At 42.6% G+C, this 144,179-nt stretch overlaps 4 protein-coding genes across 7 annotated transcripts in view; 2 read left to right on the top strand and 2 right to left on the bottom strand.

Moving 5' to 3' along the window:
• ptpdc1a (protein tyrosine phosphatase domain containing 1a) overlaps nucleotides 1-7,294 on the top strand; it is a 9,509-nt gene extending 2,215 nt beyond the window's left edge. For 2 of the 3 annotated variants that reach the window (XM_028999335.1, XM_028999336.1), the window contains exons 2-10: nucleotides 1,260-1,343; nucleotides 2,312-2,483; nucleotides 2,880-2,960; nucleotides 3,158-3,276; nucleotides 3,983-4,120; nucleotides 4,230-5,380; nucleotides 5,466-5,651; nucleotides 5,732-5,842; nucleotides 6,138-7,294. In XM_028999335.1, coding sequence (XP_028855168.1) covers nucleotides 1,260-1,343; nucleotides 2,312-2,483; nucleotides 2,880-2,960; nucleotides 3,158-3,276; nucleotides 3,983-4,120; nucleotides 4,230-5,380; nucleotides 5,466-5,651; nucleotides 5,732-5,842; nucleotides 6,138-6,251 — 2,156 coding nt within the window. In that variant the 3' untranslated portion in view covers nucleotides 6,252-7,294. Of the gene's footprint in view, nucleotides 1-1,259; nucleotides 1,344-1,366; nucleotides 2,128-2,311; nucleotides 2,484-2,879; nucleotides 2,961-3,157; nucleotides 3,277-3,982; nucleotides 4,121-4,229; nucleotides 5,381-5,465; nucleotides 5,652-5,731; nucleotides 5,843-6,137 lie in introns of those variants that run through there. The other variant, XM_028999333.1, reaches the window with a different exon arrangement.
• A 4,813-nt stretch (nucleotides 7,295-12,107) lies between these two features.
• wnt7aa (wingless-type MMTV integration site family, member 7Aa) lies at nucleotides 12,108-20,355 on the top strand. The gene is made up of 4 exons (XM_028998000.1): nucleotides 12,108-12,294; nucleotides 12,403-12,629; nucleotides 15,405-15,676; nucleotides 19,615-20,355. Exons 1-4 carry the CDS (start codon nucleotides 12,224-12,226, stop codon nucleotides 20,092-20,094), a joined length of 1,050 nt encoding a protein of 349 aa, XP_028853833.1. The 5' UTR covers nucleotides 12,108-12,223; the 3' UTR covers nucleotides 20,095-20,355.
• A 36,760-nt stretch (nucleotides 20,356-57,115) lies between these two features.
• Nucleotides 57,116-94,646, bottom strand: fbln2 (fibulin 2). Of its 2 annotated transcripts, XM_028998469.1 has the most exons (18): nucleotides 94,538-94,646; nucleotides 89,758-91,266; nucleotides 78,507-78,627; nucleotides 78,171-78,300; nucleotides 77,291-77,474; nucleotides 75,224-75,436; nucleotides 73,480-73,578; nucleotides 71,380-71,481; nucleotides 69,651-69,791; nucleotides 66,878-67,012; nucleotides 65,007-65,144; nucleotides 64,243-64,386; nucleotides 63,706-63,834; nucleotides 63,293-63,418; nucleotides 61,361-61,477; nucleotides 60,689-60,817; nucleotides 59,313-59,436; nucleotides 57,116-58,254 (listed from the first exon to the last, which is right to left on the bottom strand). In XM_028998469.1, exons 2-18 carry the CDS (start codon nucleotides 91,181-91,183, stop codon nucleotides 57,900-57,902), a joined length of 3,813 nt encoding a protein of 1,270 aa, XP_028854302.1. In that variant the 5' UTR covers nucleotides 91,184-91,266; nucleotides 94,538-94,646; the 3' UTR covers nucleotides 57,116-57,899. The 2 variants fall into 2 exon arrangements, with proteins under 2 accessions (XP_028854302.1, XP_028854303.1); XM_028998470.1 differs by lacking the exon at nucleotides 69,651-69,791.
• Nucleotides 94,647-122,381: 27,735 nt separating this feature from the next.
• hdac11 (histone deacetylase 11) lies at nucleotides 122,382-143,446 on the bottom strand. Its single transcript, XM_028998522.1, is given in 13 exon segments — nucleotides 122,382-124,494; nucleotides 125,303-125,481; nucleotides 126,896-126,992; nucleotides 133,513-133,575; nucleotides 134,022-134,098; nucleotides 136,500-136,503; nucleotides 136,505-136,528; nucleotides 140,586-140,702; nucleotides 141,068-141,094; nucleotides 141,736-141,836; nucleotides 142,434-142,582; nucleotides 142,786-142,838; nucleotides 143,233-143,446. Coding segments are annotated over 12 exon segments (1,113 nt in total). The 5' UTR covers nucleotides 142,821-142,838; nucleotides 143,233-143,446; the 3' UTR covers nucleotides 122,382-124,254.
• Nucleotides 143,447-144,179: the final 733 nt, after the last annotated feature.

Genomic DNA, 144,179 nt, shown 5'->3' with positions numbered 1-144,179 from the left:
AAACAAATGTAGTGCTGCTTTGCCTTAAAGTGGTGCATTGGACCCTTTGTGTTCAGCCTTTACAGTCTGAACTAACGTGACCTATTATCTCTAATCAAATCCAGGCTAGCCACTGACCCCTATCTGCCCTACCTGTCCTCAGCAGTGCTATGCATCGATAACTGGTTTAATATATAGATGTATTGTATTGATGTAGGACACCTTAATATTCAGATCCTTCACCTTTTTATTGCAAATATTCCCCTTGGTCACATGATGAAAAGAGATGATCACATACAATGACTCCATCAGAGACCCCATCAAGTAGCCATATCATTTACAGATGCTTGTTCCTTATCGAGAACAGCGCGAACACAAATTAATTCTGACCAAGGGTGCACCGTTTCACCTTTTGTAAAGTGCATGAGCGATAAGAGCCATTAAGGCCTTTGCTGTAATGTGAGAAATGAGCAGTTGGCCACTGATATTTCGTGGTCTCTGGGGTTCAATTGAAACCACGAGTACCGTGTAATGCTCTCAGTGGGCTATGCAAAAGCCATTTTCAAATCAGGTGTTTCAGCAAAAAAAAGTAAAAAAAAAAAAATACATTTACATTTACAGCATTTATCAGACGCCCTTATCCAGAGCGACTTACAATCAGTAGTTACAGGGACAGTCTCCCTGGAGCAACTTAGGGTTAAGTGTCTTGCTCAGGGACACAATGGTAGTAAGTGGGGTTTGAACCCGGGTCTTCTGGTTCATAGGCGAGTGTGTTACCCACTAGGCTACTACCACCCGTAACTAAAACTAAACTAAACTAAAACTAAAATAAAAACGTTGTCTTGGCCGGTGGAAAGGGATCTGGTTGCATTCATAATTGATGGCTGTTGCATCTTCCCTTTGGAGCGGTAGGCCTATACCTTGCAAGCTTAATCAGTTAAGCTCGTATGCCTAAGAGGATATTATAGCAGGCCATTTGGTCTTGCACACATGAGGTTCCAAGATGGTGATGATAATTGTTCCCCTTGAAGATAGTAGGGCTACTACAGAGATGAGAGGCCAGCCTCCAATCTGCCTCTGCAGCCACACCCTTTTGGCATGACATCTGAGCCCTGTGCATACACCTCTTCCTCCCCCGAGCCTCCAACCAGGCAACAGGTGGCTCCTCCGACTCCGACTCCAGCTCCACTTCAGACCGTGCCTTCTTGTCCATTTGTCTCCTCTCCGGGCCTCTTGTTTAGACGATTTGTTTGTTGATGATGCTTGCCCGTGTTTTGCAGCCCCCACCATGGCGGCGGGAGTCAGTCTGCTGAGTGATCTCACTTACCGTAGCAGTGGAGAAATCAAAGCAAATATGGAGCCAGGTGAGTGCTTCTTGTTCATGTCAGGCAACAGGCAGGCTGGGAATTTGCTCTAAATCAAACTTGAATCCAACTTTTTGCTGAAATTGTGAATGCACTTTTCATTTATACAAAATTTTATACACCAAAAGTGTACTAATTGAAATCGGTTTCTAAAAGCATCCCCATTTACATCCTTGTGCTCCTGTTACATAAACACATTGATGCTTGCAAATGGAAAAGAAATAATAATTGGAAAGAGAGGGAATTTCATACTCATTTTTTTGGTATAAATGCTCTGGTGCCTTATGAAACGAGATGTGTCCTTTTTAGAGAAAATGGGATAACAAGCTAAAGCCCATTTCAACAAGGCTTCCATACCCAACCTCCCACCGACTTCGGAGTTGGTTGCCATGGAGACACTTGAAGTGGTAGCAGATGAACTGATGGATCGCATTGGCCCATCTCATGTCCCTTTTGTGCCACCGGGCAATTGTGCTTTGTGGTGGCGATGATTCAGTGCGGTGGCGTATCCAGAGCCTCAGTTTCATCAGGCGCTAGGCAGGTTGCTGCAGCTGGAGAGAGATAAAGAGGAGAGAAATGAGGTGCCAGCACCGTCCCTGCCGGAACGGAGAGCTCCTTCCAGGCACAGAGAAGAGCCGACGGCATTCAGCCTCGGATGTGCTACTGAAAGTGCTGCAGCGGCGGCGGAGTTCGGTTGTGGAGAGTCTGTCCTCATCGTGCCAGAGGGTCATGGTGGCCTTGAGTCTGGCTGAAGCCACCACTGAGGGACACCGATGTAATCCATGTAATGGAATAGACATTATGCTTGTTTTAGTTTATAATTGTATTATTCTGAAAGGATATTAATTTGGGAGTTTCAGAGAAGTACTGTTGATGAGGAAAATGTTCAGTCATTTTAATAATTTCAGGGGGTAATCAGGGGTAGTGATAATGTTGATTTTTAAAATTTTGGTCTTTCTATATTGTAGTCAGCCTCCGGGTCCCCACAGCGAAGTACACCAAAGTTGGGGAGACGCTGAGACATGTCATCCCAGGCCATATGCAGTGCTCCATGGCTTGTGGGGGCAGAGCCTGTAAGTACGAGAACCCTTCTCGCTGGAGTGACAAAGAGCAAGCCATAAAGGGTCTGTACTCCTCCTGGTGAGTAATGCCCATTGCTGAAAAGCTTTGCTTGCATGACAGAGCCTGTGCACTCTGATGCCGATCAATAAGTCAACAGAAGAAAAGGTCAATTGACAGCATGAGCCAATATTTATTTCAGAGTGTGCTGTCATTTTTGTTATTTGGTGGCAGTTCATTTTTTACACATAAAATGAAAAGCTCTGGTGTAAGTTGCACAGAACAGTCGAATTGTCTTTAATTGTTGAGTACACGTTTCATTAAAAAAATCTAAATATATTGCTATAGTTTTAAGTAGAACGTAGATTTAATAGATGCCTTGTATCAGATGCATTTTTCTTAAGCTTGACCATAAATACATTTATATGTTCTTAAATTCAATTTTATTGTTTAACCTCATTGCTTTACTCACTTTAGGATCACAGACAATTTGTTAGCTACGTCCAGACCTTCAACAGAAATCATTGAAAAATACAACATCATTGAGCAATTCCAGAGGTACAATTAAACCCTTTTATATTTGTCTTATTATTAGCATTATAACATCTATGTAATAATAAAATTGATTAAACTTGTATTAATTATCGGTAATTGTTCAGTAGAAAAAAAGAAAAAAAAAACCTGAGGCTTTGATTTATAGTGATGTGGACTACTGACATTGATCAAAAGCTGACTGTGGTCTATACTTTGCTTAGGTGTGGCTTAAAGACGGTAATTAACCTGCAGCGCCCAGGAGAACATGCCAGCTGTGGCAACCCATTGGAGCCGGAGAGCGGCTTCACCTACAGACCTGAGACCTTCATGCAAGCCGGAAGTGAGTCTCTCATCAGCACTAAGATGCTCCCTGTTGTTTGAGTGATTAAGTCGCATGGGGACATGGGGACATGGGGACTTCTGTGTGGCTTGGTGTGCTTAATGAGTTCTCCTGAGAATGTTGCTTTGATGCACAGTTTGACAAACTAAGAAAATGAATGTCATCACTTTCCACAGAATCAGCCTGAGGGGATCCACACATGTAATAATTTGTTTTGGACATTGATGCATTTTACATGACATCTGGCATTAGACGTAATATTACAGCTTTAGTAAAGTGGATGATCGGTCCAATGACCAATGGAGCGTTAGTAAAGGCTGCTTTTCTCATCTGGGATGTAAGTGGGAAGCTGTGTTATAGGAACGGAATTGAAATAATTCCATGCCCAACCTTACCTTACTGCTAACCTGTTGCCGTGGTTTATTTGGCCCTCTGTCTTATGCTATATCAGGCCACTTTTGGCACGTACAGGCTAAACAATCTGTATGGATCTATCTGGTGGGTAACTATGAACTTCCAACACCAAACTGAGCTCCTTTCTTGAAAATGGGACATTCAATGAGACATTCAAAGAATTAGGACTAGAAGAACCAAGTTCTTCTAAAATCATGAAATCACTGCAAAACAGTGGTAAATTTATTGGCAATACCTACAAATAGGTATACATACATATATATATAAAGCTGCAATAAACATTCCTTTTCAGTTTACTTTTACAACTTTGGATGGAAAGACTATGGGGTTGCATCTTTAACCACTATCCTGGACATGGTGAAGGTCATGTCATTTGCCATTCAAGAGGGTAAAATGGCCATCCACTGCCATGCTGGGCTTGGAAGAACAGGTCAGCCTGGGGATTTAATGTTGCCATTCAATGACAAAAACATTGTCCTTTTTTTTAATAGTCACAGCATGATTGAACAAAACAAATAAACCACGATCTTCATTTGCAGGTGTCTTACTTGCATGCTACTTAGTGTTTACTTCAAGGATGAGTGCAGATCAGGCCATCCTGTTTGTAAGAGCGAAACGACCAAACTCAATCCAGACTAGGGGTCAGCTCCTGTGTGTCCGTGAGTTTGCCCAGTTCCTAGTACCGTTGCGGAGTGTGTTCTCCTGTGCCGAACCAAAGGCCCACCCTGTCACTTTGACACAGTACCTCACACGCCAGCGCCACTTACTGCATGGCTATGAAGCTCGGCAGATGAAGAACGTGCCAAAGGTGGTGAAGCTGGTCTGCCGGCTGCTAATGGACATTGCAGAGAACCGGGAGGTGGTGAACGAGGAGGTGGTGGAGGTCCCAGACCTGACGGCCGAGGTGGAAAAAACAGTGTCCCAGCAAGCCATCCAGCAGCTGGGTAAAGAGATGAGGGGTAAGGGGATCCCCGTACCCTCGCCTCGGTCCTCGTTGGGAGCGCCTGCTCTCCCCAAGCTGCTCTCGGTTCCCCTTAATGATCAGCCACTCTACAGTGACCAGGAACTTGATCTGCTATGGAGATGCCAGGATACAGTTAACCACCAGTGGCCTCAATGCATCCTCAATCGAAGCCTTAGTGACTCTGCTCTTGACAGACTCAATTTCCAGCTGTCCCAGTTGGAGAACCCCATGATCAACAGTGGGACAAGTCATAAGCCCATTACCACACTGTCACTTTCACAGAGCAGCCTGGGAGTCATGGACAGCACTCAAAGTCCAACATCCAATCACCATGACCACAGCAGGACCAGCAGCCCAAACCCATTTCTGCCCACCAGGTCAGATGAGGAGCACAAAAAGGTTCAAAGTCGACAGCCGCTAAAGCCAGGACAGCGCAGCATGTCATTGGGGTTTTCGGTCGAGAGCAGGGATAACAACTCCAGTGCCATGATAACAGCGTGGAAAGCGGAAGGCACATCTGCAACCCCTGAAGCGCAAGGAGAGCTGATGGTAGCTCCTGTCTCAGATGATGCGGACTTTCGTAATGCAAAGGACCTTGTAACTGAAATTCCATTCATTATGCTACAAAGTGAGCTCACGTTGGAGGCCCGCCGCATTGTGGTAGCTAAAGCGCTGGCAATGGAGTCGGACGATGAGGAGCTCCGAAATAAAGTCACGAAGTGGCAGGTATGTCTGTGAGTGTTATTTGGCAACAGGTAATTTAACAACCACTGAGAAAGGGGGAAACGAAAACTCCCATCTGTGCACGCAGACCGAGCTGAACAACAGGGAGGGAGCCTGGGAACGCTTGTGTACAGAACGAGACCCCCTGGTGCTCTGCACTCTAATGTGGTCCTGGCTGGAGCAGCTGAGGGAGCCCATCATCAGCAAGGAGGATGTGGAGGTCCTCAGGGAGAAGAACTACATCCCCCAGGAAGCCCTCAACTCACTGGAGAAGGTACCACTATGTTCCTAGGTTCCTGAAACAAGTTGTTCTCCTTGAGACTTAACATCTGTTTTTTTTTTTTTTCTTGCTAGGGTCACAAACACACACTTTTGTGCATCATTGATTGTGCGGCACATCTTCTGGATATTCCAGAAGACGTTGAGAATTCTGTTCTGGACCGTATCATCAAGGCGTTTACTAAGGTAGGTTCAAACAATGTAGTTAGGTGTTTTGTTTCTTTATTAAATTCCAGGATCACCTTTAACTGCAGTGAGATCAGAATTGTGGTGTTTGTATATACCCGCATCAGGGTTCTTTGAGTGACATTTTAATTAGTCTAATTGGCTATTCTATCATCACAACTCACTCAAGGATAGTAGAAAAATCTTTTTTTTTTGTCAGCACAAAATGAATAGCCCTGGCCTAAAACATTGTTAGAAGTTTCATTTGATTTACTGGGCTACGTGAAAATGCCCTGACCTGAATCTTATTTGCCAGGTGGACTGTGGGAATGGGTTGGTTGTCTTTGTGACCCTGAGGGGAATCCTAGCACCAGTCCTGCGTGACATGAGGACCAAAGCTGTGGAAGATTTGGAAGAGGCTTTATATTAGTATATTTAGGTTCAAATGCGGTGCACTTACCTGTTTCACTCCGGGAGCTCAAAAGGACTTTTTAAAGACACACTGTATATTTTTTGTAATATAAGGTTAGGCAAGGTTTTGGTGCTGCTGTTTTGTCTCTGTCACTCTTTATACAATTGTATTTTCATGTCAACGGCTTTAAATCTTATTTTCTTTTAACATTGTTTACTTTATGGGAACAAAAAAACAAACTGCCATATATTTGTGTGCCATGAGGTTTAACTACTGTCTTCTGTTCTTACATGGCTCTGTTCTACATGTTCAATGTCTGTATTCATTATGTCACATTTATAGTACTTATTTATTGTAATATTTAGCTATGGCTGCATAACTCTCAAGTAACATGACAAAATGGTTATATGGATATTTTTACATTCAGGCAGGGTCTGTCTGCAACCAATAAGGTGTATTTTATATTAATTGAATGGGACAAAAAAGAAAATGATGTACACAGTTTCATAAATTGTTTCTTGGAAACAAATATTTTGACTGCAATTGTGTTTTTAATTGTGTTAGTTATTTAAAACAATATTTAAATATGCTTTAGACTGAAACAAAAACATGCAAAGTTGGCTTTGAACATGAATGACTTGATCAGATGCAACAAACAGATCATTTGATTATGACGTCTGTAAGTTTATTGTGAGATCATTTGCCTTTATGACCAGTTGTTTTTAACGTTTATCTATTTTTGAGAATGTACCTGTTACAGAACCCTGCCTGTCTAATGCTTATCTGCCTCTGTTCTGATGGCATTCTTTGAGGAGAAAAGGCTGCTTTTGCACATTTATTTATCTGTGTAATGTTTAGTCTTTCAACTCTGACCTCATTTGTCACTGGAAGCACACCCTAACATGCATTAGAAAGCAGACAACCGAACCATCACTGGTTCGAGCTTAGTGAGCGACTGATTTCAAACGGTTTCCACTTTATACGTACTTTAGACGGTACTTTTTAAGAAGCACTATTTTGATTGTTGTGTCTTACTGAAAAATTAAACGGTTTTAACAAAATGATATTTTCTTGTGTGTTTTATTCACGTACACGAGTGCATGTTGATCAGCTATATTTCAGCTGTTGCAGTGACAGTGTGGTGGTGGTGGTGTGATGTAGGTGTGGGTGGGTGTGTACCAGTGTCACTTACATAAAAGTGTGCGTTGTTAAAAAGCACTACAAGACAGCACCACCTGGCGCACGATAAAGGTAAAACATTATTTATATGTATAAATCGATTTTTTATATACAGTACAGGCCAAATGTTTGGACACAGCGTCTCATTCAATGTGTTTTCTTTATTTTCATGACCATTTACATTGGTAGATTCTCACTGAAGGCATCAAAACTATGAATGAACACACGTGGAGTTATGTACTTAACAAAAAATGTGAAATAAGTGAAAACATGTTTTATATTCTAGTTTCATCAAAATAGCCGCCCTTTGCTCTGATTACTGCTTTGCACACTCTTGGCATTCTCTCGATGAGCTTCAAGAGGTTGTCACCTGAAATGCTTTTCCAACAGTCTTGAAGGAGTTCCCAGAGGTGTTTAGCACTTGTTGGGCCCTTTACCTTCACTCTGCGGTCCAGCTCACCCCAAACCATCTCGATTGGGTTCAGGTCCGGTGACTGTGGAGGTCAGGTCTCCACTTTTTGTTAAGTACATAACTTCATGTGTTCATTCATAGTTTTGATGCCTTCGGTGAGAATCTACCAATGAAAATGGTCATGAAAATAAAGAAAACACATTGAATGAGAAGCTGTGTCCAAACATTTGGCCTGTACTGTATGTGTTTGTGCGTATATGTATATATATATATATAACTGCATGTGTTTGTGTGTGTCTATATATATATATATATATATATATAAATAAATATAAAATACTGTTGAGGTCAATTTTCTTTTTCAAGGTTTATGGTTCCACGAGACAACCTAAATATCTTTTTATATTGCTTTTCCACATATCCTCACGCAATACCTTTGTTAAAGTGCGTTATTATTATTATTATTATTTGAATTTGCCAGTGTCGGCGTGGATATGCTACACGCCTGAGTTCGAGTAAACGCCGAGTACAGTAGAGTACAGTAGAGTACAGTAGAGTACAGTAGCGCGTGAGCGGAACTCCACGAGTCGCCTGGCTGCTAACTGGTAGCCGGACGGCTAGCGGGAGGAAGAGGACGAGGAACGGGAGCTGTCGGCGGCCAGGGGACCCCGAGGTGGTAACCACGCATACATAAAAATATACATATACACGAGTTAAAACAGAAATGACACATATGAACCGGGCTACGCGGCGTGCGCGTGTTTATAACAAGCTAAAAGCTAAAATCCGGGGGATCTCGTGCGGGGAAGGGCAGGTCGCTAGCTAGCCGGCTAACTCTCTTTAGCCTTCTGCTTTAGCTTTGACCTGAAAACCGCCCCCAGATCGTCGAGGCGCCGTTTGCTCAAAGCGTGCTTCGGGTTTCGGAAGATGACTGTGGCAAGGCGTTAATAATAATAATAATAATAATAATAATAAAGAAAGAGGAACGGGACATGATGTCGGACGCCCGATCCCGCCTTCGGTTAGCGCGGGTCCCGACCCGCTACTGTACTTGGACGCCAGCGTCCGTCGCGGTGAGAGGAGAGCCGCCTTTTTTGTCCTTTACGGGCGAGGGACAATCTGGCCAGTTTAGCCCGCGCCGGTGAGCCACGCCGCCGGGATAAAAAACCACGGCCCGTACGCCGATGTGTAATTTAGTCGCCCCACGCACACACACACACACACACACACACACACACGTTTTACATTTTCACGACGACGTTACAGTCCCGCGGTTCTACAGCAAATCTAACGAGGTCGTTATGTGTTTGTTTCACACACGTTTCCCATTTAAAGTTGTCCGACGGACGGACGGACGGACGTCCCCACTGCGACCGGCCGTGGCCTTGCGTTAGCATGCTAACGTGTCAAGCCGGACATTAACAACGTCCCCCCCGCCACCGAGTTATCTTCAGGCCGGCGCTGGACGGCGCGGTGACCCGACCTGACCTCGCGTGGCCGGCGGGGCGTCATTGCGCGAGTTTATTACCGCGTTGTTGCAGGTTATAGCGCGGTAACCTTGCGCCATAAACCGCGAAGTCGAGCACAGCACTTCGGGGTGTTTATTTGGCAGGCAGAATACACAGTTGGCGTTTTATATACTCTGTGTATAAAACGTGTTATTATAAAACACGTATAACACTGTGTTTTTTTTTTTTTTTTCTTCCCCTCCGCCTAAATTTTAAAAGTTAAAACGCTAGAATTAGGCAAAAGAAGTTAGTATAGGTGTAGTGGTGTGTAGGGCTTGAACTCTACTAAACAACTAGTGCGCTTTTGCTGGAGCCAGAATTTAGCATTAAGAAAATAACAATCAATATGTGATGGGTGCGCAGCCGTGGTAGGTATGATCGGGTATGATCGATGCCGGACTGACGGTGACAGCCTGGCTGCCTGGTGCTGAGGCGGCGACTCGGTTCTCCAGCGGCAGTAACTGAGACCCTGGGATTCGTTGGCTTTTATTCTGATCTTCTGCCGTGTGTGTGTGTGTGTGTGTGTGTGTGTGTGTGTGTGTTTTTATCTCGTCTCTCTCCCCAGCTCGTCCGGTACGAGTCCGTGTGAGGCGGGCGGTCAGGCATTCGAGGAACTGAAAAGAAGACGCCGTTTGCCCGGTGGGATGAGGTAGTAGGTTGTATAGTTTTAGGGTCATACCCACACTGGGAGATAACTATACAGCCTACTGTCTTTCTCAACGTGTCAAGTAGAAACGTCCCTGCCGTCACCTTCATTCTTCACCAGAAAGCGTCCCGCCACTTGCTTTGGCGTATTTGCTCGGGCGGTGTGAGGTAGTAGATTGTATAGTTGTGGGGTAGTGATTTTTATCCTGTGCAGCAGATAACTATACAATCTATTGCCTTCCCTGAGGGGGCAGAATAACCTTCTGGAACGTTTCTTGGTTCAACGGTTATATAAGCAGTTTGGTATGAACTGAAGAAATGTCGGCATATGTTAGTCATTAATTGGAGAATGATTAATGTTATTAGTAATGACAGCGTTCTTTATTTTTAACAGGTGCATTATGGCGTTCGCGCCTGTGAAGAGTTTACATTTACGGCATTTGTCAGACGCCCTTACAGTCAGTAGTCACAGGGACAGCCCCCCCCTGGGGACACTCAGGGTTTAGTGTCTTGCACTGTGACTTTGTGGTCTTCCGGTTTGTAGATGGGCGTGTTGCCTACTAACATGCTAGTACCAATGCCAAGAGTTGACGTGGATTTGTGTTGCTATTTTGCTTATTATTAAAAACATATCAAACCATTTATATTTGTTGTTTGATTGCGTATTGTTTCATATTCAATTAAACAATAAAACTGGACATTACATCTCGAAGACTCATTTCTTCCAAACGTATGAACGTGTGTGTTTGGTTTTTTTTTTAAACTCCACAATCCTCAAAATGTCTCCTGTTGTCCTGAAGCTTGACTTTAATTCCTCATCTGCAAGTGACTTTGGGGAAACGTTGCACCTGAGCATCTTCATAATGGTGCTGTGCATGCATGCCCACAATTCCATTTATACAGAATAAGGTGACTGTGCCACCAGAAGCAGCTGTGCCAGGTCTATTCAGATGCTGCACAAGTTCTTCACAAATAAAGTGTTTCTGGCTGGAGACTGGAACGTTTTGTTGTGTGCGAGACGTTCGAAGGAATCCTTCTATCATGTGTGCACACTCAAGAAAGTCTGATTCACTTACTGGCAATACAGACTTACAAAAACCATAAAATCGTGTGCTGTTGCACGTTTAAATTTATCTCGTAGTTGTATTAATTAAGCAGAGTTTTGGATGGAACGCGTCAGGCCATAATGACCTTCGGGTGAATGTAAATTCGCATTTCTCGCCACGCGATGGCGCCATTGTAAAAGCCATTCCACCCACCCATTAATTGATTAATGAAGAAAATCGGATCCCTTATAACTTAAGACGTTCACATGGCTTTATGATGAACAAAAAGCTGAATTATAGGGCACTGTACTATTCTGAAGGCTATATATATATATATATATATATATATATATATATATATATATATATATATATATATATATATATATATATATATATATATATATATATATATATATATATATATAATGAGTATATATATATATATATACACAGAAAAAATATTTGAGACTTTGTAATAATGAAGAGCGTTCCTTTACAGACACAATGCGTGTTCTTGAAAAAATTTTATTTATTAGACACGGTCGCCATTAAATAGGATGACTAAGGTTTTAAGAGATGCTTGTGTGTGTGTGTGTGTGTGTGTGTGTAGGTGGAGGAGGAGGGGGGTCAGACAAGTAGCTTCACTTCAGCTATGGGAGGAGCGAACGTGGAAGAAAACAGATAAAGGCGATGCTCACCAGAGAACATCACTTGCGATGTAATCTACGGGGAAATGGGCGCTGAAGGGAAATCCTGGATATCTGAAGCGCGTTCTGGAGCACCGTCCGGGACCAGGCTTTCTTTTCTACTTTTGCAATAACTGAAGTATATGTATATACATTGATTTATTATATATAAGAGCAAGCGCTACTCTTGAGGACTCCCGTGGGAAAGTGAGGATGAGCCGCGGACGCTCCTGAACACGCCCCGATAGATCACCAGTAATCAGACACGGGAGCTGCGAGAGGGGCCAGTTTCTGTTTCCGTCTCCTTCTTCTTCTCCTTCTTCTTCTTTTTTTTTTTTTTTTACATCTAAGAGAACCCCCCCACCCCCCTCGTCACCGTCCGAGCCCACCTGAGACGACATATGGTGAACGCGCCGCGGCCGAAGGTACCCGAGGCGCCGCGCACTTGCTTCTTCACCTGCGAGAGGACGGGCGGCGCGAACTCGCCCCCCCACCCCGGCGCTCGGGCATCATGAGCCGGAGAACGCGGCGCTGGATATTTCACTTTTTTCTCTGCCTGGGGATTGTGTATTTGAAAATCGGGTGAGTAGACCCCGGAATGCTCTCTTTGGTCGTTTTTAATTTTGCTGCGTTATAATGACGCCACTGCCCCGCGCCCGTGGCCGTAACGCTGAGTCGGCGTGTTCGCAGGGGCCTGTCGTCCGTGGTCGCGCTGGGAGCCAGCATTATCTGCAACAAGATCCCCGGCCTGGCCCCTCGGCAGAGGACGATCTGTCAGAGTCGCCCCGACGCCATCATCGTCATCGGCGAGGGCGCGCAGATGGGCATCAACGAGTGCCAGTTCCAGTTCAAGAGCGGCCGCTGGAACTGCTCGGCCCTGGGCGAGAGGACCGTGTTCGGAAAAGAGTTGAAAGTGGGTATGTTACCGGCACCATTTCCCGCACAAGGCGACGTTAACTCGGCCCCTGCTCGGTTAATGAGGGACTTTTTTATTTCATTTTTTTTATACCTTTTATTGTCCCGTCCTTATCAGCAGGCTCAGACGAGCCAAGCTCTTCCCTTTACCACGGGTATAAGTTACGTCAAGCGAAGGAGAGGACACTGAACAATATCTCTTAAAAGCCAATCACAAAACTCAGGGCCAATTGCCATCGATTCTTTTTTTTATTTTTTATTTCTCCCTCACCGCTGTCTCCTCTCTAGGTAATGATGTCCATATTACATTTAAAATCTACGGCATTTATCCAGAGCGACTTACGACTGGTAGTTACAGGGACACTGTGACTGGAGCAACTCAGGGTTAAGTGTCTTGCTCAGGGACACAATGGCAGCAAGCGGGATTCGAACCCGGGTCTCCTGGTTCATAGGCGAGCGTGTTACTGCCACCCATTTTCCTAAGGCTGACCTGTGTAGAAAAGTTCTCGAACGACACTTTGACGAATGGCCGTGCGAAGGGCCGCGCTCAGATTTAGGGCCCCTGTGGCTGCTGGGTAAAGGAAGCGGGGTCCTTTTTTTTTTTTTTTTTTTTTTTTTTGCCGCAGGGGTCCTCAGCCCGTCCTGGATCCGGTTTCCTCTACCTGCGCCGCCTCGGCCCGCCTGCGGCGCCTTGCGTCATCTCCGAACCCCTCGCCTCCCGGGGCGTGGTGGGACAGCCGCGTCTCCGTCTGCGGCGACAGTGTGTGTGTGTGTGTGTGTGTGTGTGTGCGTGACGGCAAGACGTTGTGACACAGCTTTGCCGCCGGTCAGCGAGACGTTCGTCTTGAGAGGAGGACCCCCCCCCCCCCCCCCCCCCACCCCAACCGGATTGGTTCCACCACGCAGATAAGCATGAATGCCGTTGTCAGTCTGACGTCCGCGGGGAGGGACTTTCACCAAGAGGGACGCGCGGCGCGGCGCTGCGGCGACGAAGCCCTTCTGCTGTGTGCCGTGATGAACATTCCCACACGCAAGCCGCCTCCGGTATGCTCCAACACACTTTTCCCCCAGCAGCGCTGGCGCCTCAAGTCCAGGCAGGTACGGCGTGTGGGGTTTATAAATGAACCACTTTTGGCACGGCGGGCCGTACGCCACCGTTTCAGATTGCGTGTTTTGGCAAATAAAAAGAAAGGAAGAAGTAACGAAACCCCGTGTCATAACAGACAAAGTTTCATCGCTGTTCGTGTTGAGAGTTGGACCAACGTGCCCCGTCCCCGACTCTGCCGTGAAAAGGGAAGCGTTGGTGAACGACGCTCTGCCCGCCTTGTTTTTTTTTTTTTTTATTATTATATTTTATTGGCTTTATTCCCACCTGAGGCACAAGAATCTTTGCATAATTGATGCCCACCGGCAGCCGTCTCAGGCACCCTCCCAAGATGCTTATCAGCAGCAGGTCCGCGCATACCTGCGGTACCGAGGCGCGCCGCGAAGGACCTGCTCGCTGATAGCGCCGCTGCCCTGAACGCAGGCTTGGAGAGGACTTGAATAAAAGGGCGCGCCTCAGTTCACCCCGCCGACTGGATACCTGCGGTGAAGCGACTCGACAAAAGTACCAGTCACGTGGCGCGTTTTTGTCCCGTACGCCTCCTTTTGTCCGGCTTCTAATTAACGTGCATTAATTAACAGCGGGTTATGGGACAGATGTGTTGGTTATTGAGTTTATACTGTATGCATTCAGCATTATTGCAGACGGTTAATTGTGCAGAATTAGATTAGATCAGTTGTTCCTTGCGCCTTTAGGCTATTGCAATATCTCACGGATGTCGCTCCGAAGTGCTCCGAGGTGGCGAATTTAAAGAGTTAACCCTTCTTCTCTTCTTCTTCAGCGTCCTGGTGCCCGCGCCGGGGCACGTAAATGATTCGTTAGGAGGGTAAATATAGCAGGATGAGGTCCATTGATGCGGACAATGGACGCACCTCTGCTGAAGTTCGCGACACCTCAGATCAATATCTTTATCCGTAGATGGGCCTCTCTCTCTCTCTCTCTCTCTCTCTCTCTCTCTCTTTTCCTGTCCTCGGATGTACCTGCCACCAGAATAGGCTCCCAGGCAGCTTAGATCTTTCAGAGAAATCACTGCTCGACACCACAAATCACCCATGTAATGGATTTTTAAAATGCAACCAGCTTAATAAGCTTTACAAAAGGGAACGAAAAAAAGAGAACGACCGCTTCTATTTGTCTTCAGCTGGAGGAATTTCTACGTGCCTTCCAGGCTAACCTCCGCTGGGTGTAGTCCGCCTATGACGTAGGCCGCCATCTAAACATTCCGCGTGTTCCCCGTCTCCTCCGTTCTGCTGTACGTTAAATAAACTCCGGAGAAGGAGGTGGACTTTTCTCTCGCGTCTCTCCGCTTGTCTCCCATTGCATGTAGATCTGATTAATTAAAAAAAAAAAAAAAAAAAACCCACAGTTTGTGTGCTATAACGGAGCTGGTGGGGTTTAATCCTCTGCAGCTTTTAGGTATTTGCTTTTCCAGCACGGCTACCTGTGGCTCTGCCTCCCTTCCCTTTTAATAGAGGCCGCCATTAATCACTGTACAGCGTGTGTAATAAATGGGGAGGATTTGGCTTCGATTTTGCATTTTATTCTTCTTTTTTTTTTTTTTTTTTTTTAAACGTGGAGTTATCTCAGGTATGCGAGGACGGCTCGATACTGCCTGCACGAGTAGATCCCGTTGTCAGGGCTCTTGATTGAGGACGCTCTTCTTTATTTCCAGGCAGTAAGGAGGCGGCCTTCACCTACGCCATCATAGCGGCGGGAGTGGCCCACGCTATCACGGCGGCCTGCACCCAGGGCAACCTGAGTGGCTGTGGCTGCGATAAAGAGAAGCAGGGCTTCTACAACCAGGAGGAGGGCTGGAAGTGGGGCGGCTGCTCGGCAGATATCCGCTACGGCCTCAGTTTTTCCAAGGTGTTTGTGGACGCGCGGGAGATAAGGCAGAACGCCCGGACACTCATGAATCTGCATAACAACGAAGTCGGACGAAAGGTACGTGTGCTGTGCGATACGGCGGCGCCTGCGCGGCCCAGTTCATGCATCAACACCCTGCGTTGATACCAGCAGCGGTTCCCCTTCGGTCTTTTTACGAAGACGTGCTACAAGTGCCAGCGTCATCTGAACACATTAATATGCATTATCCTTGCGGTCAAATACAGTTGGACACTCATGAGACATTTTTTCAAAACACTACAATGGACAAAGTGCATGGGGCATGTTTGCTAACTCTGTGTTGAGGATGTACAGGGACAGATATAAAAAGAATGTCCTGCTTGCTAGTTATCTGAATCTTGGAGAGGAGGAACCTTTTTTTTTTTTTGGCATGAAATTGTTTTTGACATCAGAACATAAATATTAATTTGTCTTCTGAAATTGATGATTGACAGCTCTCGTGCATCCTTTTTCCTCATTCTGGGCGAATGAAAGCCGATGAAAGCCAACCTGGCAACACTGAAAGGCCACGTGGCTTCTGTGTTCCTGTTAATTCGATTTTTTTTTAATTTACGTCATCAGCGGACATCACAAACACGTTCTCACTTCTTGGGTCCTTGTCTGCTATCAAACCAAACATGCAGAACATGCAGAGTGAACGTCCCCAACATTTTATGTTTTTAAATAGTACAACAAAAATACAGAAATTCTTCCTTAATGTATGATTGGCGTTACAATATGTACTTTATTTACTTGATCTGAACAGATATTTTAAATCTTTTTGTCTATATAAAGTTAGGCCTTAAGAAGAAAGCCTAAACCAATAATTTGGTATTAAAACCACGAGGCTGTGATTTAAAACTTCAGCACTTTGGCACTGATGAAACCTTCAGATGAAGATTAAAGAGCTGCCTTGAAATTAAACGAGGCTGCGTTGACACGGATGTGAAAAGAATTGATCGTGCGTTATCTCTGTCTGTTCTGCAACGTATAACTGTTCTATGTACTGTTAACTGTTCTCTGGCATGTATTCAGTATTAATTAACTGGACTATACACCGACACAATATTAAAACCCCTGCCAGATGGTAACGTAGAACCTGTGAAGATGTGTATGTACAGTACCAGTCAAAAGTTTGGACCCACCTACCCATTTTTGGTGTTGCGGTTTTTACATTGTAGAAAACTGAAATACAAATCCTGAAGACACACGACTATGAAATAACAGACGTTATAAAAAAATAACACAGGAGGAAGAAAGTTTGAATATTTGAGTCTCTACAAAGCATGGAGCTTGTGCTGTGATGGCAGCATTTCAAACTGTTGGCTTCTCTCCAAAACCTTAAGTTGGACATCTGCAATGGTTTTCCAACAGTGCTGAAGGTTCATGCTGAACACTCTCTTATCGTTCACTCATGTTAATAAGCATCTCATGAAGTGGCTTTTAATGATGATGATAAAAGTGATAAAACTCTTGTTTAAAAAAATACTAAATATGCTTCTTGCATTGGATTCCTCATAATGGCCTCCATTACTGCCACAGAGTAGGTGCATCCAAACCTTTGACTGGTACTGTATTATGACGTAAGCATTGGTTCTTTAGGCAAATCAAGATACTAGACAACTTGAAGGTCCTCCCACCATTCAGTGCTTACAGTATAAGATCTACTGTACTGAAACTCATAATCCTGGTCACGATAGGTAGCGAGATGTTCTGTTTTATGGTCTGGGCAGTGTTCTGGGTTGATCATTGCAGACCATGGTATTGTTTTACCACGATGGCAGTGGCCTCTGTCTGCTGAAAGCATCACAAAAGAAGTTCAATGTGTTTTAATTTGGTCACCAAATCCCCTGGATCTCATTCAGTGGGATGTACAGGGGAAAACGTCTGATCCATGGTGTTTCTGGGTATTAATATCCAGGTATATTAAAGGGTCTGCTGCTGACATCTTGGTGCCAGGTACCAAACGGTTTTGATTGTGTCAGAACTTGGTGTGCCTTTTTATTATAGTTATTATACAAAGTCAGACATTGTTTAGTTTGAAATGTGTTGTCAATTTTAACAATAAATACTTCAGCACTACGGACAGAGCATTTTGGGGGTTTGACGTGATGGTGGTGGGGACACATAAACCCCGCCCCCACAGACAGGCACGGTTCATATAAGAAAAAATGATCTTAGTAATCGCTAACTAACATCTCTCTAGAAAAGCGGTCTCTAGAATCACCTCTGAAACGAGCCGTTTCATGGGAGTAGTCAGATTATAACCTGCAGCTTTTGGTGTGCATTACCTCAGTTAAGTACTGTTTCCTCATTCGCAATTAGATAAACGTCTCCTTTCATGTTGCCTACATGGCTGGGGGATGGGGGGGTCTTCTGCCAGACACTCAGGTCTCATTTCAGCAACTATGAATGCAATGTTTATCAAGAATCAGCAGCATGACTACGCTAAGCCTCATATGGACCCGAAACTGCTCCCAAATTCCCAGGAGACTCCAGGAAGTCTGAGAGTCAAAGAGAAGAGTTGAATAATTAAAAACTTAGGTGAGGCTGGTTTAATACGCACAAGGCCTCCCACCCATGGAGGAAAGGGGAAGAAAGAGAGCGTCACGTCACCGTGCAAATGAGAGGGAAAGAAGGCCTCTGATGCAAACCACAGCAAAGATAAAACTCAGCTCTTCATCACGCAAAGCAGTAGATCACGACTTTAAAGACTCTTTCGCATCAGCACCGGCGTGTTGCCATTTTTTTTTTTGTTTTTTGACAGGCTCAAAGAGCGCATGTCCACTGCACATTAGAGAACCAGTAGGAACCAACATGATTTGGGCCGCGGCTGTAGGTCTGTTCCCTTTGTACTTTTTTTGGCAAATTGTCCACGACTCCGTTCTTACGTGATTTCTTTTAGAATTTGGGACAAAAAAACGCAGCTCAGAGTTCTATGCACCCTGCATTGTTGGATAGTAGCAATGCTGTTAGATCCTCCTTGAATTCTGGTTCATACCAACGTTGAACAGGTACTAACAGGAGCTGTTGCAAAGGGAGAGAACATTCACCCCGCCCACCCCTCAAACCCAGATCTCCTGGATGCCAAATCCGCAACTTGACCACAGCACCTAGAGCCAGACGGAATCGAGGCACATGCTCAACTCATAGTGCAAACCCGACCTGGAAAACAGTTCCCCCAGAAAACAACTGTCTACCGGAGTTCTGCAGGGTTCTCCATTATCTCCATTATGACAAGTTGCCTTCAGGACTTGCTCAGCGGCTACTGAAAGGCACATAGACACATGAAGCCATAACACCCGGGCTTTATCTGTGTACAGTGTACACAGGCCCATTGTTGTAGGAACTCACCATCATCATTCAAACCGTGTGTATGTCCTCACCGCAGTAGGCCTTAAACATTGCTTATACAAGATACAAGTGTGTGTGTGTGTGTGTGTGTGTACGAACATCTGATTTGCTCCCCATTTGGACGATTTGCGCCCTTTGTTTTGTACACTGCAGATGAAGCGCCCCGCACAACCCCGCCAACTGTCTGTTCCTGCTCCTCGGTCCTCGGCGGCTTGGGCCGAATCGCATTCTGGCAGGACGAGTTTAACAATCCACACATTCTTCATTTGGAATGTTAAAAGGGGGAAAAAAAACCTTTGTCTCAACCTGTTAAACTATTCGGGAAATATGTTCAAAGACAACAACAAAGGGCAGAAATTCTCCTGATTAGAGAAATGTTAACTCAGGCTTTACAACGCGTTCCTTTATCAAAAGTGATCAGCGGTAATCAATATGTTTAAGAGTTGCAATAGTTTGATGTAATGAAAATCCATCCATCAGTCTTTTCATTTTCAAGTAAAACGATACGATATGTAGAAACAAACCAAAAAAAAAAAAAAATCATATGATGACTGTCACTTTTCATTCACATCAGTGTTCTGTGTTCTGCCTTCAAATGAAAGGTGTTGCCATGGTTTTTTGACCACAGTGTGTTTGTGTTGTAGATTTTGGAGAAGAACATGCGACTGGAATGCAAGTGCCATGGGGTGTCTGGCTCCTGCACGACGAAGACCTGTTGGACTACCCTCCCCAAGTTCCGTCAGCTGGGCTACGTCCTGAAGGACAAGTACAACCACGCCGTGCACGTGGAGCCGGTTCGCGCCAGCCGCAACAAGAGGCCCAAGTTCCTCAAAATCAAGAACCCGTACTCCTTCCGCAAGCCCATGGACACGGACCTGGTGTACATCGAGAAGTCGCCCAACTACTGCGAAGCGGACCCGCTGACGGGCAGCACGGGGACGCAGGGCAGGATCTGCAACAAAACGGCGCAGCAGAGCAACAGCTGCGACCTGATGTGCTGCGGCCGAGGGTACAACACGCACATGTACTCCCGCGTGTGGCAGTGCAACTGCAAGTTCCTGTGGTGCTGCTACGTCAAGTGCAACACCTGCAGCGAGAGGACAGAGGTGTACACGTGTAAATAGGAAAGGATGTAAAAAAACGAAGAAAGATATTTATTGGACGCTTATTTATAGACACGCTCTGAACTTTGTGTTGGTCACATGGGAGGTCATTTGCACAAAACGGTCCGGTACACGTCTCTGGCCTGGGAGGCCACGAAGCTGTGGACTCTGCCGGCTTTGGGGTTGTTTCCCTCATGGACGATACGGTTCTGTGTACATTGTAGTCGTTCGTGAATTTTCAACAACTGGGTTGGCTTCTTCTTACACATCAATTCACAAACCACATGCATATATGTTTTTTTTTTTTTTTTTTTTTTTTAATAACGACTCTGCTTATTATCATCGAGTGGATGGATTTTTTTTTTTTTTTAGACTCATGGCAAGAACTTGCCTAAACAACAGTGACAATATTTAACTTTTTTATTTTAGAAAAATGTAACTAATTAATTTATTTAATATGAAAACTACTGATCTCTCCTTCTAGTGTAGAATATATTCCCTGAAATTAATTTTGTTAACATTTTTAGAGACACCTCGCTGTCACACGTGTGTATTCGCGTCCAGGCTCACGTAAAGCATGATATAGAGGCGTGTGCTGTGCAGGTGGTATTGACACAGTGTTTAGTATTTGAAAAGGGCATCTCCCACATTACTGGACATGCAGAGGTGCGACTGACTGCATTAACTGGAAACTGGATTTAAACAGGCAACTACTGAACGTCAGACAAGGAATGAGGCCGATTGTACCTTCAAAACCACTTCTTCAGGCAGTTCTTGAAACACAACTGTTACACAGGATTACAGATTTGATGCAATATTAACCACTGTTGTCTTTTGTAAACATGCTGTTGTGATCACTGGCGCCGTAAAGTGATCATTTCTGCATGTTGTAAATGAGACGGCAACATGGAACAATGCATTCCGAGTGACAGACTGACACATTCCATGAATTGTTAAACAAAACATCCCTGTTGTTAGTTATTTACTGGACATGCCGCCATAGTTGTCACCATAATTTAATGAGTATGTTTATATCTCTTCCTTTCTAACATGATACACTGGAATTATATATACATACACGGTATGTAAACATGTTCTAAAATGAATCACAAATACCCAATGAAACTATATATATAGTTAGAATATATATAGAGTGTATTGACCCGATGGTCCATGTGACCCTCATGTGATTCTTTTTGGAACAGCATAGTTTACACAAACTGCATTATCTACTGAAATGTCCACGCAGAATAATGCTTCTCATAGCATCTTTTTTTTTTTTTAACCCCACTTTGTGCTGCTAGCTGCCAGGAACTGTGTAATACTGAAACATGCATATATATCTGAACATCTGTATAGAGAACCTACTGTTTCAATCTTATTTGTAAACTGTTCAGACAAATTGTCCCTGTGTTGTTGACACCAGTTAATAGAATATATTTTGTAAGAGATTATTTTTATATGGATATTTTATTTATTTTAACTTTTTTTTTTCTTATAAAATTTTCCAGTACCCAGCTCAAACTAAAATTAGATTAGTATTATAATTTGTGTCTTTGTTTACTACATTTCAAGTTTGGGAGAAGCCAGTAGTGGTATTCTAGGCATAGGAGAAAACTGACTATAGAGGTCATTAAAGGTGTTTTAAAGAACCCTCGACTGTGCAATGTCAAGTATCTGGTTATTGGTACCAATATGAGACATTCAATTCTGGTACTTAAAATAATACATAGGGCTTATTTTTAACCAAAGAATAGACAGCCGACAATGATTTTAGCTGATGTTTTTTTTTTGCCAAATTTCTTACATTACATAAGTTTTTTTTTATCATATTTAATTTAACAGAATTCTGCATTGAATTTTGAACATTGTTAATAAATGTTGCCTAAGAATTCTGAAGACTCATTTGCGTTTATGCAGAACACATTAATATTTTGATATTTTGGAAGATGATTATGCTATGAAGAAACGATATTAAGATACAAATTATTATATATTATTTTAAAATTATAAAATGTATATAAAATGCTTGAAGATATCAAGTTTTCTAATCAAGAAAAAAATGGGTAGAATTACAGCAAAATGTAATTTCTCATCAATTTAAATGTTAACTAGTTTAAACTTTTAACTTGAGTCATTCCAGCTAACAACAATCACCTCAAATGACTTAGGCGGCAACCAGTCACCAGCCACAAGAAACGGGCGCAGCCATGATCTCACTGCTGCTCATTGGGCCTGACAGATTTTTTTATGACCTGGATGATAGAGGGCAAAAAAAGGGGGTGAGGACAGGCACTGCATTCTAATGGCGGGATGGTGTGATCCTGATGAGGGCCGTCGCTCGGCTGGCCCGGTGCTGTGGGGTGATGGATGGCGCTGACATCTGCTTCATTCACTCCTCAGGCACGTTGCCCCAACAACGGCAGGGCGCCCCCCAAAAATGTCCCCCAGTCTCCCTGAGAAGCACAGAGGCCCATTAGCAAAATGTTAACTATGCAAAAAAACATTTGGATGCTGTTTTAGAAGAAACTTTACAATTGTGACGGATGATGATGTCAAAGGGAATTTCAGTCCAGGAGCTGGCAAAGATCTGAGGAAAAACAAACCAAAAAAAGTAGATTAGAGGAGATTAGACTTTGAAAAAAAATATATATTATTAACAAGATTTCATTGTTGCTGGTGTACAATAGCCCAACTGATAAAAATCTAAAGTTTTTTAAAAAAACGACACAAAGCTCCTGTGAATAATCTAACTTTTAATGGCCATTCATGCAGCTGACCAGACAGCTCGGACTAAAGCAACACACTCATTTGGCCACCACGAAAGCAATCAGAAAGGAGAGCTTTCTGAATGAGATGTTTGCTGCTGCTTAACATACCCTGAGCTCTCATTTTGGCTCTGACTTGGAGCTGTTTGTCACATTTCGAAAAGGGAATCTTTTCTTGGAGCTGAATCTTTTCAGGCAGCGGCACTCGGCACTATGAGAGCCCTTGGCTATTAAGAAGTGAATCCATTTATCCACAGACTCACAATGAAAGAATTTAGCCACGGATAAGCCCTCTGGTGAAAGGAAAGAAACGCTCTGCCATTTTCCACGCAACCCTGATAAATGATTTTTTCCCCGTCGTTTTGTCAGATTTTGAATATACTCTGTGGTCAGATTAAATTGAATTGAATGGGAATTCTGTGGCAGAAAAAAAAAATCGAAATATTTCTATAATTGTTGTCAGACTGTGTACATCCAACCCCTCTCAAACTGCAAAATTAAAACATATGTATATTATTATGATTTGCTCACACTTAACATCTTGACCAAGCCTCTTCCACTGATCTTCTCACTTCTTGATTAGACAGGTATGTTACCGAACCAGTTAAAACATTCTTTTCAGCTTCATGTTCCTGAACCTTTTCTGAATTTGAACTTTGCCTCAAACATTAAAGAATGGGGGTGGGGCAAAAATAGATATGGCCCAAGATACCAAATTCAAATCCAAACAACACTGAAAAGTCGGCAGGAATCTTGGCTGATGTTGAAACCGACTGGAAATGTTCCCTCGTCAAGTTTTACGTTGAAGAAACAGTAAATGATTCTAATGATCATTAGACAACCTAGATTTGTTTTCAAAATTGTTTTCATTCATAAATATGTCTCAATTTAAATACATGCATTTTTATACATTAAATTTCAATACATTAAATTTCTAATACATAAAACGTAAGATTGATCAGTTTCAATCATATAGCTACCTTTCTGACCGTAATTAAAATCCAAATCCAAAACAGTATCATGACAAAATGAATGGCAAATGTCCGGCAATATATAAAGGCAACTTATCCTAATAGCGTCACCTTTTAAATCTCACTCCCATTTGAGAAAAAGTGCAAATGCACATTGTTCAAATTTCCCTCCTATATAATAGTTTTAATGATTCGTTAGCATCAGGCAACAGGCCTAGCTCCAGCACATGCCAATTATTGCTTTACTCATTTGGGGTAATAACTGTATTAAAAAGGGGGCAAATTATTATTAAAAGGATAATTTGTGAGAATACATAATGATTATATTTGTTGAAGTGCATGATTTAGTTAATATGTTTTGCTGTATTTTTTTTTTTTTTGAGCTTCCGGTAGACAGTAACACGTCACTTGTAATTACTTAAGTGGAAGCTAGACAGTTTTTTTCAGAGGTTGCCAGAGTGCTTTACTTTTATGTTCCTTTCAGTCTCGAATGCTTGTTGTCAGAAAACCGAGCGTCACTACACACATGAACCTGCCGAGAGCCGCTCAGAAAGTAACTTGCGGCTAAATTTGGGTTCCGAAGCATCCGTCCAGGTGTTCACCATCATGGCAGCCCACTTGCCGTTCCACTTGCTGCTTTGATATCACGCCGTCTGCCAGAGACCGTGAAATGCCGAAGAGGATCATTGAAATGCTAATTAAGGTCGCCGCAACGTTCTTTTTCCCCTATAAACCCCAGCGCTTCATTGCCAAAGTATTCAGCGGTTAACGTCGACGCCTGTCTCGGCCGGGGCGGCCCTGGCCAGCGTGCGCTTTACGGCCCACTCCGGGCACACCTGCGCGCACCTGGATCCCGACAGCTGCCTCTGATTTATGGCAGCCTGCCTGTCTCGCACGCTGCCGGAGTTCTCCCTGTTGGACCCGCGCCGGGCCATACGTACAGCCCCGTGCGGCCCTCGGGCAGGCCGTCTCCTGCGCCAGAAACGAAGATGTTGCTTATGCGCTCCTCCTGCGGCCGAGTGTGCGTGTTGGTCGCTGGTGAACACGTCGGTGTAGCTCGAGCTAATCGCGGCGCAGAGTCTGGGCAGAGGCACATAATGAGAAACCAAGAAGAGTCCCTTCACAACGCTCGGCGTCCCTTCACAATCATGCAGCGGCGATTCAGCGATTGTGCTGTTTTAGTCATCTGGAGGTCGACAAAATATCATGAGTGATTAGTGGACTTTACACAAAGTTCCGTGCACGACGTGCATTTTGGGAGCGCTGGAAAAAAAATATAAAGCACAACAACACTCCAAAACTGATTTTAATGGGATGAGCTGCACTTGTAAATACATGTGATGAAGAACCAGGCAAGCAGACATAAAAATGTCACTACAGGGTTCATCCACTTCATTTTCACTCACGTTCAGGTTGTAATTCATCCGACGGGTGGACCCATCTGCCCGAGTGCTTGCGTTTGCATTCGGAGCCCCCTTCAACCCAATCTGATTTATTTTCTCCAATTGGAGAAGGTAAATCAGACATTTAAAGGCAGTAATTACTCACAGGGTGTATGCATTGTAAGCCTCGTAAATTCGGAGGTGCTTATTTGGGTAGAAATGTACGCCTCAGCACAATTAGGGAAGTATTGAAGCCAGTTGCCGGGGGACAGTACAACAGGGATTATTAGTAAGATCTGCAGTGCCGTCATGTCGTCTGTCCAAAATGTTTACGTGTTAATATCCATGAGGTTTATAAATCTGCCCTTTTCCAACCAAACCTTAAACATCATGTCACCAATGTTTGCTCAGCAAATTAAATCAATTACAGAAATTAATGGCTTACAGTGTCAAAAGAAAATCCATGGAGAAATCCAGAGGATAGGAGCAGTAAATGAGCAAAACAGTAATTAGCCTGACAATCTTCTTGATCCACATATGCCATGACTACATTCCATCAATTGTTTGCAAAAAAAAAAATCCACGGCTACACTGGTGCATAAATTCGAGACCTGAAAGCATCTACACTGACCAGCTCATCTAAACTAAATGGAACCAATCTGATAACGCCTTAACCTCAAAAGAGAACGTGGTTCAGATCGCTGTGGAGAACAATGTGCACGATAAAATAAGAGCACTGAAGAGTTCCATGTGAAGAGATGAACCATCCGACTTTAGTTCCTCATTGTCGATGGAATGCAGCCTTTGTATTTCGGATACTTTGCAGACTTGCTGTTCTTCTGATGCGGCAACAGTATTTTTTTTATCATGGTGGGCCCTCATACTTGCACTCTTCAATCACCTGAGACAGTCTGCTGCAGTACATTGGCACGATATATTTGACATAAAACTGGAATTAAATGCAATAATGCTATACACTAGTCTAGTCTAGTCTAGTCTAGTGTGTAAATTTATATAAATTAATTGACAATATCAACCTAGCCATGCAATGCTGTTCAATAATCTATGGTAATATGAACAGCATATATAATGAAGTACAAGTGAACTCATGTTGGAAGCAGCATGTATATTTTGTGCACTAGCTTCAGCCAAGAACATTTTCCCTGTTACACATCTGACTTTAGTACATTACAAAATACTCTTTCTAACATCGAAACGTATTTTTCCACCTGAAGCCATGTCCAGCTTCCAACAGCGACCAGGTGGCCTTAAACACGGGCAGGCCGTCCCAGCAGATTTTGGTCCACTAGTATTATTTTCTGCGCTCTGTGAAGCCTGCTCAATACTAGCTGCTGATATCATTGAGTATTTTTCCACTTCCAGCAAGGTTGTGACGATAAGAGCGATGAAAAAGAAGAGGCTTGTTCTTGTGACGGCAAATCTGTTCAATACATCTGTCTTAGCAATGTGAGGTTCTTATAAACAACCCCTATATCCCACATTAGGATGTGATTTTTTTATTATGGCTGACATTTCCATTTTCTGCTGTACTCTATTCCATTCAATTCCATTTCATGATTTTTTCTGCAGCTGAATCCATGGCCTTTCTGGAAAAGTTACAAACAGTAGCATGAGCGAAGCAGGGGGTCAAGATTGTCTCTGAAAACATCCCACCCTGAGTAGTAGCAGATTCTAAAATATCCATAATTGCACATCTTTCCACCTTTGGGCCTGGAACTGCACCGAATGACTTTGAAACTTGTGCCGACTTGTGACTCATTCCAATTTGTGTAAGATGCAGAACAATATTGAGGCATAATTAAAGCATGGCGCACAGGTGGAACAAAATTATGAGCTGTTTCTACAAAGGCTTACATCAGAAGAGCATTCCATCCCCTCTCCAGTGTTCATAAAGACGTGTGAAGAATGCAGTAATGACACCTAGGCAAACAGAGGATCTAAGGGATTGAGGCCACACAAACTTGAAAACAGTGAACACATCAACAGGGAACCCGCTTCCCCACTTAATGTTCTGAAAACTGTAATTTTCAGAGAGAGTGAATGAATAATAGTGGGATTATGGCTGTAAAGTGTCCATGGCCCAGAGCATGGGGAGGTTGAATAGATGACAGAACTTCGCTTTTATTTTCCTTCAGCTTTCCTCGCAGGAGGAAAAGGAGCCCTTTTATAGGCCTTCGGTTATGTACCGTTTACCTACCAAGCGCACATTAACTCTTGTATTCGGAACTGCTAGATTGCCGATTTAATAAGCGCTTCCACCACATCCGCTGTGTGGTAGGTTTGAAGAACACAACACTGAAATGTACAGTAAAGTTTTGTTGTTTTTTTTTTTCCCAGGATACAAGGAACAAGGTCAGGAAATTATTCATAGTAGAACGTTGCAGGGATTTTTGGCTTCTTGTTTACACCATATTACTCACTGCCTTCCTAGTTTCTCATACTCACTGAAAGCAGCTACACGACTGCAGATTTTTTAATCATGTCTCTTTGTCATCACCTTCCTCTGAGACTGGAATGCACCGCATCAGTCATGATGGCCTGCTTGAAAGAAGGCATAAAAAACATTTAGGACTGTTGTGACAGACAAATTAAGGAGAGTTCATACCTTGAACCACCTGATGACAGACCAAGTCTGCGATGGTTAAATGAAAACAATTCAGCAGGCCTGGAACGCCAATCGCATGGGCTCATGGGATGCCCTTTTTCGAATGCTTTGTATATCCTGTATATAAGATTTAGACTATCTTGTTGCTGTGCTTGAGAGATTCCATCAACCGGAAATCAAATTCCTCCAATAAGCGTGATTCTGATTCTGAAAGTGTTGCTATCTGATTAAAGGAATAATTCCTGGGTGTGGCAACTCAAAGGACCATTTTAATGACAGTCACTAATGATGACATTTGGCAGCATAGGATGTGTAGGTTTGGAGGGTAAAAGAGAAGCCATTCAGGGGCAAATGGCCCATCTGCGAAATGATCAGTGATAATTGTGCAGTGCGCTGTGTACAGTGGGAGTTCAGCAGAGTTCAAGGCCAAGTGTTTGATTTCAGTGCCACAGGCAGCAGACCAACCCAAGTCACACATGACAGGTACAGCACCCAGCCAAAGCTTTCAAGATCCGAAAAAGCCGAAAGGGGCATTTTGTTGCCTGAACCTTCCCCCAATACATGCTCCCAAGGGAAGAGTGCAGGGGAAACCTGATCTCCATGTTTTCCTCTTGGGTTTGAGTTTTTGTTCAATGACTCTAACCACGACTGAAAGACAGGATATGATACACAAAATAATCATTAAGATGATCATGTAAAACAAAAGATAATTGTTACCAAAAAAGACTATGTTGGGCTTGATCAACGTGTTACGTATCTGAGCTTCTGTGTCACCACTGGAACTATTTGTTCTGACAGACTGCTTTCCATCAGTGGAAACAACTCATTTTCATGTTTGGCAGATGTCCTACTCTTATGCAAGACAGCATGCTGAGCTTCAGCAAGAATTATACTTATTTTAACATCTTGTCCTCCTCGGCCATCTAGAAGAAGTCGGGATTGTCAGTCTCTAGTTCAAAGTAAGGTCACATCAATGGGAGACCATGACACAAGCTTGTTACAAGCTGTGAGATTAATCATATAATATCCATGACTGCACGGCTTAGTCATTCAGACTGGTAACACCAGCTGAAGAGTATTTGAGTGAACTCAGGGATCGACGGAGCTCCCTTTAAAAAACAAGTTCCAACTAGTGGGAAGACATGGATTCTACAGGAAAAAAAGACCTCAGCTAAACTCTATGCCAGAGGCCCTTTCTCCCCCCCATTCGGAACGCTCTACAGCACAGGATGGCATTTTTTCTGTCCTGTGTCAGTGCATACATTCACATATAGCATTAGGTGACACTGAAAACGAGATTACAAGAGCAGTATCAAGGTAAGGCGGGGAAAAACAATACCCGCTATGGTATCCCTGATTTGGGTGACAAACTTGGCAGTGACCTTTCATCTCGTCTGATGTTCTGACAACCCTGGCATGGCTAAAAAGCGCAAAGTAGATCAAAACCTGTTTGAAGATGTATAATGCAGTTACGCTCTGCCACTTTGCTCAGGTTGCAGAAAATTGACTATGGGCAAACAGGTAGCTGCTAGACAGTTTTCACGGAGATCATATGCACGCACCACGCAATAGGAATTCCATTCTGGCTCTGGTCGTCATACCTGAGAGGTTAGGTTTTTCAATGAAATCAGTGACAAAATAGGGTTTGGGGGACTCATAAGTGCTTAGAAACCTATCAACATGGTGTTGTGTATAAATATTTAAATCAAATATATAAGCCGCAACAGCTATGTATTGATTAGGTGTCACCAACCCTAGTCCTGTGGGCCACTTGTCCTGCACATTTTTGTCCTGCACATTACCTTCATTAACCATAACTGATTCACCTTCTGTACTAGTTAACGGCAAGTTCACCAGTTGAATGAGGTGTGGTGCAACCAGTGGTGGATAAAGTACACAAAATATGTACTTGAGTAAAAGTAGAGGGTAAAATTTGACTCCAGTAAAAGTAAATCCATTTAGATTTCTACTTGAGTAATTTGCTGCCATGTTTGAGTGCATCGGCAGCCATGTGCCTCCAGTTCAGAATGATATTTATGCACATGCCCAATGTGCATATTATCATAGACTGTGCACATTATAGTGTATAATGCAACTTTTACCTACAGAACGGATCACGTTCGGCACGGCAACTGAATCTGTCATCTGAATCGTCCCTAAAATTCCTTCATTGACCCTATCCATCTTCATCTAGTGATTATCTCTGGATAGGATGAATTTTGCATAGACCAGACTCTGCACAGCTGCGTTAGATGGGCTGTTTTATTTTATTATTTAATAAAAACATATTTATAGATTTTTGGCATCGATTAACATGTCATTTTTCACTGCCCTACAATTTTTTTAGGTGAGTGATACGTATTTTCAAATCAAATATAACAGCATGAGATAAGTGACTGATAGGATTGGCCATTACCTAGAACATAATATACTCGACTGTGCTATGCTTGTTTTGCCTCCCTTGCCCTGTATGGCAAATGCACACTATGTGAAAACATTGTGACAGTTAGGAACTAATGGAGCTCTGCACCTGGCAATCCAGAAAGTTAAGCAAACATATGTGGGACGCAAGTTCATATTTCTCAGCCAAAGAAAAATATGTCTCTTTCCCTTCACCCCTATTCGGAGCTGCGCATTCTGCTTTCCCATGGTTGCCTCATGTTGATTGTTGCTGTCCCCCCACTATCATTGTTTGGACAGCTTGAAGCTTCCTCAAGAAAGGGAAAAGAAAGGGATATTTAGAGCGAAGCTCTTTTCTGTTAACCTTTAGTTAGAGAACTAAGCTTAATAACAATAAATGAAACAGCAACAAAATGTCTTCCTTGGGGGTGAAGCAGAGACCCAGTTTTTCGTTTTTTTCGGAGTGGTAAATGTTTGTGGAGCTAGTGGTACTTGACTAAGGGAAAGCTCCTTTGTGCCCTTCTGCTACGCGCTGAATGGCTCCTGTGAGATCGCCGGGTGTCTGTCAGTAAAGGCCCGCTCCTGCGTGTGACGTGGGGTGGAGGGACCCTCATGCAGCCCCACTGGCAGGCTGCTCAGTTCAGCCGCGGGTCAGAGGTTTGAGCCGGAGTCACCCTCCGCTCGGGAAAACACAGCTGCCTGGGCCGTGGTGATGTCAGATAGGGAGACGTTAATTAAATAACTCATCTAACAAAGGCCGACGAACGAAATTGTTCGCGGAAGGCCGAGAAAGTCGGACAGCACAGTAGTGTGACATGTTTTGAAAATACTCACTCCCGCATGCTTCATAATTGAGATGATCTGACTGTGGTATCTACACACGTGAAGCTTTTTGCACTCATACTGACTACCCCTTCGGCATTATACGTCTCGTGCACTAAAATCAAACATCCCTGATCGTTTTAGTTGTAGTGTTCTTGGACTATACAATGTGTACAGAATGCAGTGTGTACTGTATCCTGTAGCGTCCATGTTGCTCTCTGCCAACTCATGCAAGTACAAATTTCAGCCATGAACCTGGAAAACTTTTCTGTGGAAACATGCAAACATTTTTTTTTATATTCTAGATGCACATGTGTACACAAACATACTTTGTGTGCAAAGCATTTTACTACCCGGTTGTGCTGTCTGGTCTGGCTGCAGGTGAGAGGTAAGTGGTATATGATGGTGCCTCTGGGAAATCCATACACATGCGCATAAAGCAAGTGTAACACAGTGCTGGTATGTCTGCTGGGGTCCTGGAGTCCATTCCCCATTCAGCAAACAATTACTGCCATGTAATAAAGGAGGTATTTGTGTGATATGTCAGCGGTTTGTGCGAGGTTTAAAAGAAATGAGATGGTGTGGCAAGATAGCATTCACTACCTCTCCCGGAGGGGAAAGGTATACTATTATTACCAGAGGCCATTGTCACAGCTAGCTCTTTGAAATAAAACGTGGCATAGTACTGTCAGCCGATACTTGTGCGATCACGACTGCCATAAATTGCAGTTCCTCAGGAACTCTGATCTCCGGTTACGGGTGCTGCGACAACAAAGCATTCGGAATCACAGAGACGGGACTTGAGTGTTTGAGAACGGCAGTCTCCTCAGTGGGAGGAAAATAATATGATAGTGTAAAAGATTACCCAAATTCGCATCAGGATAAACTGGAACACACTGACTGCAGTGATTATGCCTCTTCCACTCCAGTTTATTCGCTTTGTTGTTTTGTTTCAGAACTGTATTCAGAACCGAAAGTGTTTCTTTCGGGCCATTCATGACATGAATTCTATATTTCTTAATTCTTGATTCTAAATCTTAAACCCAAGCAGCATGTCCTAACATCACACATACAGACATCTTAAAGTGGCTGCAGCCACAGATTAGCACAGATTAACTCTATTGATTCAAATGTGTTGCTTCTTACAGTAGCGTTCGGGAGCAGTGTTGACAGACTCCTGATTGTTTCAGCCCAATAGCATCCAGAAATGCACCAAAACACCCACAAGACTGTTTGACTGCCATCATTATTCACCACAACCTGTTCTCAACAAGATTTCTTTCCAGACATATCGAATTCTATACCACCCAACCTGGCAACGCTCTCCAGGAGTCTTCGCTTCAGATGGGTGTCTGCACCAGAAGACTTCTTTGCAACTTGGCACATACTCTGCAGCCACTGTTTTTCTGCTGGGGGGATTGAATCCATTCTTCCTGAAAATATGACATCATTTAGTGTTTTCATGAAGACTCTCCCATTGGTTCTCTGTTGGGTTGGTGTGACTGAAGCCCCAGTCAGGAAGCCCATAGGAAATGAGTTCCACACTCAGCAAGACAGAAAATCATAAGATTAAGGCAAATTGGACTTGAAGTGACTTTTCCCTTTGGACAAATGGACTCGCACCATAGCAACAAAAAGTCCCCCACCCACAAGTTTCCCCCTTTTGTCCACATGTCCCTGTTTCTTTGAGAAGAGAAGATGAGTCGGCGTTCTAAATGACACTTGTTCTGTGTGGAACACACATGGCATTTATCAGACTGCATAACAACTCTGAACTACTGAGCATAAACATCTGTGGCTTAATTAAGTCTAATGAACTAATGACCTCATCATTCTACAGATACAGTTACATGTTTGGCAGATGAATGGACATACTTGCAAACTAAGTAATGCTTTCCTTGGTAACTACGCTGAACATACCCATATTGTTAAGATAACATATTTCAATGGAACAAGCTTCTACAATGACCTAAGAGTATGACCTAAGGTTCTGCAAGACCTCTGTGACTTTACGGTGATATTTTTAACCTTTTGCTTAAAACATGTTCATATTTTGCTGATTTATAAAGTGCTCTATTTTAAATGGTTTATTAGGAGGGGAGCATATATTTCCCGGCAGAAAGCTGTCTAACCCAAAACGTGCATACAGATTCTATATGAACAATGTTGCCGCTTTGCCATTGGACACTCAGAGTTAATCTGCTTAAGAAGACCGGCATTGAGGGCAGACAATGAAACTTCACAGCAAACCAAGCTTGAGGCCCATTACAATGCCGCCAAGATACATGGGAGTGTCTTGGGTTAGGCCCCCAGAATTCGAATGCTGCTTGCAGGAGCCCATAATTTCCAGACGGCCAGGCCTGGTAGCAGAGATAAAGCTGCCTGCCACATTTTTCTCCCTGACTACAGAAGCGTTAATTCAGGCCGAGTGTCAGGCGCCACCAAAAGCTTAGCACAAGCACCCTTCCGGTCTTGTTTGCATTCAAATGCGCTAAAGCCTCAACAAAAAAAAAAGGTGACTTTCCCCCGGCGGCTCTGCGGAAAACTGGATTAGGTCACAGTGGCAAAGACAGTCCCCCCCCTGGACTCTGCCCCAAAAGAGGCCTTACTGAAGGCCTGAGACAGAGAGGGGAGGCCTCAATAAGCCCCTGAGTGTTTGTGACCAAACAGCGGGGACTTGCTGTCCCTTTCAGAACTAGTGGCAGCCAGCCAGCCACGGCGACCTGCTCTTAGTGAGGTTATTCAATGCAGTGGAATTCATAATGAGTCCCGTAATGTTTGCTCACCCCAGCTCCCTTGTTGTAAATGATAGTCCCTAGAAGACAAACACAAAATCCCAGAACCTATTCATTACTTTTGCTATAGGCAGCTATTAGAGATTATTGGAGTGTCAAGGCATTCAACACAAGCTAGGGGTTTGAAAGGAGAAAGCCCAAATGGAGCTGATGATGTCACAAAATGTAATAAACAACCAAAAAGTGAAGAGCTCACATACACAAATTGTGTAAAACGTAAGGTAAAAACCCATGAAACAGACCTTTACCATTAGCAAGGATTAAAAATCAATGTCACATGCACAGATAGTGTGAGGGTCAGGGTTGTGTTGACAGTGGCCTTTAAGTCTATTTTCTTTTCTCCAAAATCAGAATGTCACACATCTACATTTCAAATCAATCATTAAAGCCTGAGCCATAATCATAACATGAAAACATGAAAACAAAATTAATCTCTCATGTTCTTTATGACAAAAGTGTATTTGATGATGTACTTGATGTTGCCAGAAAGAAATATATGATCAAGATATTCTTATTTGTTCTCATTTTTAAACTTCATACACATTAACGTGGAATTCATTGCTACTAGAAAGATGTCCTTTGTACCTGGTCATCAGATGTTTTCCTTTGTTCATTCATTTATTTAATATGTTAATTAGATATCTAGATTTGATCTGTAACTCTAACTGGATTAGTGTATTGGAATAAAATCTAGGACTCCATCACAGTAAATTCCCAATATTGACTCTTCTTTTGCAGTTTTGTACCAGAAAATAATTTCTATACTGGTTCAGGATCAAGACTGCCACCTGCAGGTTCAACAGACAGACCTAGAGATCTTTATTCAACAACAATATACATTTTCAAACATTTTTAAGATGTAGGAGGGGCATCATCTTTAAAACAACTCCTGGTCACTCTGAAAATTCTCACATTTATGGAAAAAGATATTAACTGGGTGAAATTTTGAGCAAGAAAAAGTACTTGCGGAGGCTGTTTCGTAGCACCTTGAAATGAACGACACACGGAAGACAAAAGGTTGCTACTGGGCAAGTCATCAGTGTTGTGTGTTCAAAACGTGTTGAAACATCAGAGGGTATCAGCCAAAGTTTAACACTTGCCATGTAGGGTGGTTGAAGGCATAAACAATGCAATTAATGTGCACAGTGTGCCCGGCATCACTCTCGATGACAGAAAGATCCTGATTTAGAGGGCATGCTCACTTAATTATTATTTAGCACGCATATGACTTTAATATTGCTGAGGTCATGCAAAGTTATCTCCTGGCCTGTGAGGGGAAGAGCGTTTCTCAAATTTGTCGAACAAATTCATTCGTTCTTTTTTTTTTCTTTTCTATTTTAATGGATAATGTTAATATTTTGGTGTTTTTGTTGAGTGGATAATTTAACAATGGCCTCTGGCAATATAGAATTCTTTTACCAACACTGAGCCTTAAATCTGTAGCAAGTCCTTCACCCAGTGCAAATGTCCGATCTAATGATGCTTTCTGTGGAAGTGTTGTATTCCTTTAAACAATAAAGCCCTTTGAAGCATTTCAGCCAAGCATGATGTCTCCAGTTGACAATATCATGACAGAGAAGCACTGGTTTTCCGAACGTCCAGTGCTCACCTGCCTCACCTGTGTATACGTCTATACGCCTGTCGCCACGCTCCTGTCAGCTGTTCCTCACAGTCGCAGCTCATAAAACACGGTGCACTGGGCTGTCACCTGAGACTGGGTCACCGGACACCTTCATTCAGAGAAGACCAACAGCGATGTACACCTTCAATTAAATACATTTTAGACACTGGAGATCTACACGGTCACTGCGTTGCACAACCTGCGCAAGAGTGGTGTAGTCTTGTTGTCAGTGGGTAGGTGGAACATCATGGAGAGGTTCTGCACAAAAATTCAAATGCTTCTGCTAAGTTTACAAGAAAAAGCTCCCTTACCTGAGGGCAATTCCATGTCAGTTATACGCTTCTTTGAACAGACTGCAGTTAAATTGGGGAGATGATGAATGTGATATATGTGCATAGTGTCAGTGGAAACATTCCTGTCTCATAAACATGTGTGAATAATGTTTGATTTCACATTTGAGACACTATCAAAAAAAGATAGAAAATCTACACAAAAGACCTACTACAGCTATCACAAGGTTCATTTGGAGGCAAAAGGAGTGTGTCTCTATGAGTAATAATATTACTGTGTTTTAGACTTGTGAATTAATAAGAACAATCAAAGGTGAAATGTAAAAGGTAATGTCTCAACAATGAAATGAAAGAACTCTGATTTTTACTTAATCTCCTGCATCTCGTGTTAAAGAAGTGCCAGTAAATCTGAACTAATTTACACAATCCCCAAATTTCTGAAAATGAACTTAAATATTATTCACTCAACGCTAGTTATGAGTATTTAAGCTCTTTATCGTTATCTGTTCTCCTAAGTATTTTTTTTTCAGTAGAATGTCCATTACATTGATTAAAACGCAAAGGAACAACATAGTGGACGCTGTGGGTGCGTCTAAAGACTAAAGGTGCAGATCATCTTCTTCAATATGCAAAAATGAGAGAACACCTCCACAGATATCTGCTGTTTGTTAACTGACATGGACCTCTTAATTAAGCCCGACAGTCAACACAGGGCATTAAAGAAGTGGAATTCCGTAAGCGTCCTCTGAAGCAGTGCCTCCAATGTTGAAAGACTAATAGTGCTAACTTGAACTTACCGGCAGGTATAGTTTGTCACTCAACGGACGAAGTAAAAGCCTGCACATGGCAGATACCTGAGATCCACACTGTCTCCAGGCATGGTCCAGGGAGGATGCTTTAGTGTTAAAATACCAGACTGGTGACCAACAAAACCACTGGGATTTGAATAAAACAAGTGGATCAAAAGTTGACAAATGACTGAAAATTTTTCTAGATCACCATTCTAAATTCTAAGTGCATTTTAATTTTTTGTTTACAGGGACATGGTTTTAGATAAAAAATAAAAAAAGTTAGATCAACTCAACACAAAGTTTTCATGCATACTGACCTGATGCTTTCCTTTAGTTTATATTTATATTTTCCAATAAGGAACAATGATATATCTTTTCAACTGAGAGACTTTGATGTAGCGTCATCCAATTACAGCCTTGCACGAAACAGATCATACAATCACAATCGTTGCCTACCAGAAGAACCTATGAAATCATGGAAAAATCACAACTGATTGAGAACAAACCTTTAGTCTAGACATGACGAAATAACATGTCTCCACTTCATGGAGACAAATGAACAATGTGGCTGTTGACTTAACCACTGGGCTTTTCTTATAAAATGTTTTCCATCAGAAATTACTTCATGCCTTTCGATGATTTTCCACGCCACTCTAACTTATCATTAAAACCATGGCTCAGTGACAGCGGCACAACAGGATGGGAAGCTAATTTTGGGGAGGAATCTAGGTGTGAACCTTCTCACCTCAGTACACAAACATGTCTCACATCAAAGTCTCAGGTCACAGGTCATCTCTTGTAAAGACGTTGAAGACTTTTTATTCCTGCTGGTGGTACCCTAGTGGGTAACACACACGCCTGTGAACCAGAAGAAAACTAAGTCACAGGTTTAAACCCCACTTACTACCATTGTGTCCCCGAGCAAGACATTTTTCCCATCGTCTCTTCATGCCTTTCGCTAAGTAAGACTATTCATCAGATTCTCAGAGTAGTCCAATGCAGTACCAGTTTATGTGTTCATGTGGCTATGCTCTTTCAATCAACCCAAATACCTTAAAACTTTATTTGTTCTAATTTTGTAAAAGTTTCAACAAGAGGCCTAACTTTCTAGCCAAAGGTGGACCCCAAAATTGAACAGAGATCTGCAATCTTGCTGCTCTGTATTAGTGGGCTTCATTAAATTGATGCACCCATTTACCCATTACCCATTGACAGAAAATAGGTAAAACATATCTAATAATTGTTTTTTACAAAATGCTTGTCCTTGAGTAGCACATAGATGTGATTAATCAATGAGGCATCAATATATGGTACATCAATATGAAAAAGAATTCCCCCTTTCAGATGCCAATATATGATAGTGCCACATGCAAGTGTGCACCAGATTATGACTTCAACAGCCTGATCTGTCCAGACGGAGGGGAAATTACTGAGCAGTCACCATCCATCAAGAGGCCAAGTTAATAGTAGATCACCAACTCAGCAGTCTGTTGAACACAGGCCCTCATATTTCCTCCTGATGGATGATGAAAGAACTGTCACTTTCCAAAAGCCACTGGAATCACAGAAGCTGTGTGATAAGGTAACCTATTGCATTATTTAAATTGTTGTATTTTTCAGTTGTTCATTTTCATATCTAAGTCAAATTAATGCGAGATGTTTTAACTAAATCACACTGTATTGTATGGTCAAAGCTACATTTGAGTAGAGAAAGTCTCCAGAAACACAAATTACAGGTAAAGCAAAAGGGTATTTTAGGGTAATGAGAGGGACCAGTGACATGTTGCTTAACGTCTGTATCCAGGAAGTTCAACACCTGGTCCACATAGTTCATTTTCGACATGCAGCCCCTATCAGACTCGCCCACCTCCTCACGTCTGCCTCCGTCACATCTTCATCACCAGACCCATGACTGATCTCAACTTTCCATCTCCTCCTGGGCTTGTTAATTGAGATAATTTACCTTTGATTACAGATTTAACTCATGGCTAATAACAGAGCAGTCACATCGCCTTTGAAGAAAGGATCCCAATCAGCTGCAAGACGAATTAGCTTCGGTGCAAGGAGCATACTGATGGAATCTCTCTTTCACCAGGACACACTACAAGAGACATCTCTTTTAAACCTGCCGGCAGATTCGTCTGTCATGTGCAAGTAATAAATAACCGAGTGTTTCCTGCTCTAATTATCAGTCCATTTTTGTGAAAAGTCTGTGGTGTAGATTCCACAAAAATCGCAGATAACTTGAATGATGGCTATTGATCCAGATCTTGACCTCTTCTGCTAACAATTTAATCTGCCAGGTTTTTCAGACAGGGCTTGTTAATAAAATGCGGTCAAAGACATTTTCATGCTTGTAATGCATTTATTTATTTGCTTTTGTCTTCTGTGGAGGACATTTCAAGATCCCGTATGTACATTTTTGTTTGCATTTTTTTCAGCCTTAACGTATTTTCCCATGAGCGACATTTTTCCTAATTTTATCCTGAATGCTGTAATGCTGTAAATTAAAAGGTGCTTCCACAATGTTTGGATTTTTTCCTTAAGGCGTTTGTTGGTTTTCACATATTAAAGCTGGGAAAAGGTTTGAAATGATTTATCGTGGTCACATCACAAAAACCTGCAATTTTAACAGGGGTGTGTACACTTTTCATATCCACTGTGTGTTATGACTGTTCACGGCAACACCCTTTGATGAATTGCTTAGTTTTGTAGTTTGAAATATTGTTCCAGCGCTAGCAATAAACCCCTTTGCAGAAAAGTCAGGTGTAAACACATTCAGGACATCCAGTCACTGCTCAAGCTTCACAGATTAACGCACATGGCCTCGCCAATGTCGCCTTTATGTTCTCCGCGGCGCCGGAGTATCGGACTGTCGGCAAACTCCCTCCCGAACCTTGTGCGCGTTAAACAGCGTCGGGCCACTATCTCAGGTGAGCCTTTACCCGCCGGTGAACTTTCCATTACCTCTCATTTCAGCCAACAGCCCACAAAACAAACGGCAAATTCCAGGAACATGCCCCTGGGCTCTGATACTTCCAGTGCATATACACCTAATATGTTTTTACATGAAGCTTTTAATCAAGGTTGGTGATTGTTCTACCCGGCTCACCTCAAGGCAAGGATTAGAGCGTCTTTCTAAATGTCAAGATATGGTCAAAAGGGAAAAAGGGTTCTAACTGTTAATGACTTACTGCAATAGATGTTTTGCTATAACGAAAATGCTAAATATACCATCAGTGCTGGGTAATGTGTGTAATAAATAAGAGAATGTAATAAATAATAGAATTATGTTGGATCACTATGTATGTACTTCCGTGTTAATGACTTAGAATGTCATACAACCCTTACATATAACACTACATGAAAAGTAACAGTAAAATTTCTAGCCATGGCTATAGTGTACATATTGTGCACAAGGCATCAACCTTCACTTGCACGAGATCTAGATCTTCGATTCAGGGTGTAACAGTGAGCAGATTGTAGGTGGAAAATTCCTAAAAGTTTACACTGCAGGTATTTTTGGTTTCCTGTAAAAACACGGAACGGATCTGCCGAGGGTTCCCACACGCAGGCAGCCCAGTGGAGAGTGGTCATGCATCTTGATGGATCTGTCACCAGCTGCTTAGTGTGTCCCTCAGCCGCTGACGGCCATTGGAGCGTTGCTTTGTGCGCCTGCCACCGCCAAACAGAGCTCGCCGCGCTTGCCCGTTCTCAGGGTGTTCTTTATATCGCGGCTCTTCCCGGACTTCCTGAATAGCGCGGTAGTGAGCGTGCATGTTGCATTCTAATGCGAGAGTGTTGCAAGGTAAACTACGCTTCGCTGGGCCGCTGAGCGCTGCATTGCTGTCTTTTCAGTCATTCTGATGAGTAAACGTAGTGCTAATCACCTTGAAGAGACAAACCCCCCCCCCCCATGATTCACCAAGCGTTGGGCCTACCAGACAGACGTGTTGCGGCATAGTCTGAAACCCGATGAAGATTCCACCGTGGAGAAGAAAAAAGCTTGGAGCCGCCTCAATACTTCAGCGACATTGTTTCTCTCGAGGCAAACCCCAGCGCTTCATCACTATGAAACTCTGTCCATTGCTCGGCGGCGGATAATTTATTACCCCAAATCCATTTTCGACCGACAACGCGCATTCCTGGGCTGATTTGTTACTCAGGGCCACAACAGCTCAGCAGAGATGTTGAGGAATGCCTCTACCAGCGTAAGGCCAAGATCTTTTCAAGGGAGGAGGCAGCGGGGAAAAGAAAAGTGCTAGAACCCGCAACTCCGGAGGTCCAGGCCGCCCCTCACGGACTTTGTTCACTCAGGTTCACTGGGGTGCGTTTATTAAATTATTAATGCAAGGAAGATCAAGAGATGTTTGGCCAGGAACATGCAGGCTGCTTGTAAGGGTTTTTTTAAAGCCGTTTTCTCTGCTGCTTGCTGGGCGGAGATATCGGCAAGAACCTTGAAAAAAAAACGGAAAAAAAAAAAATCACGATAACCAGAGGTTCTACCACCAACACTGACTACCAGACCTCTAACTGTTCTCTGTACAACTGTTCTCAGGAAAAATGTTCATTTGAAGCATTAAAGTCGTGTCCCAGTATTTAAATAACTTGTCAGATGTGGTTGCTGTTTTGGGCAGGTTCAAGGCTCACAAAAAAAAGAGACAGACGTAGATGCTCACGTTATGAATTTCCACTTCTGGAGACTTTCTTCCATTAAAGCCTTTTTACAATCACGTAACGAGTCATTTGAATGTTTTTATATGTTAAAGCTCACGACAGCCATTAAAAAAAGATTTTTATTTTCAGTTGCACGTTCTACCGGCGGCTAAACCCTTGGGTGAACCCTCCTGTCAAGACCCAGAGATGCCACCCAGTGGCGTGCCGCCACCCGGACACGGGCAACACACACTTTGATTGAAGGTTGGAGTAATGTAGCAGTTTGTCTCTCGGTTGTAGAGCAGCAACACTCACACAGGCACGGTCTGCATGCCACACAGAGAGGCGGCACTGCCGTCTGTCATCGCGGCCATTATCCTTTGTTGTAGCCAGACCCACCTAAGTCAGGTGATGAAAGTCTTAGGTTAAAGTGCATTCGCCGAGCATGGTTCTCCAGAATCTCCGATTTCTTTAATCCCCAAATTAATTCCCTTTTATTCCGAGTCGCTGCGAATGAAGGAAGCGTTTGTATCGGTTACAGAGTCTGTCTGGCGGACATAAACACCGGCACTGTAGAGCAACGACCTTGACATGAAATCTATCCATGCTGCATAATTCCGACTCCGGGACCGGATACAGCTGTGCAGCGTTGCCAGCGCGGACGCATCTGCTCCGAATGCGAAAGAAAATGTTACTTATCCCGTCTGAAGACTGTATTTTGGCTTCCTGCTAAAATAAGTGCAGTGGCATTTTTGGCCTGAAGGCAGAACCCACAAGAGCCGACACAAGAGACAGAGATTTGGCAATATGTAAGATGGTACCCCCCAAACCAACCCCATACCCCCCCCGCCAACCTACTATTAATGTAAGATTCTGTGTCCTTGACAAATATGCATTTTTATGCCTAAACCCTTTATGGGGCACTGGGAACCCAAATATGGGTTCTTGTCCATCTTAAGACTATATCACAATTTGTATTCAGTAAGAGTTGCCTTGAGTGCATTTTACCTGCAAAGTGGTGGGGATAGGTCACATGATCCCTTTTTTTTTTGTTGCTATGTGATTGTATTTAATTTATCATTATATAAATTACGTGTGCTTGATAATCTGAAGACTCTCCAGGCCATAAATCATGGTAATTTGCGGTGTGCTGCCCATAAAATTAATAATTACCAGCTGACACTAATGAGCCAGTGGCATGAGATGTTCGGGGTTAATTTTACTCGCCAGAACGCTCAATTATTCGTCGTAGCCTGTTGTATCGCCCAACACGACACTGGGTTATGCGTTAGATGGAACAGCACTTCCGCAGATGATGCCACACCTTGCGCTCCAGGCACGTTAAAACAATCAAAGATCCATTTTCTTTCTTTCTTTCTTTCTTTCTTTCTTTCTTTCTTTCTTTTTTTTAACAAAAAATAAGATCCTTCCAAAGCATTTCAAACACAAACACGGTGAGGGCCACCTACAAATATGTTTCTCCTAACGCAGTTCCCATCTAAACTGATAAGCCACGTGCCAAGGTAAATACGAATGTGTTCCTCCTCCTGCTGGAGATTACAGTGTAAATAGTGACGGAGCAAGGCGGTCGGTGCACATTTCTTCCTGCGCTTCTCCCACAATCGGTGTGGGCATCAGCTCTTCAGTCTGGTGCTGAACGTGTGCGAGATCCTGCAGGCCCTCTCCGCCAGCTTGATGGTTCACGTCAATAGCCGGTGCTCTTTGTTTTGTTTGTTCCAGACGCTTTTTGTTTGACGACTAAGTTCCGAATTTGCATGATTTTGCCCACCCAGCAACAGCCGTATCAGTTATCATGTCAAAAAAAAACTCCTCACATCATTTAGCCTGGCGTGAAAGATGAGTAATATCTATAAATCCGTACCCACAGCTTTTCCGCAGACGTGTTGACTGGTGTGACATGAAATGGATTCTGTAACAGCCACTGTTTATTTATCAAACAGGGGAATAGCTGGAATACCTGCCACTCACATCTGAAGGGCGGCGGGGGGGGTCGGTCCTCGACTTCTCTTCAAGGGGAATTAAGGGCAGAATCTCCAGGCCTGCTGACAGACAGCCGCAGGATCAGAAGCTCGGTCGGGCTTTGTTGGGTAGTCAGGTGTCACTCTGTCACCTGGCTCCCCGGCGACGCCCTGTGCACCACCACCTTGAGTGGGAAACCACCGATTGAGGAATTTTGTTGCAGTGCATCAATTAAGCAGAATGAATTACAAATCTGTTTTAATTTAACCTAATACACATTGATCTAAAGGTACCATGAACCATCACAAGGTTCTGAATCAATCAAATGTAGCAGTTGTTCTGCTGGACTAAATCTCTCTTTCCCTCTCTCTCTCTCTGTCCTATAATACCTATATTGTATGAAGATGAACGTAAATTTACATTTACATTTACAGCATTTATCAGACGCCCTTATCTAGAGCGACTTACAATCAGTAGTTACAGGGACAGTTCCCCCCTGGAGAAAGGTTAAGTGTCTTGCTCAGGGACACAATGGTAGTAAGTGGGATTTGAACCTGGGTCTTCTAGTTCATAGACGAGTGTGTTACCCACTAGGCTACTACCACCCCTACAAATAATCCCCCAATAAGTCTGAAATCCAAAGTTTGGAAGATTTGGCGTGGAGAATGGGGGATGTGACGTGAGCCTAAATGTACTGGATAATTGAAACAAATCCTACTGAATCAGATCTAGATCAGATCGATTATGAATTCAATTTTACACGCAACCCTGTTGACTCTCTGCTCTCAGCGGCACCTTGTTAAGTACCGTAAGGCCAAGCACAATGCCCTCATGAGAGGTCTGAGGAGTGGAAGAAGAGGAGTCTCAATGCTGAGGGCTCCTGATGCAAAGCAGAAGGCCGATAAGCATCTCCCCTTTCTGGCTCCGACTCAAAAACACACTTCTCCATGGTGACCAGCGGCTCAGCACGGGCGCATGTTCGGCGCTGCACACTGAACTGGCTAGGGGAAACGGCGGGGTACGCGGGGTTCTCCAACCGCTGCCATATCTTTAGCCTCTTCATTTTTTTTTCAATAAATTATTTTCTCAAGTACAAAACAAAAACACTGCCAGGCTCGTAGAGGAATAACAATTCACGTGATTCCACCTACAGGCCAAGGTTCTGAAATTAGCACAGAGTAGCATTGCTGAACTCATAGAAGGTAGAATTTAGAGTACATAATGCCTGCTTTTGTTAAGTACAGACAACCCGTTTGGGTCAATCAGGATAATTACGCTAATTTTCTGCTATTATGTCATTCTGTGTGTATATGTGTGTGTGTGTGTGTGTGTGTGTGGGATGCACCTGTATTAGTTAAATCAGTGCACAAGCCCTTTCTAACGAATTGATGAAGAGCTCATCCACAGGTACATTATCATACGTGGGGGAATTAAAGGTATAAAAGTACCAATGAATCAGGGGAGGTGGGTTCGATCGAAGTCTCTCTGGCCTGCCTGGTAGATCACAGTGAAACAATGCGCCCTTTCAGCGGTGGCCAGCTCGGTGAATTTGAGGTGAGCAGCGATAATAGCAAACTCAAGAGCCTGCTGCTTGCTTTAAACCTTCTCAGCCATTAGTGCTCCCTGACCAAGACCGCGTTTCAGCTCCCGAAACATAATCTTCGCCATTAGCCTTTTCACTTCCTTCAGAGCTGAGCCATTTAAATAAATTCCAGCCCACAATAACAGCATGGCCCATTCTGAATTGTACACAATTGAATACAGTAATTAATACTCTACTTACATTAATTAATGTTTATTGGTATGGGATTGTAATAATACAATCAGCGAGACACAGACTAAATTCTGGAATTATATCAAGGCTGTTATGGAGAGTAAGATAGATGCATTTTAAGGAATCCAATGCAAGAAACATATTTTGGTAGCAGGAGAATGTGAAGAATGAATGCAAGAACTTTTTTCTGGATGACAGGATGCATGATCCTGCTGAAAAATCATTCTCAACAACAAACACTGTTGCCACAAAGGGATGCATTTTATGTAGGTTCATATTCCTTGCAGAACATTGTCCAAAACATCATCTTGCCATTTTCCTAAGCGCCTGGCCAACCACATGCTGTTCTTATGAATTCCCTCCATTAGTTTCACCTACCAGTGGTTAATGTTGTGGCTGATTGGTGTATATCAAGGGATGTGTATTTTCATTTAAATTCATTCAAAAAATATCAAAATCTGCTCTTAAATGAGAACACAACAAACACACATTTTATTTTCAGTTCCACGTCATTAAAAGGTCAAATGTACCTCATCCAAACAAACAGGGCCTATGCTGAAATACCTCACAGGAGGAAGTGTTAACATGGGATACGCTTTAAAGTCACTGTAGGATTTACGATGTGGGTAATTTAATGTCCATGTTGTGTATAATCCATAGGTGTCCAAGTAATCCTTGCAAATGGCCCACATAGTGCTCTCAGGATCAGACCATTTTACCTGCTTTTAGCAGCTCGGAATCAATCAATTTTTTCCAAATGATACATGTCTCTCTCTCTCTCTCTCTCTCTCACTCACACACACACATGTTTCAGCTGGTTAGGAAGCCATAAATTATTAGATAACATGAAAAAGAAGTTGTCTTGTCTCTCCCTCATTTCACCCTGTCCTTGGTGGACTGTCTGGAGGTCCAGGTGCCATTTTCTGTCCTCTTTCACGTCTTCTGTCTTCCGTTACACTTCTGTTTGAAGGTTGAAGTTGAAGTTAAGGTCAATGCCAATGTCTTAAAATGTAATCACTGTCAGTCTGATGAAGACTGGCATGATGAAGGTTACACTTGTAGGTTATCTAAAGGTTTGTTCCTCTCATCTTGGGGTGTTTGAAATACATCAACATATCTCTACAAGGAACACAATGGTTAGTTAAACCATGTATCAGTGTCTGTGCGAGAGTGTGTGAGCAATTTTGTAATGTCTCTTGAATATGTGCTACTTGCCTGGAGCTAAAGATTTTCTCTCAACACAACATAATACAACACAGCACTCAGCATGAAATGAAGGGCAACCCCCCTCACCAAAAAAAAAAAAGAAAGCTGATTATGTGATTTGAGGTTTTGTTGGAGTTTCCCTCAGTGCAGCTGAACCCCGTGTAACACATCACTCCAAAATGAAGGCGCTTTAATTGAACTATTAAAAGATCAAAGACCTGTGGGGACTTTCACACATGCCTGAAAGAGGGCATTTAGAGTAAATGCTGTCAGTCAAGGGCTTAGATGTATTCTTATGCTGAAAAGAGTCCAAGAAATACTATTTTTTTTATTGCACTCTTTCAGTTTAGCATTTTCAAGAAATGTTAAAGTGGCCTGAATGCACCGAAAGGCACGTTCTTTCAACATCCAGTAGGTCTTCAGCTTCCAGGGGTTTCACATAAATGCTGCATCGCCAGCCAACTTTCATAAACCTTGATTGGAACATGCCCCCGTGCACACGGTTTACACACAAACACTGCCTCTCTTCCTCACACACACACACAAGCACCAGCAGGCACAAACACACACACTTACATAAATCATGCTCTCCGCTTTTTAATGATAATGATCTGCTGCTGCAGCTAATGTGCACCAAGCCTCGATGTCTTCATCGCCCACGCGGTCATGTGTCAAAACACTGCGAGCAATTTAATATCAAAAATCGATAATTTATGACAAACCTGGAACATCCAGAGTTTCCTATCTCTCAGGATATCTTGAAAAAATATTCATTTTTAAGGCCGTCTTTGCTTTTTTGTTTTTTTGCATTTTAAATAATGTCTGTCAGTGGCCACTGTAACCGTACACCTCCCCATCTTATGCCGGCATTGTTTGTAAATGATTTTTCTTTGATGCTCTGGCCACCGCTCTCTGCACACGTTGTGACTTGAGCACGCTCTTTGCTTTGCACCATGCATCAGTGACAGTCTGCGATCTTTCACACATCACATGGGGAATGCATCTTGCCTGCTGTTCACCTGACAGAAACACCGGTGCGATGCCCAATATCTCCCCCCAGGTGGAGAGGACAGAAATGCTGAGGGACTGCAGAAAGACTAAGCCTTTAATCTTATTCCAGAAGTGCTTTTCTTATCTTGCATCTTCGGCAAATGGTTTTCTTTGAACGTTATAAAAGTTGCTGAATGTAATCCAGTCATGTCCACATTTAAAAGGGACGTGAACCCCCCCAAAAGCCAAACACAAGGAAAAGTATTTGCTTTTGATACCCTGCAATCCCTGCAAAGCTTAGATCTTTCCATGTTTCACGGCACCTGATTCAAATAAAGTTCTAGGTGGCAATGAGAAGAAAGGCAGGTGTGTTAAATGTGCATAAACCAGTGAGGGTAAAGTGCAGGAGAAGTGCCCTCCAGGACTAGGGTTGGTGACCCCTGGAATTGAAACAGTATATGAAGGGTGAAATAAAGACACAGGTGAATAAAATGTCAATCAATGTATAATGAGTCCATGCCAAAGAGTGGCCTCTAGTGGCTAAGGCCCACCAAGGTAGTTGTGAAACGTAAGCTTTTTTTTTCCTAATTTGAGATGTTACATATACAGGCTCATCAATTATATGTTAAAATAATTGTATGACACATGGACATTCAGTCTCAGACTCCAATCACAATCCATCTTGAGCGCCTGTGGCAACGAAAGAAGTGAACCTTTAGAGGAGATAAGAGTGTGAATAGCCTGAGCCGAGGGGCTATTGATGGGAAGATCTGAGAGAGACACACACACACCCCTACAGACATACAGACACATCCACTGACTTAAATATATACACAAATGCACACAGCTCTTATCTCCTGCCTGCGCACAGAGACCGCTCTTCACACTCGGCCCTGCAGCAGATCCCTTAGTGATAGGGAGCGTGCGGCCCCAGAGCCCTCTGATCTGAGCGATTGCACAACAAAAGGCCCCAGGAGGATTTAATGCAAGAGGTGAAGTCTCATGTAACTGCATTCCGTGTGTTTCCTGATGTGAGACATCTTGCAGTGGAGAACAATGACTCCAACCATATAGGTACCACAGATCTGTTATGCACTGAGCCGAAGCACAATAAGAAAAAAAAATTCCAGGAGGCCAAGTCAGTACGTTCCTCCCTTACAGAAGGCCCTGGGAGCATTAGGGGTAATTTGTGAGCGTACGTGTCAAAGACTGTCCTTGGGGCGTCTCACTGTTGTTATCTGAAAGTGAATTTGTGTGTTTATTCATTTACTTTACCGGGTGGTGCATATTTGTGTGATTTAAGAGAAAGAGTTGAGAAAGGTGGACTTCATGTAATAAACTGTGCCCTATCGCTGTCAGAAAGGAGGCTGAAACTCCCCTCATCATTGATGTTGTCAGTCCAAAAATAGTCGTTGGCCTGAGTGGAGCCTGGACAGTGTCCTGTGTGCTCTGTGTGCTGCCACTCCTAACAGGTGGCGCTTTTTTCCATGGGCTGCTTTGGAACACCATCAGCAGAAGTCCTGGGAACTGCCCAACGCATGGAAAATAACAAACCACAGATCCCCGGGGAGCGGCTGTAACACCCCCCCCCTTCTACATCGCCCTCCCTTTGGAGTTCCACTGGGATGAGCTCAAGCATCATCCGCAGCAAACATCCCTCTCCTCTGCTATCTGGATGCTAAATCTTGTAAGCCATACATTTCTGGTCACATCCTCTGTAGCGCCTTGGACCACAGGAAGACAGGGTACATTTCCGTAATGATACAGGTGAGCAGACTGTTAAACCTGAAACCTAATTAAACACTAGTTGACTTTCCAGTGGTTTGGCTTTGAAGGTGTAAAGACCAATTCTCTGAGCATTAAGCCTCTCCCAAACTCTTGTGCATTTAAACATCTCAGCAGGCATTTGGACAAACATTAAATAAAATTTTAATAAAATTATTCTAATGTCATTGCTAAAAACCACATCATTATGATTATGTGAAGTTAAAAATAAACATGCCAGATAATTAACACAATTAGATGCAAGAAAAGAAAATGTCGCTGCAGACTCATGTCTCATCATTTACTTTTCTTCTGCTGAGGTTACATTTAAAAAGCTGTGTCAAGGGGAATCCTTCAGCACGTCTTCACTCTGTTTAACTAGCTAACCAGATCACATTAATCAAAATAATTAAACATAACATTAAAATTACCACAGCATTTATAATGTATTAGCCATAAATTCAGTTCTACCCTGAAATCATAAATCACTACTTTCACTGCTTTAATTGAGATGGGAAAAAAATAACTAAAACATTATTGAGGAACATTGGAGAGCATTGTTAGAGCTCCCTCTACTGGCTAAGCAAGAACTGGCACTCTCAGGGCTCTCAGACTTTCTCTGACCCACCACGCCTCACCCAGCCAAAGAACTGGGTGGCAATACACAGAGAGGTCAAACACAGCATTTTATATTATGGACCAGGACGAATGCCCACCAGGATTAGGACCAGAACATTACATCATTGTTGCATTATGGCATCAAGTCAATGCACCATTCTGATACAGATGTGCAAGTGAAGTGAAAGTGGTTAGTTGTCACACAGTGCACACAGTAAAATGTGATCTCTTCATTTAACCCACCCCCTGTGGGAGCAGTGGGCAGGCATGGAAGGCACCCTGGGAGCAGTGTGTGGGAAAGCAAGCTTGCTCAGTGGCACCTCAGTGGCACCTTCCTATTACGGGTCTGTTTCCTTGCCCACTAGACCCACCAGTACCCCAACTTGGCATCTGATGTGTTTTTTTTTTTTTTTTTTGGAAATGCACGATGAATCATTTTTAAAGTTTACATTAAATTATATAATCAGCATGATCAGTGATGATAAAACTCAATACTCGCACATTTTTCATGGAATATGGGGATCCTGGGCACAACATGAATCCCCTTTTCCTACTAAATGACTAAATTTCCTACTAATCTCACTGCACCTAAAACATGAAAAGGTGGAGACCGGGAGCTACAGCATTGGTTCTTCACTGTAATATTTTGCATTTATATGAATTGCAGCAAGGGCAAAGTAGCCTGGCTTAGAAAAGCGAAGGATTATACCTTTTTATGCTAGATGGCAGGGTGAAGATGTTCTGCACTGTCAAAGCCTTTTCTGCTCATCAGCTCTCCAAGAAAAACAAGAACTGTATCGCACGAGGCAGCGGGGCCTACCTGAGATTAGGGTTTACACCCAGGCATCAATCAAACTGACACTTCACGGCCCAAAACATTTTCATTACGGCAAGGCATACATAAACAAACATGCCGCACTTTATGTACAAGTTGTGCCTGTACCTTCTTGCTGTTCGTCAGGCTAAGTCTTCTTCACGTTTCTTCAGGAATGTCATAAAGGCACTGACAAAGGCGCAACGTTATTTATTTTGTTTTTTTATATTATTGTGGTGCAAGGGAACGATTTCTTTCCAGCCAGTTTGACGAGTAGGACGGTTCGGCGGGTCGTGTTTGCAGGGGTTACGGGTGAACGTCCCTGCTGGATTTTTGAGCGTCATGTGAGGTATTCTCTCTCTGCCTGAGGGGGAGGCAGGCGAAGAGCAGCAGATAGCTTTTGGAACCCTGCAGCCTACAGACAGCAATCCTAACATGCCTGGAACCAGCTGTTGCTTTATTATTGTGGGCCAAACTCTCGCAAAACAGGGATTGCTAATTGCTCTATGGCTTCTGTCTATTCAACACAAAGAATAGCAAAGTAGTAGTCTTACCATATTTATCTATTCATAGATGTGTAGCATTTATGCTGATATTGTACGGTCTTAATACAAACTGTGAGTATAAACATAAAAATGTAACCAGTTACATACTTTAAATTGGATTAAATATTACACATTGTCCACTGTGTTGTTTACTGAATTGTTGAGTATATTTGTCACACGTTTTATTCCACTTTGGTGAAGTACTTTTCTGTGCTATACAGTGTCCCTTTAACCATTGGCAAAATATTGTATTTTGTCAATCTGAATGTTGTCTTGGCTCATCATGCAGGGGTTGTGTCTGTTGGACTGGATTTTTTCTTCACCATCTCACACTGGAGGGTAGTTTTATGAGATGAGGTTTGATTTAAAAAAAACTGGCCCAATTTAGGGCAGGTAAAGTTATATATTATGCTTTTAAGAAAACTTTCAACTCAGTCTTGAGGTCCAGGATGCTCAGTGTGAATTTCCACTTGCATTTGCATCATGGCTGAGCATCGGTGCTCTGTGGTATCAGACACCGTCTGAATCCAAGATTTCTCTCTTGATCATTTCACAGAGAAGTGATCAAAGCTTGCCGCCTTGTGCCGGTGAGCCTCACTTGCTCAGTACAAAAGAGCTCACTGTTAAACCCAACAGCCGGCTGCCCCCGAGCCCACGGTGAGCCCTTAAAACAGCCTGTTCCTTCCCCTCTGAGATCGCTTCAGATGCACACAGCCCAGGACTTCTGACATCTGCCATTAAACCGCGGTCAAAATGATCAGTCAGCGGGTTTACTCCTCCACCTTCAGACTTCATTACCCCACTTGAAAGAATCAGATTCCACCTATCACAGCAGCCCATTCAGAGGGTGACAGTGCTGGGCCGACTACAGACTCTGATGAGAACAGCAGTCTGAGACACATTCACCACCCTATATCCATGCACACTACAATAATTTGACATTTGTTCAACAGTGAACTGGCCTGTGACTGGAAATGCACAACAAACGAGACAGTGATGCTTTCTGAACCATCCTCCCAGGCCTTCTGCATAATTAGTGCTTTCTGCAAGTTAGTCAAGGTACGTTGGAGCTGACATGACAGTGCAACACATACAATACAAGTAGAGTAATAAATTGTTTGAGAATACTCTAGGAAATGCATGGCAAAGAAATACCAGCAGACCAATTTCATACCCTTTCCATTAACTTAATATTAAAATATTTTAATCATGTAGTAATGTGGTATTTAGGGCAATGGACTAGTTATCTGTATCTTGGAGAGGAGGGTTAGGGTTAGGGTTTGATGGCACCTTCTGGTGCCATCAATGTCTAGATGTGTCTGCACAGTTTTGGTGGCATGAGGACGGAGTTTCAAGCAGGTGATCAGTGAATATTGTGAACAATATTGTGTGTATCTCCAGTGTACAGGATGTAATGTTGTAATGTAGACATTATTGATGCCAAGTGTCTGTTTCAGTCTCTCGTCTCTCTAATTTTTGTCATTTCGACTGAAAGCATGGAAATGTTTCTCCTCATTTCTGGGCTCATTTCGCATTTCTAAATATCCTTGCACATTACGATTCTGGATGAGACAGGAGGAGGGGGGAGACAAAAGAAGAAAAATACATTTGATCCTAGACAGCATATTTAATAAAGGCCCAGTGCACCAACAGAATGTAGCCTGGCCGCTGGTGAGACCTCCTCTCTGATGTCCAGCCGCTGTGCTGACCCCTCAGTCCTGCTTCAGGACCACCAGGAGTGAGCTTCTCAGATTAAGGGCCTTGGAAATGATGGAAGGTTCAAAATGATTCCTTTAAAGGGAATCGCCGGTTCTGTATTTTATTCTATTAGCTTTTCAGTGTTCCGTGACACTTTGATCTTCATAATCGGAAGATAAATATTAATGTTCAATTCTCCAAACCTGACTGACCCCTTCAGGTGGCTGCACGGGTTTAAGATGGACTGATTACACAACCACGCTTCTTACATTCACTTTTATGGGCTACGAACGCCATGCAGGGGCGAAGTGACAGTTGCTGTCGAAGATCCTGCAGGTCTTCATGGTTGTGTTAGAAAAATGCCAGCCACCATAAACTGAACTCATCCATCAAACTAAAATGAAACAGCAGCAGCCACATCTTTCATCCCTGTGAAGCCTGTGCTGCCCTGGAGATGACCATTTTGTGTCTTGTGCCGCAGTTGAAGTGATCCTACTGCTCTCCCATTGTCCTCCCGCATGTTGTGCAAGCTTAAAATTGTGTACCGCCACATCAGTAAAGTGTTCGGTGTGTATTTTTTAACTCACACTGTGCTGGTATTCATTTGTTAATGGACCAGCATCGCCCTGTCAGTCGACAGAAGCCCTATTTTATTTCAGCATAATGCGAGGCACTCCAGACTAGATCGTGGCTTCATGCTGAGGGTGACGACCCTCCAGTGCAACTTTGCCTCTTGGATATTACGACACCACAGTTACTTTCACACTCTCTGTGCATGTGAAAAGCAGGGGGCAGAAGCTGGGCGTTTGTTTCCTGTTCTTCTCTGGTCTGCATACACACGTGGAGCCAGGTAGTAACCAGGTTGCCCTCTGGTTAAGGGCCATTTATACAAAAGTCACTCAGTTAAGTGACTGCACATACGCAGCCCTGTTTAATCTTGTTCATTTTAGCTTTAACATTTATGTTAATATCTTTCTGATTTATGCAGCAGCTGAATTGAATTTGAACTTGTAAAGGACAGTGAGTTGTTAATGCAAATTGTACAAAAAAATATTTTTTAATATTGATAATCATTGCTAAAGTGCAAATATGACAGAGCTGATCTTGTGGGAAGAGGAAAAGTAGAGAGATGTAGGAAGGACTGTACCCACCACTGTTCACCTCATGGGCAAAGTCCAGCACGCGCTCCAGCAGACACATGCAACTGCAGAACACAAGCTGTCATTACGCGCAATCCAACTCAGCAGTTCATTCATGCTGGTTCCATCAAGTTAGAACGTTCTGCAGGCAGCCTTTCTCCTTTTTCGCAGTTAAACATTTCTTTTTTGGTCTGATTATGTTTCTCAAGGCTGAATAACTTGCATCTTCTTTTTTCCAGAGACGTTGCTCTCCAAGAATAATACCTTGTTGGCAGTGATGAGATGAGAGTAATTGCCTCATTACAAGGGCGAATCAATCATGCGCTAGACGTTACCTCCTGTTGCATAAACATTCTTTGACACAACAGGTTTCAGAATATCATCATGATCCTCGTTGCAAAACACACAAGCTTTAAGACGGATGAAACAATTAAACCGGCAAACTGTACCCTGCAGTTGCGCTGAGATTGTTACTGAGGTCGGTCCTTTCAGCAGGAACTCTGTCAGCTATTTCCTGAGTGCTTCCGAAGGCAAGCTGCTGAATTATGACCTCATGGAACCAAAATAGTGGATAAAATAATTATGCAGTTTCCACCCAGCCCTTTAAACAAGCGACTAGCGCTTAACTGAAATGTGGTGTTCCATTTTGTAAGACTTTTTATTAAAAACAAAGATTGCCGTTTACAACAGCATCATCCCTTTTTATGTTTTTTTCATTGTTTAGCAGCTGTCATTCTGGATAAAATGAAGGCTTGTCACCTTACTGTTACCATAAGCACTGTGCCAATTGGAGTACCAATATCATCCAGTCAGCACGCCAATTTGGCATTATTTGAAAGCGAAATTTATGTGATTGTCATTGTAAAGCACAGCACACATTACACAGGATGAAATGTGTCCTCTGCATTTAACCATCACCCTTAGTGAGCAGTGGGCACCCACAAAAGATGTCCGGGGAGCAGTGTGTAAGGACGGTGCTTTGCTCAGTGGTTGGAGGCCCCGGATTCGAACCGGAAATCTTCCAGTTACACGTCCAGTTCCTAGGCCACCACTGCCCTACCACTAATCTGAAGTGTGTATGAAGTGACGAGGCCTTCAATAATACGATGCATAAACAGATGGGGAATACCAGAGACGCCCATCTCCCAGGACCTCATGCCGTGGAGGGAAACTCAACCCCCACAGATACGGGAAAAGCGTGGAAACTCCACCTAGAAAGGTCTGGCAGTCAAATAGCCGCCAATACTCGATACAAAACAGAAATGCAGACCTTAATGATAGCTTCTGTCTCAACTTCATCACAGTGACATCAGTGTACCCAGTTTCAAGAACTCCCCCTTAAAGTCACCCCGTGGACCATGAAAGGGGTTAAGTTGGTTAAAGTGCCAGCTGCCAAGTGTTTGAAGTGCAGCAGAGTGAGGAGCACTTGTTTGATGATGAAAGACTTCTTAACTTGACCCAGTTCGCCAACCACAGGTAATGATTGCTCTTTTATCTTTAAATTCCCATTTAGGATCAAAGACTGGCAGAACGCAGTGCAGCTAGGTGAGCGCAGGTTGAGCGGCAGATCCCTGCATGTTCATACACAAGAACCTAAGGCCGCAGTGGAAGCAGCACTTAATTACTGCCTCTGCTAGAATCTTTATTGGCTCTTGGCTCAACTTGTTTGAAAGTTTGCAGCTAGCAGGACCTGGGTAGGTGCCCTTAGTTACAGGGACAGTCCCCGCAGAGACACTCAGGGTTAAGGGTCTTGCACAGGGACACAATTGTTGGGTTATTATTTAATCATTTAATTCTGGTAAGATTTAACTGTAAAGCCCTATATTGTGAATTTGGATAGTTCATTTTGTAGCAAAGTACAGATTTATTTCAAGTTTGATTTAGTAGCATCACTTCTGCCAAAAACAGCAATTCCACATTGACAGAACGCACACTGCCAGAAGATGCACAACAACATCATTTTTGTTGCATTTGGCTTTTTTATTAATTGCCCGTTGGGCAAGGTATATGTAAGAATTTATAGCACAGAAATAAAATCTAATTGTTTAATTATCAGATGATTAACTTGTAAAAGGTAAAGGACTGAAAATCACATCTTCTCACCAGGCAAGAGGCTCATAATATTTTCCTTGTATTATCTTGGGCTTCATAACTTCCTGAGCATCTTTATCAGGGGGAATTGGCCCACGTCTCTCGGGCACTTCCTTCACTCTGGCCATGCGATCATGACCCTGGAACACAATCACGTATATTTAGCATGCTGATAAACCTTTCAAGGGAAGGAGATAATCTGTCAAAGGCAGAGGGCTCCTCCATGCGTGTGGGAGGCCAGCTCAATGGCCGGAAGCGAGAGGGGGAAAGTATGTCTCCATTTCTCTTCCATTTCTAGCACTGTATTCTGATAATGATGTGTTACCCTGACATATACCTTTGGCTAAAATCAATGGCTCTGTGTAATGTAGGATAATGCATGGAACATGTTGTATAAAAGTACAGCAGAAAGGCTAACTGATTACATTTTACCACATTGTTACACTCAAATATGGTGAAAAAAAATGAAAAACAACAAGGCGTTGATATGTGCACTGAGCTTCTTTTATCATCGTGCTAATTGTGATGTACACATTCATATCAACTAAGCGGACTTATCATGGTTGTATTCATGCTGATAGTTGGCTGGGGTTATCTGAAGGGATGGTCCACACAGACTAATGCACTGCTGTCTTTGAGCGATGCACACCCTTTCTGATACGGTAGACAATGGCAGGGGGGCGTATCTGAGCTGCAGGGCGTAACAGTCGCATACGATAAGAGCAGGCCGATGAGTTTGAGTGGTGAAAGGCACGGCGCAAAGGCAACACCTATACAAAACAATAAAACCACTTTATAATGGGAAGGGAATATGAATTAAATGCAAATGTAGTGACATCAGAACAAAAACACGCACATCACATGAAGTTTAGAGATGGAGAATGCATGATTCACAGGAAAAAACTTTGGTAAGAGCTGGAATAGTGACACGTTGAGTACGCTGCAGTTCCTATTTTCACCAACAGATGGAGGCCTATGCCTGTAGAGTCCAATTAACAGGCAGAGCGACATTAGTGTGGGCCACAGAAGCACTAAGAACACGAAATATTTACAACAAGGCCATGGTTCATTCTTTCATGTGCTACAGAGAGTGATGCAAGAATCTTTTCAGACTCACTTAACAGAATAAGTCTGCAGGAAATTTGTCTGCAGGAAATAAAACAGTTAATCAGCATAATAAAACATCAGATCCCTGCCCAGCAAGACATCAGACCACACCATTTGATTTTATAGCATGATTAAAAGTGGTTTCAGTCAGTGTTTCTGGTTTTTGGAGCACATACGCAGCGAACAAAAAGGAGAATTAGTCTCATATTTTTTTTTATTGAGTCGGTTGGTAATTCTGCAAATGCAATAAAATTTGAGTGTGCTAACATTTGCACAAGCACTGTTTATACAATGCTGTTATATGAGTTGAAGTGGAGGTTTACCCTGAGAAGAATGTTCTACACAGTTCTATACACTAAAATACTTGTGTCCAGTATTAGAAAAGCTATAAAACAAATAATACTTATGATAAAATAAACATTCTCAGTGCTTAAATTTAGCTCACACGGGGCTGTGTGAATGTCAACTGCATTTGTGTATTGCTGTGCTATGACTAAAACACTTTTACAAATATTACACAGCCATTCAATTGTCAAACGTCGCCAGCTATGCCAATACATGATTGTCTTGCACTGTCGTAAAGGCTGGTTGGCTGCTAGTTATAAGTGCTACGAAATGAAACCAACGCAGTGAAGAGTAGAGTCATGACTGTAACAGTACTGAACTGCTGCTGCCTTCAAACCCAACAGATTTATCATCATGCAAAAAGAAAAAAAAAGTGGGAAGAAGAAAGGATAAAGTTCTTTGTTCTCAAAAGTTATTTCTGGGAAGTAATGAGGGGAAAATAATTAAAGGAGGTGTCTCTGAAGCATTCATCAAACAGGAGCTATGGGCAGTGTGGACTGCCAAACAGCCAACAATCAATCACCACAATGAGCGGAACCTCAAGAGATCCCCGAGTTCAGCACCATACGAAATCTCAGGTCAGGATGAGGGTGTGTGTGTGTGTGTGTGTGTGTAAGAGAGAGAGAGGTCTGCTCAGAGACTGCTGGCCGTGATGAAGACGTAGATGCGGGCGAGGAACGTGGTGAAGGTGCCCTGGCGCAGCAGCTTCATCTCCACATCGATGAGGAAGTCGCGTGGTTCCCTCACAGGCCTCTGCAGGTACACCGCACCAGTGAAACTGTTGAGACGGCGTGTGCTGAAGTAGCCGTCCTCGTTGCCACGGGTGATGCTGATGATGATATTGTCTCCGGCGTAAGCGGGAGAGGGTCCGATGCGGAAGATCTGGGCTGGGATGATGATGTTGGTCTGGAAGCTCAGCTGGTAATAGGTAATGCGAAGGGGAAGGTTCTGGCAGTCCAAGAAATTGGGACAGCTACGTTCACAACGCCTGAGGGAGACCAATAAAAGAAGAAAAAAGATGAAGACCAATCTGTACCGAGAGTAACTAATGAGAGAAACCAAACCTATTGTCATTAACAACCAGTCTGATCCAGACTGACTAGCCATGGGATTTGTTTCTTTGGAACTCCACAGATCAATTGATCAATTGAGAGTCAATGTTTGGAAGGGAACGCACCCAGGGCACACAGTGAGATGTGGCCTCTGATTTTAACCCATCACCTGAGGGACCAGTGGGCAGCCATGGAAGGTGTCATTTGTCATTTTGATGTAGATGGTTCATATTTGAAGAATAATTCATGTCATTTACATCATTTAAGTTTACTCAACCGTTCAATGATGCCCATGGAACATCATGGGCATCCTAAAAAAAAAAGGAAAGGTGGAAATTTAATTAAGCATTTTCTGTGTGAACTGGAAACCAGTAGCTATAAGCCAGAGGTGTTCCGGGTGTTTGGAGTTTCTCTCAAGAGTGCTGAATGCTGGCTAAGCCCTTTGGCGCAGCGTTTGCTGTTAAAAGGCCACTTGTGTACCGGCCCTGCCGGTGGCCAGTGTGTGTTCATGAGGCTCCCTCTGAGTGTGTCTGAAAGAAAAAATAAAAACTGGCCAACCTGCCAGAGGAAGGAACCCCAGAAAATGAGCCGCGGGCCAATCAGAGGCAATCCGATGTCAACTCTCAGCTCAACAGAAACCGCACTCTGTTAGGAGCAAATCTCAACAATGCAAGCGGCAGCCATAAATTTCCTCACAACAACAAGGCCACTGCTCTCCATATGACAGGGTCAGGGGGCCTTTTAATTCCTCATTACAGCAACGCATTCATCACTGTCCACACTGCAGAGCCACAGAGCCTCCACCCTGACCGCCCCCCACAATCTGTGGTCAGTCCACCGCAGGCACGCATTCCTCATTTCTTATGCCAGATTCGACCTGCAATTTGCTTTTAATCCATAATCTGTGGATTAGGTTCAGGGTGTGGGGTGAAGTGAAGAAACATAAGAAAAACCTTGTTTACTGCCCTGAAAAAAGTCATTATGTAAAACGTACGTGTCCGACACCTTCCTGTAGTTAGCGGGACATGAGAATGACAGGCACCGGAAACTTCCCTGGATGTTGTAGCAAGTCTCCGACACGGAGCAGTTGTGGGCTCCAGTAGCACATTCATCAATATCTGAGGAAGACACAGACAAGAGAATGAAAGAATGAAAAGTAACATATGCTATTTAGATTACAGGCACAGAAACTAAGAACAATTTCCCAAAGATCTTGTCACCCCATTTATGCTTTTATTATGTGCTTGTGTGATGTTTACACATAAATGTTCACATCCTGGCCCTGACAGGTCTCTGCCATAAGGGGTCACTATGGGACAAAAATACAATATCCTCAACATTGATTGATGTGTTGTCATTCTGTAGCCCTATATTGGCCACATTGTACTTCCCTTCTCACCTATTCTTTTTCTTTCCTCTCTTTGTTCGGGGCTTTGTGTTATTATGACCACAACATGTACGTCTTTGGCTATTTTTCCATCACTCTGCCTCATTGGCCTCCCCCTGATGTTTTTGCTTATGGTTGAATAAAATGTACCACTTGCATTTGCCTTTCCACACAGCATGACATCTATTCAATTGTGCGCAAGGGGATAGAATTTTATTATCAAATTATGTTGTTTTTTCCAAATGATGGTAGAATATGTGTTATTTATGGCAGAATTGGGGCTCAAGCTGGTTCAATTCCCACTTTTTAAAAATACTTGTACTTTGTTTCAGGACATTTTTGGAGGTGAAGATCAGTGTAGCACAGAGCTGCAGCAAGCCCTTAACTGTGTAATTGCAGGTGAATTATATCGGAGCCATCAGACCCTGGTTTGTCAGGGAAGCTCCAGTCTTCAGTGTCCATGAAGGTGAGCCAGAAGTCAATAGTGGCCCTCAAGTCTCAATTAATTATGCATTTCAGGCCTACTGATAGAGCAACTGTTCCAGCTCACCAGCTCAGATTCTTGCTTTACTTCTCTTGCCTTTTGAATGTTAAACCATAACTGTAAATCTTCTCTTAGATTTGGTGTTATGAAGCTCAAAACTACAATGTGGAACAGGGGTTTGCTCTCTGAAAGCTTATGTTTAATTTAGTTAAATTAAGACCTGCTCCAGAGCACCACAGGCTTCCATCTAAAACCCCTCTGTTTCATTTAGACTTCTGCTAAATCTTCTGTGTGACACTGCAAAAAAGTGGGGCTTAATTTGAAGCCATGGAACCAAAACGGGCACTACAGAGCTAAACACAAATTTTTTATGAGAGTCTATGGAGAAACACTGAGCCCAAATGAGGGCTTCCACACACACAATATAGGCAACTGAGCACATTGGTGCCCACATCTCAACACATTACCCACCCAAGGAGTTGTCATCATGGTACTGTACCTCGACAGGTTCGGCCATTGGGGGACATGGTGTATCCGTGAGGTGGGCAGGTGCACTGGTAGCTGCCGGGGACGTTGACGCATTGGAAGGCACAGAGGTGCCCGATGCTCTGGGAGCACTCGTCAATATCTGCAGGCAAACAAGGACAAGCCATTTCCCCCCATCACACTAGTTCAGACCATCCAGACGTGACACTCTCCTCATGTGGATATACAGCCATTGCCCTGCAAGCCTAAGACAGACAGGGCTGAAAGATAGATCCCAATGTGTGTGTGTGTGTGTGTGTCATGCTGTTGTAAAAGAGTGACATTATCTACCTCTTTGCGTCTCTTCAGTAAAGCCACCCCAAAATCAATCCTGCATTATGACAGCAGTGAGGTTATTGATCTGGGGTCTGGACTAAAGGAAGTGTTTTATTATTCCTATATCAATAAGCTCTGTGCATCTGCTTCTGTGCCACTCCCAGCTGTCTTTTTAAAACTTATCTCTGAGGCAGACGCAGAAATAATTAAAGGGGGGCGTTTGAAGTCTATCTGCGCCTCAATCAGCCGTGGAGAATCACTGAAGTTTCTAGAGCATCCGAGGCTCTTGAGGCTTTTCTCCTCCGCAAGCCCGAGGTCTTTTCCTCAACTTCACAGACTCCTCAGCCTTTATAGAGAGGGTGCATGTTACCTTCACAGGCGTGGCCATCCTCTTTCAGGTAGAAGCCCTGTCGGCAGTAGCACTGGTAGGAGCCGTAGATGTTGGCACATTCCTGGCTGCAGGGGTTGTTGTCACATTCATTTATGTCTGGGTGAAGTTAAACACGTACCATATTAGTGCACTTGAGGTGAACCGTTTTGACAGCGAGGTGCTGTACCATCATACACATTCAAAACCATCTGGACAGATTCATACTCTCCAGCCAGCACAATAAACCCAAAGGGATTTATAATATCACTTTTAATAGCATCAAAACAGGGTCCAAAGCTGGGCCACACTTGCCAAAAGGTGTTTTCAAGTCCCACCCTGGACACACTCTCATAGTTTATACACAAATAGGCACTTGGTATATATATAGAGTCTGTGTTTCAGTGTTTTTAGATCTTTTTGTCAGTTGTTTCTGTGGTGTATTGAAGTATAATTACAAGCATTTTTTTAAGTTTCAAAGGCTTTTACTGACAATTATATCAAGTTTAAGCAAACTAAATGTGTCCTCTGCACTCAACCCACCACCTTAGTGAGCAGTGAGCAGCCATGAAAGGAGCCCAGAGAGCAGTGTGTGGGGACGATACTTTGCACAGTGGCACCTCAGTGGTACCTTGGACTCAAACCAGCAACCTTCTGATTATGGGTCCATTTCCTTACCCACTAGACAACCACTGCCCCTTCATTTTGGACTCCAAAATTTAACAAAACAATCTATCAATAATTTCTTGAAATGTCTATGTGCTTCATGATGTCGTTTATGGCACAGCTTTTTGTGTATTATTGCTGAATTGTGTTATATTATATTTTTTTAGCCGGACAGTGGTGGCCTAGCGGTTAAGGAAGCGGCCCTGTAATCAGAAGATTGCCGGTTCGAATCCCAATCCGAAGCAAAGCACCGTCCCCGCACACTGCTCCCCGGGCGCTTGTCATGACTGCCCACTGCTCACTCAGGGTGATGGGATAAAAGCAGAGGGCACATTTCGTTGTGTACACATGTGAGGTGTTGCAGTGTATCACAATAACAATCACTTTCCCTTTCACTTTCTTATATTTAATACAAGACATCACATAGATATACTTTTCAATGTAAATGAAAAGCCTTATAAAAAGTTTAGACAGAAAGTTTCCATTCCAACCTTCTTACCTGATCATAATTAAACAGTGGTGGGAATGAAAACTCTCCTTCAGGATGGCCACCAGGAGCAGAATTGGTGAGCCGCTGCCCTAACTTATCATGGAATCGTATCTCTATCACTAGCAAGTTAAGAAAAGGAGTGATGTGTAAAAGAGCAAATTCATATGGATTCCGCAGCGTAATTAAAAGTCGTTCCTTGGTTCAGTGGCCCCATGGGCCAAACAGAGCGTCACCACAACAAAAGCTAACGACTACCCTCCTACAGAACACGGGGACGTTCGCTGGCTTCTAATTTTGTACCGAACATCGTTCAGTTCCTAAACTGCACCTCAGGCCAGACTCCTCTGCCGGCGTTTTAAATGAATACGTTCACCTCTGTGTTACAAGCACCTGGAGAGGCAGCTCGGAGGTGGTTGGACGCTTGATGAAGCTCCAAAATGTACAGTGTTGACAAAGCCAACAGCTCTGTTTCGCGAGGCGAGGGACCGGCCCTGCGGGCCCCAGCTGATGGACTGCGCCTGAATCCAGATCCCATTAAGAATGCATTAGCCGCCTGTCCGCCGACCACGGAGACCGTTGAGAAAATTAAATTCACGCGCAGGCGGCTTGCAGGTGCCTTCGGATCTAAACTGCCCGCCGTCGAAAATGATCCTCGGCACCCGCGCCCAGTTAGGGAGGCCCGGCGTGACGTTGCCGTGTAAACACTGTATTTGTCCCCATTAGCCAGAGCAGCTGGATGCATGTTTTTTCAGGGTTTTTTTTTTTTTTTTTTTTTTTACCTTCGCAGTTCTTTCCGTCGAAGGCCAGAGAGAATCCAGCCGTGCAGGAGCACTGGTATGAGCCCGGCGTGTTCTCGCACGTCTGGGCGCACAAGCGTCCCGGGTAGCGCCAGCACTCGTTCACGTCTGGCGGGCGAGAGGGGAAGAATTGGGTAGAAGTCACCCTGAGCTGAGTACCGAGTACCTTATTTATTCATCATGGGCTAATCCGGGGAATCCGGACGGGGAGAGCTCTTCCTGGAACACGGGCATGGTGGGAGATAAGACCGAATCCCGGGCAGCTGAGCCCAGACAGAGGCACTGATACGAAATGTGTCACCTTCATCCATATTTAAGCACCCAGTCAGGTAAGCAGGGCAAGTTTTTATCCACGAGAACAGATACCAGCAACTGTTTTACCGGCCAGTACCTACCGACGCAGGTCTGGCGCAGAGAGTCGTACTGGTAGCCAGTCTGACAGTCGCAGCGGTAGCTGCCGGGGATGTTCTGGCAGATCTGGCCCTGGCCACAGCGGTGAACACCTGTCTGACACTCGTCCACGTCTGAGCACAGGGGGAAGGGGTGGAATTAAGCGGAACACACAACTATAGCGATATGCAGTGTGTGTGAGTGCACAGACCATTCACACTCCACCGAGTCGCACACTCACACCTACAGCCAATTTAGAGTGATAAAACTACCCAGCCTGCGTGCCTTTTGGTTGTGGGAGGAAACCAGAGAACCCGAAGGAGATGGGGAGCACATGCAAACTGCCACACTAACTGTGGCCCTCTGTGTATAAATCCCCCTCCACGATTGGCCATTACCGTGTAAATAAATAAGAGGTTGTGACCAAACATGGCCTACAGCTAGGCAGTGTAATTACACATGCACTGACACTGTGTGCACAAGCGTGGTCCGGCAGACAGAGCGGCGGAGGGAGGGGTGCGCTCTGCCCGGCAGGCTCTCACCGATGCACCTGGCCCCGTCCGGGCTGGAGTGATGGCCCTGGCTGCACATGATGATCTTGCGCTGGCAGGTGTAGGAGCCCACCGTGTTTATGCAGTTAAAGCCGGGCCTGCAGGCCTCGCTCAGAGTGGCGCACTCGTTGATGTCTGGAGAGCGGCCGAGAGGAAGGGAGAGGAGGAGAGCCCTCACTGTCAGGTACATTTTCCCACTTAACTATGATTATGCAGCCAAATATTTCCATAGAGTGTAATTGTATACTTTCGCTTCTGGAAGCAATTATTCTCTCAGAAATGTATAATTGCAGCCCGTTCATAACATTTACATCTGAATTTGATACAAATACCAGCATGGTTTGATGCAGTTTTTACACAGTAAAACTAAACGTCCCTTAATCTATCCATTTTTTTTATTTACTCAACATAAATGTGTATCTATTACTAACAAGGCAAAAAGAAAAAAGCCTGCAATTTACTATTGGGAGTGAGCACTCATGATTTGGGATATATTTTTTCATATTAGCAAAATATAAATTTTTATATGAATTAGATTCACTTTCTTTTCTGTCTTATAAATAGATATTAAATGAATAGAGATTCTCATGCTTAAAAACACAGAGCTTTGTTTTACCTCCAGTCATTACTTAAAAAGTGGATCATTAGCATGGTTAAACTGGCTATTATTGTAAACATGGGTCCCTAATTATCAGATCAAATGCATTTACACCCACACTTAAAAACACAGCGCCCACAAAACTGCCCTTGCTTACCTATGCAGTTGCCATGGGGGTCCTGGCTGAACCCACTGAAGCACTTGGGCTTGGGCTTGCAGGTGAAAGAGCCCTCCGTGTTCTGGCACTCCAGGCCGACGCCGCAGTTGTGGGTTCGCAGTACGCACTCGTCAATGTCTGTGAGAGAAGAGCGAGGCACACAAGGACAAGGTTTTCCTCAAAAGGCAATAATGTTTTCCACTCGGGCCGCTATACCGTTTGCATGTTTATTTCGTGGAGATGCCGTTCCATGTGCTAGTCGGCTCGGACCCTAGGGGGCACTGTGGCTTAATATCAAAGTCAGGAACACAGCTGTTCAGAAATCAGACTCTTGCATTTCTTCACCGAGAAAAGGCTTTTTATTTTGGTTCAGGCTGGCCCCCCCGGTACATGTAACAGATTTTCATTTTCCTCTTTGATTCACGAGGTTTTTTTTTTTTCAGATGACGTTCTGGAGCGATGCACCAGTGCCTGTAATTCACAAGCGGAAATGGATAGCCTTCGAAACATTTGATGGCTTCATATTTTCCCCCTTCCCTTTCCTTTAAGGACATCATTTGATCATTCTCCTTGTTAAATGATTGCCCAAATGCAATTGATACCTTGATTATCTCTCTCTTAACTGCATTTCTGTATTACAATACAGAATACTGGCAAGAGCATCTGTCCTTGCTGAAATCTTCAGTCTCCAGGCATACATGGCCATCGGTCGGCGTGCGCAGCTGACGCTCGCTCCAATTTGGCCTAAACTGAGGCACAAAGGCCCGAAGGCGCAGTCAGCCTCACAGGACGTCGCCACGCCGGCCGAGCTCGGAGTCAGGCTGATTAAACACTCCAACTCCTCACCTTCACCACCGAGAGGACGCAGGAAGGCAGGGAGCCGCCGTGAATCGCTTGGGCGGGTCAGGGGGTTTGAGGAGAGTGAGACTGCAGCTACTGTAGCCCTTCAGGATCGTCAACTTGATGACCTTGGTGGCTGTTTCGCAAGATGGCGAGCTGGCACACTACCACACAGGCCAATGTTTTTGTGTATAATGACCCATACTGGCCTTTCCACTGCCATATGTAAAAATCATGGTCAAAACAAGGCACTTTACAGGGCCTATAAATGCTAGAAATAAGCTTTTGTGACATCATCAGATTCTCTCTCACAAGTGAAAATGTGTTCCTTGATGTCGTGACATGGTGACATTGATGCTTCTCTACATTAGAATAAGTAGATCCTCACCACTGTCTCTAGATGGACTTTTGAGAGCATTCTGACCAGCTGCAAGACCCTACGGTGGATAGTGAGGACAGCAGAGAAGACCATTGGAGTCTCTCAGACATTTACAACGCACACTGCATCCGGAAAGCCACCGGCATTGTGAAGGTACTTTCCACAAGGCCATCAGACAACTGAACACTCAGGGACTTTCCTCTTTGAACTGAAACACACAGACACACACACTACCTCTGTTATATTGAGTAATATATTCTATTACTGCACTGTTCCATTTTGCACAGAAGTATTTGCACTATTTTTACTAGTTTTTTTACTAATACATGTAGCTCATGGAGAAACATTGTTTAGTTTCACTTATCGTCTAGTCTACTACCACCACCACCACATTTAAAGTACGTTATTAAGGACAACCGAGCTGATCAAAACAAGAAATGATCAAATATTCTGTGAGGGGATATGATGCTAACATCTTCCTTACACTCCTTACAACTGAAACAAACACTCTCTCATCTGTCACAATCATCATCTTGCAACTCATATGGCTGAGGAAATAAGGAAATTAACAACCAGGACACCCTTACTCATGACAAACAAGGGAAAGGGTACCGGCCCAGGGCTGCTCTAAATGAAAAAGTGACATACGCACCTTCACAGACCTCGTTCCTCGGCTGGAACCCCTGCGAACACATCACCTGCCTCTCGCACGCGAACGCGCCCAGCGTGTTCACGCAGCGCTCGTCCGCCTGGCATGTGTGCGTGTTGGTGATGCACTCGTCCACGTCTGCAGAAGAGACAGAGGGCCAGAAAGCAAGGATTAGAGTGTCATAACCACCCTCTGATTTATTTGCTGTCCAGCTCCCGCTGAGACCCTCAGGCTGATGAGGGTGAATTAAGGCGAATAATGAAGCGCGCATTCACAGACAAGCGGGGGGACGAGCGGGGGGACGCACAGTAAATACACGTAGCCTACAAGGACCTGGCTGTTGCAGACAGACGTGTTAGGACGGGAGGGGTGAGGATGTATGCAGACGAGAACGCGCTTTACTCTCCGATTTATCTTGCAAAATGTGGGACTGGAGGTGTCATAACAGTGCCGAGGACAAATGTCAGCCTTGTTGTGAGTGTCCGCAAGGTCCGAGGAAGGATAGGAGCGCAGGTTCCTAATCAGCGCTGCACAACAGCTAGTAAACACAGAGATCTACAACTGTCCAGGGCGAAGTGTCGAGTCACGACAATGGTGACAGCATTGTGTCATCGCTGCATGACAGGGAGACGGCAGGAGGGGGTGGCTTCCTAAGAGGCCTGAAAACGCTAATGGGCATCAGGGAACTCTGTTAGAACAAAGATGGACGTTTTTTTTAAAGTCTCAGTCAGGGACGCGCCCCCACCGTACCGCCATGTGTCCCTTTCCGGTGGTATCTGCAGGCACTTGTCCCCCTGGACGATGACAAGATCCATGCCGCTGCAGAACCGAAGCAAACAGAGGGTTGGGTTTAACTATGCGCGCCGAGACATCTCCTCCACTGGAGCAGATGTCGGGGAGAAAATTAGATGGGGAATAGTGCAGATTTGCAGATTTTGAGACTGAGGGATGTAACAGCGCTTCGAGCACTGGAGTCCCAATTTTTGTACATTAAAAGTAAATAAACGAGACATAATGTTTATTTACTTTTCATGCCATCTCAAGCCATTCTGGCTGCTGGACTCATTGTGGGCTCAAAAGCCTTGGACCTTGCCAGGTCTTGATGGACATCTTTATTTTCTCAGTTTCCGTGGCGAAGGTTGCCTGGCTGCGGGGCTTCGAGATGAAGTCGTGATGTGGGAAATAAATAAATAAACAAATGAATAAATTATGTGAGCAGCGCTAGGTCTCCATGTTCAGCCCACTCATACTGATGGACAGATGTTACTAGACACACACACACACAGACATACACACATTTATAATCAACACATGCACATGCAGACACACAAAAATACACAGGCCGGCTTTTATGATGTTCATACACACATGGCACCTGCACATATAACCATAAACACACATTCACACAAAAATACATATGCATATGCTTATAATCATCTACACCATCTATTTGTAAACACACCCACACAAAGATTCATAGCCATTAAGACACATATGTACATTCATATACACACACAAGCAGGAAATTGAGACCGTTCTCTTACAAATGCAAATGCACTTTAGCCCAACAAAGGCATTAGAGGCCTGGCTGACCAATGTGGAGGCGTGCAGCACAAAGACAACACACCACAGTGCATGATGGGAACTCCTTTTATCATGAGATCCTGTTTCTCATCACCACGGCCAAAGCTTTTGCCATTAAACAAGTCACAGCGCTCAGAGCGGACAACTGGTCAACACAGTTTGGCAAGCCATTAAAAGCTCACCACCACTCCCTTAGTTTAACAACTGATCACTCAGTATTTCCTTGGTTCTTAAACTGGTGGTACTCTATTGGTAATATTCACCGCTGCTGTGCTTTAAATACAGTGTAGTTATTATACTTAATACCCTCTATATAGTACCGTTAATATCCTCATTTGCTATTTGTGTGACTGCTGTGGATAAAAGGCAATAATAAATAATATTTATATCAGGAATAAGCTAGATAAATAGGAGATGTCTATGCTACTGTATTTCAATGCTGGTCATAATTGTGGTACTTAGAGAGACTTATAAGTTGGAACTGCTGCTGTAAAGGAAACCAGGGGTGTGGGTTGTTTAAAGTGTCTCTCTGTAGTGAGTTAGTATTCGTCCAATGATGTAATTGTTCCTCTGTATTAATCATTTTACACAAGCTTTACAAGAAAAAAAATCCTCATTAATGGTCCCCTATCATGAAAATTTCACTTTGTGAGATTATTTAACATTAATTAATAAGTTCCCCTTGTCTGTCTACGGTCCTGCAGTGGCAAGAAATGGCGATTCATGATGTGATTTCCACAAATGCCCGCTCACTTCTATAGGCCGCTCTCTCCTCCTTATTTGCATTTAAAGATACAGACACAAAAATGGCACGTCCTGGGGCAATCTCATTGTGCGACTGGATAAAAGTATCTGTTATTCTGGACCACAGCTGAATTTTGGAAACAGATGTCAGATACACTAAGACCTAAAAAAAAAATAATAATGCCGGGGAACCTTTAAAAAATTTTTACAGCAGCTATGTTACTCATAAGACACTCAACTCTGGATGCACACAGGGTTGTCTGCTGTTTGATTTAGAGACCCGTCCAGGCTTCTGTCCTCACAAGGACAAAGCTAATTTTGAGAGCAGTTCGACATTGTTCATCTGATATTACTATTAAGTGCATGGAAGATGTCTGACCTTATCTGCATTTCCTGGGTGTGACTCTTTCAATGGGTGTATGTGTGTGGCCGCTCTGGACTGTCTTACCCACACACTGACTGTTCAGGTTGTGCACAAAGCCGGCGCTGCACAGCTCATTGAAGGGAACGCACTGGAAGGAGCCGTCCCGGTTCACGCAAAAGTCCCCACGGAAGCAGTTGTGTGTTCCGCTCCTGCACTCATTCACATCTACAGGTACACAGGAACCAGTCAGGCTGGAACCCCCCCCCCCCTTCACACACACACCCACTCACACTCCAACCTGAACACAGCACAAAACATTCACTGGGGAAAAAAGGCTCAGCAATAATACAGAATGCTGGGGAGAGGCCACTTTAGCCAGGAACTAATATGTTGTGGTTGGCCGGCGGTGAGCATAGTGAATGTGCCGTTGTTTAATCGCTTTTTTTTTTACTGTGACACAAAAGCCATTTTATAGATCTCATGCACATAATTTCTTCCACATGAAAGCATCTCTTAAAAATGAAGACCATACATGTGCAATAATGTTTCTTAAAAAGGTCCAATGCATTAACCAACACCTACTGCCTACTAAAGCATCTTATAGTACAGAGACAAAAAGCCGTAATATACATAACTATATACATTATATACAATGTCTGTGTGTATATGTGTTGTAAACGACTACACTAGCTGGGAATAGTGTTAAGGAATGTAACGTCTGCATAAATACAGAGAGGCCCAATGAAATGCTGTGTTCACTAATACAAGTATGTCAATGTAATTGATCATTATTGATTAAATTAGAAACCCTTTCCAATAAGCTTAGTACAGCTGAAAACAGTTGCACTCATTAAAGAAGCAATTCAACTGGCGTTCTGACTATTTGGTACATAACGTATTCATGGTGTAATATTTTCTATTTAAACTCATTTCCTAATTTTACACATGTATGTATGCATGTACATTGTATACCTGTTTTATGTTCTTTCTTTTTTTTTTTTTTAGATGTCGGTAAAATCTACGGCTTTCCTTCATGGACGTCTTGGCTCAGCTCAACTAAGGCTGCTTTCTTTGTTTTGGGCCAGACAGTTTCAGGCTGCCCACCCGCACTGTAACATATGGGAGCACTTTGAGTGTGAGACAGCATGAGGGAGAGAGAGACAGAGAGCAAGCAAGTGAGAGAGAGAGATTTCCAATTCGTCCGATCAGATGGAGAATAGTGCCAGATCAGCACACAGTCCATATTCCAGGCTATTATGACAGCACTGAACCTGAACCTACAAAATATCAGCCACATTTTTTTTTTAAGGCTACAGATGTGAACTGCTCCAAAAACAAAACCGCATTCTGAAGCTGAAGTTCACTTCTTGCCTGTTTTCCTGTGAAATTTTCACATTTTGAGTTTTGATTTTAGATTGTCTCAGATTTTTCCTTTATTTATAAAGTACATTGAGAGTTGAACATCGGGGATTAGAGCGGGCGAACGCTGGAACCCTGAGGGAGGGTCAAGATGTGATATTGCAGATCAGTTTTAAACACAGTAATTGGTCACGGTTCTGCTGGACCGTAGGCGATGGGTTATGCTGTAAAGCCACAGAGGATTATGAAATCTCAAAATCGTTACACCTACTGTACTTCACAATGCAACTTAGTGTGTCCAATTATAATACTCTGAATCTGACATGGACAAGTCCTGCAGTGTGTTATTATGAAGATGTATTCCACTGTGTGTGTGTATGTGTGTGTGGATTGAAGAAGTTCATCTGATTGGCTTCAGGACAGTAATTCTTGAAGGATAAGACCAGGCATTTACCTTCACAGGTCTGTCCGTCAGCCATCAGAGAGAATCCTGGGAAACAGGAGCATTTGGGCTGTCCCCCAACCACAGAACACTTCTGGGAACAGCGGCTGCTTCCTGTGGGAGCGACACAAAGGTTCACGTTACATCAATAGTACATGTAAATGACTAGAATGAATGGAAGATAAAAATAATAATAAAATAATATTGCTCTTGTCAGTGTTTAGTTGGAGCCTAGTGGGTAGCACCCAATTGCCTATAATCCAGAAGACCCAGGTTAAGATCCCACTTACTACGCTGAGCAAGACACTTAACCCTGAGTGTCTCCAGGGGGACTGTCGCTCTAACTACTGATTGTAAGTCGCTCTGGATAAGGGCTTCTGATAAATGCCATAAATGTACATGTTTATTGCACTCTTTTATTTCCTTAAAGTAATTTTTATTGTGTCTGATCTTGCATTTGCCTTCACACAAGTGAAAGTGATTGTTTTTGTCGTTGTGATTCATGGCATTTCACGGCATTTCACAGCAAATGGTGCATACATCAAAATATGTCCATTTAACCCATCACCCTTAGTGAGCAGTGTGCAGCCCTTACCCACTAGGCCACCACTGCCCCACAAGCCATTAAAAATGAAAACATAAGTAATACTTGAGGTTTAATGCAACATATGGGCATGAAAGAATAAGTACGAGTTTCATTAAAATATCTTCTTGCCTTGATCACAGTGGTGCAGATTCGCTGCATCCTTTCCAGCAGCTTTTTTTTGTGTGTGTCCAGGCCCTCCAGGTACATTTTCAAGCAAGGACGGTGAATGTCAATGCACTGAACACACCTTGTTCTGTAACCCATAGTTTGAACCTTTATGGCTAAATTATGTGTTAGTACAGATTATAAAACCCTGAAAAGGCCTCAGCGATGTTTGTTTAAAGTTTTTCAATGGTTCTCTTGAGAAAAAAAGCAGCGAATAGTTTACCTGTTGTTGAGAGTGGGCCTACATAGTGTACATTATTTTGGTCAGATTTCATTTGGACAGGATTTTATGATGCTAGTACGCGAGTAAGAAATTTGGAGCACACATTCCAGAAGGTTACTTTTGGAAGAGTTCTGGCCGATCCCCTTACATTCTGAGAACAATGCATGTTCCACTGACTCAAGACATCAGGATAAGAACCCAATTTTCAACATGAAAGCTTTTAGTCTGATTTTAACAGCATACTGCAGTATTTTCACTGCACTTTCTGCCTCGAGCCTACAAAAAATGAGCTTCCCGCTCAGGAGGATGTCGACTTTACTGTCCCCAAATGGGATGAGTAACAGGTGGCGAATAACACTGCTGGTCAGGATCCATGGAGCCGTCTGTCTGCTGAGTTCCCTGATCTGGGCTACGTCCGAAGCGGCCCTAGGGGGACCGTAGGCGGGCGCCCAGCGTCAACACAGCCCCACCAGCTCCCTTCAGCAAAAAGTCATACTGGGAGCTGATGTATTGCCCAGATGCATCCGGCCCTGCCGCAGTCCTGACACCAGAGACCTGGCTCCACTGCCTCCAATTGCACACTCCAGTGTCAACAGACCCTTTCTGACAAACATATTCAGTACATCAGCTTCATCTGCAGAGATGCGTGCATAACTATGAACCCCTTTTTAAAATATGGAGAGTTATGGTAGATCACAGATGATTTCTAAAGATCCTTACTGAGACAGCAGGTTTTATGCAACTGAATCTGGAACAAATCCCCTGTACACTGTAATCATTTGCCTCCTCAGCTGAGCTTATCTGCTCATTCAGTGGGTCTGGAGTTCTGGAGCTAAGCCTCTAAAAGTCTGTGCCTTATTTAAATGAGCACGTCAACACAGTAATATCACTCCGGCTATCTTGCCAACATTGTGCTGCCTCTCTATAAGGAAGGGGGTGTTATCTGAGACTCTATCCTCATGAGCGCTGTCAATACTAAGTGGGAAGGACACTCTGTCCAGTAAGCCCAAAAATAAATGTACAGCAAAGAGCTGTGGGCTTGGGTGGATGGAGGTCGCCACCCCGGGACCGCAGATGTTGCATGACGCCTCAGTGAGATGTGGATAATGCTAAGCGTTAAGACCCTGGTCTTGGTTACCTGCGCACAGGTTGTGCACGACGGGCATCCTGGTGGTCTGGGCTGCTGCCGTGACCAGCTGGTCCTCCTCGATCACTCTGTTGTCCTCCTCCGGGAGCGCTGTCAGTGCATGAATATGGGATCATAGTTAAAAGACAAGTCATCAGGAAACTTCTTTTTCTGAAACAACACTGTTCTGTGGGAATTAAAACATATTTTGAATAATGTTGTCAATTAAAAATTCTCAGACTCAGTACATAATGTCTCTGTGACATTAAGTACTCTATTACTAACAAAGTACCCTAGTACTTTACTCACAAATAAAAAAAACCCACAAATTTGTACTGATATTGACAGTAATGTGTTAGGTGGCCTTTCCTTTCATTTACAGGCAAAAAGACAGCTCCAGTTTCTTAATGCCAGTCATAATCACAATACTCTGAGAGACAAATATTTTTGGAGATGACACTCATCATGAAAAGTTTGAGAAAGTGAAAATATTTGAAATATTTGAAAAAGAATATCTTGGCACTGAAGCATATTCTTTTTTTAAAAAAAAGTCTGAAAAACAGTCAATAAATTATAACGTTCAGACACCCTCATCCTGTCCTGCTCCCTCATTCCATTCAATATGGCCTTTTCACGAGCACTGCCACATTACCAAGGGAACGGGACAAATGAGGACAAACTGCAAATGAATTGAGGAGCTGCATGCCAACCATAATCTGCACATAGCTGGCAAAAGTCTCAGTTATCAAATTCCAGTGTAACAAATAACAAGTTTGTCATAAAATGCAAGTCAGGAAGCAATTCCATGTGCTGAGCTCGGATAAAGATTATCAGAGCATACCAAAGCATGGAACAACGAACTGTTTCGACAATGCCCAACAACTGGAAATCACAGAGAAAAACGCGCATTCACTGTGATGCAGAACATATAAACACCAGTTTTATTATTCCTTTCTTTTTCAAAAGCACATATAAGTCACTATTCAAGTTGTTTCCAGTAATGGTGAAAGTGTACATAAGACTTCTGTCCAGTTTATTTGATGCATTAGCCATGCAAATCCTTAGAAATGAATGATCCTGTAAGATACAGTACTCACACAAATCCTGGGGGGCAGCACTTCAGTTCAACAGGGGTTGAACGTTTGCAGAAGAATTAGGCAGCATTGCTGGGTCAGTCGCCTTCATCGCAAGATGAATAATGGAATAGTCTCTTAAATTGTCACCACGTTCATTGTTTACTTTGTTCGGAAGAAAAAGTCAAATACAGACTGGTCTGGGGATTTGTCATTACCAGCCCTGTGGGTGACCCCTGCTGAATATAACTATAAATCACCCAGATGAAATTGTTTTAAGGTACACAGGCAAGTAAAAAAAGGTACTCATACGGCAGCTGCTTGTGTGTGTGTGTGTGTTAACGGAAATACACTCAGGCATTACAACAGGGGGAACCTAATCTGAAACAAAATCACACTCATGAAGAAACAAGGGGTCTGATTTAGCCTGATAAAATTTGTTAAAAACACAGCCAAGCGCCTTACAATGAAGTTATTTTGTCCGGTTTACCCCTAAGACTGTATAGTTCTTACATAAGAAATCTGTCTTTTCCATTTTACACATCAAGTTCTGCCACAGGGAGACTTTCCACATCATGATCCTGTGCCCATGCATGCCAATGAGTTGCCTACTGAGTCAATTATATCCCATGGGCCCCTGTGGCCAGGTCCGGTCACAGAATGAAAAGCAGAGGAGCCCTTACCCGGAGCGCAGGAGTGGCCATCTTGGAGAAGTTCAAAACCGGGGTGGCAGGCGCATTGGTACGACCCCCAGGTGTTGATGCAGGTGTGGTGGCACAGCAGCCCCTCCTGCCTCTTACACTCATCAACGTCCTTCGCCTCCTCCAGTGTGTTGGCTGCCTCTTCCCTCTCCTCCTCAATGGAAAAGGCTTCCTTGGGGAATTTTCTGTCGCCAACTGGGGAGGGGATAAAATGACATGGCCAGATGCTGCAAATAATTACTTCTGTGTATGTGTCATACACATTTACACCAACAACCACTCGCATATGCCCATGTATTTCTGAGGCTCTGGGAGACAAGCAGCTGTTAAAGCCACACCTAAGATTTTCCCACCCCCTTCATGCAGATTTGACCTGCTGCAAATGTTTACATTCATTCATTTAGCTGATGCACATAAATACAGTGACTTCCATTTGCAAATTAAAATGACAGCATATGTGTGGCCATGTTCCGGTTCTTTAGAGCCACATACCAGGACGTTCTTCAGCTTTCGTTAATTACAAACGGACTTCAGCATGTGGAAGAACCTGTTATTTAGCTCTAGAGGATAGAACATATTCATCCCTGCTGTGTAGCTTGGGGATTTGTAAAAATACCACAACAAAGGTTTAGGTAGCATATATTCCTTGTTGTGAAATTCACTAATATTGATTTGGATTAGCAAATGGTTTACCAATATATCAAACCAGCCCTGTGTTTAATGTAGTCTGGTGTAAAAATAGCTTTCAGAGGCCACAATCAATATATATAAATTAAAAGAACTGGCAGTCCTTGACCACTAGGGGCCACTGTTGCATTTAGTTGCCCTTTCAACTAAGATATTTATTGATAACCAGAAATATTTAATATATCAGTCCCAGGCCTATAGACCACCTATGTATGAAGCTGCAGAGTGAAGAGCTGTTTTGATGCGCCACTGGTTGGAGACTGGCTCCCAGCGTTTCATAATAAAAAGCACTTCCCCATCCCAGACATCCCAAATATTTCTCCCAGTCATTACTCGAATGTAAATGCAGGGGGTGAGAGATTAAATGTTTCCGCCTTAATTAATCATGTTGCGGCTGAGTCATGGGGATGAAAATGGATCCCTTCGTGGGTATAATTACTTCTCCGCTTTCTCTCCTCCTCGCAGTTATACCTAGAGCTACACACAGCACGAAGGCGCTACCTGCCCTCCTCCCACCCCATTTATAAAATGGAGTGGGTCCCAGGCTTTTTCTCCTGCGGGTTAATTGCACTTCTTTTACCTACTTTTACTTTTTCCTGTTACAGAGACAACAAAATGAAGGAGAAGAAAAGAGCTCAGGCTTAGGCTGTACAAATCCAAGTATGAAACCCCCTTATTGAAAGCCTGCAATAGCCACAAAGATTACTTCTGACATTGGTGCCAGTGACTGGGTCATGGTGACAGAAGACAATTTGAATTTGGCACTACATTAACTCAGAAAAATCAGACAACAGCACAGCATGTCAGACTCGTTCCATGGCATCTTGAAGGTGACTGGTCTTAACAGAATGAGTGGTCTTGTCTCCAGTTTGTTTCAAATTATGTCAAGTGTTAGAGTTGTTGCAGGAAAACATCTATATCCTGCTGCAGACACTGAGAAACGGCGCTGGCAAGCGATGCTCAATGCATCAGAGGCAGAAAAAGAAAACTTTGTTGGCACCGGCTGAAAGACAACAGCCTGCGAGGCCATCTGTTCCTGATTCCTCACAGCTTGCCCACATCTTTCTGCGTTACTCCGAATGGTAACGTGACACCTGACCAATCAATCCTGGGCATCTGTCTTTCGGTGGGTGTGCAACGCAGGTCGAATGTGAAACTAGGAGGATCCGAATTCATCAAAACCAGCATTTATAATTCCAAAGATGATCCGTGGTGAAATGCAAACAAACAATAACAGTTCAGAGAACTGTCTTGGCAAATTCATTTCCGAGTGAATTTTTTTTTTTAGCTTAGTCATGTTTTAATGCATGATTTTTGTCACATTTTTGCAAATGGTTCTTTTTTAAAATAGAATCAGCTCACCTTTCTTTGGCATCACTGTCGGTCTGGGCCGCTCCTTCTTCCTGAGGCTGGGGAGAGTAGGTCCTTCCTCTTCACAGCAAGTGAGCAGGATGTGCCCGCAGGGGTAGTCGAAGTACTGATGGGCGTCGCAGCCATGGCCCTGCCTTTGCAGCTTCAAGCCAAGAGAACAGCAGCTGCAGCACTCCTGCAACGCACAAGGGCACGATTACAGCCATTTACAGCACGTCCCAATTAAGGTACGATGACTGCAGCACGGCCAGTTACGACACAGGCAATTGCACCACGAGAGTCCACTACACCACATCAAACCAACATGCAGCTAATCAGCGGACGACAATGGCGGTTAACATTAAAGTAAGCAGAATTGGCCATCAGTTTCTAACAGTATGTTCCATATTCTGGTCCAGACAGCCACATCTTACTGCAGATTAAAGGCACTATGCGCAGTTTAAATCTGCAGAGGATTCAGACTGGATTCTCTGCACGTCCACACCAGTAAAGCCCTCCCAGGGTTAGTTATTCTAATGCACAACAGCCCTCAGTCAACTGGCTGTGTACACACAAAAAAAATTGAAATAAAAATCTCTTACCAAAAATAAACAATTAACATTAAGGTTTGTTTTGGAAAGATACAGAAACCACATCCAGGCTGTTTGAATGTATATATGAAAAACACGAAGATTCCAAATATTTAAAAGCACTGTTTTGATTTTGTGGTTAAAAAAAGTGAACTGAATCCACTGACCATGCTGGTAGGATTAAAGAGACGTGTGGTTAAACTCCTCCACCTCACTCTATATCTTCAATAGACTGTGCTGAATTTGACCCCTGTTTTAATCGAAGTGCATGTGGGGGACTGCCAGAGGCAGGAACGACTTGCCTGGTAGGAGTCCTCTCCGCAGTGCTGTCCATCCGGCGCCTGGCACGTCTCGCCCCCTCTGGCAGCGCCCATGCCAGCTAAACACCTGCTCTGCTTCAGAGAGCCGGTGCAGCACTGCTGCTGGACAACGCTAGCAAAGCCGGAGAGCAGTGGGCACTCAATTTAGAAGGGTGCCAGGGGTAATGACCAACAACATACTTCCATGCTCGAGGACACATAGCAGCCTGGCGCCATTGTAGATCGCACTACACGAATCCGAGGCTGCGGCATGCTTGGGGGCTGGGTTTTAGAATAGAAAAGCAGATCGGCCTGTGTGACCTGGAGTCCGGACCTTACCTACACAAAGAGTGCTGGTCCTCTGGTAGGACAGGCATGTGATTACAGTGGTTGTTTTCAGTCGCCCACTTTTGCCCTGCTTCACAGCATTGCTGCACCTCCTCCATAGCAGGTGACTCCACTAGAGAAAGACAAAAAGATAGTTAACAAATCATCATAGTACCATAAATAAATAAATCCAATTTCTCCATATTCTCTGAGCAATATCTGTCCAGTGACTTAGCATCAGATCACAGCCACCATGACGATCACATAATAAATCCATTATTTGACTAAAACGCCACAGATGTGATGAAAGATTCATACAGTTCCATGTCGTTTGAGGATATTTAAAGACCTTTTCTGCCACAAAATCCAGAGAGTAGAGGAACAAGACGAATGAAGGAATCAAAGCACTTGGCGCATAATTGCACACACTGGAACGTACGTCATCGTGGATGTGATGGTGAATAAATGTCGGGGCCCGACCTTCATATCAAGCACTCGTATTATGAAAAGCCTGAGAATTTTAAATGGGGCAAATTTTCCCATGCCTTTGCAGCTAATATTTTGAATAATCTGCAAAAGAAACCAACAGGAAATAAAAATCCCTCAATGATTCCTTTGAACTCATGTACATTCATTTTTTTTTCTGAAGCAAGACACAAATAGCATATCATGAATTATGCTAACCTACAATTAAAAATAAAGTAATCTAAAAAAAGACTTGATTGAGATAGAAGAGTGTTATACTCTCTATGGCTGGATAGGATGTATCTGGGTGCTCTATAAAGATCTCAAAGAATTCTGAGTGGGCCAACCCATATGGAAAATGTTTACACAATGCATGAAAGTGTCCTCTTTCAAATGTGGAAATAATTATGAAGTAGATTAAGATTACATGAATCCCATATGGGGTGCCGGTGACATCAAATGACTCCACTGATTAGCATTTCCATATGGAATCGTATGGTTTCAGAGTGTCACACTGATTCTTCTTCTCCGACCCAAAGCCATGACTCAGAGAAAGCCCTATTTGTATAGATCAGACCACTAACCATGCAACATTTCTTGTACTGTACAAAGTTGTCTAAACATCCGTGTAACAGTTAAATGTGCAAAGTGGTTCTGATGTTCATCTACAAACAATGGCGGAGTGAGATCTACAGTGAGCAAATGCTCAACAACCTCGCCAAAGACATCAAAGGAGCATGCACTCAGTGTCTGTGTTGCAAATGATCCGGCTTCGCTTTGAACAAGTCTCCATACTGACGCCCCATTGCGATGTTATACAATTGGGTCCTAACTTCCTTTCCCACCAAATCATCATTTGAAAATGAAGCCTCCTGCACATTATTCATAAGAAGTGAAACTAAAGGACTAAACGCAGATTCCTATATTAAACTCACACAGCATTTCTTTTACTGTACAATTACTGCTTTTACTGTGTTTATCATGAGGATAGTACCACAGGAGATGCACTTAATTCTATTCTATTCTATCTAAGCATGCGGCTTCCTGTGCTGAATCAACAGTCAGTGCAGAGCATCAATGCTCTGGTTTGGATGAGACAAGGTTTTCAATAGTTGCTACATCATAATGATGCTAGAGCTAATAAATCTAGATGCAGGAAACAACATCAACATCACATCAAAGCATAGAATGGGTGCGCTCTGTGAAAGGCATCAAAAAAGTTCCTCTTAAAATTGCTTTCCTCCATCCAAACCAAACATCACTGGCAATTTAGCTTTATTCATTTCCAAACTGACCTTTATCCAAGATTAAGATAATTTATTTGATCATAGACACTGTCCATTAGTCAATTAATATATATAGCAAAACAGAATCAGAATATCTTTATTATAACAAGTACAATGAAATTAGGTGCAGGAACTGAGTTAAAGGTGTAAAGATGAATTAAATGTCTTTAAGTGCCCTGATGGCAACTGGGTAGAAGTTGTAGTACAGTCTGTTTGTCCTGGTTTTAATGCTCCTATATTGCTTGCCTGATGGCAACAGTTGGAACTGGTCACGATCGGGATGTGAGGGGTCCTTTATGATATTTGGTGCTCTCTTGAGGCTGTGAGAGCTGTGCAGTTTGTCCAGAGAGGGTAGAGAACATCCAATGATTTCCTGGGAAGTCTTCACAATCTGCTGCAGTGATTTCCTCTGTGCTGTTGTGCAGCCACAAAACCACAAGCAGAGGCAGCAGCACAGGATGCACTGATGCTTTAAGAAAAAGCATAACCCATAACCCATCGGGGCCGCTTCCTTAACCGCTAGGCCACCACTGCCCCAATTATACACTGTAAAGTGCAATGATCTATATTCTGTTTGATGTAAATGAAATGGTGGCAGGTGACATATAGATAGACTAAGTAGTACTGATTACTTATCAGATTATTATGTGAATCAGCATTTGAACAGAGAACATTTGATGTGCAAAAAATATAGTTCTTTTTTTTCTTATTTATTCAGATGGCAACACTGCTCTGTGCATGATGTAAAAAGAGGACGTGACTCTGCATGAATGATTAAGGGCTGAAAAAATGGAATATGCATAAGCCATGAACCATGATATGTCAAAATGGCAGATAGCAAATATGACTCAGGTTGTGACCATGGAGCACAGCCGGTTCCAAGATGGGAAAAATGTGCAGGGGGACGGCACACCAAAGGTGGCTTCTAGCAACGGGTGCCAAAGGTCAAACTGAGTTCAGCAGGGCCCTAAGGGCTTGCGCCATTAACATTCAGGACCTGTAATTACTGTGGCAACAGTGGAAAAAAATGGATCTATTAATAGATGACTATGGGAACTTATCTTTAAATGAAGGAAAACAATGCATTTATTTATTCCCCCGGAAGCACATTTTCCAAAGTCAGTGACAGATTTCATAATCAAGCAATGAAACCAGAGACAATCAGTTAAGCTTCTTAATGACCATTTGGCTGCATGACGTGCTTTGCAGGGGGTTTTCAGGAGTGATTAGAGGCAGAGTGTCTCGCTCCTGGCCCGTCATTATGGAGTCTGGCACACCACAAACCAGCTTTGAACATGCTGTGCCAAACACCAGCCACATCTGCGCCAGAGAGGGAGAGACAAATGAGAGCAACATCCCCCCAGATCTCCGCAAACGAATTTCACAGATCAATAGGAGCCTAATCCTTTCATTGCAGAGGAAATTGTAATTAATTAGGCAAACATTCCACAATGGGGGGAGACTGACCCAGAACTAACTTCCTTCGCAGGACAGCAGTGCTGAACTGCTCAGACATAAACAAAAGTTTTCGGTGGCAACTAGGGAAAAAACGAAGTGTAAAATATGAAGGACAATCTTTTTCCCACCCATGAATAGTTTGTGTATGCTTTGATTATTTGTGCAAGGACACGGCCATTGAATATGTTGGTTTTGCTATACGATGAATGTCCTTTTTACGAATGCCATCATAAAAGTGGGGGTGACGGGGTAATGATTTACATACAATGTTAACGGCCTTCCCTTTCCACACTCTGCCAGGCGTACTAGGGTTTGCAGCTGTAACCACCAAGTCAAATAAACGGCAAGAGAGTGAAAGCGAATTTCCAGAGACTGGCAAACACAGACAGATCCACTATACCCCAAGGAATATATTATTAGACCAAAGGACCATGGAAATGACATAAATTCTCTTCTAGCTTGTCACTTAATTACTAAATGCAATTTTTTTTTACTGCAGCCGAGGTATTGGTGTGCTGCATTTGTCTTAGATTTTTACATTTTTAATTCCAGTTTGAAACCAGCTTAGGCTGGTCACACCAGCTTTGACCAGCAGATCAAAGGTATCAGTCTTGGTACTTACCACTAAATATCATCTCTCATTCATGTAAATTCAGTGTATTGACCCATTAAATATTATTCTGGCAAAATGCTAGGACAAGAAACCAGTTGACCTTTGCAAGTAAATTTACTGCTTTAACAATATTTATGTTGACCAGAGACTAAACAGCAGTGTCTACGGCTGGCAGCCAGTGGTTCCGAAAACTCCACGTGATGTTGTCTTTCTCAGATCCATGGGAAGAGTCATTTCTTTATTTCTCCATACTCTTGCCTAATTCAGCTTCAGACCCCTTGTTTCAGTTCTGAATTCCAGGGAAAATGTAACTTCTTATGGGTGGTTGCAGTAAATATATGTGTTGTGTACCTGATGAAAATCACCATGTCCCAGGGGACTAGAACCTGTAAGACGTTCCATAAGCATGTGGCAGCTACCGTGTTTAATTGTTTGTAAGTTACTGGATACTGCCATGGATCCACTTTCCTGTCAATCACTAACCTAGATCTAATTACGAAATGTCAGTCAGTAAATGTTAATCTGGTGTATCTTGTGCTTGGTTCTACACGTTGTACAGGTACCCTTATGATTGTGCAACTGAAAGGTTTTGATTCACTTATTTGAAATGTGACTTTAAAAACCCACAATACAGAAATGTGCCTCCTATGGACCCACAACCTCCTGGATAAATGTCTCCACTTTAACACTTGACTTTTCAACATTGCTGAATATTTGCCATTTCATAAAAGCTAACAGTTGGACAATATCGTTTGTACATTATATGCAGCATTATATATTTTATTAGGAGTCAAACTGAGTACAATTAATGATACAAATTCACAACTTACAGCTATATCGGCCTCTTCTCACTAGTTAATAAACACAAAGGCCTCTTTGCTTTTTATTCATTAACCTTCTCTACAAAATCATCTGCCCGGCAGATGGACACCTAAACGATTCACCCTCAGAAAGTTTTCTCCTTTCGGACAGATACTCTTTGTCTCCTCCGTTAGAGCATGTGGCATCTGTGCGATCAGAACAAGTACCCTATTGTGGAGTGTGTGACACATGAACGTAATAAGGAAGAAAGAGGGTGTGCTTGCAGTGTAATGATTATTCCAAGTCCCAATACATGGATACAAAACCCTCTCTCGAACAGATCCGGTAATTAAATCAATGCACAAAAATGAAGGAGGCCCCTGAAAATGTGAACCCATGTTCAAAAATTATAAATACTTCAGGCCCAATTGTAGATTTGGCCCAAAAGAGACAAAATGCAATATAATTCAAATATTCACTGTCCTTCCAGACATTTGCTCTCTCTTGTTCATGGCAGTGGAACTTCTTACATTTGAAAACATCACTGACTATAATGATATTTAATTTAAATGCATAGAATTGTAGTTGTTTTTCTTCTCACTTTCATAAACTAACTTTGACAGAAAAATGCATTATCGTTTGCCATAGATATGGTTTTGCTTTCCACTTCAAGGAAATTTCTGAAGTATTGAATCTCATTTTCAGAGCAATAACAGATGTCACGGATTTATTGATCCAGGGATGGATTTAAAACCCCCAATGTAAATCTGGGCTGAAATGTAGGGTCATCATCTGGCGCAGAACTGCTGAGAAATACACAATAAAATGTGGACGGTAAGCAGCATCAGTGATAAATGCCTTTTGTCTGACTTGAATATACAATTATGGGGATTACACACTTATTTTTGTTGTGTTGTGTGTAGCATGTTAACAGCTACATTACTAGACAGTTAAATACTAAATGAAAGCTTATTTTCTACAGAGAACATATCTAAGTGATTTCCAAAAGTGCAGGTTGGTTTGTCTTGTGTATGTGGCATCTTAAATCCTCTGATTAAAAACAAAATAATTAAAAATTAAAGTCATATAATACAAAGAACTAACATTCTATGCTGAGAAATAAATGGATGAATTAGATAGCAGAGAATAAAAGATAATACTGTACACAGATACGTGGTTGGAGAAAAGGACCATTTTTTAGTCTTGGATATGGCCCACCTGAATCAAGTTAAATTAAATGCTAAATTAAACCCATGATAGACTTTTTCTGAACTAAAATCACATAATGCACCAGTGTGTCCTTGTTTACACACTCCCTTCCTGTCTTTTCACTAAACCATCATAAAATGCAAATGAACATACGAGACAGCGGATGTTACCCGCTCTGTTCCCAGCTCAATTTCATATAACGTATCTTTGTTTTAATGAGACTTATTTCTCATGGTGGTCTGCTTCCCTGCCCAGCCTCCTGGCTTCAATCAAGTCACTCATGTCTGGGAATCTATCATTCTGCCAGAATGCATCAGCAGTGGTCTGGCTGCCAATGCAACCTGGGAGACAACCTCTTATATGTCTTCAGATGAGATGCAACAGGATCAATTTAAACCGAGCCGACTGTGCCAATTAGTGCAAAAAGATGTAGGGGGATTACATTGAGATGTATTGTCCTAATTAATGCTGACCCCCTTGACTTATAGACATTTTTAAAAGAAAAAGACAAATCAGTCCACCTTACTTTAAGAAACAAGGTTTTAAGAACTATATAGACGTGGAAAATCTCTTTTATGAAAAATTAATCCTTGCACTACTTCACTGTCCATCAGCTTGGAGAGACCCAAATCGTCCAGACATACTTTGCTTTGACATTTAAATCCAACCTGGCGAGTGTCTGTTACTTCATAACTTGAGAATGGAGACAGTCTGGCCCACAGTTTTATCTGCCATTAACAAAGCATCAGAGGAAGCATCTGGACGTTCACCACCATAAAATGATCTCTGTTCAGATTTTAGCTGTAAAGTAGGAGAGGTCATGGAAACCAGCAGCAAGCCCCAACAATAACAAGCCTGGTCTGAGCACAGAACACGGTCCGAACTGGATTTCAAAAATGAAACCCACACACATCCCAACAACAAAAGATGAGCATGTCGATATCACTGAATAAAATATATTCTCTTAATCTCTTACACTGAAATATCCCACGCAAATCCATTCACAAGCTTCACCTTGACTAGACACGTAATAAAGTACCCATATACTCAAAGTGATTAATGTTCCTTATTAAAGTACTTTACCGCAGTGAGGAGATACCGATGCTAATCTGCCTCCAGTCTAATCAGTTCCACGCTGATTGCTACTTATACGTTTTGTCAGAGAGAGAGCTGTTGTTGAGCATGTTTTCAACAAATGGAAGATATCTATCTTAATTGCTTTCTGAAATATCACCTCCCGTATCAGCATTATACTCCACGGGAAAAAAAAAAAAAAGACAGAATACCGCTTTCCCGACCGTAATTACTGTGGCTGCTGAGTGATTTCCACCAGTGTTTAAGGGATGCAGAAAGCGGATTCATAATCAGCCGAACTTCTAATTCAGGCCTGACCCCTCGGTTATCAACAGAGACACCGTTTCCCCCAGTCAGCTGTCACTCCTCACACCGTACTGCCGGCATAATGGAAAACAGAGGTTCACAGAGAAAGTAACAAAAAAAACCCCACTGATGACTGAACGAAGGAAGGCCCGATGCACGTATGTATTCGTCTCTCTGTACCACGAGTGTGAAAAAATGACCCACTAACTCTCTTCTCCCATTCTTCACGCCAGGGCAGGCAGGGTAAAGTATGTACAGCAATGGCCAGTGGAAAGTCATAAATAAAATGGCCTGCAGATTTACACTGCATTTACAACCACATTGTCACAGAATAAATTTGCCTCAAAGTCACGGCTCACGATACCAACCCCTGGCTTAAATGGTGTTATACTCAGAAGCAATAGGACCACAAATAGGACCAATAAAAGAGACATTAACGTCCCTCTGGTAATGAGACAAAATTTCTTACTGAACGTGGACTTCAGTGTTTGTTTCCTGCACGGCGCTGTGGACACAAGCAACTGCAAAACCTTAATGAGCAAAAAGGTCGTGATTTGTTTTTTCCACCCTCTCCCCACCCCATCGTAAGAATGCTGTATTGTTTTGGCGATGGAGACCTCCAGTCAGGAAGGAACTGAGATGTGAGCATAGCAGGCGGCCCACATAATTGCACAGTTTATTCAGGGCCTGGAGACCCATGGGGATGAAGAGCCTGGTCAGGTCCAAATGCCCAGTGACTCTGGATTTTGAGCCAGTAATTCACTGGCCTATCATATCCTTTTATTAACAAATAATGGCCTGATAATAACAAGTCATAAAGAAATGACAGCTGTAAAACAATTAAATAATTCACAAACACTCATATATACTTAAGGAGATATGCAGCTTAATACAGAATGATATTGTAAAGCATCTGTAAAAAAAAAAGTAGCTGCTTTCAGGATCAAACACATATGTTTCAGGCCAGCGTGAGGCTCTTCATGTCTGTCTGGACTATGCGGTGATGTAATACTGTGCATTCCCAAGACAGGCTGTCAGGGAATATCTGTCCTCAGCCAAACTCGATCCCACCCTCTCTGCAGAAATACGGCATCATAGGTGGAGCTCAGTAAGGCCAGCTCTCCGACATCAAGATGAAGAGAGTGCAAATGTCGCTTCTCACTACAGCCAACGCCATCTCCCAAGTGAAATCAGCTAAATGTGAGGTACATTCTCTAAGAAACGGCAACTACCCTTGTGTGTACAAACAGCCCTCGGTTCTAATGTCCACAGCAGATGGTGTTTCGGGCTCGGTGGAGCACTTCATCTTCACTCGCCCAAACCTCTGCGGTGCAGATTTCACATTGTGAGCACAGTCCTGCCTAATTTTGAGTTTTTTTGGCCATTGTGCCTCTCCCTTCTCAGACCAATGTGGCACTACAAGAATAGACAACCCTAACCCAAATTTAAATATTAGATAAAGACAACGCAAGTAAAAACAAAATGAAGGATTTTATTTTAAAAAATTCCAAACTTACAAAGCCCAAAACTACACGGCTCTTCTTTTTACCACTCTCATGAACACTGATCTGAATTGAGGGAAGTGAGGACCTGAAGATCTCTGGATGTAGTTGAGGGGTCTTTTGGGATTCTTGGATGAGTCATCGCTGTGCTATTGGGGCCATTTTGGTTTGCTGGCCACTCCTGGGAAGGTGCACCACTGTTCCATGTTTTTCGCCACTTGTGGATAATGGCTCTCATGGTGGTTCATTGGAATCCCAAAGTTTCAGAAATCATAACCTAGACTGATAGATCTCTGATAGATCTCAGCTGTCTACTTTTGGCACTGTCTACAAACACACACACACACACACACACACACACAATACTATATACACACACACACACACACACACAGTACTGTAACAAACTGCGTTGTTACTTTCTAAGACACTTCTAAACACTTTAAAGGAAGTGTGGAACTTAGCGCCGGCTAATGGTAATTCCTTGTCAGTTTTTCAAAAATTCTTTCCCCCTTCAAATAACTTCCTGTGAACATCAGGAAATGCAATTTCTATAATTAACTCATTACATTTTGCAATAAGAATGATGAATGAGCTGGCTGCAGAAAACACACTTCAAGCCAGTTCCATGCACTCACGGCTCGAATGTTTGTTCCACCTCATTAGAAAATCCTGGGGATTAATGCGTCTGGTAAATGGGGCTATTTGTTGTACGGCGTATTCCGTGTAATGGGATGGCATTTCACATTTCAAGAAATGCAGTCGCGGCCGACCTCAGAGATCTGACTGATGGTTAGAACTGAAACGGGCCAGTTTACACACTTCAACTGTGAATTCTAGTCAGACTACAATCTGCAATTTCAGTGCAGTCTGAGGAAATCTCCAGACGGACAACATTTGTAAAAACATCGGATAAAAATACTGTAGAAATGTGTAAACAGTGGAGTTCCATCATAGTTAGTGTTAAATATATATATATATATATATATTGGCTTTGAAATACTACGTTGCACTGAAAAGGTACTATTGCACGTCACCAGCAGACAACCCCGAATGTGCTCCAAGGCACAGAAAAAAAAAATGGGTGTGTGATGATTCATCGAGGGCGAGTGACAATCTGTTTCCACTGGATTTAATGTGAACAACACGTAAATAAGCGAGTACAACACCCTGATTATAGCTAATAACAACGTGCACAGGGACGTATGCAGCCTGCACGAGTCCCAAACCTATGATAAAGTGTGACCAGGGGTTTCATTAGGCCCCTTTTTGTGGGACTTCACATCTGGATAACAGAGTGACTAAAGAGGCTGAGAGGACTTGAGGGAACAAGCGCTCAGTGTAGCAAGAGGCTTCCCGACTCCACTGTAACATACAAGATGCCTTTCGTGGCAAATTTGGTTTAAAACTAGCAAAGCACATGAAAGGATATATGAAACCTTTAAGCCTTTTTTTTTTGCTCAAGTTTTAATGAAAAGTATTAAAGAGAAAGTGTCGCACTGTTAAAACCGCTTGGCTGACGATGCTGAGCGTGAGCTGTTGACAGGACGGGATTTCTGACATACAAGATCGGGAAAAGGCCACCTGTCAAGAGCCCAAAGTGTTTCCAGTTTGAAAGGGTCGTTTATCTTGACCTATGGCCAATCAGTGCAGGACAAGAGAACCTTTTCCTTATCTCGCCCAACTTGGAACCACATTTCTGAAATACTAATAGAGCAGCTCCTGCCTTTTTTTTTTTTGGTCGAAAACACTTTATTGCTTTGTTGCCTTAATGAGAGTTTGACTTACCAACTGGCAATTTATGAGTTAAACAAAGTTCTTTGCAAGGTGTCAGCATCTGGATTTTTAACTACTGTAAAACTCGCACTGGACACACAGTTGGAAGAGTGAAATGTCATAGCTAAAATATTCAATTACCCCGGTGCCTCTTTCAAAGGCCCAATTAAATGTTTTACGGGTCCAATTGAAGACAAAGTGAATTACACAGGCCAGGCCTATAAACACCTTCAGGTTCAACACCTCAAAGCACTTTCCATGGGACAGAGCATTCACACATCCTAACGGCATCAGTTAATTGAGGAATAAAGCACGGTAAAAGGCACAGAGCTGTTTAGTATTAGAAGTGAGTGATTGTGTTGACTTAAAAGAGACGAGAGCAAGAGGAGGTTCTCAGTGGGCGGCCATATTTAGCGTAGCTCCATGCACCAGTCAGTCTTTTTCTGCTCACATCCATCTCACTTGTACCTGGCGTTGCATTCTGGGACAACTGTGGCTTGGTGTATAATTTTAGCTCTACCGAGATAAGGCACGGTAAAAGAAGGCCTCCTTTCCTCCAACGTTAATTGCACCGAGCGAGGCGGTAATGCATCATTATTGTCTTTTCACAGCTGTGGGCTCACGTTCTCAGCTAATTTGGCAATTATTCAGTGAAGCGCTCTGTAGTACCTGCCGAATGTCAACCATCAATCACAGAGCCTAATTAAGCTCCCATTCCCTTCAAGTCAAGCAGCGGCCATTCAGCATTCCATAAAGGGAACTCCTGTACTTACCCTCGTGTGATTTAGGCAGAGAGGTGAGGAAGTTGTGTGGAGCTTCTTCCTTCTCCTCCTCATCCTCTTCTTTGTGCGATTTAGCAGCGTGCTCATGTGTTTTTGGAGGATGGATCTTGTCTGTTTCCACTCTCAAGAGAGGCGGGCTGGTAGGACTCAACGTGCGACTTTCGTGTGTCATCTCTGATTTGGTGGAATGTTCAACAGGGTTCACAGTGGGGCCTATCTCATGTTCTGGAGCCCATTCAGACTGGGTGATGGACTGCAGAGAGGGTGTCCCCTGTATGCTGCTACTTGTCTTGTCTTGGCCTTCACTGTCTTGGAATTTTATACTGTTCTCGGGAGAAGTCCTACTGAGTTCATTTCTGATGGAATTTGTAAATGGACTTAAAGTCATTACCATGCCATCTTCTTCTTCACCCTCCTCTTCATCCTCTGTGACCGCATCTTCTTGACCTTCATTGGTATCATGGGATTCCAGGGAAGGAATGTGGCCTTCCAAGTGCCCCTGCAAGGTGACAGTTGTCTCCTGGGGCCACAGTGTGGTCGGCTGCACAGTTGTTGGCGCCTCTGTAGCTTCCTCCGCTTGATGGGTTGCAAATCTCTCCATGAGCTCTTGCTTTGGACCCATACTGAATGGCTCATGCTGGGTGGAAGACTCTGGGACAGACACTGAAATGACCGAAGGCTCCGTAGGGGTGACCAGATCCGCCTCCAAATACACATAGTCTTCATCGTCGTAGAAGTGGTCCCGGGTGAAAAGGGGGAGGTTCTCATTTTCCGACAGCCGAAGTGGTTTCAAGAGGTTGTCTCCGGGGTTTTGGCTGCGAGTGCTGAACTGCAGAGAGCCATGCCGGCCCCCGTGCGCGTTCTCCTTTGTTGTGGTGGTCAGCATGGGTTTCTGGACATTCCCAGCGTTGCAGTCTGGGATTGGGTAACACATCAGATTTCCACCATCGTTCGGGCAGTGACACACTTGGCAAGGGTCCATATGGAAGGAGTGTCCAGCCTCGTACTTCTGTTCTTGGTGAACACATCCGACGCGCTCACACTGCACACACCCATCAGTCGGCTCCGACGTCTTGATGCAGTTGGCTGGGATTTCAGGGCAGAGGATGTAGTGGCAGCTTATTTTCCCCCCTCCTGCAGGACAAGAGCATTCAGTACTCCCAAAATCCACAAAGTAGGACTCTCCTTCGGGCACCTTCCCGTCCTGGAAGCCGGCGTGGACGCAGTCGTAGTACTGGTACCCCTTGCAGGCGCAGCCGGTCCGCGCGCACGCTGCGCAGCAGGCGCCGCTCTCGAGGACCTCCTCGATGCAGTTGCCAAGCGCAGGGCAGTCCACGCCAGTACAGTCTCTCTGGCACGAGCACCCACTCAGGCACAGCAAGAGCACCCACTTCACCAGCGGCATTCTCGCGAGCATTTCGCCTTCTCGGTGTGAACTGCTTGCGGCGCGGCAGAGCGGTCGTCCAGCATTCGCCGTCAATTATCCGCGCCTTCCAAAACCTAAGGAGGGAAACATATGGAATCAGATTTGTGGCCAAAAAATTGAAATAATGTCAGGCTGGAATTTTGGCTCTTTTTTTTTCAGCCCTGCTACTTTTCATTTTTGGTGCTAGTTTTTCAGCTCCATTTTACAGTTACGCCGCTCGAGGACTCAGTTGCAGCTCTGGCACAGATTTCTCGTGTGGGCGGGGCTTCGCCTCAAGTGTTTGAGTGACAGCTCCGTTCCCCGGAACTCCATCACTGCGAGATGCGCGGACTTCAAGAAGTCGCACAGCAGCGACACCCATTAGTGGTCCAGCAGCGTGACTTAAAACCGAAAAGCTAGCAGCGAAGTTGAAAGTCTCTTAGGCGAGAATGAAAAAGAGCGAGGTCAGCATTGTCAAAACTCTTATTTTACATTTCAACGTCTTATTTTTATTTGATTTTAGGAAAGTTTTGTGATAATTTCTTGGCACAAATCTGATTCCATAGAAACAGAGAGTGTGAGGGTTGACGCACAGGCCATGAACCACTGGGTCAAAGCCATTTACATTTACATTTACATTTAAGGCATTTGGCAGACGCCCTTATCCAGAGCGACTTACAACGTGCTTTCAAGTTACCATCGATGATGTGATCAGTTCTGGTTCACTAGGACCCCAACTATGAATACAATCTTTTTATTCACTCTGTTGTAGTTTCCATATAAAAGTTTACAAGTTAATCTAAATATTCTCTGAAGAGGAAGGTCTTGAGCTGCCGTTTGAATGTGCTCAGTGGGTGAGCTGTTCTGACCTCGAGGGGAAGTTCATTCCACCAAGACGGAGAAGAGTCTAGATGAGTGTCTTCCTTTTACCTTCAGAGATGGAGGGACCAGGCGAGCAGTACTGGAGGCTCGGAGAATACGAGGTGCAGTGCGAGGTGTAATAAGGGCTGTGAGGTAGGATTGGCTTTGTAGGCCAGCATCAGTATTTTGAATCTGAAGCCAACGTCTGGTTTCATAAGCGTGGCCCCTGTTGGTCCATGGTTCGCTCTAAAACCACAGCAGTGCAAGGTCCAGCACTTGCAAACTCATTTCTACACAAGACCAACTTGTCCTGTGTTCTATGCAATCATAATCAATGCCATAATTCTGTCAGAGAAAAATTTCCGAAGAAAGAGTGGTGAGCCTTATGTCTGTTCCATCTGCAGCATAACTAAAAAACCATGACTATACTATTTCAAGAAATTGGATTCTACGTTTGGTTGGCATGGGCTGAATGGCAGTAAAGAATGGACGATGGAAAGCTCTGAGAGATGGCTTTGAGGGCTTTCCATTCACTCTGGGTGAAGGACACCGTGACCTAAATACAAATGAGTTAAGATCACTCAAAAAACTGTGCCAATTAAGCATGATGAGGTGTTCTCAGGAAAATATTTCAGGTTCTGTTGCCTTCTGCAAGAAGATATTTAAGACAATGAAGTCAAATCCATTCTTGTAAGGGTTTTGTTGTTTAGCTAAAGAATTACGATATGTGATCTCATTATAGTGGTGCCTGTCAGTGTGTGTGCCATCTCAAGCAGCAAGTGATTTGAAAAAAAAAAAAGAACTGATGTGAGATCCTTGTGATGCCTGGACAGCTGGGTCAACGCGTCTCGAAAGCTGCAGATCTTGGGGGACAGTCTCAGTCTGCAGCAGTCAGGACTATGAAAAGCGATCTGAGTAGGGGGTAAAAATGGCGAGCCAGTTACAGGGTAGTGTTGATGCTGGTTCTGACGGTGAATCACAGTTTACTGTGTCTAGCTGCAGGCCAGTCACGGTGCCAAAAGCTGACCATTACCAAGAAAAAAAAAATCTATAATTTCTTTAATGTCACATGGTCGGCAAGGCACATGACAAGGCACTAGGATGCAAAAGGCAAAACTGTGGATTGCATTCATGTGGATGTTCAAGAATGTTTTCAGGAACACAGCAATTGACGACAGGTCTTTCAAGGTATCATGGGGAGGTGAGACATCTGTCCTCTCTAGGGTAACCACAGGGGTTCCACAAGGCTCTGTCCTTGGCCCCCTTCTATTTTCAAAACACTTACAGACGCACATGCGTACACATTGCACAAAACAATACAAAAATATATACATTATAATTTTTTCTTCATCTAGCACTAAACAATCTCCGAGCCTTCTCTTTTCTAACAAGTTAGGCCTTATCGGGGCTCTTAGTTTTGTAAACTCAAAATTCTATAGAAATCGAACGATTTCTGGTGTCTTCCCCTTGTAAGTCACTTTGGATAAAAGCGTCTGCTAAATAAAGTAAAGTAAAGTAAAGTAAAGTAAAGTAAAGTAAAGTAAAGTAAAGTAAAGTAAAGTAAAGTAAAGGTGTTGGCTTGGCCTCCAAATTTGCCAGATCTCAGTCTATTCAAGGAGGCACCACCTCGCAAATAAAGGGTCTGACGGTTTGGTACAAGATGCCTTCGTATACGCAGCATACCTTCGCAGGTGCCTGGCTGGCTCAGCACTGTTTTGGTGGCAAAGGTGGACCTACTCAGTATCAGGTCATAATGTTATGGCTGATGTGAGCATACACCCGATCCCAGACAAAACCAAGTTTATCCGCTTTATTGTTTTAATATGCAGTGTTTGCGCCGTGCCTTCGTTCTGAGCTTTGTCCTTGACAGCTACGTTTCCCGGTTTTTAATTAAAGTCCAGGGGCCTGATTAAATCGGAATATCTGGCATTATCACTCATCGCCTGAGGCCCTGGACGGGAAAACCGTCGATCACCAGAGACAGGGAGAGGAGGAAGATTTGGAAGACGACTCTCCGTGGACTCTTTCCCTTGTTCATTCGAGCCTCAGAACCCACGACACGTTTGCCTCGGACCACGTTTACCTGATGAGGGGAAAAAATGAGCAGGACGACGCGCGTCGCGCCAACGTGAAGCGATGCGACCTGCCTGCTGAAACCCACGTTCGTGTCCAACTTCAGGAGTGTTCAAAAAGTTGGCCGATTTAATGGAGGAAATCCAGCAAATAATGAAATGCTTTGGGGGAAAAAAAAACTAATTTGCCTGTAGTTCAATGCAGAAAATATTTTTATTATTATGTGACAATCATAATAACGACGCATTTTTGCTCTATTGAATCGTGACAAAAACACATTTTTCTGTTTCTCCAAGTCGCTCCCAATTTTGATTTTCTTTAACCCGTCCGACCCGCCGAGTTCTAGACGGGACCGTGTCAGGCACCCGCACACGCAAGAAACTGCGCCCTGGGGAGCAAAGCGCTGCAAATCGCGACAGTCGCGCGTCTTACCGATGTGCCACATTGTCGCGCGCGGCGGCGGGGGTCCTGCCGAAGAAAGTTCCCGCCGAGCAGCAGTCTGCGTCCGGCACCCTGCGCCCTCCGTCTAGCACCCTCCGCCCTCCGCCCTGCACCCTCCGTCCCGCACCCTGCACCCTCCGCCCTGCACCCTCCGCCCTCCGCCCCGCGCTGCTCCACATCCAGCTGCGGCGGGAGAGGGAGGGACGAAAAGTTTTCGAGACCTCGTTACCTGAACGCCCGCGGACCTCGCCAAGCGCTTCGTTATCGTTTCTGTCGATCAATAGAAAAAAATACGTTTTGCAGTGAATCCATTAATTGTGATTCATTTTGTGGTACCTGAGCTTGCTGTAGTGCGTATTTAAAAGGAGTGAGAAAGGGGCTCAGGCGGGGCGACAATCTACACCCTGCAGAGTAAAAAAAATAATTACATTAAATTAGTGTCCTAATAGTGATGAAAACTTGTCATATGGCACTGTCTGCGTTTAAAATTTTAATCCGTTTTTTTTTTTTATTTATTTTAATCTTGGACGCCCTGCAAGCGAGTTGCTCCTCAGCAGCCCAATGTCGGCTTGGAACACGTACAACGTACAATGTAGGCATCCTGCCTGGCTAGGACGAGCTCTTCATCCATTAAATGTATCAACATGTATTGCATACCATATCCCAGCTTGAGGACACTGACCCCAACTGCACGAAAAAGTTTACAGTTCAGGCCAAAAGTTTGGACACACCCTCTCATACAATGTGTTTTCTTTATTTTCATGACCATTTACGTTGGTAGATTCTCACTGAAGGCATCAAAACTATGAATGAACACATGTGTACTTAACAAAAAGAGGAGACCTGGCCTCCACAGTCACCGGACCTGAACCCAGTCGAGATGGTTTGGGGTGAGCTGGACCTCAGAGTGAAGGCAAAGGGGCCAACAAGTGCTAAACACCTCTGGGAACTCCTTCAAGACTGTTGGAAAAGCATTTCAGATTGAAGCTCATCGAGAGAATGCCAAGAGTGTACAAAGCAGTAATCAGAGTAAAGAGTAAATTTTGAAGAAACTAGAATATAAAACATGTTTTCAGTTATTTCACCTTTTTTGGTTAAGTGCATAACTCCACATGTGCACTGCTTGTTTCAGAGGCTTTTGGTGTGTCCGACATGACCCCTGGTTTAGTTCGTCTCCCTTGCAAAAGTGCAGGTTTTTATTTTTTTTTACAGAAAAACTTTTCTCCAGTTACTTTTAATTGCTGCGGGGCCTCACCATGAAGCATCTCGCTCTGTTTCTTTTTCTCTTTTTTGGAGCTGGAGATCAATGCTTTTGTGATCACAGCTCTTGATGCCACTTACCTTTTAAGTCTCTCCAGCTCTGGCATCGCTCAGCAATACCTCACACATATGCACCATCAAAACAATGCTAAATAAAAAAAAATCGCTGTCAAGCACTGAGAGAAGAAAATTATGTATTTATTATTTTATTAAATATCCACACTCAGCCAGAGGACTGAAAGTAACCGAGTGTGTTTGTTTTGAGAACAATGTCCTCCATGACTATTACTAAAAAAGATGGACGGTCGGTTTTACCATATTTTCCAGACCTTTGGCTCTGAAAACAAAAAAGTAGATGAAAGCCACACTTGTTTGGACTAAAGTCTTTATAACATAGTGATGCAATAACCTTGTCATTATCCAAGTATATGGATAAGTATATGGGACAGTGGTGGCCTAGCACTTAAGGAAACAGCCCCATAATCATAAGGTTGCCAGTTCGAATCCCGATCTGCCAAGGTGCCACTGAGCAAAGCACCGTCCCCACGTACTGCTCCCCGGGCGCCTCTCATGGCTGCCCACTGCTCACAAGGGTGATGGTTAAAAGCAGAGGACACATTTTGTTGTGTCACCATGTGCTGTGCTGCAGTGTTTCACAATCACTTCACTTTCATATTGAATTACTACATACTATAAATAGGTGCGATTGTAAGATTACAGCATGCATTTATTTCAGAACAGAGTTATGGTAATTTGTTTTGTTTTTTTTACCAAGAACTTGTGTAGAGTGCATACAGCCTTCTCCAGCAAATGTGTAAGGTCTGGACTGGATTGGTGGTGGCCAATCTAATTGTGAAAATGCTACCTGAACCACTGAATAATTCCGCTCACAGAAAATCCTGGCCGTTTATTGCAACACAATGTTGTTGAACCCAGACTGGGTAACTTAATCAACCCCAGATCATAACACTCCTGCCCTAGGCTTGGTCAGAAGGGACTGTGCATTCTGGGGGCTTCGCTTCATGCACTTCCCATCTTAGCCTCATCACAGCAGAGTTCATCTGGGCTCAACAAACAACATTATCCTTTATCCATTGATCCAGAGTCCAATGGTCGATCTTCCTTGCAAATTTAAACCTTTTTTAACAACCGGCCTCATTAACAAGTGAAGTAGACAGATGTTTGGTCTCAATCCTCTAAAGTCTTGTTGCATTTAACTTCAACATCAATGATCATGATCATTTCAACCAAATTTTTCTTTTGAGATGATGGATCTCCACCATCCTTGCAGGTTTCAACAATGTGTTGACAGTTTTGGTCATTTCATTGATCGCATTAGCTGTTTTAATTGGTTATTATAGCCAGTAGTTTGACTTTTCTTTTCCAAGAGCACTAAAACGAGAAGGTATTCAAGGCCCCAGACCAGATTAACTAACATGCTGCCAGCTTAAAAAAATATTGATCACTGCAGTAATTAATCAAGCAAGGCCTCTTGGTCTCTTCGCTAATTTAAGTCCAGGTGGAGTCTTAATTATCATTTATTTTGCAATATTCTTTTGTTTTTTTGCCATTTTGTATTTATTCATACTGTGGCACACATTGTTATGTGAATTGGCTGCCAGTATCCAACACAATTATGGTCCAATTATCGTCTGGCCAGATCCAAAAGCATGGGAAGACATGGGAAAGGAACGATTTAACAGCTGATCACTGTAATCGATCCATCCCCCTTTAGTTTGGGATTACCATTCATGCCTATAGATCTGGTAAGTGCATATAGATCTGGAACCTCAGGGTGAGGAATGTTCCTCTGGGAACATTTATGTGGAATCATTCATCTACTGTGACATGTGACCTAATCAGCATTCTGAACCTCAGCTGACGTGATGCCATTTGACTGGCTGCGTTTCAGGAGCACAGAGGGGGCACGGTGTCTTGGTCTAATAGATGAGGGCCGATTTTAGCCCCTAATGCTCAGGGCAAAGCAATATGCTGCAGGAGTGGAGCAGAGGGGAGGGAGGTGGTGAAGGAGAGATGGAAGAAAAAAGTCCTCATGCATTTAGATACCCTGCTTTGTTTGGGTTGATCAGCGCGAAGAGGAGCCACCGCCAACGTATGGCATGATTTCTTGTAGTAGAAACGTAATCCGTCTGACCTGAAAAGACCTGGTGCCTCTGGCCCATCCGCGATGTGACGTCAGGAAACAAATCCTAGACAGCAGTGTTACCTCTGCACCGGTAAACGCAGGCCCATGGCCCGGAAGGTGGAACACGTGCTAAGCACGTTTTTTTTTTTTGCTTGCCTTCCCGCTGGGCTCCTCTAGTGAGCGTGCTCTCCAGCGCGTTGGCGAGATTTGTGAAATCTCAGCGTGATATCTGATGGGAGGTTGCAGTTATCAGACACAGACGAGCCTTTGAAAGCGCCCTGGGAGATGGTTTTATCTGAGGGGGGTCATGCGAGATTTACAACCGCGGGACATGTGCCCTACTTTCCGCCCCTCAAAAGTCAGCCTGACTGAGGCAGAAATGCCGGAAAGAACAAACCCCAGAAACTTCAGGGCTAAATATGATCCACGTGACAGATCGTCAGCAGGTCACATTTTGGATATATTTGACTTTAAAATCCTCTGTTGAGTGGTACTAATACGGATTATATCCTGAAGGTGTAGTCACACTCTGTTTAGATTAATATAAACATCCCCCGGATAAAATGAATCTGCTGTGACCTGGTTGACAAAGGTTCAAACCACATCTCAGGCTTATATTTGATTGATATATTTTCGAGGGTTTTCTGCATTTGTAACATGATTTGCGATGACCCTGTGAAGGGAATCAGACACAGCATTTATCGAGATGCAAAACGTTTAAACTAGCAGAAGAAATCTGGATTTGACACTGTGACTGATGGTAATTGCCACAGCTGGGACCTCTGTAATCCATTTATTAGATTAGATCAAGAAATTAGGAAAGGGAGTTTGGAGAGGAATAAAATTTGGCAGGGGCTATTGAGCATATTTTATCAAAACTGACTAGATTTCTGAAATAAGTACAGAGAATTCATTGTCTCTCTGTGTTTTTCATTCAGTATTAATTCATGTTGGGTCAAGAGAACTGGCTATTAATTATGATAATCTTGGCTAAAGTATCTTCCTGATGTTGTCTATGTCTGTATAATTGTTCTGCTTCCAAATCACCCAGTGGCTTTTGACCATGTTTAAAGAAGTTCATAATGACATGTTTTGGTGGCAGTGGTGGCCACCATTGTGATGGGTTAAAAGCAGAGGATGCACTTGTATGCTGTGCTGCAGTGTTTCACAATGACCTAAAGTGGGTGGCACATATCCATCATATGCTGTACTGTTTAATACAGTAATAATTTGTTAGCTTTTTCTGTAACATATTTAACATTGAAATATTGCTCCATCATTTACTTATGGGCAGCCAGTGTAAATTTGTTCTGGTTAAATGCATTGATTCATTGTATTAAAAGGCTGTTTGATGTCTGTTGTGGTGAAAATGCTCCCACATACCCATTTTACATCCCCACTCATCTGATTTACAACCCTATGATTTGGACATAAAATTGAAACTTGAGGTTTCTCTTTGTTTTGTTGGGCTCATCATTATTTTGAGCTCAGAGCTCAGCTCTTATTGGCTGGTTTCCAACAAGGCCAAGCTATGACAAAGTTTAAGATTCTTTAACTGTGCCATTGTACTGGCCTCCTTTGTTAATGCAGAATTTGTATTTGAAGCCATTTAATATAGTTGTCATTTGTCCAGATATTTGAACCCCCAGGCCAAACATGCTCTGAAATTACTAACATTAAAGAATATTTAAGAACCTAATGAACATATTATGCATTATAATACTATAGTTACACAGCTCAGGAAACTGCCTTGACTTTTTATATGGTGCTAGGAGAGCTAGGTGCTGAGCTGGTCTGCTTTTTAGGACCTAAACTTTCCACCTATTCCATGTGTGAATGGGAACTATTTGAAGTGGCACGGTGTCGTGTGTCTTTTTATTTGCTTTTAGCCAACTGGAAGAGAGCCAGCCTGTCATAAATGTGCTTATTGGAAAGATGCAGTATTGCACTGTAATTTCTACAGCCTTGGGAGAGAGGAAGTGGGTGTAGCATGGCTCTGGAATCTCCATTATTGTCACACAGGATGGGACCCTGCCCATGGTGAACAGTTTCTCTTAACACCATGTCAGGTAACTCTGGGCTTCTGAATCGCAGCAGGAAATGTTTTTTACAGCGGGGGCTGATACCATCCCCTCCATGAAACTGAAACAATACTTTATGGGCTTTTATTAATCCATAACATGTTAAAAGAGTTACGTCAGTTCCCCCAAAATAAAGAGGCATTTATTTAAATGTTTTTGTTCATTACATTAAATTAATTTTATACATTACTAATCATTGTTGGACAGTTTGTATAGTGTAGTTATAGAAGTAAAGGTTTTGTGAAGAAATGTGTAAGAACCAGCAAAAATGCTCAAATGGAAAAGTCTTTTCGTTTTGTTCAAGCAGAAGATGACTAACTTAATCCTGGCCACTTGAATAGTGGTTATAGCGCATCAGGAGCCGCTGCTGAATGGGTCTGTCTTTTTTCTCAGGAACTTGACCAGGGGTATGACATTACCTTTGGACATTCCTCATTTTTCTTGCCAGCTTCTCACTGACATTATAACAACAGAATTATGAATTAAAAGTCTTTTAAAGTACATTAATTAGTATGCTACAATACTGGCAGACTCAGAAGATGCCACTAAGTGTGTGCCGTGCATTTCCATGCAAACTGCAGGTCAGAGAGCTCAACATTACTAACTCAGCGTGTGATTGGACTGAATAAGAGCAGCCACTGTGACTACATGGCCATCGACACAGATTAAGGATATGCCTGGTCAGTTCTGTTGAGTGATACAGGCAAGGAGCACCTAGTGGGTGGCTCTCTGGCTTAATGGAACATGTCTAATGAGGAGGAAATGGCTGACATAGTTTTACTGATAATGGAGAGGGCTGTAATTTGCACCGGTTGCCCGTTTGATGACTTGTAGGCAATGAGCTGTCAGCAGTGTTGAACGGCTTGAATGCTCACCCTTATAATGTCAACCCAGTCCAGCTGGAAGCCGATGGACTGGCACTTACGGAGGCGAGAGAGAAAACTTTCCGGTGAAAACTTTGAAAAGATGCATTTTGAGACTGTGTTCTTGGGTTGAGTAGGTCGGACTGAACTCACAGGCCAGTACGGTAACCTGAACTCAAATTGTTCAGTCGTCTGTGGGTCAGCAGGGAGTGGAGACGTGCCATATTCCTGGTTTGAGTTTGGAAAGCGCAGAGGTCAGGCTTATCCTCGCTCTCCTGTCTGCCAGTTATGCTAATTGGAGCAGATGAAAATTCAGTGTCTGCTGTTGGTTAGCAGCTTGGTGACTCAGTGCCTCTGAATGATTGTGTGAAGATCATACTGCACCATACAGCACCCCCTTTAGAGGTGCTGGGGGTTGTTAAGACAGTATTAATGAAGCTTTGGGACTAGACCATGACCTCATTATCTAACATAAATCCTTGAGGATCCTGAGTGTCTGAAGCTTTAAGTTTAATAAGCAAGTGACCATAAGTTAAATCCTGACTTATCGATCAAGTCAGCACTTGAAAATAATTTGACCATCAGACAAAAAATACCCAGTGCACTCTATAAAGGACAACATTTCGTAATTTTGTAAGTTGTGCTCTATTTTCAGTATGTATTTCTGTATTGCACACACGCACACACACGCACACACATATATCGATTCAGTGTATTAAATTGCTGTCTGATGTCTGCATACACTGCATACAGACATCAAGTCATTTTTTGGTTGTGGTGAAAATGCCCACATATTTGTTTTACATCCCCACTCATCTGAGTTACAACCCTATGATTTGGACATAAAATTGAAACATGAGGTTTCTCTTTGTTTTGTTGGGCACAACACTATTTTGAGCTCAGCTCTGATTGGCTGGTTTCCAACAAGGCCAATTCATGACAACGTTTAGTATTCTTTAACTGTGCCATTGTACTGACCTCCTTTGTTTATGCAGTATTTATATTGAAAGCCATTTAAACACACACACACACACACACACACACACATACAGGGAGTGCAGAATTATTAGGCAAGTTGTATTTTTGAGGAATAATTTTATTATTGAACAACAACCATGTTCTCAATGAACCCAAAAACTCATTAATATCAAAGCTGAATGTTTATTTTTTAGGGGGATATCTGTGTGTGCAGGTGACTATTACTGTGCATAATTATTAGGCAACTTAACAAAAAACAAATATATACCCATTTCAACTATTTATTTTTACCAGTGAAACCAATATACTCACTATTTCGCCCGTCTATGGCATTTATCAGACGCCCTTATCCAGAGCAACTTACAATCAGTAGTTACAGGGACAGTCCCCCTGGAGCAACTTAGGGTTAAGTGTCTTGCTCAGGGACACAATGGTAATGGTAGCGGGATTTGAACCTGGGTCTTCTGGTTCAAAGGCGAGAGTGTTACCCACTAGGCTACTATACCATCTCCACATTCACAAATATACATTTCTGACATTCAAAAACAAAACAAAAACAAATCAGCGACCAATATAGCCACCTTTCTTTGCAAGGACACTCAAAAGCCTGCCATCCATGGATTCTGTCAGTGTTTTGATCTGTTCACCATCAACATTGCGTGCAGCAGCAACCACAGCCTCCCAGACACTGTTCAGAGAGGTGTACTGTTTTCCCTCCTTGTAAATCTCACATTTGATGATGGACCACAGGTTCTCAATGGGGTTCAGATCAGGTGAACAAGGAGGCCATGTCATTAGTTTTTCTTCTTTTATACCCTTTCTTGCCAGCCACGCTGTGGAGTACTTGGACGCGTGTGATGGAGCATTGTCCTGCATGAAAATCATGTTTTTCTTGAAGGATGCAGACTTCTTCCTGTACCACTGCTTGAAGGTGTCTTCCAGAAACTGGCAGTAGGACTGGGAGTTGAGCTTGACTCCATCCTCAACCCGAAAAGGCCCCACAAGCTCATCTTTGATGATACCAGCCCACCACCACCTTGCTGGCGTCTGAGTCGGACTGGAGCTCTCTGCCCTTAACCAATCCAGCCACGGGCCCATCCATCTGGCCCATCAAGACTCACTCTCATTTCATCAGTCCATAAAACCTTAGAAAAATCAGTCTTGAGAAATTTCTTGGCCCAGTCTTGACGTTTCAGCTTGTGTGTCTTGTTCAGTGGTGGTCGTCTTTCAGCCTTTCTTACCTTGGCCATGTCTCTGAGTATTGCACACCTTGTACTTTTGGGCACTCCAGTGATGTTGCAGCTCTGAAATATGGCCAAACTGGTGGCAAGTGGCATCTTGGCAGCTGCACGCTTGACTTTTCTCAGTTCATGGGCAGTTATTTTGTGCCTTGGTTTTTTCCACATGCTTCTTGCGACCCTGTTGACTATTTTGAATGAAACGCTTGATTGTTCGATGATCACGCTTAAGAAGCTTTGCAATTTTAAGAGTGCTGCATCCCTCTGCAAGATATCTCACTATTTTTTACTTTTCTGAGCCTGTCAAGTCCTTCTTTTGACCCATTTTGCCAAAGGAAAGGAAGTTGCCTAATAATTATGCCCACCTGATATAGGGTGTTGATGTCATTAGACCACACCCCTTCTCATTACAGAGATGCACATCACCTAATATGCTTAATTTGTAGTAGGCTTATACAGCTTGGAGTAAGACAACATGCATGAAGAGGATGATGTGGACAAAATACTCATTTGCCTAATAATTCTGCACTCCCTGTATATATAATATCTGATAATCTGTTTGTGTGTTGGGTTTGGTAGTGGGTGTGGCATCTGTCTACTGATGCCAGTTCTGCCAGAATGGGTGAAGTTTAGGTATTGTTGAGAATAGGTATTGAAGAACCAAATTGTCTCAGAGAGTTTTCTCTGTTTTGGTGCACTTTAGGGCTGAGACAATAATTTGTCTGGCAACACTAATTCTGCTCTTTGTGCCTGTGATTGCCAGGGAATGTGGAGTAGGGTTGTCAGTCATGTCAGTCATTGTCATGGGTTCCTCCAATTTTGAAGTTTTGAAAAATATCATTAAACTTTGACCTCTGGGTGAAAGTTACACCCTAACAAAAAGGGCTGGGTGGGCAGTTAGTTCCTCCTCTTCAAAATAAAGATAACCTACAACCTACAGTCCTTTCTTGGTTTTATCTGTTTATTTCTTTAAACCCAGAAGACATCTTGATGTGGCATTAGACACTCCCCATGCGTTACATCTCACTGCCACCAAAACCGGTGCAGATCTCTCAACAAATGAGTGTGTGTACTCTATTCTGCATCTGAACTGATTTGAGAGACTCATATGAAATTATACAAGACGGCAAGACCTGATGATGAAGGCTACTTGTAGATTTTTAACGTTCAAGCAAAACGATCTGTTTGTAGTTTTCATTTAATGATGCGATCGGCTTATTTTCAGAGATAACAGATTTTTGCCATTTTCCCACAAGGTCAGTAGTCTGAAATCATTCTAATTAGAACATAAGTAATTAAAAGAGAATATGGGCGAATACCCCAAGACAAAGGCTGAAACACTGACCTAGCTTCCTGTTAAAAATCAATGCCGGAGAAAAGCCACTGTGTTTTCAAACGCAGATCCTTAATTAGCCTGGATGACGGCTTGTTAATTTCCCACTAATTATCTTTATGTTTGAGTCTCTTTTCACAGCTACAGTTTTAACAGCCGCTTTGCTCATCAACGTCCACCCCACGTGGGCGGGACATTAAAGATGGTATAAGAAGCTGTTGTTGGATATCACTGACATTTCCGGGTGTGATGTCAAGAGGTCCTCCGTGTTGGAGGAAGAGTTTGTACATGAAGGACAATTTTTATGAATACAAATGTTATTAATGAGCTGGCACCATAACTTAACATTATGCTTTGCAATAAATTATTTCTTGAAATCACTACTTGGTAGCCAAACAGTTTATGAGCTCCTGATTTCATTAAACATTCATGTGCTACCTGCAGGTCCCTCAGCATGGTCTCTTCGCTTTGGACCTGAAGCGAACGTGGCGTAAGACGAGCATCCAAATTACAGAGCTCTTCTAATTGGCATCCTGCGTGTCCTGTGAATGTTCGCAGCTCAGCGAAGACATGCTGAGACCAAGACTCCAGACTTGACTGTGAATGCGCATCCATTCTTCATATCTGCGCTCGCCCGGCCGATGCGGACATCCCTGCCGACGCCGACGTCACTGCCGAGTGATGAAAGCAGGAGGTGGCTGGAACTGATGAAGGCCTGCGAGGATTAAAATCCCTTTTGCAGCACTGCTGGGAGATCAGAGAGAAAACATTCAAAGGGAGACTGCGGAGTCGCAGGCCGCTGAATGCTTGTGAGGGGCCGGAGGATCTCTTTAGTTGATGCTGTGTTCAACTCTTTGTGAGTCATTTTGCTTCAAGAGGCACAAAAAATCAGAGGGAATCAATACACCAGACATTAGTGGCATTTAAGATGTTGCCCCCCTGACACCAATCCCCAGTACCATGACTTATGGATGTGTGTATGGATGCATGCTGACATCATTACAGCCTGTACATTGTCCACATGTGTGTAATGTGTGTGTGTGCTACTGGAACCTTTTGCTGTGATTATGTTGTGAATGCTTTTCTTGTCCAGTGGATTGAAAAGCCAGGATAAGCTCTTGAACAAACTCACAGCAGAGACAATCTCAGCCCAGTTATTCACCCCACAGCGTGACAGCAGAATGCATTAATGTTTCATGCTCGGTTAATACAACATGTATTCTATTATAGGTCCCATGACATGAACATTTTTTTATTATTTTATATTGGTCTTATTGTCCCCCTAATACTGTATGTGAAGTCTCTTTCTGAAATGCTGCCATAGTGCAAGATTACAGCCACTTTAAGCCAGTTCCACAATGAGATTTCCCCAGGATGAGCAATTTCTGTGTCTGTAGCTTTAAATGCTAACGAGGAGGAGAGAGGCGGGACAAGGAGGAGAGCAGCCTATAGAAGTTGAGGGGGCATTTGTGGAAATAAGATCTACACCATTCATTTGCATTTACGACATTTATCAGACGCCAGAGCGACTTAAAATCAGTAGTTACAGGGACAGTCCCCCCTGGAGCAATTTAGGGTTAAGTGTCTTGCTCAGGGACACAATGGTAGTAAGTGGGGTTTGAACCTGGGTCTTCTGGTTCATAGGCGAGTGTGTTACCCACTAGGCTTCTACCACCCGATCACCCTACCACACACCTACCACCATTCACCAACCACAATGTTTGGAGAAGACAAGAACTTGTGGCCGCATTTTTCCAGAAAAAATCGAATTAACCCTCTGATTTTTCAGAGGGTGGGGAGCAGTGTGTGGGGATGGTACTTTGCTCAGTGGCACATCAGTGGCACCTTGGCAGTTCGAGATTCAGACTGGCCACCCTCTGATTACAGGTCTGTTTCCTTGCTCACTAGGCCACCACTGCCATCCACAGTCCAAGACTACTCTCAGTCACTGTTTTTCTGTGACATCTATGAAACGAGCTGAACTTTTGGCCAGTGCAGATGAGACAGCTAAACCCAAGTAATTTTTATATATAAAACATTAAAATATTGATATAAATGATGTACAAAATTTGGTCTGCAACAATACTAGGGTTGGCTGTACCTCATGGACCCAAAGTGTGGCAACAAATTTCCCCCACACATTATTACACCACAACTGAAGCGTTCATACACGGCAGGATTGATCCATGCTTTCATGTTGTTTACGACCAATTCTGACTCCGCCATGTCCAGTTGCATCTCAACACTCATCAGACAAGGCACCATTTGCTAATCTCTTATTGCCGATATTGGTGAGCCTGTACACATTCTTGCCTCAGTTTCCTGTTCTTGCACACAGAGAGCTCTTCATGTCATTATCTGTGGCTTCAGTATTTCATGACTTTCAATAAATGCATTTACATAATGATCATCATGTCGGTCACTTACTGACACATCGTTCCATGCACTGTGATACACTTTTCTTTCATTTTATTTGACATCCTCTGACCAGATGGTGACCAGTATTCACCACTGGCTACATTTTTCTCACATGAGCATTGTAGTTTTGTCCTGACAATGCATGTCCCCACAAAACAGCAACTCTATGTTTGTGTGTCATTATACCTGTCGTCTGGTTCAAACAAAACCTGAACTGCAACCACGAAAGAACCCTTGGAACAGGGCTGGAAAACAATAGTACAGTTTTTCTATTTTGCTGCAGAAAAAGGGCCGCCGGTCAAATATTAGCTGACAGTGTACATGTTTGGAGCTGCTGTTATGGATACAGCAATATGTCCTCATTTCTGCCAGCAGAACATGTGCGGCAGTTCCTTTGTGAATGGACTTTTATGAACCTCCTAGTTTAGAGGTTAATCCCTACTGATTTAGGCCTCCATTGTCTAGCATTAAGGCATAGCAGTAATATGTATTAAGTATGGATCCTTTTTCATTGCACAGGGAGGGGTGAATGCTTTTGACATAAACAAAGTGTTGGACTAGGGGGTCTCTGAGCAACGTTATGGATGACTTGCTGCATGGCTGCTTTCAAAGAGCTATCCAGCAGTTGGAAATGCTTTCCTCGTCTATTGTGATGTAAGATGAACCCATTAACACAGCCGCGGGATCAAAGCAGAGGTGGGCCAGTCTGCGCCGGTTGGAGGTTAATGACGTGTTCCATTTGCATAGCTTTGCCATGTCGTCTTCCAGCTAGAGGGTGTAAAATCCCAACCCGAAGCACTGCAGCTATGTGAACATGATGTTAGACAAGTGCACAAACATCCATTATACACCCATCGGCATCTTTATTCGGCTCATTAATAAATTGGGGAGGAGGGGGAGTGTGCCAGATGCAGCAGTTTGGGATGTTGCAGTTGTACTGTTTCATTGAGGTGAAATACTAATATGCTGACACAAGACACTTTTGCTGGCTTCAACAAATACTGTACTTTCCAGCTTATGCATCATTAGTGCTGCTATCTAAGAATATTGCCCTGCTACTCATATTAAGAGCCACAAGCAGACATTTTTATGCTTCTCTTATATTTGAACCTTTGCTCACTATACATTAGACTTTTCTCTAACTGCAGTTTTTTTTGTTATACTTTATTATGCTTCTCTGCTTTTAACCATCACCCTTGGTGAGCAGTGGGCAGCCATGACAGGCACCCGGGGAGCAGTGTGTGGGGATGGTACTTTGCTCAGTGGCACCTTGGCAAACTTCAGATTACGGGGCCAATTCCTTAACCGCTGCCCCGGAAGGGGAAAAAAGACAGGAAATAACCAACAAAATATTATATCCCATTCCCCCACTAATTGAAGTCAGTTTATTTACCAAAATGACTCTGTGCGGGAATGGGAGTGACACAATAAAGCCCTCCTGTTCATCCATCCATTGCTGTTGTCCTGTGATTTATGGTAATCTTCCGACAGTTCGGCAGTGGGAAAATGGATGTTGAAGTGGGCAGATGAAGGGTAATTATTACCCAGGACCCCGATGGAATGGGGGCCCTCGAAGCCTGGAATGAATGAAGTCTGGATCAGGAAGAAAGTGGTGCACAGAGACTGCTGGGCCCAGAGTTTTGTGCTGAGTAGGGATAGAGAAGAGGACTTGCAGAATGAGTAAATACTACATACTACTACTTGCATACTGACCTGCATAATTCAAATGCTCATACTGCTTTATAATATAACAAAAAACATGGATAAAGGAGTTTTTACCTGAAATTGTAAAGGTTTTATTTGTGTCATAGATGGATTACAAAAACAAGGTGCTTTCACATGTGCTTCGTACTTAGTGTTTTTCCTCCTGATAAAAAGCGTGCATCTGGGGAATTACTCATATATAATAAAAAAATAAGAGAAACGCTTGTCTTCTCTCTTCTCCGCTTGAATTTCCTCCCAGGCCCGTCTCCCAGTCTGTGACCCTGCTGTTCTCCTGAGAACATTCCTCATGTGTCCCACATCTTCTCTCGGCTCGGCCGGTCCCCCTCTCTCTCTCCCTCAGCGGGAGTGCAGGTGCATCCATCTGCTCTGCTGGTTAATCAGAGACAAAAGGCAGCTGCACACAAACACTGACAATGACTTTTGCCGCAGATTTCTCACAACACGGCCTTTCCGGCACTTTCTGCGCAGTCGGCGCGTCTCATGAAAATAATCTCAAACCCTTGAGCGCCTTACCTTGTATATTTTTCTGATGTACTTTTATTATTTAATGCCCTACAGATACATTACAGATTTTTACTAATCATTGGATATTTCACATATTCATAAGTCAAAAATATGTGCAACATTTAGTGTACTTATTTGATAGAGGATCCCACTAATCATGTAGACCCTGGAATGAGGTAGTACTGAAAAACAATGTGCTATTGAAGTGTGTGAAACTGTGGAAATGCTAATCCCCAAAATTAATATTAATATTTAGTATTCAGAATATTTAGACATAAGATTTAAAGCATATGCAAATGATATTTTCTTTAAATGTTGGCACACTTAGGTTACCATCCTCAGTGTGAAATGCTTAAAGAAGGGCATACCTTCACCCCAAGTCATTAAGTCTTTAAGTCTTTCTTTTATGATACGGTTTCTTGGAAAATAAAAAGCAGTATAAAATGCTCAAGTCCGTTCTGGTCTGATGTACCACTAATGCTGCAGAAGCACTGCATGTTCTCCCTTAGAAAGTGTATGGCGAGCCCAGGGGTGTCTGTTTTGACTGGCTGGCTTGTGTTACACTCCAGTTCGCTCTGCGCCATCCTCAAATTGAACGTTCTTTAAAAAAAAAAAAAAAAAAGAACAGATTTAAGTAAATAGTGCTGTTTTTCCTCCCAAAACAAAACCACCCAGACATTACAGTTAGTGGGTCACAGGCAGCTGGCTGTATCTGCAGCACCTGCAAGCCATTAGGCTCCTTTTTTTCTGCCATACAGCCTGTGTATTAGAGACTTATGAGAGGGTTTCAAGTGCACAATCTCAGATGGAGGAAAAGCAATCTTAGACCACATTTTTCTTAACATTTTTGGTTTTTGCTCCCTTTCAGATTAAACCTTTTGAATGAGCAGGTGCCAAAATACAAGCGCATGTGCACACACACACACACACACACACACACACATTTCTGAGAGCAAAACCTTGAGGATCTCAGCAGGGTTTGTTCCACCTGTTATGGATCTACCTGGATGGATCTGTTGCACACCCCACCTCCTTTTCAGACACCAAGTTTATAGAATTTGTAAATATATCCAGAGCAATTAAGGGTTCAAATCTCCTTTTTCACAAACATGCTGTTCAATCACAATGTACGGATGTTTTAACCGTACGTTAGGTGCAGCAAACAAGGAAAATGGGAAATTTCATGATCAGAAAGCAGAAAGGCTTTTTCTGAGCTTACTCATGCAGAGTCACAGAATCACAGTCAAGTACTGATATTGTGATTATTTTAGTAGCAAAGCGCAATCGGTGTGCATAACATGGAGCAGGCGTCCTCTGAGTTGTACTCCTTAAAAAGAAAATGAGAAAAGCATATATAGAGAATATACACTGAAGGCCAAAAGTTGATTGTTACTGAAGGCATCAAAACTATGAATGAACACATGTGGAGTTATGTACTTAACAAAAAGTGGAGACCTGGCCTCCACAGTCACCGGACCTGAACCCAATCCAGATGGTTTGGGGTGAGCTGGACCGCAGAGTGAAGGCAAAGGGGCCAACAAGTGCTAAACACCTCTGGTTGGAAAACCATCTCAGGTGACAACCTCTTGAAGCTCATCGAGAGAATGCCAAGAGGAAACTATTTTGAAGAAACTAGAATATAAACCATGTTTTCAGTTATTTCACCATGCATTGTCAGGACAAATGTACATAACTCCACGTGTTCATTCATAGTTTTGATGCCTTCAGTGAGGCATCTACCAATGTCATGAAAATAAAGAAAACTCATTGAATGAGAATTTGTGTGTAAACTTTTGGCCTGTACTGACATAGAAATGAGCCATATTAAACTATATATACAGAATAAAGTATCAAACTAAAAAGTGTGTATTTTCCTTTTCAGGACAAAATATTTCTTGAGTCCAAAATAAATATCCACACATATTGACAGCAGATGAATAGAGCTCATATATTTATTTTAAGTCATAGCAAACCCTGAAGTCAATTTTATTCCCAGGCATCGAGAGCTTCTACGATTAATTTATAAATCTTGACATACCTTCTGTCCGTCTAGCCATGGAGTTTTAAGTTTCTGTTTTGTCCTGCCAAGAATCTCTCCATGGCCTTCAATGAACGTTAGTCAGACAGGAAGAAAGAAATGGGCTCACTGCGCTTTAACGCATGGTACAGATGGCATGGGCAGAATCTAGATGCATTTTTCGGCTTTCCTGATGTTCCGACTTAAGGAGCCTGTATTTTTTTCATCAGGGTTTAATGTTAAACCTGTATGAAGTTCGGCTAGGGCACTTTAGACATTCATTCATGTAATTTCCCTGAAGGTGGAACAGACTTCCACTTTTCCACTGTTTTTCTTCCATTTTTCTTTTTTGGCATGGGACTGAGCAATCCATCTCCTTTTCAGTATGCAGAAGAAACTCAAACTCCCATTGCAAAAACGGCATATTTCATGCTGAAAGCTCTTTTGTTCCTGAGCAGCAGATGACAACAGCAACGTCCTGCGTGGTCTGCTCAGTCTGGGCTGGACTGAAACACCCCTTATGTTTCCCAGTCAGGGCTGCTGGGTAGATCAGCTCGTGCAGTGCAGCTAAAACATGGCCCCTTTGTTTTCTGGACAGCTGTAGCTGTATTTTCCCATGGGGAACATGTTTAATGGGTCAGGTAATTGACCTTTGCTCCATCGCCCCAGACGTTCTCCCCCAATTTCCCTAATATCAGCCATTGAAGTGCTCTCCAAGTCACTGGCTGATTCATTAACGCCCTGATTGCACTGAGGCGCAGGCCTGTTCTCAGCAGATCTGGTGAAAGTCTGAGAGTTTAGCTGGATACTGAGCTGAGGTCCAAGTAAATATTACCCTGCAGCCTAAACGCTGCACTGTGTCAAGATGTTTCTCATTAAGAGAGGAAAGCCAGCTCAGCATGTAATCCTCAAGACTGGTCGACACTCACATAGCATCAAACAATACATTTCTGCAGAAACCCCAGGCTCTGTGTTTATATGCTTTGGATCATCATTAATGTGAGTGCTTATCTTTTCATTTAAATATCCGATGTGTATTTAACAAGGATAGTCTTCCACACAAAGCTCATCTCTCTGTTCTTGCTCGTCATTTTTCACCATCAGGGAAATTTGAGGATGCCTGCCTCCCTGAGTTAAATTTTTTTAACAAAACACAACACACATAAAGATCTCATTTTAGAAAATAAACATTGTTTGAGCCTAATGTATTGAGTTATGCTTTAAAATCATTTAAAATCGCCTCATTGGTGCAGGTCTTTGCAATATGGGATGAAGGAATGTTTGGATGTCTCCCATGAATGTTTCGGAGTGACCGCACCGGCCAAAACCCACAGCTGACGCCCAAGATGCAGCTGCAACCCAGACTTCAGGATTGGCTTGAGATGATGGGAGAAGCTTAAATGCGAAAATGAAGCACAATAAATGTCTGTTATCATAATGAAACGAAGATGATTCACAATAAAAAAATATTTAAACCTACAGTACATAATCAAAGCAAGATTATTATAAACCTTTTGGCCCCAAAAATGCATAACCTCAGAAGAGAAAACACAGAACACAAACGTAAAGAAGAAGGCAAGCACTAATCAGAGAAACAAAATTTAATACAAAATAACATAAACAAACATTACACATGGAAACAAAGCTTAAAAGACAATGGCCGCAAATGGACACAACACAACTGGGATACATCTATACTAACAGAAACTAACTGGGAAATCAGAGACACAAGACAGGGTAACAAGAAATCCCGGTCCGGAGTTCTGGAAAATGTCAGGATTGTGACAGATACTTTACTAATCATTATTATCATTATTTTGTTTTAATGATATAGGTACCATATCCCTGTGTTTATGTTTTAGATTTATATAGCATTGTATCATTGTATTATTATGTCATATATTTAGTGTTTTTCTTTTTCTTTTTTTTTGCTCTCTGTGAGTGTATGTATGCTTTTTGGATCATGTAACTAAGCATTTCACATTGAATTGTGTGTGGTTGAGAATTTGATTTTGTTGCTGTAAAATGCTTACAAAGCTAATCACTCTTAGTGGACTTGCTTGCCAGTTGAATAATGTAGGAAAAGCTTGCAGCCCCCAGCAACAGAAATGTTTGTATTTCTAGTCATGCATGTCAGTGGACCCATGTCACATGGATTCTGTGTGTTTGTGTGAGTTTGGCCTCCTCCTTTAGCCACCTGCTGGTGAATCCTGCCTGCTACAGGGAGAGTGAATAAAGGACTAAAGAACATTGGTGGGTCATTAAATTCGAGTGGTGTCACAACAGAACTCCACCAAACATGCAGGACCACTCTGGACCTAAATCAAATGACCTTGATTTCAGCGTATGCAAATGCAGTAATAATTATTTGTCATGTCCTCCATGCTCTTGACTTTTTTACTTAGAAAGAGGCCAAATGCTTTGTGCAGTGCGACAATATCCACTGACAAGCAAAAATGGAATTTAACGCAAATCTGACATTTTCCAAACAGAGGGGCATGCTGTAGGAATACAAAGAGGCAGTCTCATACAGTAACAGACAGGGAATTGCATCTCCAACAGCAACGTGAGCCGCATGACAGCAGCCCCACTGCATTCTCTCAAAATGCCGAGATTCTGCTGCTGGAGAATCTTTTTCAGCAAAACAGCCCCACAAGGCAATTAGAAAGTAAATGAGACTGGCATGTGGGGCTGAGGCTTTAGTTGGACTGGACTGCGCATGTGATCTCATAGTTTTCTTACTAATGCAGTAGGTCACTGCTGGAACAGTGCTGTGATTGTCTCTTTAATCAGGCACAGAGTTTTGGCCTCACTCCGAGGGTCCTGAGTAAAGACAGTTGAGCTGGATGGGGTCATGTCTGTGACAAGATACTGTGACAAAACTGTGGGAAAACAGTATCCAAGTGGATGATGAATAAATAAACATCACACCGTCTCTCTGGAGATATGCAGCTAAGATCTGAACTCCAGCTTCAGAAACGAAATGGCAAATGGTTGACAGAAAAAGAAACTCGTATCTGGACCAAAGCCACACTGACTTAAGGACACATTATTATTACAGCTGTATCAAAATAAATATTTTTCATCATATTAGATCACAACATATTAACAAATTGATTTGATGCAACCCTTTACTTATGTTAAAATGCATTGCAAAGTGTCTGATGTGTCTAGATAATCCAGACATTTTATAAATCACGAGGGACCCATTAAATGCCCTACTCTTGTGGCCAGCATGTCGGCTGTGATTTGGACAGTGGTCTTGTTGGACGGGACTGGTCTGCAAGCTGTTTTGTCTGCTGTGGAGCGTTAGAAGCTGGAAGAGAGAAGAAATGGAGCCGGGCTGTGGTGCCCTAGGGTGTAGCTGGTAAAATATGATGCAGGGCCAGAGCATTTCTGGCTTTGCTGTTGATGTCTGGAGAAGTCTGTTATATTTAAAATTTTGTCTCCCTGGTCCCTTCCACCAAGTTTGAATTTTAAAAATGTACTACCTGTCCGACTCAAAAGTACAACTTTTGAAAAAGAGTTCATAAACCCACATATCTGTCTAAACCACATATTGTAACATATTGTAGCAACATTCCTTAACAATTAGATAATATTATTTACCACTATGAAAATAACATACTAAACCACTGCTCATTGAATGATTATAAACCCCTATGCAATTTAGCCAGTTAAACTGTAAAAACACAAACCAACTGGCATGTATGTGCCACGTGTCAATCAGCATAACAAACAATTGATTAGATCATGACCATTCAGCCAATCGAGACAAAATGGAGGGTGTTTTTCTCCTTCATCACCAAACACAAAAGCTATCAGGTGCTGTTGTGCTAACAAAGACATCATCTCCTCCTGCCTGAGCTGATCCTGCTGTGCCTAAAATCCATTTAAACGCCTTTCAATCGGAGCGTGAGAGGAGCACGCCGGCAATAGCGCTGTGTCTTTGATTAGAACTGCTTTAGCGCTAAATGAGCATCTGCAGAAATCTCCTTAAATACTAGAGGGAGAACCTCCGATTCGAACTGCTTCATAAAATCTCCCCCAGAGCCCTTATGAAACAGAGGAAAAGACTGGACAAGGCCATTAGCATTTCCTGAATGCACCCTAGGAGACAGCAACAGGAAGGGGGAGTTTATGTGGCGTTACTCTGACTAGTTTAATCAGAAATGTCCGTAGGTGGGAAATTATGCACAGGTGACGATGCAAGGGACACTCTTTGGACAACTGTTCCTTGGTGCCATTGATATCTGGATAATTTTTTTTGCATAAGTCTATGCTTTTCAACTTATCAGCACCTAAACACAGGTTTTTTCCATTAAGGTCCTGACCTTTTACCCTGTGCTCAGTCCACACTTACACCCAGGTGTCCCATTTCTCAGGTGTGGTGCATTTTAAGGCACATTTTCTTTGAAATAAGGCCAAATCCAAGGCCCATACTTGCCGGTTTGCTACAGCTTGCCAGCATCGTGAGTGACAGGAGAGTGTAACTTTATATGCCCTTACATACACACAGCACGTCAAAGTAAGCAGTATTGAAGCCAACTGGGCCAAAGTACGGTAATAAGTAGGGTGTATAATATTTTCTAGACATGAGACAAAGCATCTCCTTAAACTGATTAAACTGGAGAACTGTGCTGCTCTCATCTTTAGCGGTGCTGGGCAAATTTATTTATACGTGACGTTCTCATCTGCAGAGACCATTCAGAGGAATCATTTAAGAAATTCAAGCAGCAAATAAACACTAGGAGACAATGAAAGCTCACATCTTTCCACTCTCTCTCCCTACTTCTGTTGACCCCAGGGTAGGTGGATTGTTCAAGGTTGGACTAATGGTGATCCAGACTGATCTTGTACAGAAGCTGTGTCCTTTCCAGCATGGCACTACAATTCATGGGGGATTTTCCAGCAGTCCCACCCACTTGCTTTGACTGATAGATTTACAGTAATTCATGAATTGCATAGTTGCAAAATAAGACAATTGTTTTGATCACACTTTTTTTTGCAGATCTGAGTGGGTGTTCCATATATGAAGCTTATTATGTGCCAGCGGTCTTTGAAAGTGAGTCTACTCCTTCTTTTAGGAGTCTGGTATTGTTAGCTCAAAGTATCTGCCTGAGGCCATTCCAACATGGCTGCAGAGAGGCGAGAATTGTCTATAAGGACATTGTCCTCACTTTGCTCGTCTCTTGGGGGATTTTCCTTGCTTCTGTCACCTTGAGCAGACATCAAGTCCAAAACTCTTTGTGTCATGGAATGTTTTAAAAGCACACAAATAAGAATCTGATAAGATTTCTTTTTTGACTTGGCCGACCTTGCAATTGCTGGGATGCTGCTGCCAGTAACGTCAGATGGTCGTGCCTTCGTCTCCCTTCGGTAAACGAATTGTGACAGGATTTTAATAATGGCACACCACCACCATCTCCTGCCCCACTACAGACACACAGGTGTCACTAACTGGGGCTGACGGGACGCACGGCGAGTTGTGATGTGCCTGGCGTGGGTCCCGGCCTCCAAATGGCACAGCTGCTCAACACCGTCACAGCACTGGCCTGTGCCACCGTCTAACCAGCCGTGGGGGGAGCCGAAAGGTCACGAGCTGCCAAATCAGGAACTTGGGATTATGGGTTATTGAAAAGGCTTCTGTCTGCTTGAATATTTGAGCCGCTCCTCTGACGTGTCATTTCCAGCACCTGCGATTGAAACAGATCCAGAGAAGAGTGCAGCTGGACATGATGATGGAGATGATAGTGGTGTTTAATTATTGATACCGATTTGAATGTATAATCTAATCTAATTAATGGCTCTGGGAGCTTTATGCTTGCGATCAAGGAATCTTATTCATGGCATTATGATGAATTTGGTGTCACTCCTCCTTCACTAGAGAAGTGAAAGATCTTCATTCACTCCTGCAAAAGATTCATTAGTCCTATTAAGAAGCGTTTTATTAACTCACAATCCCATATGATGCCATGGGGTGGCGAAGACATGTGCCTGACTTAGAAAAAAAGATTTTGTAAGTGTTTTACTCAGATGTTCCACCTACAAAATTCCCAGATTTGGGTAAAGCTGAAAGAAGAAAACCCAGAAAATGACTGGCACCACTTTAATGAATGGACCATTCTCAAATGGATGGCAGGAATAGAAAATGATTCCAAATTATTCCACAAAAATACATATTTTCCCAAGAATATGTTTATCTATAACAAGGGACCGAATGCAAACAATAAATTATGCACCTGATACTCGTAGAGGGAAAAAAAGGCCCTGAATAGTAATGCAACAAGCGCCGCAGTGCCTTCTGGCTTCGTTAAATCGCAGTGGCTGATCTAATAATGGCATCTTATCCAATTTCCATCTATATTGTGCTGCTTTTTACCATATGCCGAGTTTCCTCGCAAGCATCCTATTACTGCAGAGGAGAAGGATGGCCCCTTTATTGATGTCACTCGTCAGCTCAGTGACTGAGAGATTTTATACTTTACCATCGACGGACGGGCAATGGGTGGAGATGCTGCTGGGGCCACTTGAGAGCGAATGTCAAGCAAACACTTGTCATTTCTGAGAGAGGACTGCATGAGTTCAATAGAAGCAACTCTCTATAAATACACTGTAAGTCCAATTATTTTATATTTTAAGTTTCCAGTTCAACGGAATCATCCAGTGACAATAACAGTTTTTCAGATGCTTTTCCGTTACAGAAACAGACATTTTCCTCACGCCATTTTGAGACTTTTGACTGTTTCTCACACGTCTCATTGTCATGAGAGGCCTGAACATTTTCAAGGCATTACTTAAGACTGTGAAAAGGATGTGTTCATGAATGTCAGATTCACCAGTTCACCAGATCTTGATCTTGAAAAAAAACCCAGCTGATGACCTGGTATGAAATGTGGTCCTGAGATTTGTGATGCCTGCTGAGGAGGAGGAAGCATTTGGATATTTTGTTGCTGAGAATGGCTTATTAAGTTATCACAGCATTAAAATTCTGGATCTGGCAACACAGCAATGATATAGTCATGGGTTTAAATCGAATAAGCATGTAGACTGTAGACTGTCAATCAACATGGTCACCTCATAATTTAAACTCTGACAATAAAAACGGCATGAAAATGTCTTAAACATCTCTTGTATTGCAGTGGCATTAAGGAGAACTTCACCAGACCCAAATGAACATTATGATCTTCATGTGAGAAGTTTTTTTCAGGAATGATATGTGTGTACATTTCCTGTTATTCAGATCTATTTTAAAACATCTTATCAAGTTTATCTTGTTTTCATCCTTATGAATTTAGTGGAAAGCAGTATGTTTATGGTTGTAGTGTCATAGCTTTGGCCCCGGAGCGGATAACTGAAGGTCTCAGCATCAAGAGGTGTTTGAAATGCACTTCTGTGCACAATCCCTTTCACAATTGTTTTATTTGTCCATATTGAAGAACAATTGGGGTGTTTTGGAGCACAGAGGCACACTGGCATCACATTTCTACATTTAAGCTGTAGGTTTTACTCTGCTGTAAGAGCAGGGTACACCTTGGCTGGTTCTGCGTGTACCTTTGTAGATACTTGACTGATGGCAAATGTTAGTGGCGCAATGAGGAAAAGGGATCTTATGTCTAACATAGCAGGGAGAATCTAATCAACCGTCACAAACTCTTGCCAAATAAGCTTAAATGAATCATTCTATCACAAATGAGGACCTGGGACGCACTTGCAGTAGAGGCAGCGGATGAAATAATGCAGGAACACGGTACAGGCTGGGCCTTCTCTCAGTGTCGGGAGAAGGGCAAGAGGAAAAGAAAGAATACAAAGGAGGCAGGCTGAAGAGGAACCGCCTGGAAACGGGGGCCGATGCAGCATGGCCTGGCGGAAGAGCCACAGCAAAAACTGGATCCCTCCCACACTAGGCTCGGCACCGGATGGGTCAGGATTGGCGTCATGGAACTCCTGGAGGAGGGCTGGGTCCAGGATGTCCTGCCGCAGGACCCTGGAGTGCACTTGGGGACCATACTCCTCCCAACCTACACATGAAACACTGTGCTCACCCAGCGGGACCGTGGCATGGACAAGGCGTAAGATTTATACACTGAAAAGGCCAATTTACTGAGGGCCCAGTTTCTTGGCATGGGAAGGCATGGGAGGGCCACTGGTCAAAACCCACACCCGGTCCCGGGAGATGAAGACCAGGGAGGGCCGGCATCGATGACGGGGTCACTGGTTGACCACAGATATGGGGCCCTCGGCCATGGGAGAAGGAAACCAGATAGGAGAGAGACCAGTGGCAGTTGACAGGTTCTTGTTAAGGGTTAGCTCAGCCAGAAGGAGTGTTTGGACCCGGTGTTTGGGAAGGCGGAGCAGTAGCACCCTAGGTATTTCTCTAGCTCATGACTGATTCGCTTCATTTGTCCATTGGTTTCAGGGTGGTAACTTTGGTGGTGGGTCTAACTTTGTAGGAGCACAGATACACAAAATATTTGTTGGTCACTTATAAAACACTGTGAGCACTATACATACAGTACAGGCCAAATGTTTGGACACACCTTCTCATTCAATGTGTAAATGGTCTCATTCAATGTGTAAATGGTCATGAAAATAAAGAAAACACATTGAATGAGAAGGTGTGTCCAAACTTACAATTACATTTACATTTAAGGCATTTGGCAGACGCCCTTATCCAGAGCACCTTACAAATCTTTGGCCTGTACTGTATATGCATGTTAATTTTAGAACACTTATTTGTAAACTGAAGTAATAGAAATATAATATGAATTGATCATTGTTCTATGCCTAAGCACACACACACAAACACACATGTAGACAGAGGAGAAAAGGTCTGTCCCTGAGCTGGTGCATCCCTGAGCTTACTCCACACAAATTCCACATGAATCCTGGGAGTGAACGCATGAAGGGCTGTGGTGAAACGGGTGTTCAGGTTGTCAAAGGTGTGCTGGGCTTGGGAGGTCAACAGGAGCTGAGAAGTGTTTTACCCTAAGCAAGGTTGTGAGCAGCTGCGCCACCTGGCTGTACCCCTGTATGAAGCAGCAGTAGAAATTGCTGAAGCCTAAAAATCGCTGTAGCTGTCGGATCTTTGTGGGCAACAGCCATTCCATGACAGTGGACTGGATCCACAGCGACCCCCTGGGGGCTAATAGTGAACCCCAGGAAGGTGGGGTGGGTCATGTGAAAGGCACTCTTCTCTAGCTTGGTGTAGACTCTACCAGTGCATGTCCCTGGTGTTGCCCAGGTGTTGGTGTTGTCCAGCTCAGGGTGATGGGGATCATGCAATGGGTGGCTCCGCAGCCCTGGCAAGTGGGTGCGCTTTCTGGTGGTGGAGGTCTGGGTTAGCGGTTAGGACAATTGGCACTGAAGTGGTTCTGTCCTCTGCAGTAGAAACACAGCCCTGCTCCTCCCGTCTTTGTTATTCCTGAGGGGTGAGGGGACCACAGGCATGGTTGTTGGATTGGGGCATGGGGTATACAAGGTGCATAATGCCTGAGGTCAGGCTGCCGGTGGGTGGTCTCGGCGCCCATGTTGTCATTCTGTCATTTGTCGGTCTATAGTTGTTGCCAGGGTGATGACCCCGTAAAGGGAGGGACCCCACTCTTGTTTCACCATTTAATCTTTGATGGTGTTGCAATGGCTCTGGTAAAAGGCCATGCTAAGCACGGCAGAATTTGATGGCATACTTGGCTACACTCCCATTCCTCTGTCTCAGGACAATGAGGCAAAGTTATGCTGTGCATCATCTGGTGTAGCCCTGAAACACAAGGTTGCTGGTTCAAATCCCTGAACCGCAAAGGTGGCTAAGGTGCCACTGAGCAAAGGACCGTCCCCACACACTGCTCCCCGGCTTTCATGGCTGATCAATACTCACCAAGGGTGATGGGTTAAAAGCAGTGGACACATTTCGTCCCTGATAATCTGTAGAGTGAGCTTGCTAGTAGAAGGGTAGTATACAGCATCTGTTCATGTTTGGAGGTACTGGACAGTGCAGAGTAGTTGTTTAGTCCAGTGTCATGGTGTACATTGCATCTCCATTATAATGCTCCTGGTCTATTTAAAGATCCCTGAGGCTTTAGCTGTTACTGTGGTGATGTCTGTTCATTGCTAGGGACTAGGATTCATCTGGTGGTTTGTGTAGGTGGTCTGAACGCTTTATTCAGGGCCTCAGAGAAGCAGCGGCAGACGGTGGCATTGTACAACTTGTACAGAAATATGTATTTATAGTGATACATTTGTGCAACAGTGGCCCGGTACCATGGCACTTGATTTTGTCTGACATTTTTTAAAGTAGAATTTGAGACATTTAAAATAACAAATACACACAAATTGTGCGTCTGAAAACTCCTGCAGCACCCATACTGAGGTTCACACACCACCGCCTTGCTGCACTGCCTGGGCACCTTTCAGGCTTAATGCCTGGCCAGTGACCTAATCACAAACGCTCAGTTAACCAATAATCATGCTGAGTGGATAATGAAATTCTTAATTTAATATGTTGGAGCATTTCTGGACGATGTTCAGCAAAACGATGGCCATTACCATTTATCACATTCTTTTACACTTGTTCAGCAATTGCTATACAATAAAATAAATGTCAATTTCTACATATAGTAGATGAAAAGGGTACTATAAAGGGGTACTATACTCAAAGCGCATCTTCATATACAGGACCAGTAAAAAGTTTGAACACATCTACTCTGTGGTGGTTACGGAGACTAAGATAAAGGCCATATTGAAGAATTCAGTTGCTTTCTTTTCCCTTCATGAAATGCTCATTAACATGACTCATAAGACACCAGGACTGTTGGAAAACCATCCCCGTTGTCTAACTTACAGTGGTTGAGAGAAATGCTGCCATCACAGCCATTACATAACCTCATGTGTGCCATTGCATAGTCTTGTGTCTTCGGTTTTGATCTATAATGTCAAAAATGCAAGACCCATAAAAAAGTGCATCCAAACTTTTGAGTGGAAGTGTAAATACATAAAACAAGAAAGAACTGTTAGTAGTTACCTGAAGACTATGTGTGAAGACTAAGGGCTTGTCACGGACAACATGATCTTTAATGATGCTTTTAGAAACATCATTTAAAATGAGGGGAGTATAATGTGTCACTACTTCCAGTCATGTTACTTCCTCATTCTGAATTATGGTACGCAATACGCATCAATGTTTTTTTTATGATAATCCCAAGGACACATTTGATCGTACACTGGTTAAGTTTAAGAATAGTGCCTACAGTAGTAAATTATCAACAAGCACATCATATTTGGTAACAATTCCAATTCTTTTAATAGGCAGATAGAACAGTGAATGACATTATGATTTCCTGCAGAACAATATGTCAATAAAAGAAATATATATAAAAAGATACAGTTGAGAGAAGGAGACCTCTTGGTTTGAGGTTCTAATGGACGATACTGTTGGTATCTTGGATATCATTGGTCTGAAGAGTTTGTTGAGACCCCTCATCAAAGTCAGTGTATCTTAGCAGAGACCCAATTAGCTCCCACGCTGCTAATATGGCCACTTTATAGTGCCTGCTCATGAATGTACGGAGCGTGGTCTGTAAGGCTGGGGATGAACTCTTTCATGTTGTTCCTTCTGAAAGTGCACCACACAGGAGAGCACAACCCACACTCATTAGAGGCCATTACCTAGTTCCCTCAAGCCACTAAAAGCCACACCACTAATGACAACAGACAGAGAAGCCAATGCAGTAGATGAGACAGAGATCTCATTCTGGGAGCCATTAGCCCTCCCAAAAAACACAAGAGTCTCCAGTGCACATCCCATGTCTGAACATTTAAGAATTTCGGGATCCTCCCATTAGATTTGTATGAATCTGATCATCAATGGCAGATGGATCCACAGCAAAAAGCTGTGTACCAGATAATTTTATTGAGCTAGCCTGGATGGCACTTCCTCATGATTATCAGGATGTTTTTCATATAATCAATCATTTATACCATTTCTCCAAACACGCAAGACACACTTAAGCAATAGTTGATACATTACTACTGGCCCCTGGTTTAATGATCATTAGTGTTCATATCCATTACTGCATTAATAAAATGTACATACTGTATTCCTCTTGTATTTAAAGGGTTAAAGCCACACTTTTATAAAAGCATACTAGAGTGAAAAGAGCTGCAGGTTGCTTTCAGATTAATTTCAGTGTAAGACTTAAATTCTCACACAGCGTTCCCTTCATTATAAAAAAAAAAAATACAGCGGGCAGCTGTGCTCGTCTTTAAAATCTGCAGACTGCAATGTGTTTAGCCAAGCTCCAAATGAATTTGCCATCATACAGGGATATATGGGATTAGGAATTAAATCGTGTCTGAATGCCATCTAGGTGGGGTGTGATATAGAGGTTGAAATAGAAGGGAATCTCATCAATGAACTGCTCCTCTCATGAATTAACCATGAACGGCTAAGTAATAAATCTAGGCTTTTAATCTCTTTAGGTACACTTCCACTTCCTTTTCCATTGTAAGGTGTGTGTGTGTCAGCACACGTCCAACAGGGTACAAACAAAATAATAATATAATATTAATATTAATAACAAAATAAAAACAATTAAGAAAAACATTCATTTTTAAAATGAATAAGTATGAAAAAAAACCTCAAAATGCTCTTTTTTGTACTGTGTACATTTTCATTAAATATTTAATTCACTTAGTGTTCACAATTATATTACTTTTAATTCATTCTTGTATGTGCAAACAAGCATTGCATAAATTCACAATGCTATAAATAAAATTATTTAAATATATAATCTCTGAATAGGAGAATCGGTTTATGCTGCACCATAATCCAAAGATAATAAGAACACAAACCAGCACACAGACAGTGCATTAGTTGTTCTGGGCCTTGCTCGTCTAAATGCCAACAGCCTGACTGAATTTATTCAGTGAAATGGTAAATTAAACTGTTATGGATTCCTACATCATCAGGTGCAAACATTAAGATGTGCTTTGTGTAAGTGAGGCCAGCCATGAAATCCTGGCAATTAGAATAGAATAGCGTAATTCTGTAGCAGGGATGCAAGACTGTCAAAACAGAAAGGAAATTACATCACTCCTGTCACTAGGAATACAGTGTGTCTTAAATCCCAAAAACCCACATATAAAAAGAGTCAAACTGTACTGACAGTGGCTGCAGGTAACACCGACTGGCCCATCGCGACTGGCTGCAGCGAAGGCCCAGCTGCATCCAAGGCTATACCCCCAATCAGGCCCTGTCTGTGCAGGTTCAGGATGGAGTCGGCGATGATGCGGGCGGTCTTCTTCTGGTACCCACCAGACGTGACCATCAGAATAGGGATTCCCCGTCTGCGGGCCGCTCTGAAAATGATTTCGTCCCTCTTCATAATGCCCTGCACAAGTGAGACAGAATGTCAGCCATGTTGACATAAAAACACTTCCACTCAGTATTTCCCCTGGTCCTGCAGAAAGGGTGACCTAATGTTTACATCTTTCTTACACACCCTGACATCTGAACCTGGAAACAGAGGGGTTCTTCATGCTGTTAGAGGAAGAGAGGTCAGATGGAAAGTCAACTCCCGATGGAGAGGGTGGGCGGCCCTCTGACACCCAAACAGTCGAGACTTCATGAGGTCACCGTCACAAACACAAAGTCATTAAATCATACAATCCAGAGCTTTTTAGCTTCTAAAGCAGACCAGTTACCAATCGGTTTGCTTTTATATATTGTCACTTGGCTGGAATGAGATGCAAGTGATGATAGTTATGATGTGGTAGTTATGAAAAAGACATCCTACCTCATATTAACCATTGATATGCTGCTACTAACTAATAAAGAGGAGCTGTGTGTGTGTGCGTGTATACATGCATGCATGCAATATTGAAATTTAAATGATTTCTTTTAAATAAAAGAACATTTTGTATGCATTTATTTATATAATCAGAATCTTCCCATTATTTATCTGGTCTTTGTCTATCTCCCAAATACCAAAAAATTAATATTATTTGAACATGATCTGTTGATTATATGCTGGTTTTTGGCATGGGTTGATAAAATTAATTCCAAATTAATTGCCCAATTTCGTTTGATGAAAGGCTGCTAAGATATTATGCCTAGTTAAAAGGCCTAAAGAGTTTGAAAATTATAGAACTCTGATCTGAATCCCAAAAGTCATGGAGGATGATTTTTTGGGAACGTACTTGTGGGGATATGGCCAGCCCTCCAAGAGGATCTCCATCCAGAATGTCTGTCCCAGCATTATAGATGACGATGTCTGGCCTGATCTCATTCAGAGCCCCTTCTGAGTGTAGCTCCACCTTCTGGAGATACTCCATGTCCTCTGTGCCCCAGTCCAGCTCCACTTTCCTCTTAATCGCTCCTGTAGAAAGAACTAGGTTTTATCAGGCAACTCAGCCACAGGAAATAGACACTGCCCTGCAGAAGCAGCTCGTTGTGCTGATAGAAGAAACGTCCAATTCACAGCTCCACGTGTCTGTCTTCAAGCTAAAGTGCTTTTTTTTCTCTACTCTTGTCGTCCAATCTCATCTGGCCAGATACCCCATTTATTGTTAGGTCGCCAGCAGGAGACAATCTCTTAGATCTATTCACAAAGCTGGGTATGCCAATCTCACCCAGAAAAGGCTAGGTTGCCAGGTTGTCACCACAATTAGAGGACTGAGTTGCTGAAAAGTCATCAAAATGGATCTAAAGGTCTTTTCAAGCACTTACAGATAAGACCAGAGACCCTTGTTTTAAGCCAAGGAGTGGAACATCTCTGCCAGTACATATTCTGAACCTCTGAAGAAGTAACATTATATAAAATATTTTAAATAATATATCATTATACAGTTTACATAATTATGCTACAATATGTGTCAAATTCTCACTCATCTGTGTGCTTAGCTGCTAAAACACAGCCCCACTTTTCCAGCCTGCAATCGAAGCCTTTTATTACTGGAAGCCTTTGCCAATTCCATCCCGAAACAACTAGTAACAATACGGCACACTGCACCCTTTCAAGCTCAGCGCCCTAATTAGTCTTTCCAGCTTTTAACCACAAATGAAGACAGGGGGAAGAAGTGACTGTAAATTAAGTCGTTTTTTTTCTTTTTCTTTAAAGACTCTTAAAAAGGCACAGACAGAAATGTGCATTGAAAAAAAAAATCAAACACAAAGAGTAGAACGGACCACACGACTTATCGCACAATGACAGTGTATGCCGCAAAGTATATATAAGAGACTTGAATTGAAGAGACCAAAAGGCGAGCAAGAGCTGAATGTGCGTCTTGGAATCATTTATTAACGTGCTTCAGTTCTGCTCAAACAGTTAACAGTTAATCAGTCCATGCGACAGCTTGTCAATGACAAGAATACAAATGGCTCACCTGCGTGCAGAACTGCAGTAATTATATTTTATGATATGTTAATGACCTCTGCCACAAAGTTTCTGATTTGATATTAAAAAGAAAAAAAAAATCAATGAACTTTTTTTTTTTCACCAAGAGCAAAGGTTGTAATGAGCAAGAGTGACTTTTATTGAGTGAGTTTTCATACTGTGGGTATGCACAGGATGAAACATTGTTTCTGTAGCCATGCGTAACACTGCCCCCTTTAGGTCACCAAAGGTCTCCCATCCTCATTTTTCATTGCAGGATGGAGGGGTGTGTGTCTGTGATGAGTGAGTGCAGACCTTTATACGATGTGTGCACAGAGCTTTAAGCATTTATTAATGCCAAATAAATCTGCAGCGTTTATCAGGACTAATACAATCTGGAGAGATTTATAGTACCCACTTTTGGCAAATCCATCCCCTGGATAGATGTGGCGGTTGTAGACGTCCATTATATACACCCGTCTGTCCTCCAAGAAATCTCGCTCATGTCCATTTCCCTTAAACACAGAACAGAAGGAAGGCTAGCAGGGTGATTAGAACATGGGTTCAAGCCGCTATTAAATAAATGTATTTTTAAAAAATGGAACATTCCAGAAAATAAAGTGGTGAAAACGCCACTAAATATGGAGTTACATATTCAAGGCTGAAACAAATGTGCTGATGTGCTAATTATTGAGCAAGAGCACGAGAAATTAGCAAAAGCTCTTCTAGCTTCATAGCTCGATAATTACATCTACCAATTATAGACAGCATTTTGTAATACTTCAGACATACGAACGCTTCCGCTCCCGAGTGTCTTCCACACTTTTTGCAGTGGCTTGTCTCTCTCCTGCTTCATGCAATTTATGTTTTCTCAGCATTTGCATAAGCAGGCACGATATTTAGAATATATAATGACAGACTCTCTCTCAGATCTGATGACAAGTCTTCAATGTGTTTATTTAGTGTCGGACATTTTGATTGACACAGTGGCCAACATGAACGGATGTGGTGTGTGGAGTGTGCCATTCTTCACGATCCCTCATCTATCTGTCATCTGCAGGACTTCAACGCCACCATGTCTGAATGATGCTCACTGCCCGGCTAGTGGTCACAGTTCACTGTGATATTAAGTCTGGGGCTCATGCATTTTTTGACTTTGAAGATGACGCCGCAAAGTAACTTTGAAACTATTTAAAAAGGAAGATTACAGTTTAATGTTCAGACATCAATATAGTATGAAGTGTAACGCATTAAAAAGTGCCTGAATTAACACACAGGATCTTATTATACAATTCAAAACATGGAAAAAACAGATTGGGATCTCCAGTGGAACAATACAATCTGAGAAAAGGTGAAACTCAAACAAGGACACACAAATATCACACAGAACTCTTTAATTGCTGAACTGATGCAAGGATCAATGAATTCACAGGATGGATGGATGGGTGAATAAATTTATAGATTCCATTCAAATTCCATGTAATTGTTCAAATGACCCTATTCTATTGAATAAAATTGCCATTGTGTGTCACGGCAGATCCCACGAGATCCAGCCACACCTGGTGAACAGTGACTGCAGTCCACACCCCCCGTGATTCCCCGCACCTGGAGTCACTCCTATTTAGGCTTGCCTGCAGCAGTGTTCCGGGTTCCTGTGTTAACCAGCAAAACCGGTCTGACAGAGGGAAGATGCGGTTTGCGCTTCACCAATCTTTTTTTTTTTTTTTTTTTTTTTTTTAGTTTTGTGTTGTAGTCATGGTCTTGGTCTGAGTGAGAGCCTCAGCCATTATGTGTTGTGTTTATTTTGTGGTTGTTATAGGTGGAATTATTATAAGGGGAATTATCAATCTTTTAAAAAGAAGTGCACAATTATTTTGTGAATATAATGTACAATTAAATTGCAGGACTGGTGCACTGGCAATTTCTACCATTTCAGACAATACTTGAGGCATTTTTGCTCTTTTTTTATCACATATTTCCTTGTACTTTCGCTCTACTGAAAGTCTATAATCACAGGGCAAAGTCTACTGGACAAGATCAGCTCTTGATTCTTAGTCATGATGAAAGCACAGTAATGAATAGTGAATATTTTATATATTTTCTTTTGGCATAAGTTAACATTTCAGCTTAATAACACAAGGTCAAATTCCTGTGGCAGTGTTTAAATGGCATCTGTCTAAACAGAATAGGCATTTTAAGACCTTTCAGACCATGTGCGATGGAGTTCACATTAAGTCAACCCAAAATAACTCTGTAGCCTGTTATTGTTTAGATGTCATAATTTCTGCCAAAATAACAGGCTGTCATGTTTTAATCATAAGCACACACTTGAGCATTCATAAATTCAGTGGTCACCCTAAGAAGAAACCTTGCCTGCAATCACGTGTCATCATTTTTGGGCCTTAATTGGAGGCCTCTTAGTACTTCCTGCCCCGAAACTGCAACAAACCAAGCTGAGGCAGCACTTTCCCCCGTCTATATGCTTGCATGGACGTTTGTTCCCAGCAAGGCCTTCATGAATTATTTACTCTGTCAGAATTGATTTGTTCCTCACGCCTTGGTCAATAAGCAAAAGATCATAATTATGAACAAAAGCTGTCAGCCAAATACCAGGAAATCTCACATTCTGGAGTCGATGTAAACACAATCAAGTTTTTGCGTCTACGGCCTCGAACATTTCACGATCGCCTATGCAGTAATGCCCTCCTAACACTGTCCAACTCACATATTTAATTCAAACCTCAAATTTTGCAAATATAGCTTTGCTATTATTAACTTTATACACTTAATAATACAAACTCTTCTTAACCAAACTTCACCTCCATTTACCTCATGCATTATTCATGTACGATATGTAATATCTATATTTCCACACAGGCTCCCCGTTCCCAAGCACATGGCAGAAAAGCAGTTCCTCTTAACCCTGACAGCAAAGAAAAGAGCAGCAAAACTGCCATGCATTAAGACAGAAAAACAAAACTTTCAGAGAAAGCATAATTTTCCTCTAATGACCCAAAATGATGTGTGGCAGATAAGATGGTGATCTTCAAGACTTTCAAGAAAGGCAGATGGTCTAATGTGCCACATTCACAATATAATTACAGTCTTCTTTTGATTTTGACTCTCTGTTTGTGCATCTCTATTCCTATATTCTCAGAAGATAATGCTACAGTATATACTGAGAGAAAAAGAGAACATCAAAAGAACAGGAACTCTACAAAAAACATTAACCAGAAGCTGTCTTTGCTGAGGTTGTTTGGAGGTTTGGGTGATATGCCATATAAGCCACATCACAATCTTCACAAGAACTATGACAGGTGTAATTAATATGACCAAATTGTTGGTCATGTAATGGTGATTAATTCAATTTAAAATAAATGGAAATTGAGCCCTGGAATTTGAATTATGCTATGGTGATATGCAATGGTGATTAATTCAATTTAAAATTAATGGAATTTGAGCCCTGGAATTTGAATTATGCAAGATGTGTTTAGGTTATGTCATGATAAGATAATTAAGATGGTGAAAATCTGAATGCAGCTAAGGAAGCAGACTGGTAACCAAAACATTTCGGGTTCAACTCTCAAGACACTCAAGGTGCCACTTTCATGGCTGCCCACTGCTTTCATGTTGGGGTTGATATTTTATTGATATGGTCATCTGATATGACGTCTGGATTTGCACTCATCTACCTGAAATAAATCTTAAAGGTGTAAACTCCATCCAGTCTACTGTGTTTAGCCATTGAACGTTAACTGGCATTGCCGACCCTACACACAAGGCAATCCCAGTCTAGACGGCTCTTCTCTGTGGTTTGGATGGATTGGGATTGTGCTACAAAGCACCATCAGAGCAGCTTCATCAACTTTATATCTTCAATAATTACTTCCAAGAGCATCTGCTCGCCTGACTTATATTTGCCTGCACTTTCTTTGCAGGCTTTTACTTTATTCACTTTTAAACATTGTGCCTTTAGAATAGCGCTTTTATGTGTGCTGTTGTCCTGAAGCTTGAAGGTTATCCTCGACTGTAAATCACTATGGATAAAAACATCTGCTAAATAAAGGTTATGTAATTTTGCCTAGCTCTGTCTCTTATTCAGTGGCAAAATATTTCTATCCGTGTCTTCTACATCCACAGCTTCACTAACTGTTTGATGAGTCTGAACATCGTGGCAATCTTACGATATGAACCTTCAGCCAGAATAGCCTCAACCCAAATGAACAACTGTGAGGTATTCTGGACCTGGGGAAGACCAAATGAAGCAATATCTTTCAGGAGACTGAGCTCCATGCCAGCAGCAGAGTTGCAGTGATAGGAGAATCTGTGAAAGACAATAAATCGCTGCTGATGACCTAGTTGATGCTAGAAAAAGACAAAGCCTGTGACACCAGAGGTGAAAATCTTTTTTTAGTGTGTGTGTGACTCCAAAAAAAAGTTCACAGCCCTTGCCGGTATTGATTGAGGACAGCGATATAGTAGTTCTTAGATCTGCTTTTTGAAATCCATAAGATCACTGAGTTACAGTTCCCCTATCATTATATCATGGTGCATTCCCCAGAGATTTGGCAACTGCAGAGCCTTATACTCTGTGAGGTTACAGTGTCTGTATAACACAGCTGTGGCTGAATAATCTACCCAAACGCAAAACATTTCCTACAGGGAGTGCAGAATTATTAGGCAAGTTGTATTTTTGAGGAATAATTTTATTATTGAACAACAACCATGTTCTCAATGAACCCAAAAAACTCATTAATATCAAAGCTGAATGTTTTTGGAAGTAGTTTTTAGTTTGTTTTTATTTTTAGCTATTTTAGGGGGATATCTGTGTGTGCAGGTGACTATAACTGTGCATAATTATTAGGAAACTTAACAAAAAACAAATATATACCCATTTCAATTATTTATTTTTACCAGTGAAACCAATATAACATCTCCACATTCACAAATATACATTTCTGACATTCAAAAACAAATCAGCGACCAATATAGCCACCTTTCTTTGCAAGGACACTCAAAAGCCTGCAGTCCATGGATTCTGTCAGTGTTTTGATCTGTTCACCATCAACATTGCGTGCAGCAGCAACCACAGCCTCCCAGACACTGTTCAGAGAGGTGTACTGTTTTCCCTCCTTGTAAATTGTCCTGCATGAAATTCATGTTTTTCTTGAAGGATGCAGACTTCTTCCTGTACCACTGCTTGAAGAAGGTGTCTTCCAGAAACTGGCAGTAGGACTGGGAGTGGAGCTTGACTCCATCCTCAACCTGAAAAGGCCCCACAAGCTCATCTTTGATGATACCAGCCCAAACCAGTACTCCACCTCCACCTTGCTGGCTTCTGAGTCGGACTGGAGCTCTCTGCCCTTTAACAATCCAGCCACGGGCCCATCCATCTGGCCCATCAAGACTCACTCTCATTTCATCAGTCCATAAGACCTTAGAAAAATCAGTCTTGAGATATTTCTTGGCCCAGTCTTGACTGTTCAGTGGTGGTCGTCTTTCAGCCTTTCTTACCTTGGCCATGTCTCTGAGTATTGCACACCTTGTGCTTTTGGGCACTCCAGTGATGTTGCAGCTCTGAAATATGGCCAAACTGGTGGCAAGTGGCATCTTGGCAGCTGCACGCTTGACTTTTCTCAGTTCATGGGCAGTTATTTTGCGCCTTGGTTTTTCCACACGCTTCTTGCGACCCTGTTGACTATTTTGAATGAAGCGCTTGATTATTTGATGATCACGCTTCAGAAACTTTGTAATTTTAAGAGTGCTGCATCCCTCTGCAAGATATCTCACTATTTTTTACTTTTCTGAGCCTGTCAAGTCCTTCTTTTGACCCATTTTGCCAAAGGAAAGGAAGTTGCCTAATAATTATGCACACCTGATATAGGGTGTTGATGTCATTAGACCACACCCCTTCTCATTACAGAGATGCACATCACCTAATATGCTTAATTGGTAGTAGGCTTTCGAGCCTATACAGCTTGGAGTAAGACAACATGCATGAAGAGGATGATGTGGACAAAATACTCATTTGCCTAATAATTATGCACTCCCTGTACATTTAAAACGATTAATGTTTCAGCACTTCTGCAGACTGTCTGTCAGGAAATATCCCAGACTGCACTCTCAGATGCTCAAGCACTTCCTCCAACTGAAACATAAGAAGAGCAGAGAGAGATGGCCTCTTTTTTCCCGTGCAGTTAATCTGCAGAACACAAGACCACAAAGCGCATAAGAGCCGTTTACTCTGTGGGGTTTTAAAGGAAAATGCACACCAGACTGGCTGCTACATGCTGCTTCCATGTCCTTAATCCTATTCCTAACCAGGCCTGAGTCCTTTCTACTACATGAGTGCGAGGGAGCCTCTTCAGGCTCGATTTTCACTCTTCCTCGGGGGACATTAAGGTAAACTGATGCTGTTTTAGGCCCTGAATTTCCACAAATGCAAATGCCCTTTTGCTTACTGAAGGTTCATCAAATCAATTGAAAAGACTGAAAAGCACATTAAAAACAGACTGTAGAAAAATCATGAAATATCATGAAAAATTATGAATATGTAAATGTAATGACTGCTCAAATGTTTAAATACATATACTTGTACTAATACAAAACAAAGACTAATAATACAATATTAATAATACTACTCTAGTACTAATAATACTTTGAGAAGAAAAGTTGACAAGATTATGACGACTGACTTTAGTATTAGTAGTAGTATTGATATTATAAAAACATAAATAATCAGATGTCAATCCAGACTAGTGGGGTTAGTAAGCAGTGCCTGATTTAAATGCTAATTCAAATAATAATGACAGTAGTAACATTTTAGCCATCAAAGACTGATCCCAATCTCAAATCACAAATCAACTCATATACAAGTCACAGAAATAGTGGTCCTTTTCCTTGGAAAAAGCACTGGGTAAGTGGTGCTGGTCTCGTTGACAGCAGTGTTAAACAGGAGGTATTATGTTGTCTACAGTGTCAATTCCTCAGCGGCATCATTGATTGGCAGTGGAGGTGGAAATGACTGCTGCTCACCTGATGAGCGTCCAGATCAATGATGGTGGCGCGGGCGACTCCATCTACTCTCTCAAACAAGAACTGGCACAGACGTGGAATAAAGCACACAGAATTTCCTTAACACAAAAGTTCTGGCAGAATAATGAGAGTTTAATCAAATCACATGGCACAGTACATTTCTGATTCTTCTTATGGATTTTATTAAGCCTTTTCCTGCGTGCAATAAGCAATTCTACAACAGACATGGTTTGCTAGATTTCTTGGAAGAGTTTTTTTTTAACATACCAGCACACACGCCATTAACTCACACCTATGATAAATTTATAGTCACCAATCAACCTAGTTAACAGGTCTTTGAATGGCAGGAGGAAACAAGATAACCTGGAGGAAACCCATAACCGCTGCTTCAATGTACCCCACACTGGATACCATATGTCACTAAAATGCTACATTATTTTATAGAAGACATTATTGTGGAGGGACATGAGCATCATAAAAATGTAATAGCATAACATTATCTTTCTTACCTTGATAGCTAAAGTGATGTCAGCATAAGCACAGAAGCCCCCTCCCTTGTTACTTGAACAGTGGTGGAAACCTCCCCCTGAGGCAGAAAGATAATTTATATAATGCTGTATTATCAGACAGACTAGACCTCAGATAAGACCCATGAATTATTCACAGCGTACATAATTTGGCTCTTTTAAGTGGCATTATTGAATGTAATAGGTATGTTAGTTGTAATAAATTATAGTGTTTGTTCTCTAATGTAACAGCTACAACACCAGGGGGTGTTCACTGGAGGTCAAGCATATTCCACCACCCATGATGCCCTGTGCCTCCCTTTAATAAACAGAACCCCTCCTGTAATAAAGACTTATGGTGGCATTAATTACCTTCAAATGCTGATCCAATAAATTCAATATTTTGGATTGCTAAGATTAAATTGTGGTAAAAGCATTTACTATAAAACATTTGGCAGACACCCTACTCCGGAGTAACTTACAACATACTTTCATGTTACCATCAATGGACCCCAACAATGAATACAACCATTTAATTCACTCTGTTGTAGTTTACATAAGTCAGACTATAAAAAAGTTAAAAGTCAGTCTAATTATTGTCTAAAGAGGAAGGTCTGTGCTGTTCTAACCTCGAGGGGAAGTTCATTCCACCACCTATAAACTGAAGTGATTGTCACTTGTGATAAACAGCACACAGTGCACACAGTGAAATTTGTCGGGATTCGAACCGGCAACCTTCTGATTACAGGGCCGCTTCCTTAACCGCTAGGCCACCACTGCCCACCACTGGACCTAGGGGCAGTCTTACACCACGCTTCCACCACAGAGAGTGTCTTCCTTGTACTTTCAGCAGAGGAGGGACCAGGTGAGCGCTACTGGAGGGTTGGAGTATACGGGTATGCAGTGCGAGGTATAATAAGGGCTCTGAGGTAGAATGGTGCTACCCCATGTTTGGCTTTGTAGGCCAGCATCAGTATTTTGAATCTGAAGTGGTCTGCTACTGGGAGCCAGTGGAGAAAGCATAGAAGTGTGGTGGTTGAAAGGTTGAAAACCAGTTGTTCTGCTGCACTCTGTTTTAGTTGTAGAGGTCAGATGGCACTCAAGAGGCAGAGGTAGGGGCAGAGGTGGCCTAGTGGTTAAGGAAGCTGCCCCATAATCAGAAAATTGTCGGTTTGAACCCGATCCGAAGGGCAGAGGACGTTGTGTGCACCATGTGCTGTGCTGCAGATAGAATCTACATGAGCAGGAAAGATTAGTGTGAGTCGAGAAGGAGGGTTGGTTGTCTATAGTTACTCCAAGGTTGCATTCAGTTGCAGAAGGAGCGATATGTGAGTGTTCCAGGTTCCAGGTAGATAGCAAGATCCTGATGTGGTGAAGAATCTGATGGAATGAATATTAATTGTATATCTTTTATAGAGGGAGAAAAAAAGAGGTGCGAGCACTGAGGGACGCCAGTGGAGACTCTGCATGAAGCAGTCATGAAACCTTTCCAAGTTAATTGGTAAGACTAGGAAGCTAGGAAGCAAACCACTGCCATGGTGAGCCCCAAATTCCAAGTCTCTTGCGGATAGACAGGAGAGCCTTGTGGTAAAGGAGAATAACAACAGATCAGTTTTGCTGATCTGGCCGCAAACAGACAGAAGGGCCGTCTCAGTAGAATAACCTGCTCTGAAGCCAGACTGGTTGGGATCCAGGAGGTTGTTCTGAGACAGATGAAGTGATAGCTGACTGCAGACACAGTGCTCAAGGACTTTAGAAAGAAGAGATGAAGCAAGAAGAAATGAGAAAAGATACACTGGTCGGTACTTGTTGATGTCTATAGGATCAGCGGTGGGATTGGAAGAACCATGGCTGTATTAAAGGCAGTTGGAACATGATCAGATGTAATTGAACCATTTATGATGTTAGAAATTAAGGGAATAAGGTCAGGAGTTTGGAGCATTTTGCAGGAGATTGGACAGATGGTTGGATTGCCTGTAGATACGATCTGAAGGATTTTATCTGATTTAATTGATTGAAATCAATCAATCCATAGCTGAGATACATTAAAAAGAAACCTGCATGCTTTTTATTAGTTATCCCAGAGAGAAACGCTTGCACCAGCAAAACACAGAAAGACGAATGCTCCTCTTTACTCTCCCAGTTTGCATAAATCAGAACACATGGATCAGTCCTGAATAATGAATGCTTTCAGGTAGATGATGTCATTCTTGTCAAAATCAATAAGATCAGACCTTTAGGGCATTTGCTGAAAATTGCACTAGCACTGGGTATGCTTTAATTCAAGCGTTGTGTAAAAGTGCAGTGTACACTGTTCCACACCAGCTACATTGTATATAGCATCATGCACACACTGTCCATCAGCAACATGTAACCTTATCTGAATTATTTACACAAATAGTAGGCATACTGTTGTGCAAAATTAATGCAGAGTGTGCTGCATTTAAAAACTGGAACAAGAAAACATGGATAACAACTCACCAACATTTATCAATGGCAAGTTTTCCTGCCTAAAGGAAAAATATATTTACAGAAAGCAAGGTATAATAATTGCACTTCAAGCTATGAATTAATAAGAAAATTTGGTTGAACTAATGTTACATTATTTCATGCTATTTATAATAAATGCTCTCAGAACGGATGTTTCATATACAATCTCAAAAATTAAGAAGCGATTCCAAATCGACTCTAACACCAGTATTCAGTGGGGATAGAGCACTTCCACTACACTGAGACAGCATGCTCATTATTTACCCCATTTGATGTTTTAGAATATGAATAAATAAAATGTCAACTGTATGTTTTGGTTCCAAAAACCCTGCCGATGTATGTGACACAATCTAGTGATCAAAAGAAATTGGATAAGGTTTACAAAGAGCCCACTGCCTGACTCTGTTACAAGAAAAAGTGGAATTATCTGGATATCTAGAAAATAGGCTGCATATGCATGATTATAACACATATTAGTTAATACACACAAGTAATACACACAAGTTAAACTACCCGTAAATTTTATTATATTGAAATCCTAGGGTTTACCAAATTAGCAATTATCAATAGCAAAAATCATTTTTGACGTTAACAGGTAACAAAAGAATTACTAAATGTAAGGGTTCATTCACCATAATTATTGATGATGTTTACTCAATGAACACATTGCTTCATAAAGTACTGTGAGCTGCTTGTTCGATTTAATTCTTTGTAAATTATTCAGCATGAAGACAAGTGATGATTTCTCCCCTTTCATCCGGAGGAGAATCATCAGTGCCAACAGACCAGTGCAAACAACACTCAAGGGCTGGCATCTCAACTACAAGCACAGGTACCCGCCTCCTCCAAAGTGCACTTGAAATGAGGTCAGAGGACCGACTCATCCTGGGAGGAAAGCCCAGCCTGTTTTGTCCAACTCGCCCACAGCCTTATTGGAATTAATCCCTCTGAATGAAGATGGTGCATGGCCCTGCATAGGGAGGAGCCTGTTTGGAAGCCGCTTCTGCCCTGGGAGCAGATCTCAGTGGGAGGATTCCTTGTCCAAAACACTGTGGGTGCACCTAAATCTGTTACACTTTCTCCATGGCAGGAAATATGTGGCAGGTGTGATTGTACTAGGACCCCGAAGGACAACAATAAAACCCAAAACCCAAAGCGCATGCCTTTATTTTAATTGAATATTTTTATTATTATCCTTTACCTGCAACATTTCCTATGCAGGATATCGCATCGCTTCTGCTTGCATGAAAAATGTGATACACACTCCAATTGTCTCTGCACTCCACCAACTGCTTAAAGCTGAGACAGCCAGGAAAATTGCCTGTGTGTATGATGTGTGCAAAAGCCAATAATGTCCTGCTCACTGATCGCATAGTAATAACACGTATTAGCATGTATGCACACTCTGGCTGACTGAAGAGCATTGTTAGGTTGGCGAGAAAGCCGTTTAGCAGTTCCCAGGTCTTGTGTTTGTCCCTTTGTTACAATAATGCTAGTAAAACTCTTAATCCCAAGACAGGACCTTCTATTTGCCTTCTCAATATGCAGCCTAAATGAAGTACTGGCCGAAAGCTCCACAACACAAGCAAGAAACTGGAAAGTTGGCAATAACTTTTCACACATTTGGGTATATTTAATAGCGCAGAGGATTCCGAACAGGACCATCTCATCTAATCCATATGTATTAAAAAAATGTATCCAGCAAAAGTAACCAAAATTTTAATGGAGCGATTTACAAAAAAAGTACAATTTATTGCATAATGCAATAAATTCTGCATCACAAATGAAAATACATTGAATGAGTGTGTGCTGTGTGGTACTTAGATTCATCTAATTAGTAGAACTAATTTAATGCAAAAGCGAATGTAATTTGCTGTGATTAATTTCTAAATATTTAACTTTTAAATAAATAAAGAAAAATATATTAATAGAATAAATGCAAATATGTATTTTTGCATACTGTAAATCCCTGAAGATTTGCAATCTCATCTCTCTGTGTACTATTATTTGGTAAAATGAAGTTTACTTTGACTTTGAAGGGGTCTGACCTATGACATGGATGAAGGAGATCTACAATATTTCACAAGAATTCATGTGTTATTCATTTATTACTAATCAACTGACAGTCCTAATAATTTGAAACTCTTACATACACTTTTTTTTATTTCCCTTATACAGTAGATCAATTCTGATTGGGTTCTAGAAAGCATTCAATTCCCCAAAACCCCCATCCTGTCCAATGGTCAATCACGGGTTACCACTGCAATCTAGACAAAATTAGACACACGCCATCAGCAACAGACAACAAATGCTGTGTCACACCAAGGCAGCGCTGGAGTGAGATGGGCAGTAAATTAGCTGTGCTGGGAATCGCGGCTGATCGGGAGGGCTTAATTACACTCTCCATCAGAATTATCGCTCCCTCCATATATGCCTCCCTCTTATTCTGTAGTACTCCCTCTCACTCTCCCTCATCATTAGATACTCAGCGCTACTGACAATGATGCAGTGGTGATCACAGCTGGCCTTTTTTTGACTGAAGAACTAGGATTCTAATGAACATTTAAATAGCATCTTGTATGAACTTACTTTGCTTGGTGGTAGGCACGAACATTGGGAATTCTAACATGATGTTCCGTTCTGACATTATGTAGCCATTTTTTCCTTCCTTTACTACACAAGCAATAAAAGCACCAACTGCTTTTAGCTCTTCAAAGCAGGATCGATGATATTATGTGATTTTGCTACCTATATAACCTCTACACATATCCTGCAGTCACTTCACTTTATTATAATAACAACAATACATTTACTGAACACAGGCAAATGTCAAGAATGATTTAAAACATTATTAATTGATGAAATATGACATAAAAATTGACATAATTAATTTGTAACTGAAAGTCTATACAAACCGAATAAGAATTGCTGGTGTCTTCCTCTTGTAAGTCGCTTTGGATAAAAGCGTCTGTTAAGTAAAGTAATTAACTATATTGAAATACTTCACCATTTATTTAATTTGTCCACATTCAGCGAATCATCAATTAATTCCTTCCATCTGTCAGTCAACAAAGAACCATCAAAGTAAGTTTCTGAAACGCTGATCTGGCATGTTTGTGACACCCAGCAGCTCCTGACGAGCGGGTACTGAGCTGTTCTCCAACACGAAGCCCAAGGGTTCTAGGTCCTGTGTGACTAGTTTGTGCGGTTTATGTAGTGTGTCTGGATTTGTGCCATACAGGATCATGCATAGCCACAAGGAGTTTCATTTCGTTCATTTGCCAGTGATCTGGGACGTTCTCTTCAACTCTTCTAAGGCTTAGGACTTGACAAGCGGGCAGTTTACAAGCGTGCAGCGGTGTCTTGCAGCCCAGACCGAAGCACACCGCAGCACGAGAGGTGTGCATGAGCATGAGGCGTGGTGGCATGTTCCTGACCATCCTCTTTATGTTCTCCTAATGAACTCTGTTCGTTTTCCCAACCCTCTGTGTCCATTGTTCCAACTCTCCTCAGTTGTGACACTGTGTGTGCATCAACATGGCACTACCATTCAAGATATTGATCAGAATACTACCTCACTATACTACCTCAATAAATTCCTCCACTTTTCCCACTACATATTTAGGTTCCGCATCACCTGCTTCGATGTTGTCTGCTAATACTCAATGTACATGTTGGAAAGGACAGACCTCCAAACCAAACCAACCATTTGTTTAAGATAGTCCCACCCACTTACTTTTAATAATTAATGACACACTTTATTGTTTATTGATGCATTTACCTATGTAATATTGGCACTCATAGACCTCCATAAATGCAAAGTAATCTTTTATAGCATCAAGCATTTTTTTAAAATTTATATTATTGGATTGGTCCACTTGCGCTTGCTTTAGATATTCTCAGTTTTTGAAAAGAGAATTTCAATCTTAAAACAAAGGAACTGGAACTTCTAAATGTATGTTTTGTTGTCTATTGCTATACAAAGAGTTAAACTGTCTGTTTTTGTGTGTGAAAATGTGTGTGCGTAATCAGGTTGAGGTATTGTAAGGCTTGTAGCACAAATGAGAGTGCACATACCATGATGGTCCCACCCGTCTGTGTGCGCAGGGGTCTTAGCACTTTTCGCTGCACAAGGAAGTTAGGCAGAAACAGCAGGGGTGGGATTTCTGTGATCGTAGCAACCACCGCAGACCACTGTAAAGGTCAACAAGCATGAACACACCAACTTTTTAAAAAAGGACAATTTTGACTGTCTTTGCTGCACGTAACACACTTGAGAAAAACAAAAGCAGACAAAAGAAACCACAATAACTCCGGGCTGCTCAAAAATTTTTCAGATACATAATGGGTAAAAAAAAAAAGAAAAAAAAAATGAGAAATTGACATCAAGATCTCAGAGGAGTATCTGACACAGGAAGCTTCTAAATGGAAATGCAAAATGGTGGCAACATGTTAAAGGAGTGCAGTGAGCAGTTTACTAACTCCTGATACTGTATTGAGAAAAAAGTAAAAAATAGATATATATAAAAACAGATTCAGTCACATTGGAACTGTGATACCTCTCTTGAGCCCTCCAAGATATGGTTCTGCATGCAGCAAAGGAAGAGAGAATAAATACACAGACGTATTTTAAAGTGTGTGACAACAAGCTACAGATAATGTCAGCCTATGCCCTTCAAACTGCACAGAGAGAATGGGAGTACGTTATCTACTTAACACTACACAGCAGTGAGTCATGCATCATTGCCAAACATACTGTGTGAATGCAAAAGCGTTCACCTTCATGCAAACAGACGTGCATTTAAAGAACTCTTAATGCACTGTGCTCTGTACTTTGCTTTACATTACTTTGCTAATTCAGGAGCAGATGAGTCAAGCGTGAACTTGGCAGTGAGCCGTCCATCAAAATCCACTGGGTTTCATTGATGCAACTGAATCTGGACCTTCAGGCGAGAACTAGAGCACACACTTCTTGCAGTCTGAGACAGCATTTTTGCTGTCTTTATCATTTTGTTCTCAAACAACATCTGCAAACAACATCTGCCAGCCCTGAAGCTGAAGTGCAGCTTCCTTCTGCATGAGAGACCCTCCTTCGTCTTGACGTAACTTTTTGCCATCAGTGCTATGAGTGATGTGCGCAGGGATGTGTGGTGAATGTAAGGTTACGACAGAATGTTTAAAGGCACAGTCTGGTGGTAAGACAGCAGTGGAAAGCCAGCTGTTGTACCTTCAGTTTGCTCAGGTACAGTTTAGTGTGAACAACAAGCAGGTCCTCCTCTGTAGCCTCCCGTGCTTCCACTATGTTGTCATCTGTCAGAAACTGCTCCTCTACAGGGAAAACATATGATAAAACAAAAATATTTCACATATAATTCAAATATAATACACTATATGATTCCACAAAGAAATCTGAAACAAATATTGGTTATAATCCTGTGAATTATTGCATACGGTTCATCAGGTAAATGCCAAACGTGCTTTCAATTCATTAGCACAACCTTTTAAAATTTTAATTCTTAGGATGTACTCACATAAAGACCCTGATTATTTCTGAAGCACTGCCAGAGCTGCACCTTAGCCCTGACCTTCACTTCAAAGCCAGAGCATTGAAACAACAGACACTCCCAGAGGGGCAACACCTTACCTAATTATAGCTGCTTTGCCACTGGATACATTCAATGCTGACACTTCTATGTCAAGGGAATGTATGCACTATATTTAAAAGAAAGCAATTTATTATATTTTCCTGGTTCATCTGATTGACATGAGGTTTTGGCAGTCGAAGACAGAAAGTCAGTGTCCTCATCTCTCCTTTAACTTTCATTCTTCTTTGTCTCCCCTTCTTCCCATATTATGTATATATTCCAGTAAACAGTGGTTTTATTAATCTTGTTTTGTTGTTTTTTGTGGTGCTTTTCAAAGTACCTTTAAGGAAGTGAATGACCTTTCCCCATTTGCCAGCATCAAAGGGATGGAGCTTCTCAAGGCCCATAAATGTGATGTTGTACTGAGGAGAGTACACGATGGGAATGCATGTTGAGGGGACCTCAACGTACAGGTCTGTTTCATGCGAACTATAGAGAAAAAAAAATGCAAGTAAAAAAAGAGACCATTAGAATTACTGTATTATTATTCTATTTTTTTATTGGTTGACAAATGTCAGCTAATTTAAGGTTGATTCAAACTGAAACTTGGGATAATGTAAAGAAGCTAATCAATTGAAAAATAATGTCTTTTATTTTTCAATTCCAAAAGCAAATAGAGTTTGAATACCTACACTTTCTGTGCTTCCTTGTCCTCTTTTTGAGACATACTTCACCATGCCTTCACCTGAAATTAAGGTAACTTGGTAAAATTACAAACTTGTCTTGAATACAACATTATGCTATTTATTTATTAGCAAAATCAATTTAAACACAGACCTGGTTAGTTACAGACATTTGGATTAAGTAGTTCCTTTCGCTTTAACCTTTCTGTTCCGCTTATTCGAAACTACATTACCCAAAATGCACCACGGTCTTGAACATGCGCAATAGAAATAAAAGCTACGCTTCGCCCTATGTTTATGATGGCTACTTTCTTACCAATAATAAATTGACAGTTGTAAAAACGATTGATATTTCCTTAAGAAATGGAAGGCATTGCGATACGTTCTTTTACAAGGCAGCCACAGTCCCCGTGTTTACGTAGTGTTATCGATTCATTTCAAAATGACACCACTCACCTGCTAGCCATAGCCTACTTATTTCGCTTATTTCTAAGGCGAGTAGCTTAGTTTACTTTGCGCGGTTGTCATCTTCTCAACAGATGATTCACGCCCGTATTTGCGCAAGTGGTTGCAGTTGACAAGCATTCATTGCACAGAATGTGTCTGAACTGAATCCCCTTGCAGCGACTTGATCTCGGTTCTCACGCAGACACCCACCCCTTGTGCTACGTCACTGGCGACGGCTCCGTGCACACGGTGATCTGCGTCAAGACTGCACTGATTAATATGTGAATTAAAACTAACTGAACAAAAGGAAAGACTGCTTTAAAAGAATGATTTCCTGTTTATTCCCCCAGAATGAAAAAGAATAAACCACTCAAGCGAATGGTAGTTTGTGCTGAATGTCGTTTTTCTGTAGCCTCGTAGCCTTATTCCTTCGGAATAAAACAAGCACATGAGATTCTTTTTTCTTTTCAAAGCAACGTTTGTAGGAGTTTGCAGGGTGTATTTCCCTGTGCGTGTCATAAGGAATAAAGACACAAAGAACGGCTCCCTCTCTGCATTTCCATAAGGATTTAACTGTAGGTTTGGGAGAACTGAGGGTTTTTCCATAAAGGATTTAACTGTAGGTTTGGGAGATATTATTCTGCTGAAACCTTTACAAATTGTGTGTGTAGCATATTTTTCCTTTGCCCCGTTTCGTCCTTTTTTTGCCTGCTCCTTTATTGGCTTCACAGTCCCTCCAGCAGAGGAGAAAGCATATTACTGTGCTTTACGAGTTTCTTTTATTCTTTTCAGAATTTGTACTGTGTCACAAAAAATAGTGTTTTTTTTTCTTTTTTTTTGGGGGGGGGGGGGTGTCTTCAACACTGATAAATAATGTCATAATAATTTGGAATAATTTAACCAATGTTGTGGTGCCACTGTAAATATACTGAGTCTAGATAACTGTCCTATGTTAT

Source organism: Denticeps clupeoides, chromosome 12, assembly GCF_900700375.1.
Source record: "Denticeps clupeoides chromosome 12, fDenClu1.1, whole genome shotgun sequence".
Taxonomy (NCBI): domain Eukaryota; kingdom Metazoa; phylum Chordata; class Actinopteri; order Clupeiformes; family Denticipitidae; genus Denticeps; species Denticeps clupeoides.
This window is presented reverse-complemented; position numbering and strand designations above follow the sequence as displayed.

What these genes read in the sequence shown, in the direction of transcription:
- wnt7aa (XM_028998000.1), top strand. Translation starts at nt 12,224, where the DNA reads ATGAGCCGGAGAACGCGGCGCTGGATATTTCACTTTTTTCTCTGCCTG. An exon ending in ATTGTGTATTTGAAAATCGG is followed by an intron (nt 12,295 to 12,402) that starts GTGAGTAGACCC and finishes GCGTGTTCGCAG; the next exon opens with GGGCCTGTCGTCCGTGGTCG. An exon ending in CGGAAAAGAGTTGAAAGTGG is followed by an intron (nt 12,630 to 15,404) that starts GTATGTTACCGG and finishes CTTTATTTCCAG; the next exon opens with GCAGTAAGGAGGCGGCCTTC.
- fbln2 (XM_028998469.1), bottom strand. Translation starts at nt 91,183, where the DNA reads ATGCTCGCGAGAATGCCGCTGGTGAAGTGGGTGCTCTTGCTGTGCCTG. An exon ending in TCTGCGCCAGACCTGCGTCG is followed by an intron (nt 63,419 to 63,705) that starts GTAGGTACTGGC and finishes CTCGCCCGCCAG; the next exon opens with ACGTGAACGAGTGCTGGCGC. An exon ending in TACAGGAAGGTGTCGGACAC is followed by an intron (nt 58,255 to 59,312) that starts GTACGTTTTACA and finishes GGTCTCCCTCAG; the next exon opens with GCGTTGTGAACGTAGCTGTC.